The 111633-nt window shown below is 35.0% G+C and overlaps 6 protein-coding genes and 1 long non-coding RNA gene across 7 annotated transcripts; 4 read left to right on the top strand and 3 right to left on the bottom strand.

Moving 5' to 3' along the window:
- Positions 1-9019: 9019 nt before the first annotated feature.
- Positions 9020-10902, top strand: LOC110698729 (auxin-responsive protein IAA1-like). The gene is made up of 4 exons (XM_021876235.1): positions 9020-9399; positions 9744-9925; positions 10030-10141; positions 10247-10902. The coding sequence occupies exons 1-4, from the start codon at positions 9170-9172 to the stop codon at positions 10335-10337; spliced, it is 615 nt and encodes a 204-aa protein (XP_021731927.1). The 5' UTR covers positions 9020-9169; the 3' UTR covers positions 10338-10902.
- Positions 10903-14893: 3991 nt separating this feature from the next.
- On the bottom strand, positions 14894-16345 carry LOC110698727 (protein CDI-like). Its single transcript, XM_021876234.1, has 2 exons — positions 16130-16345; positions 14894-16008 (listed from the first exon to the last, which is right to left on the bottom strand). The coding sequence occupies exon 2, from the start codon at positions 15981-15983 to the stop codon at positions 15180-15182; it is 804 nt and encodes a 267-aa protein (XP_021731926.1). The 5' UTR covers positions 15984-16008; positions 16130-16345; the 3' UTR covers positions 14894-15179.
- An 11465-nt stretch (positions 16346-27810) lies between these two features.
- Positions 27811-28597, top strand: LOC110698726. Its single transcript, XR_002506785.1, has 2 exons — positions 27811-28019; positions 28262-28597. It is a non-coding gene; the product is annotated as an uncharacterized LOC110698726 (long non-coding RNA).
- A 297-nt stretch (positions 28598-28894) lies between these two features.
- Positions 28895-36746, bottom strand: LOC110698725 (D-glycerate 3-kinase, chloroplastic-like). Its single transcript, XM_021876233.1, has 12 exons — positions 36329-36746; positions 33749-34152; positions 32818-32897; positions 32667-32718; positions 32527-32568; positions 32372-32450; positions 32089-32120; positions 31946-32014; positions 29743-29817; positions 29546-29662; positions 29414-29464; positions 28895-29206 (listed from the first exon to the last, which is right to left on the bottom strand). The coding sequence occupies exons 1-12, from the start codon at positions 36471-36473 to the stop codon at positions 29063-29065; spliced, it is 1290 nt and encodes a 429-aa protein (XP_021731925.1). The 5' UTR covers positions 36474-36746; the 3' UTR covers positions 28895-29062.
- Positions 36747-49085: 12339 nt separating this feature from the next.
- LOC110698833 (protein FAR1-RELATED SEQUENCE 5-like) lies at positions 49086-51727 on the bottom strand. The gene is made up of 5 exons (XM_021876351.1): positions 51670-51727; positions 50687-51532; positions 50494-50513; positions 49910-50383; positions 49086-49829 (listed from the first exon to the last, which is right to left on the bottom strand). The coding sequence occupies exons 1-5, from the start codon at positions 51725-51727 to the stop codon at positions 49086-49088; spliced, it is 2142 nt and encodes a 713-aa protein (XP_021732043.1).
- A 731-nt stretch (positions 51728-52458) lies between these two features.
- LOC110698724 (aromatic aminotransferase ISS1-like) lies at positions 52459-60097 on the top strand. The gene is made up of 9 exons (XM_021876232.1): positions 52459-52804; positions 53012-53059; positions 54924-55052; positions 55923-55982; positions 56880-57036; positions 57822-57925; positions 58087-58145; positions 59127-59235; positions 59402-60097. Exons 1-9 carry the CDS (start codon positions 52742-52744, stop codon positions 59855-59857), a joined length of 1185 nt encoding a protein of 394 aa, XP_021731924.1. The 5' UTR covers positions 52459-52741; the 3' UTR covers positions 59858-60097.
- A 9135-nt stretch (positions 60098-69232) lies between these two features.
- On the top strand, positions 69233-77534 carry LOC110698723 (katanin p60 ATPase-containing subunit A1-like). The gene is made up of 7 exons (XM_021876231.1): positions 69233-69638; positions 72059-72530; positions 74388-74585; positions 74808-75052; positions 76016-76168; positions 76269-76356; positions 76886-77534. Exons 1-7 carry the CDS (start codon positions 69517-69519, stop codon positions 77165-77167), a joined length of 1560 nt encoding a protein of 519 aa, XP_021731923.1. The 5' UTR covers positions 69233-69516; the 3' UTR covers positions 77168-77534.
- The last annotated feature ends 34099 nt before the right edge of the window (positions 77535-111633 follow it).

The raw sequence follows: 111633 nt of genomic DNA, 5'->3' as shown, positions 1-111633 counted from the left end.
TCCTCAAATTCTTCCATTCTTGAACAACTTTTTGTTCACATTGTTCTTTTCTTTGAGTAGCCTTGAAAACACGATATTTTTAACAATCCTAAAACAAATGCCCCAATTAATCATCCATTTTATTGTATGAAATATTCAAATCATCAATTAATTAATCCTCTTCAACTTGATTGTAACTAGACATTTAGAAGCATGCTAAAACTAATACAAGTATCAAATAAACATTATATGCCTCAATAATAATGTCTTCCACTAATTGATAAGCCAAATTTTAATGTAGAAGAGTTTTGTTATATTTATTTATTTTATTTATTTTTTCGGGAATAGACTGGAATCAATGGATCTAGATATTATAATACTTACTTAAGAAGCATAAATTAGCAATCTGTAATAATCTTAATCTTGCATGTTTAGAAACAATGATTTTGTGCAACGGATCAGAGTATCATATTCATTACGGCTAATTTGTCAACAATTAGAGACTAATCCGTATTAACCTAATGCTTTAACGATAATCAACAACCTAATCAAAATAATATCCTTAATTATTTATTAATCCACCACACATGTACAGTAAGCTAAGTCACGTGTGCTTGAAGTTAAGAAAAAACAGAAGCAATATAATTAAGCAATTAAGCATGCATGTGCAATATTGTTTCATTGTATGTACCATGCACTGAATGTCATTGGGATATAATTTTCTTCTTTTAATATCAGTTTTCCTATTTGTCATATTGTTTCTCAAACTTAAGTCAAACCATAACAATAAAATTATTTTTGATAGTATTCTTCACCACGGAGTAGCTAGTTTTGTTTAAGCATTATTTCTTATTTTTTATTTTTTTTGAAAATTATTTTAGCACAAAATATACATTTCTATAAGTCAAAACAAATTTTATATTATCATCAGTTCATCACCAAACAATACGAGTGATGGGAAATTGAATAAAAAAAATGCATATAATCATCTTATGTTTTAATATGAATGACAAAAGCACTCTTAAGAGCTAGATATAGAACTATTACACTAATTTATTGGATATTAATTTTAAAATGCTTGACATGACAACTTTCCCAAAATAAATTGCGTGACAGAATCTTACTATGATCAGAGTAATTAATGTTTGATTTAACTTAAAATTCTCAGCTAATATTTCTTATACGTAAGCCACGTGAAGTGTTTGTTGTATACAAAGAGTATCATTTCTCTTAGTAAACCAATATATAAAACGCTGTTTTTAGAAAGGGTTATGTCTCAAGAAACGTTAAAACACCCTTTTTATATCATTCTGATAATCTGGCTCTTTGGCATCAGAAATTTAAGATATATATATGCAATGGTACCAACTACCAAGCATATGGAAAAATTCGATTATAATTAAGTAAACAAGATAAGATGATTATTTGCATCTATAATAAATTCAATTCATGTTTGAGCTTAATGCTAAATACTGAATGTGCTTTAAACTAATTAAACAACTACTAGGTTCCAAGTACCTAATCTAAAATAACCTGACATATTCATCTGACATACTTATATGTAACTCCATGTTCGGTTAAATTAACGAGTTTAACTGTCAAAACATAATATTCCCGCCACATGACATTAAATATCATGACATATTAGAGTACGTGTTCATTAATTAATTAATATTGAATAATGATCTATACTTGTATATTCCAATTTTATACAAGTATGTCTTAAAACATAAGTTGTTTATGGATGGAAGCAATATTGATGATAAACTATTTCATTTAATTTGTTATTATAAACTATTTGTAGAGATTTGCAACATTAATATTATAAGTAGAGTGTTGTTATTTCCCGACCACTTTTAACAAAATTTCATACTTTCTACGTCTAATTAATAGTGTACTCCTTTATATTCTCATTTATCTTTTTGTACAGTTTTATACCATGTACCTCAGTGCATATGTCACTATTTTGGTGGCCTGTGCATACAAAGTTACAAACCATAGACATACATGCATTGCTACATTAATTTTTGTAAAGAGTACTAAGCTAATATATATGAATGTCATTTACTTGTAGTATATTAGCACCATATATAAATAAAAATAAATATTATTATTGAGATAATTGGTTATTGGAATGTATACAATAATTCATATATATACGAAGTACTAGCTATATATTAATAAACCTTTATGTGAGATTATTGTTAGTTTGATACAAATCAAATTGTGTGTATGAATGATTGTTAACAGAATGAAATATTGAGTACTTCATAAATTAAAATTGAATTCCTATTTTTTTTTGGCTCACATTTTACTGTTGTGGGGTTAAGAAAATATAGAAAAAAAATATTTCTAGAATCCTTAATATTATTAAGACATAAAAACAAGTATATATGGTTCATTATACTCATGTCTGCTAGCTAATATTGCATGTGTTGACAGTTCAATTGGACATAATATGACTTATATGCCACAAACACCCACACAAAAGCAATTGCATGAGCTATTGTGCCAAAGTATGTACCAGCTAATATTTTTAGTTTTACATAACCAACAACTTATTGATAAAATTAATTGTCATCAAACAATGAATTGAATTGTGTCTTTTATTTTATAAAATGTTGAAATTATTCAAAATATATACAAATTCTTCCGGCCTATAGATGAAAATTGTAAAATAGATTGCGAGGTGATGTTTTAGGAACTACGAAGTACTTGTATTATTTATAATTTGGGTTTGGATCATATAATAATTGATTCAATATAACATATTGTTTTCAATATATAGCACCGCTCGTTAATTAATAATAAAACTCCATGATGTTTAGCTTGTATAATGTACTCCTTTTATTTCTTTTTATTTGTTCTATTTGTGTTTTTGCACAAATTAATGTAATATTATAAGTAGAATATATCAAACAACACATAAAATTTTAAAAAAATATAAAGAAAGGGCCCTACCAAACCGAAATCTCTCACAGGTCCACCCGGCCCAAGTTAGCAGGCTAAGTACTTTTTGGGAGGGGGGAGGGTAAGGGAATCCAATCCCCACCTCAAAGAACCTTTAGTGGGCTTTGATCCTACAACCTCATAGTTGTAAGATGCAAACTTTCCTATTAGACCAAACCTTGCTAAACTACCTCTTTGATAATATATAGAGATGATCACGAGATTGTTCCCTCTTCTCTAGTAGCCCACATACAAATAGCAACAATTATACAAGGAATAAAATTTATATGGTGGATTCTCATTGGTAAAAATTAGGTTGTATATGTATAAGATACTATTCTTCCCTAAACTCTAAACTTATATAAAATCTCATTTATTTCTCAAATAAAATAAAATATGGAGTGCATAATTTTCGAGTAAATGTATCAAGTAACATGCTTTAAAATTTAACCATAATTTACTTTCGTCCATTAATTACAAAGAAGTGATAATTTTTTTTCATGCATCTCAAAACTGTATACGTGACTAATATATTACTTTCAGAGGTCGACAGTAAAATCGTTCAAATTGAATCGAATTATGCATACACCTTTTGAACGAAACAACAGACAAGACACCAAATAACATTGTCCTTGCATTGTTGAGAAACTTAAACTTTAAGCAATTTAGATATAATCTAATTATAAAGCTTACACAACACTAATTAGCAATACCTCGTGTGTCACATTTTTTTCAAAAAGTAAATTACAAATATACGGATTAGGTGAATTGTTCATTTACACTTGCCCAAAAGGTAAAAAAAATGGTAATCAATTTTAGTAAGACAAGATCCATAATTTGAGCACTTTCATTGATTTGTTTTAATCATTATGCTTCTGACAATTTAACTATATATTATATCTTCTGTCTACAACTAAAGTAGTAATAATGTACCATGTTCCATAATTTCTTTTGCATTATTATTTGTGCTAATCCATAGTAAAATTTAGTCTTCAAAGCGGTTTTTTGGCAATATAATTATATAAATAATGTTTGTGTATCCAAAGTTTTACTTGAAAGAATCAAGCGTATCTAGGGTTCGATTTTTATGTTTTTATCGTGAGTTGTTCATGTTGATATGATGTCTTAGCAGTTAGCATGCCTCTAACTGTCTCTGATTGTTTGATATATATGAAAATCAACAAATTTTTAATGTTTTGACTATCTATATCGACAAATAATCATTATCTATTTTTCACCGAATGATTCTAAAAGGGTTGTAAATTTGAATAAATTGTTTTAGATTTAACACTTCCTTTTGTATGTAAGTTTTATACAATGTCTTTAGGAATTTAGAGATTGAAGTCACGTGCATATTTATTGTTCACATATTCACATAATCATATATGATGATTCTTTCAAGGTCGATAATCAATAGCAAGTAAACAACGAAACTTAAGCATGTAATATAAGGATCATACACCTATTCAAAAATGCATAGAAATACAAATAATTACTAGATGACAAATTAATTCCATACATACACGTAACTCCTCATAAAATTTACAATACTTATAAAGATAATTTGAACTACTTGATTTCATAACACGTACACCTCGTTTTATTTGTAACGAACTAAACTTGCCCAATAAATTGAAACCACCTAGTTTTCAAGATAATTCACATAAATAATCAATTTAGCTTTTCAATCACTTCCGTCTCATCAAGTGCATGCATGAAAAAATTTAAAATTATCAATCAATTGATTCAATTGAGCATGAAAAGGAACATAATTGAAGATTAATCTTTGACATTTAAAAGTTACGATTATAAAGTTAAAATGAACACATCCCCAATAAATCTATAATGAATAATGATTTCCACCATGTCTATAAGTGCACAACTTTTTTCACTAAATAGTACTCCGCTTGATTTGGTATGCCTACTATTTAGGGTAAAACTACCCAGTCCATGTGGACCAATCGTGTGCTGACACGTGTCAGCATCAGAGAGGTTCTGAGAGAACCAATCATCTGGTGACACGTGGCACTCCAACTCATGAAAGGGAAACTGGTCCCCTTACACTATAAATAGTGGAGAGTCCTCATTTATTATACATTCATAAATATACAGAAAAAACCCGAGCAACATTAATTGCAGAATTCTCTCGGAATCCAAGATAAAAAGCTTTACATTCCGTACTTTTATACATCCGGATTCGTTCTAACTTGATCGTCGGAAGCGGAACTCCACCCAACCGGAGTTTTCCGTGGTTTTACAGGTACAGACGGTCGACGCACATCCTTGGAATTGTAACTCTCCCGAAGGACTCCAAAAACCCCGAAACACCTACTAATTCTAAAAAAAATCAACTTTTATTTCATTACCTTATTTTAATTTTATTTCTTTCATCTTGATCTAGTACTAGCAATAATATAACAAATTTAAAGATAACTGTATCAGTAGCTATAGCTGAGTTGTATATAGTTATATACAATGTTGTCAATGTATATCATGCATACAAAATTACATAGTACGTACGGAGTATGTTTTAACTAGAATTGAATTTAATTAGACAAATAACACAAAAGAAAGTGAAATATATATATATATATATATATATATATATATATATATATATATATATATATATATATATATATATATATATAACCATCTAAATCACATTGAGTGTGTACATTCTCATTGTATAGTTGTATGCTTTATAGTAATATTGAGAAAAGATTATCCTAATTTCTTATGTACCTTTTTTTTCAAAAAAAATAAAATGATACGAATTTATGCTCAAGCTGTCTAAGAACATTATGTCGAAGAGATTTGATAAAATAAAAGAGCTTTTTAGAAGTGATGCAAATATAACCATTAAAAGTTTCACAATTATGTCGTACAATTAAGGTTTTTAAATAAAAGACAATGGATGTTATCCCAAAATTGTTAAAGGTCATTATGCGTATTTAATCAAAAAGCACATCACTTTAATTTTTAAAGTTTTTCCAAGGTAACTAAATATTGTATCCTTGTTACTTTTGGCAATCACTTTACTTTTTTTTTTTTTTTTTTTTTCAAACATCACTTTAACTTTAAGGGATGATAAATCATTGTGTATCTCTAGAAGAACACACAATCATACCATTCATCCTATATTTAAGCATAATTTCATAGAATATTAATAATAAACTTTATTTATAATTATTGATAACAAATAAACTTAAATTAATTGAACTAAAACATACATTAATGTGTAATTTGACGAAAACTTGTCTAGATATAGATTAGTTTTTAACTCCTAAGAAATGAGATAATTATATATTATAACAATTTCCATTACTTTGCTATATATATTATTAAAATTCTATTGTGTCCTTTTAGCCTATATAATAGGTGTTTTGGTTGAACATGAGAAATATTAATAATATTACTTAGAAAGATATTTTTCCCATGAAGTTTCAATTCTTAAAATTTGCATGGTTGAGCACTAGCGTTTCACTTAATTGTCATGAGAGGCCCAGTAATTGTTATAATTTACTTTTATTTTCATGAATTTTGAAGTCAAACAAACCTTAGTTGTTCTCAATTTTAGTGGTAACAATAGCATTAAATTATACCTTGTTCGCCTTTTTATTTTAACTAATATATTTTGACAAAATACTCCATAAATGTATATAAGTATTAATAAGTTCAAATAACTATGGTTATTAAAAATCAAATGAATTAAACACTTGCAGATACATACATAATAAAACTTATTTTATGACCTCTTTAAATAGTTGTTAAATCAAAATAATTGAACAACTCTTGTCTAACACGATTTTGCTGTCCATAGTACTAAATAATTATCCTTGTGTCCTGGTCCGAGAGAAAGGAAAAGTATAAAAGCAAATCTTCCATCCACCAAAGTTTTTTTTGACAAAGTTGAAAAGAAAAAAAGAAAAAAAGACAAAAAGAAGAGAAGATGTTTTTGGTTTTATTTTTACTATTAATTTTTGATAAGTTAGTTAATAATACTTTATTTTTCCAACAAAAGAAAATGTTGCTTGCATTTTTCCCAAAAAACATACTCGTAACTATTTATGGATATCCCCTCATAACAATAGTGTTACTTAAATTACAGATTTTTTTTGGACATTTTGTAATAATAGAAAGAGCTGAAATTTCATGGAAACAGATTAGTAGTGAAAATTTACAGATAATAAGAAAAAGAAAAATGTTGACTTCACCCACTCAAGTTATGCTCTTTTCACCTACCTTAAAGAAGATCTAAAGGTACCAAATTAAGTTTGCTCTAATGGAAAAAAAAAAAAAAAAAAAATCATCCAACCATGAGATAAGCGGTTCAAATTTCATTAGGGTAATTTGGGCGAGGAATCCCCTTATTTTACTCCACTGCTATGTCTTCATAAGGCCTTTTCAATTTCAATGCACAACTACAATGAATTCTTTTGAGTAATAAACTCATATAAGCACTTGTAAAATGGTGGGAGTAAGCTACTAGGTCATGATTAATTTATATAATTCCTTAATAACCCATACATAGTTTACATTATTTTTCAATAAGTTTCAAACTCTTATTTAATCACTCGAATAATTGAGGCTATTCATAAGTCATACTTCCTCGATTGCTTAACAAGTGTAACAAATAAGGAGAAAGATAGGGAAAAATTGTTACTAAAAATAGTTAACAGTTTTTCATTTCACAATGAAAATAGTAACTGTAAATATTTTTGATTTCATATTATCAAAAATTATGAACCGAGACAAATCAAATCAAATTTAAGAAAATAAATTTAAAAAATAAATTATTCTAAATAAAATTTATAATCACAAAATTTCAAATAAGAAAATCATTATAAAACGGTAAGATAAATGTCGGCGGATCAATTATCCATAATACTTGGTACATTGATTAAGATTTTAACAAGAATAAAATGAAGGATACTAGTCATACTACATATGAAATGAAATACGACACGTGTCGGTTGAAGATGTAGCTGAGCTGGACGACCCGAACGCTGAAATCAAGAATAGTTTAGGATCCGAAAGAGGGGACAGAAGTCCGACAAAAAGACAGCGTCACATGGTGTAAAAAAGGAAGTGTGGGGCCCATTTAAAAGAAGGGGTTGACTTGATTACCCTTAAAGAACGACAATTTTGGGGCCCATTTCTTGCCTCCTCCGCTGTCCTTCCGCACACGAGCTGCTCCTACGCCATCATTCCTTATTTTCCTTTTTTTCTTTATATTTATTTTACTTTTTCCGTATTTCTTTTGATTAAATAAGAAAGAAAAATTGCTTTTAAAAAAAAAAAAAAAAAAAAACCCTATCAGCTTGAAACCTCTTACAGGTGTTTCCACTCCGGATTAACAGGCTAGACACTTTGAAATTGAAGGTGATGGGAAAGGATAAGGGAATTTCCACCCTAAAGTGCCTCTAATGGAGTTTAATCCCATAACTTCTTGTCGTGAGATGCAAACTTTTCCAATAGACCAAGCCTTACTTGGTATTTAGACTTTATGTAGTATTAACAAACTAAAGTACCTCTACTATAACCCATTAACCGCAATCAATTATATGGAGTATATAGAGTCTTGTAAGATTTTTTTTTTATTAGTTACAACAAATATGTAGTTATTAATTTTGTATCAACTCTACTTCAATAAATCATGAATAAAAGGAGTACATTTGCTCTTTTTTAAAAAAATAAAAGGAGTAAATTTGCTAATATTGCTACCACTCACCAAAATAGTCATAAAACTCATTTGTATTTGAAATAATGGTGAAAATCTTTTGAATAAATTCTCATTTATCTTTTTGAATAGTTCTTAAAAAGTTAAATACATTAAAGTTGTACGAAGTATAAATTTAGAGGTAGCACCGAAAATTGTGGGCAAGAATGAGGTAGGAAGAGGCGGTGGGGTACACGTCCAACCTACAAAAAATAAGAAACACACGCTTTGAGCAATCATACATTGTCTACTACTTGGACAGATCACAACCGCTCATCTTTAGACACGTGGCCGACATATAATGGTCAAATCACTCAATATTCTTGCTAATTAATAAATCCAAATTGTATAAGTATAACACCAATCCTTTAGCTCTTGTATATTTATACAACCTTCACATACAAATGCTTTCATAACTTTCATTATTCACTTTGCCAAACTTTCCCTCCTCAAAAAAACAAATCAATAATATAGAAAGAAACTAAACTTTCAAGCAAGAAATTTTAATTTTTTTTTGAGATGGTACATCAAGATATTTCAACAATGAATTTCAAGGAAACCGAGTTATCTCTTAGATTACCAGGCGAAAAGGTATCAAATATAGAGGAGAAATTAGTGTTGAAAAGGCGATTTTCGGATACTTTAGATTTAAACCTTGGTTGTGATGAATCTAATGGAAATAAAACTGCGAAAAATGGTGATTATGATCAAATGGAGCAATCTAGTGCCCCTAAACCTCCTCCTTCCAAGTAAGAACTTGTTGTTTGATTTTTATATTCTCTTTTTGTATATTGTTTTAGTTATATAATTAGTTTCACTAGGAGAATGGTTTTATTATAGTAAATTTTACAAAGATATCATCACTTTGATATAATATTTCTCTTTTGTTACTAAACCATCTAGTCAACGATATGAGAAAATAAATATAAATACCCTTATTTAGTTTAAGTGCTCGATAACTTGACTAGACGGTCTTACAAGGATTTTATTTGTTCGTCACAGCTCACAAGTTAGGACTAAAAACAATGTTTCCATGTATCTTATATTCTTGTATAATTTTTTGGACTAATTTCGACGATTTATGACATGGCAGGACACAATTGGTTGGGTGGCCACCAGTGAGAGCAAGTAGGAAGAATGTAATGAAAAGTTACAAATATGTTAAAGTAGCCGTTGATGGAGCTCCTTATCTAAGAAAAGTTGATCTTGAATTATACAACTCTTACCAAGAACTTTTAAAAGCTTTGGAAGACATGTTTTCTTCCTTCACCATTCGTAAGTCATCTTTATCATAATTATTTCCTTTAAATTTAAATTAATTATGTTTATAATAAGGTATGGTTGTTAATCAATGTTTGTATAAATATTTATTTTTGCAGGTAATTTCTTTAATGAGGGAAAATTAATGGACCCTGTGAATGGATCTGATTATGTACCAACTTATGAGGACAAGGATGGTGATTGGATGATGGTTGGAGATGTTCCTTGGAAGTAAGTATACATTAAAATTATTCCTTAATTTAAAATATATTCTTATTAGCTTTATTACATAAATAATTGATATTAATTTTTTTTTTGTTGTTGTGGTTTGAACAGTATGTTTGTTGAATCATGCAAAAGAATTCGTCTAATGAATAGTTCGGAAGCTGTTGGATTAGGGCCGAGAACACCCTTCAAGATCGACTAACTCAACAAAAAGCTAATATCGATCAAAAGAGGTCTCATTAGGTAAAATTTTGTCGGGCGGGAACAAAAACACAATCGATCTACACAACAAATGCTCTGCTCGTATCGAACGTGCAGTGTCAATCCCAAGTGTGAAGATCATTTTGGGACGAAAGGGTTATCGTGTTTTTCGATTTTGAAATTTGGTACACATACTTGGAATAAGAGAAAATTGTCCAAGTGCAATGGATTATCTCACTATGCTTCTAATTTTGGGATTGGGCATGTGAAACTTGGTGATTAATTAAAGTTTAGTAGTATAAAATATAGTTAGGAGCTCACTTTCTTACCTTAAAAAAAGGAAGTTGAAGTGAACTATACAAGTAGTCGAGAGTACGATCAGTACACCCACAGCGGGGTTTAATGTTCCTTGTGTTTGTTACTTTTGTTGGTTTATCTTAACTTTAAAAGAATTTTTTTATTGTATTAGATGATTATTATATGACTTATATTATAATTGTTGTCGATATTATGTACAAATTAATTCACATCAAATACTATATATCCTTGATTCCGTTGCACTTGGATCTAATCGCTTTAATTTGTTTCATATAATGAGTTGCTTAATACTTTAATTTTGCTAGTTGGGCTGGTTGATTACAAATGTTTAGTACAACTATGTTCGTATAACTAATTAAAATTCCTTCATTAAAAAACTTTTTTGAATTAAAAAATTAGATGATTCAGATTTAACTATATGAAGAAAAAAAATCAGCACCTTAATTTGAGATGGTACTCAAATTAACGTATAAATTTAAGTTATTTTTTTTCACTTAAAAGTTTAGTTAAAGGGTCTTAAATCTTCAACCTTGGGTGCCTAAAATGTGCTGCCAAACAAAGCCTAAATGTTACTACGCCCCTTGTCCCAAAATTAAATAGTGAGTATTTAATTTTGTATAGCCTTTAAGACGTACCTTTAAGGCTTTGAGCCTTTCACCACCAATATATTTAATTACGCACTAAAAGACATTATAAAAGATGTTTTTTTTTTTTATGACAACATAAATAGCACAGTTAGGTAAAATATGACAATATCTCTCATGACAATGTTTTTTGTTATAGTATTTAAAGTTCTTAAACATAAAATTAAAGATAGGCACTATGTTATGATCAGATGGAGGGGGTATTTGTTATTCCATGCAATATACGAGTATTGTTTTTTGGTAAATTACATTTGTATACATCATATTATTGCTCGTAAATTTTGCTAGTATGCTTATTAAAATATAACACTTTCTTTCTCAAATTCTAAATAGTGAATTCAGAAAGGATATCTTTTTCATTAATGAAGAAAATTTATGCTCAAAAAAAAAAAAAAAGAAAAATCATAGTACTTTTAAAGGCTAAGCTAAGTATCTAGAGTAATTAAGTTGTTCATGAAATTTTAATGGCAAAAAAACAAAAAATACCATTAAAAAAAGAATATGACATGTAAAAAAATTTCAACAACTGCTAAATATCCGTATAGATAATGAGTTACATAGGAGAACGAGCAACATATTTACATTGATTTTAGTTATTTTTGTTAAACTCATTTTGGCTGAAATTATTTTATTTGAATTTGATTTATTTGAAGGGTAATGCTATATATAACCCTTATAACTACATATAAGCATTAAATACACTCTTAAAAATTGTATAAAATTAGGGATTCATGACAAAAACACGCGTAAATCAGTGTAATTAAAGTTTATATTTTTATGGTTTTCTAAATTTATACGATTTTCTAGTGAGTATTTAATGCTTATATGTAAGCTCTAAGGGCTATATAATATCTATAACATTTTCCTTACTTGAATGTGAGATTTTGATTGAAATAATGATATACATTGTATTTCATATGGAGTATTGATTACTATAATTTAATTGACTAAAACAAGTTAGAATCACTATACCGTAGTTAAACTAAGATGAAACAAATGGACTTTTAACAAAATAATTGTGTTTATGAAGAGAGATTATATAGTACATTCAACTTTCTAGTAACTTGTTTCCTTGGTTTTGCATGTCATGAGTTTCATGATGATACAAGTCGTACAACTTTCTAGTAACTTGAGCTCAAAGGCAAAAGACTTGGCCCAAGTACCGAAGTGGATTCGAAGATGATTGTAAACCATATTCATTGGGCTAGTCCAATCAAGATAGATGAACATGTTCATCACACAACACAAAGACTTTGATGTAAACATTGATATTTGATAATTAATTCTCAATCCATCCTTTGATATTTGCCCCGTTTTCCTTCTAATTTATCCCTTTTAATTTTCCGCATTCAATAGATGATTATAGTGGCCACAACTTTACTCTTACACCATCTAACTCCACCACTTTACCTCTTAACAACTCTTTCCAACCAAAAAAAAGATGTGACTTTACCTTTATGGGCAAACAAAAGGGAGCGAAGGGAGTAATTCTCTACCATACTAAATTTATAATATGTAGTATGGAGTACTATTTTGAAATTAAAGGCTAAAGTAAAGGAAGAAACTGCTATAAATGACCGGAAATATTACACTTGTATTCTTGAAAGACTTCTGCAGATCTTCATAGAATCACAGTAGTCAGTCGAAGTTACAGATAACATAAATCTTAAAATTCGATTCAATCTCCAATCTGCTTCCTGAATACTCAGTCCAAATAAAAATTTACAAAATTACTGCATTACAAAATGCCTTAGAAGCAAGACACGACTAATGTAACAGCAAGAACCTCAAGTAGTCGAGTATGACACTGAGGGGATTATGCCAGTTTCTAACACAAAATTTCAACATTGTTACCAATTGAAGAATTGTAACAGAACAAACAATTTTAATAGCGATAACAATCCAGTTTCCACACGTTACCGTTAAATCAAAGCTCATTTTGATTAAGGAGTAACTGAATCTAATCCAAAAATAAGTATCAGTAATGCCAAAGACCAATACGATCAATTTCACCTCTATTAGAGAAGGCCTCCTCACTGCATAGAAGAGGAAAATTCATCAGTTGCTTGAGTTGGAAACAGATGCGCAAGCTCTCAAGAAAATGCTAGAAAATCCACAAGCTTATATGGACCATGACTTGGGTAACATCATTAGAGATGTTGCTCACCTTCTGCAGCGAAATTGGACTGTTATTATTCTTCATGCTACAAGAACTGTCAATTATGTAGGGGCCGAGATCCCGGAGGCCTCTACTTAAAAGCTCTGGCTAATGTCCCTTGCATCCTTTTGCTCACTGATGCAACTCCTGTTTTGTATCGGCTAGCGTATCTCTTTTTATGTTCTATGTATGTTTTGTGTAGTCTGTTGCCTTTTCTGAACTGCTATAACTATCTTTTGCCCAAGGATTTAATTTACTCCTTGTTGTACAGTTGTAATATAAGAATTCCCCTTTTGATTTAAAAAAGAGTGACATCTACAATTACAATTAATCTGGTGGTCACGTAACTTCAAGTTACATTATCAACATGAAAATTAAAATTCGAACAGAGGTAACATATCACATACTAAATACTAATGTCGTTCGCTGTGTGTTAAAGAACAACCTGATCCAGGTCATGTGTGTAAAAATGCAAGTTTTAGAAGACTGCAAAGAAGACAATGCCGCAAACACTGTGAGGAGGACACAAGTTGATTGCTACTTCCATGTAGATAATTTAAAGTCTTGTACTTTGACAGAGCCGCACTCTTTTGCAGAAAATTACACAGAAAATACTTCTCCTTTATACTAACTTTGGTAATAGACCAAATTTGGTAAATATAAGAGACAGAACAGAACACTTCAGAATATGATTTCGAAAATTTACCCAAAAGGTGCATTGATGAGAATAATTACTGGAGAACTCAAAGTCATCATTCATATAACTTTAATCAGTTAGAGCATCATAATCAATTTGCTGCTTCAACTCCAAACATATTGGAACCATCACAATCAAACTTAAAAACAGATTAATTATGCAGCTTTCTCTTCACATAGTTTAGTGGGAGAGGATCCTCTCCTGTCCACAGAGGTACCCTGTCATCCGTGCAGTGTGCACAAGATATGAAAGAGGGAGGAGCGAGAGAAGATAACCTCCTCCCACAGGCCACAACACCTGACCTCAAAACTCCTGCATTCCTCTCCTCACATCTCTGAGCATCGGATCTTACTTTACACAGAAACGGAGCCACACCCATGTGTAATTTAGAGCTATCTAACGTATATACACCAAGAAAAGTCATCACTCTTGCTGCATGGAATAAGAGAGACCAAGAGTCCTAATACATTTTTATTAAAATATACCACTACTTCGATAACTAAAGAGTTATCAACCAAATAGGGCCAATGACTGATTGTGCAAATTGACAAGATGGAAGTATGTTAGATGTAGTCCATAACTTCGGGAACCATCAATAAAGTGTAACTATCGTATCACAAGGGAATCATAACTATCACCGAAAAACAGAACAAAAGCATAGACATACTCGCATCCAAGACATTAACATCAAAGATCCATCAACATAGAATAAAGGGAATTAGAATCATACTACTAATAGCTAATCAAACAATCAAAATTTATAGAAGCTTTATTGCTAAACTCATATCTGAATACATGGTATTACATTGCCATCTTCACAATAAGAATAGTGAAGAACATTGCGTCATTAACAAGCATGCTCTAAATCTCTACATAACTACTGAGAATTAACATCTGTAGCTCTGCATAACCACCAATAGTCGAAAAATTACAATCAACAAATATGAATACTCGACGAAACAGGTAATAGTAAGTACCTTACAAAACAATGCTGAACAAAAGAATCTAAAAATCTCACCCTACTACTCAAGCAGCAACCTTCTCTGCTACCTTTTCCTTCGCATACTCCTCCAATTCCTTCAACCACAAATCACCAAACTCACAATCCTTCCACGCCTCGAACCAAGGCCCACCGAGAGTATAATGTATCGCCTTAGGGTTAGTCTCGGGCTTACCCTCGACAACCTGGTTATGACCAACAAGGAAATTCCACACAAATGGAACATCCCCAATCTCATGATCCTCTAACCATTGAAACCTATGAAGGAACGCCCCGGTTTGAGTATTAACAATTTCCGGGGTTAACACCTTATTTTTCGGGTGTGCACAATTATACAACACCATAGAAGACCAATTCTTTCTAGGATAAACAGTTTGAACAGCACCATCCATTTTAGTAGTTTCTTTAGGTGCATAATCATGTTGAACACACATAATTGCAAATTTATCATCAATCAAATCAACTAATTCCTTAATATCAGCAAGATATAGAAAATCACAATCAACAAACATAGCCCAACCCTCAAAATTAGCCAAATGAGGGGTTAAAAATCTGCTAAATGAAAATTCAGTACTTTCTAATTTCCCCCTTTCTCTCCAATAAATCCCCATTTCCCTTAATTCAGATTGTTTAATTGGATGAACTTCAACAGGAATTGAAGAACGCTTAAGAATTGAATGCTTACAAACTTCATATGCAATATCTTCTTTTGGATCATACCCAACAAAGATCTTGAACGGAATTAGGGTTCCATTATTCGTACCATTGCTCGATTTATCAGAAATTACCTCAATTGGGTTTGAAATTGAATCCATTTCCGCCGAACCCATTTGTAAATTTTTCTGGGATTTTGATCTGAAACAAGAATAAACTCGAAAATCAATGAAAATTGCAGGAAAATTGTAGGGTCAATTAAAATGGTAAAATCAAGAAAAGGGCTAGATTAATGGGGGAAGAGAGAGAAAGAGAGGATTACCAGGAGGATGGAGCACCGACAGATCTTGAAGGGATGAAGAGGTGAAGAGAGGAGAGAGATTTTTGGGGTATAAATAGAGTGAGTGAAGAAGAAGGAAAGCAGGGGAGAGTGTGAGCTGTGAAAGGAGGAAAACAGAGTGGGAAGATTAGTTAAATTTGATTTGGGATTGATTAAGATTCATAATCAGTGGACTACCGACGTTTTATTGGGGATATGATACGCAGTTTGCTTGCGGATGTGTGGTATGATCGGCGCGTGTCGGTCTCGAGCACGGTGCGTTATAAGTCTTATGGCGTATGTAAATTACGTGTTGGCGTGTGAGTGACATGCGTTGAGTCTTATGTTGAATGTGAGAGTACATTATAGAGTGTGTTTTTCATGAGAGTACCCCATTTGATCAGGCTGATCAACAAAATAATGGTAATCAGTTCCTTTCGTGGGTCATGCTTTGCAATAAAATACAATTTTTTATGTTTTTTAAAAAAAAAAATAAAAGCTTAGATCTAGCATCCACACCATTATAGCTAGTGCAAGTTTGGACTAACATCACCTCCGTCATCTCGTCGATCAACCACGAACCACCATCATCTCCGTCTTCCCTTGTTCGTCTAAGCCATCACCACCATCTTCGTCTCAATCGCCATCACAATCACAGCCCCATGTTCCTCTCCGAAACCCATCACAACTACCACCGTTTCTGTTTTCTCGCCGATAAACCACAAAGCTAAGACAGGTTTTCTTTGCGTCCCTCTTCTTCCCTTATATCAACCCCTTAGGGAAAGCATTTCCTTCGCGTCGACATTTTGAACCGCCACAAGCAGTGGTGGCTTGGTTGCAGCTTTGCTTGCGTGGAGGAAGAAGGTGGGTTGGCTGATTATGGTGGAATGAAGAATGGAGGAAGAAAGGGGTGAAAATACAAAGATGCCTCCAATTAAATAAGTGAAATGATACAAATACCACCATGATTTGCATACCATGTTTATCAGACTGATAAACTTGTATTTTCTCGTTTTTCATATGACAATATTTGAATTGAACTAATTACACTTGAATAAAAATAAACATTTCAAAGGTTATTTATGTGAAATATTTGATATTAAAAGTGTGAACTTTATCACTAACTCGCTATAACATTATTTTTTAATAATGAAAAATAATAGGGAAATCCTATATAGTGGCCTTGAACTTTTCCAATTCCAAATTTCACTTGGTGGATTTTTTTTTGCCATATTTGTAATAGCCCCTTGATTTTGCAAATGTGTATAGTGGTTTGCTAATTTTGATTAAATCGGCTAACCCATGGCGCATGGGCACATGGGAATGATGACCAAGTCATTTGCCTCAAATTAAATGAGTAAATGACTAAACTACCCTTTGATTTACAAATGCATGAACGCTGCCCTTGCTTAGCTCCACCAACCCATTTCAACCATCGGCCTTATGCCTCCTTTAACACCAATAGACGACCATCAGGGGATCACTAGAGAAAATGGCCAAAATAAAATTCCTCCAAAAGGAATTTGCAAAAGTTCAGCACTATCATAGAATTTAGGTGTTGTTTGTTTAACCTTAAAAAATTGTGGGAAATGAAATTTCATGGGAATTTGCAAATGGGGTAGTTGTTTGGTTGACAACAAAAAGTAAAAATGAAGGAATTAGAAATTCATGGGAATTATGACTTTCCACAAAACATGGGAAGTTAATTACCTTCCTCCCCCTTGATCACTCAAAATTCCCATGAATTTTCAATTCTTTTATGAGAACCAAACAACTTAAGGCCATTCCTAGGAATTGTATGAAGGAAATAAATTCCCATAAAATACAAATTACCATAGGAATTTAATTCCTATGTTAACCAAACACAAGTCTCATAAATATATCCGTTGTTAATAAATTTACACAAGTACTTTCCAATACTTATATGGCAAATACTTTATAATAAGATGACATTATAGACAACATATCTCACTCTAATTACTTGTGAAAATTTTATTTATTTTTCTTTTTTTGGTTTTTATTTTTCAAAATCATATGAAATATGTCATATAATGAATCAAAAATTAGTCAAACTTATTAAAATCATGTTAATTTTAAAAACTAACAAAAAAAAAAAGTGGAAGCACCTATTTTTTGTTTCCTGTTTTTGATTTGTTGTTTTTTTAATTTTTAAAAAAAATCAGAAAACTGAAAATAAAAAATGATGCCAAACAAGTCCTAAGCCGTTGTTGTTTTCATTCCAAAATTTTCAAGGTTATTTTCCAAAATGTTGCAATTGTATATGTTCTTACTCGTATTAACCTATTATTTTCAATCCCGAAATTTTAAGGGTTTTTTTCCATATATCTTGTAATTGCATGGATGTCATCATGACATCTAATGTTCTTCACTGGCTCCATTTTCATAGATAATAAAACAGAATTTTCTTCTTCTATCTTTATCCCGCCCCGTCCCTTATACCTAGGGGTGTTAATGAGTCTAGTTATACCTAAAAAACATGAAATCATTTGGATATTTGTTGCAATCGTATCAATGAATAACTTATTACTCCGTAATGTATTCAATTGTTATAATTTATACTTATTCTTTATTGATAATTAGAGATAATATTGGTCAAAGTTCTGCATTATACATGTCCAATCAAAATGAGCAGAAGGAGTAGTTCATAAACTATTTAAAACTTCAATAGTAATTAAAGCTCGGCTCAAGAAATTCTTTAACAAGCTTGTTATTTTTTATATTTTTTACCATTGTATTATTCTATATATCATAATATCTAACTTAAAATTAAGAGTATACTTCGTATTAAATAATTAATATTGGTCGGAAAAAGTTGTAACATCGATAAGCTCTAATTTTTTAAATCAAGCTAAGTTTTAAGCTATTTTATATTTTAACACCTCTAAAAGCACTTTTTTTTTATTTAACCCCCCCCCCTCCCTTTTATTAATATCACTTACAAAAACACAAAAAACTAAATTTCATTACCGCTAAAGATCATCAATTTTTGTGCAGGTAACTTATTAAGATTTGGAGTCATTTTGGTGCTTTAGGGGTCTAAATCGATGTCAAAATTGACAAAAAAAAATTATTTCGACTCTTTTGAGTGTTAAAGTTTGCATGAAACACATAAAACGAGGTATTTTTTACAATTTTTTTTTGATAGTTTTGACCTTAAAATAGGCACTAAATTAAAGGGTCAAAATGACCCCAAAAACCTCAATATAAGTTTTGTGATTTTGTTAGTGGCTCCAAAAAAAAAAAAAAAAGGTGGTCAAATAAAAAAGAGGCTATTTAGGGGTGTTAAAATACAAAATTTTCTAAATTTTATGGTAATTTTATTTGAATTTTTAGCTCATTATATATAACTCGTGACTCGGCTTAAATTTAGATAAAAAAAAGTCTAACATGCCTAAGCTAACTTGAACAATTCACTTGCTCAACTATCACCCTTAGTCATACTATCTACCCTAAGAGGGTTTAATCAATTATGATTACAATTGCTAGATTAATCAATAATGGTTACGCTCGATTGCTAGATTAATCATAACTCTTGTATGTTGTAATCCGTACTATATATTCCCATGTACTCTCATATCAAACATAAGATTTCTCGTCCCTGCCCCCTTATATCACATACCTAACACCATGTGTGTCTTTAAGTTATACCCGAGCTTGGTTGTTCAGATAATTCGCGTTTTCAGTAGAGTTATCATCTTTCCAGAGAAGAAAATACGAGTAACATTAATTTCACTCTCTTTTTAATTTTTTTTTATAAAAAGAGTAAAAAGACAAAGAAAAAAAAACTAGAGAGAAGGTGTAAAATAAGATAAATTTGGCTTGCCTTTCATTGGTCCACCAAACAGAATATATATAATACAAGTAGTCTAGTTACCTAAGCCTAACCAAAGTGTACAGCTAGCATAAGAAACTAGAGATTATATGGGAAAATATATCCTAGTGAATAAAAGATTCACCAAATCAATATATTCCTAAATATTTCCTAAAGTATATCTTAATACCCCCCTCAAGTTGGAGCATGGGATTCGAAAATGCCCAACTTAGAAAGAAGATTGTCAAACTGAGCCTTCCCGAGAGCTTTTGTGAATATATCCGCCAATTGAGCCGAAGTGGACACATGTGACGGTGAAATCAAGCCCTCATTTATCACATCGCGAACAAAATGGCAATCAACTTCTATATGCTTAGTTCGCTCATGAAAAACTAGATTCCTTGCAATATGCAATGCCGATTCACTATCACAAAATAATTCAATAGCTTTAGGATGTTGCACACCCAAACTCAACAATAAAGCCTTAAGCCACTTTAACTCACAAGTGACTCCTGCCATGGACCTGCATTCCGCCTCTACAGAAAATTTAGAAATTGTATCTTGCATTTTAGTTTTCCAAGAAATTGGTGATTTTCCTAGAAACACTAGCCATCCTGTCAACGAGCATCGAGTGAGTGGACACGCCGCCCAATCTGAGTCACACCATCCCTCTAATGTGAGCTCAATATCCGAACTCAATAATATGCCTTGACCGGGAGTTCCTTTTAGATAGCGAACAACCCGCAAGGCGGCCTCCCAATGTTCTATACGCGGTGCCTGCATGAACTGTGATAGAATGTGAACTGAGTAAGCTAGATCTGGTCAAGTGACTGCGAGATATATAAGCCGTCCCACAAGACGACGATAAACTTTGGGATCCTTCAGTAATTCGCCACTAGCATGAGCAAGTCTGTGATTTTGTTCGATGGGAAATCCACTAGGCTTTGCTCCCAATAAACCTGTTTCAGAAATAATATCCAGAGTATACTTTCGTTGACAAAAAAATAATCAGGACGAACTACGAGCCACCTCAATACCCAAAAAATATTTAAGTGAACCAACATCTTTCATTTTGAAGCAATCACTAAGATATGCCTTGAAAACCTTAAGTGCAGCGGAATCATTCCCAGAAATAATAAGATCATATCATCCACATAAACTAAGACATTAATCTGAGTTGTGCCGTTAGTATATGTAAATAAGGAGTAATTAGAATATGATTAGAGAAAACCATACCCATTCAAGGCCGACACCAATTTTGCAAACCAACACCTAGGAGCTTGCTTCAAGCCGTACAATGACTTGCGCAACCTGCACACCAAAGAAGGATCCGAACTCTCAAAGCCGAGGGGCAATTTCATGTAGACCTCTTCATCTAGATCACCATGAAAAAAGGCATTATGAACATCCATTTGATGTAATTCCCAATTCTTGCAAGCTGCTATCGCAAAAACAGCTCGAACAGTGGTCATCTTAGCTACCGGAGCAAAAGTTTCATCATAGTCAATTCCAGTTTGTTGATGACAAGTACTTGGTTTTATAGACCCATTGACTGCCAAGACCACGTTTCTCGGGAGGACGATGCTCCAAGGTGTATGTACCATTGTCCTCTAAAGCACGAATTTCTTCTTTCATAGATTGACGCCACCCATCATATTTCATTGCCTCCTTGAAAGATTTTGGGTCCTTATCCTTGATAATAGCTGCAAGAAATTTTCGATAAATGATAGAAAATTTATCGCAATTTATGTAATTTGCTAAAGGATAAGGAGTACCTGAGGAGTGATCAAAAGGAGAGGAGGACGGACTATTGGCAAAAACGTATGTGTCACATAATCACGATGTAGGACATTTGGAAACTTTTGACGAAACCCACGACCCATGTTATCTGTGGGTTGAACTGCAGTTAGTGGGCTCGATGATGAGCTGGTCCGAATCTGGAGAGTCGGTGGGCTAATGATGAAGAGCTGGAGGCTCGGTGTTGGGCTGCTGAACAGGCCCAGCTGGCGCTCGGTTTCCAGCGGACAAACCAGAAGGTGCTGCCTGGTGTCGCTGGTCCAGCCCAGCTGGCGCTGAGTTTCCAGCGGGTAGCCCAGCAATGGGAATTCTAGATTGGGTTTCTTCTTGATACCCATTCGTGCTCAAATCCTCATCATTCAATGTATCAAAACCTGAGTTGGTTGCATCTTCAAATATTGCCAAATCATTTTCGACAAAGTCACTATGTACATCTTAATCATCATTGCTATTGCATATAATATTAACATCCTCTGGACATTTATACGGGAAAACCTCCTCAGCAAATTTCACATCTCGTGACACAAAGAACTCTTTAGGTGTCAAGATCAAACAATTTCTAACCCTTCTTACCAAAAGGATAACCAACAAAGACACACTTACGACTTCTACTTGCAAACTTATCACCCTTAGTCTTTTGATTATGCGCAAAACACAAGCACCCAAAGGTTCGAATAGCATCATAAGAGGGAGGTTTATCAAAAAGTATTTCGAAAGGTGTTTTATTATGTAAAAGGGGAGTAGGGGTACGATTAATCAAGTGTGCGGCAACAAGTACACATTCCCCCCAAAAATAAATAGGCAAATTTGCTTGAAAGCGTAATGCCCGACCAACATTCAAACTGTGTTTATGTTTTCTCTCAACTCTCCCATTTTATTGTGGTGTACCGACGCAAGAAGTTTGAAACAAAATCCCAGTTGCATTAAAATAATCAAGCAAGCAATTAAACTCTGTCCCATTATCACTTTGAACAACTTTAATTGTTTGAGAAAATTGTCTATCAACCATAGCAACAAAGGCCATAAACATTTGAAAAACTTCTAATTTATCAACCAGCAAATAAATCCAAATAGCTCTTGAATAATCATCAACTATTGTTAAAAAATAGCGAGCTCCACACGACGAAATATGTCGATATGGACCCCACAAATCACAATGTATTTTTTTCAAAAATTCTGGAAGCTTTATTATCATTCAAAGGAAATTTGTCTCTTGGATGCTTAGCACGCATACATACTTCACACTCCGGATCTAAATGATCTTTATTATTGCTAACAAAAGGAATTAACTTAACTACTTTTTTCTGAGGGATGTCCGAGTTGACGATGCCACAACTCCAAATTTGATGTAGCTTCAACAGTAGACACACTTTTCGGTTTGCTAAAATAGTATAATCCGTCTCTCCTAGTTCCCGTTCCAATTAACTCCTTCGCTTGGTCTTATATAACACAGACATGAGAATCAAATTGGAACTCAAATTCGAAACATAAAGGACTTCGGTGAGAGTAATTTTGTCAAATTTTTGTGCGTAAAAAAGCCATGAACTTTCTCCCGTAACATGGTGGGTTGCTCCGATGTCAATTATCCACGATGAGACATCAAACTTACCATTTAATATGTTTTTGAGAATTGTAGCATTACCAACAGCTCCCGCTATAGCTTTTCACTGATCTGGAGTGAACAATTGTCCCAAGGCCGAGACGGAGGAAGTAGACGTCGAAGGAGATGCACTACCACTCAAGGTAGCATTGGCGCGAATTTGACCTCGCCCCTGCCCTTGTGCATTGGGTCGACCCACTAACTCATAGCAGCGGTTTTCTGGATGACCTTTCTTTTTACAATGGTTGCATATCGTATCAACCCAGTAACTCGAAGCCTCGTGGCCCGGCTTCTTACACTTTGAACAGGTCCGGCCCCTTCCGGCTCCTATGCGGACCGCAAATCCGAGGGCTTCAGCAAGCTTTTGATCAGCCTCTGTTTTTTACGAGTGAACTCGTTCATCTTGCGAGACTAATTGATATGCTCGTTCGAGACTCGGAAGAGGATCTTGAGATAGAATTTGGGTGCGTATAGGAGCATAAAAATCAGAATAAAGACCCATAAGAAAGTCATGTAGTCTAGCTTGCGCCCTCCTTTCTTCATGTAAGCGACTAGCCGAACACGAAGTACAGCACGAGTATGAAATCAAGAGCTCGTGATGGTCTAATTCCTGCCATAAAGAATGCAATTTGCCGTAATAAACCGAGACAGGCATCAATTTGGTATGTTCGCACTTAGCAATTGAGGATCGTAATTGCTGAATACGAGGTCCATTTGTTTGGGTAAAGCGTTGCTTTAGATGGTCCCAAAAGGGTTTAGCCTCCCTGAATTTCGACAAAGAGGATTTTAATTCAGAATCTATAGTGTTTGATATCCATGATATGAGCATGGCTCTGTCCAATCGGACTTTGTACAACGCGGGGATGGTTCATTAATAGTGCCATCCAAAAACTCGAACTTACGACGGTCTTCTAACGCTTTTTGAATATCGGCCGCCCATTCTTCATAGTTATCAGCCTTTAAGCGAGTAGGTGTGATGAAATCTCTCGGTCGATCTTGCGACCCAAGGTAATAAGGTGAATTTGGTTCGATTTTACTTAGTGGTGGTGGATCGTCACCGCCAGCCATGGCTAATTATGAGAAAAGAAAAAAATTCTGTAGGCCTGATACCATGTAAAATAAGATAAATTTGGCTTGCCTTTCATTGATCCACCGAACAGAATATATATAATACAAGTAGTCTAGTTTCCTAAGCCTAACCAAAGTGTACAGCTAGCATAAATAACTAGAGATAATTATGGGAAATATATCCTAGTGAATAAAATATTCACCAAATCAATATATTCCTAAATAATTCCTAAAGTATATCTTAATAGAAGACAATAATTTTTTTTTGTTGATAAGATAAAAGGCCCTATCAGACCGGAACCTCTCAACCCACTAACCCAAATTAGCAAGCTAGTGCTTTGGGAGTGGGGAGGGGGATCAGAAGGGTAAGGCCAGGAAACCCCAGCCCAAAGTAATTATTTACAAATAATGTAAGCTGATGAATAAATGAAAGAGTGTTAGTATTATACGATTACATAGTTTAGTTATTGCACATTTATAATTAAACTTAATTTTCTAACATACTGCATGCACGCAAAGGAAGATTTTGAGCGTATAGCTGCACTTGAGAAGTAGGATTGTACGAAGGACAAGAACACGACCTTAAGTTCTACACAAGACGTCATCGTCGTCATGAATTGCATTCTACGTGTGATAAACAAAAAAAACGAGTACAGTATTGTTGTTATTAGTAGTTATTCTTCTAGTATAGATTAATCGGAGTTACCTTCTAGTTATTAGTTACTCTTGACCTCTTCTAACTACCTAAGCTATTCACCACTCTTAAAAAAGTTTGATAAGTACTAAAGTGCATTGTTATGATTTTCTACTTGTTCTTCGTCAAATTCTCACATACGAGTAATATTTTACGTTCGTTATTATTAATTACTCCATATTATTACACCGCTAAATCGCTAATTGAGGTTGATACATCCCAATGGCCCCAATCTTAACAATAATACATCAATCAATAGTTACAGTATGAATTATTGATGTCTTCAATCATTTGGCCATTCATGAAGAAATGGCAATATTTCACGTTTGAATTAGTATAGTATATAATTATGGTGGGGTGGAGATGACAAAGGTGAAAGGGAAGGCGTCTGATAGAGCACCTATTGTTCTTTCTTAATTATTGGTCCTGAATTTGACATGAAAAATGTGAATATGTGATCATGTTGGAACAAAGTGTGTTTGGGTGTGAATTTTGTGAAAATCACAAAGTCCCACATTGGTGGGAAATGAAAGTTTTACCTCCTCTATTATGTAGAGTGTGGTAGACTTGGGTGTGGTCCAAGGGCTACCCACATTTTGTGGAGAGGGAAGACTTACCTAGATCGCTAGGCTGGGTTAGTTGATCAAAACAAATTTAAAATTTTTGAACAAGGTTTAGTTATGTAATTTGTTTAAACTGATTACCGAATTAATTCCATGATTTTTGGTAACTATTTTGACTGATTCCCTACCATTATTCATAACCGTTTTTATTCCAATTTTAATTCCACATTACCGTTTTTTAATTGGCCGTTATTCGCTGGTTTAAGAACGGTTTTAATTGCTACCGTTATGCTACTGCTTCTTCTATAAAAAGAACACTTTGCTCACCGTTTTCATATACAGAAAAATTATTCTAATCTTTTTCCTCCTAAAATACAGAATTCAAGCAGTTTCTAATTAGTGTTGGTGTTTAGTTGCCCGGTGGTTTTGTGCAAATCCATCGGTATATTTTTATTTCGAGAGACTGTTTTATCCTGAAGGACATCCGGTTGTGGTTCGATCTGCTTGCACAAATTAGAGGCAGTACCGTGAATGTTCTAAAGAGAGCGACATAATCCGCGACTCAGTCTCATTCTCGGTAACATTGTTCTTATTATTTTTTGTTCCTGCAGTTACGTTTTTAACAATTTTAGAACAATTCTTTTCTGCCTTCGTGAATATTATGTCTACCGAAGAAATGACTATGTCCAACGACCTTAACAAGCCCTTCCGTTTTGAAGGCACTCACTTTAAAAGGTGGAAACAGAAAATGCAAGTTTTCTTGACTGTTAAAAAGGTTCATTCTATATTGACTGTTCCTAGGCCTGTTATTCCTGATAATGCTGATGAAGATGAAAAGATTTATCTGAATAGCGAAATTGAAACCTGGAATGAAAATGACAAAGGTGAAAGGGAAGGTGTCTCATAGAGTACCTATTGTTCTTTCTTGATTATTGGTCCTGAATTTGACATGAAAAATGTGAACATGTGATCATATTCATTAACAACGGACACTTGTCCCTTGTTCACCAAAAATAATAGAGTTAGACTATTAAATTATGTTATATTCACCCAATTTTCATTTATTTATTTGAATATATCTAATTTTTAAAATTATATTCACCTAATTTTTATTTATTAAAAAATATATTAAATTTTTAAAATAGTTTATTGCTTTCCCGAACTTATTATATTTTACTTGTTTTTATGAACTACCAACGGTCACATTACAACTGTAAGTTAAGTTGTGTTTAATTTACTATCTCAAAGACAAGACAAATTTAACATTTCAGACATAGTTTTCGGTGGAAGGTGAGATATGGTGGTTCGTCTATCGTTGTGTTTCTTGAAAAAAAAAAAAGGAAGTAATTAATAAACGATCATATTACACTAAGACCTCTTATATATAAACCAATCAATCTATTCGTCGGGGATTCAACTCGTGACTTAAAGGCCAATATTAAGGTTAAATCTCTACTAAATAAGTCAAGTACTACTTGGATTTTTTCCTAGTGTTTATCATGTCAGAAACAATAATTGCTGCTTTGGTCAAGGATTTAATGTAGTCAACTTCTCTATTATTTTTGTTACTAATGTTTGTTAATGTCAGAAATAATGGAGTTTGATTTCTTTAAATCCTTGACCTTAACAACCATTATTGTTACAGGTTACAAGTGAAGAAATAATGAAAATTTCAACTTCTCAAAAGATGGATAGTTATATCAGTATGGAGTATGAGAAAGCTTGAACCCTATTCCTACGACAATGTATATGTGTGCAATTGAAATTCCCTACGATTATTATATATGTAACGGAACCTCTATCTTGTATCGGGTATACCTAGACCTTGCATGTAACATGTAAGCACGTAACTTGCAAAGCTAAGTAATTGTGCATCAAGTGTGCAATCAGTCAATTACAATGTAGCTAACATATACAAGTACTAAATATTCAAATGTTGTTAGACTTCGTCTGAGGGATCTCCCAGCTAAGAGGAATCTGTGACAGATAAGTAAGAAAAGGATGGCTCTATATTTAATAACCATCTTTGATTGACAGAAGAAATCAACCAAAGTATAAGAATTAACATGGGATATTCCAAAAGACTATATTGATTAAATATTGACATGAAATCAGTATATAAGGACATAGATAACGCATGTTCTCCTTGCCTTCTCGTCGAAATTTGAGGCCAAACAAATATTAATCAGTTTTTCATCAGATTTGCTTAGCCATTTTCGTGGGTGTAGATTTTCTAGGTTGATATCTACCAAAAAAACAGCAATGGACAGCGGACAAGCACAGACTTATTCTGAACACATCAAGCAGCGCCACCATGAAAAAGGATGGATCTACGCTTGGTTTGTCACTTCTTTCCTTCTAATCTCCTTTCATGAAGTATAATGAATGCAGTGACTATGTTTGGTACAACAAGAGTTTTTGTTTGTTTTTTTTTTTTTTTTTGAATCAGATTTTGGTCTAAGATTCAATCACATGAGTAATTTCCTGTACTTAACTGATTAAGTCGTGTTGTTCATAATTTTTCTTACATAGAAGGTTCGTTATTATTTTCTAATGCCTGAAATTTATGTTGGGATTGCAGCTTATTTACTCTGTGCTGCTGCTTCTGCTGTTACGAGGCATGTGAGTGCTGTCTGAAGGTTTTCTGCTGCTGCTGCGACTCTGATGATAAAAATGAGGATAAAAGGGATTGATTACTCCTAATATCTTTTTAATGAAAGTGTTGTGAAAAAATGAATCCTAAAATACTGAGTATATCTCTGCTTATTTGTTTACCCTTTATTACATTCCATGTTCTTAACTTCTTACAGTGTGCAGGGTGTAAAAAAAAATATGTGCTGTATGACAGAGTTACTAGCTCTGATGTCTTCTAGTTCAAGTATACATAATATAAATAATGAACTATGTTTTAATGTGATGATCAAGTTCCTTTATGCTGTATTTTTTTGGGTCGACTATAGTTTATAAAAACGCGAAATTATGTTCCTAATTTAAAGAAGGAATACCGCATTTTCCTTATCACCTATGTGGTTTTCTGTCCTCCTCTTCCATCAAGCTTTCATTTTCCATATCATCTCTAATTTTCAAGGAAACAAATAAAGGAAATATAATCTTCCGTAGAAGATCAATTTCAATGCAAATTATATAGACCCAAACCAAACACGACCTTAAACGTCCATGTCTCGTAACAGAACTTGAAGTTTCATCATACATATTTATAAACTTGACCAATCATTATCTCCCAAGGGGTTTTTCAAGACCAATGAAAGAATTTGCATTTCAATTGATGATGTAATGTACAATAATGTTACAAGATAGTAGAAAGTAATAGAACTACATGAAATATGAACAAAACCAACCTCTAGTAATAAACACTCTAAGATCAGCCGATGAGAATAGGGTTCCTCCCTTCATCTATCTCAACAACAAGGGTATGATTTGGATCTGATCCATTTGGTCCTTCCGCGTAAAGAGTAGGTAGATAAGCTTTGTAGGCAGGCAAGTAACGAGAAACAAAGTCCAAAACCTGCAGAATGCACCAACATGAAGGTTATCAGTTAAAGAACGGACAGCTCGCAGGAGACCCTCACTTCAGAAAGCAGGAAAAAAAAATCAGTGATTATTTGCAGCTGCCACGGCAAATTTAGTCAATAGGACAATATTGCCTCAACTAAAATTGCCTAGGTAGAAATATCATCACCCTAAAAATTTCACTGAGATATAAAATGTTCACCTCCTTGTCTGACATCCCTGATTTTCCATCTGCCCTCATGGCATGCTCTGCCTGTAAAGACACAACCTTATTTTTGAATTGTACTTAGAAAGAAGAATGTGAAAGTGTGTAAAAAAATGAGAAGACAAAAACCTGAAGTCTCCACTGATAGACACAACTTGGGTCTTTGATCTTGATTACTACCCATGCCTTTATATACTTGTCCCATGCATCATAATAAGATCGTAGATTTTTATTTACTATTTCAAGCTGTAACACAAAGTATAAATTAAAATGAGCGCATATGCAGGCCAGGGGTGGTCATTTTGTTAAGTTGCAAGAGTGTGAACCTGTGGATCAATATCTTTCACCACTTCATCAGGAAGGGGTTTGAAACCCAGCATCCAGCCTTCAAAGAGAATAGCCTACAAACGGCACAGTAACACATATAAGTAAAGCAAAAACAAAGACCATCACAAAGAGGATTATATAGAAGTCTCTCATCAGTCCTCAGATTAAAATGTACTTTAAAGCCAAGAAGTCTATATGTTTGAACAAGACAAATATTCTGAAACTGACGATTATGAATAACAGTGTAAGCTATGATCCATTTCAGTACACCAGGTAGATCTCAGAGTCACAGATTGCCAGCATATTTTCTGAAACTGATTGACCAGGTTCCCAATTACTCTGTAGGATATAGCACTCCAACTTAGCAGATACCGGATTAAATTAGCAGGTTTCACAAGCAAATAAGAGACAGCAGATTCTGTAAAAGTGTTCGGTAAATCAGTAGTTCTCAAAAAGTAATTTCGCATTTGAATGTATAACATGACATTTAAGGACTTGAATACATACTCCGTATCATTACACATCGCATAATTACATAAGATAATGTTTAGTAGACTTGATTACCCTTTTCAGTGATTAAAATTTTCAAAAGCAAATTTACTCTTTGCTATACTGCCCCTATTAGCATATTGGACTAGTTGAATCTTACAACTTCTGCCGAAATCTACTTTTAATTAACCCCCCCCCCCCCCTATATCAATGCACATAGCAATTGCCTAGAAGCTTCTGAAGAGCCCAAGGAATAAAGGGAAATAAACCTTATAAGACAGAATTTGGAAGAAGTTCTAAGTATTCACAAAAGAAATTAGAACTTGGCAGGGGCTGTAAAGAATCTCTGCAGTAAGACCCATAATAAGTTAATAACACTGTCAACAATGCAAAGAATTGCTTTTGTAAGTCAGAATTCTGTAGCTTCCCAAAGCTCTCATGGGGAAAATCATGCCAGAAGATACAGGTTTTGGAGGTAAGGGAAGCATATTGAATCTTAGGTTCATGGTGTGATCTGATATCAATCTCAAAATAGGGAAAATTAATACAAATGGCATTTTGCAGAATGTAGACAGGAATTTGGAAAAATAGACTGAATCATTGAACTGCCTATGCAGATAAGATATGATGGTAGTCCTCATTCTTAAGAAGTCTGGCTTTATGGAAGAGAAAGACATGGTCCATGTGAATAAAGGTAATAATAAGTAATGACTATTTTCAACACTAGAAATGGTGTAAATCCAGGAATCTTGATGCTGTTTTAGTGTTCCTTATTAAAACTCCATGTTGTCGGTAGACCACGGCTTCCTTGCTCTCATGAAGCTATATAAAACTAACACTACATATGACACATAAAGTGGTGGAGAGATATTGCTTTGAAACTTAGAAAAATTCAGGTTCATTAAAGATTTAGTCGCTGAGCATTGACCATATGGTATTCTTACAAAGTGACTCAAAAAGAAGTGATAAAGTTTTGGTTTAAAAGCAGTATGCATATAATAGAACAACATTTTTTGCTATTTTGTTCGAAGAATTAGAACAACAACCAGGCCTTGCTTACAGTCTCTAGTATAAATGGATATACAGAGACAAAAGGGCCATAGGTTCCCCCATATATCCTGATGCCTTAGCTCAAAAGATATGATTACGTAAATCTAGGATATTAGAAAGTGGCAGACTCTAGTTGATTAAGCGGCAAAGTGAAACTAAAGAACAGTCTTCTCTCACATGTATATTTATTTGGGGAGGATGGCTTTCATAATAAGTGGCAATGTAGCCTTTAATTTGGTTATGCGTTAGAAATGAATCTCACACTTAGCTGCTTATTAATATAATCCAAGGAAACAGAAAACAATGATTTCCCCACAGTACTTATAGTATAAGGCAACCATTTTGATTGTTACCGAGAAAGATTGCCTTTATCCTGTAAATAAAGGAAATAACAAAATAAATACAAGTCAACACAATTGAAGCACAAAAGATGTGCTTCACTCAATGACCAAAAAATAGGTTTACTAGTGTGCATTAAATTGAGGTGATAAAAAGAAATATCAAATTATGCTAACATGGTCATAGCCTGTATAGAGACAAGGATCAGATAAACTAGATGATACATAATGAATCTAACTGAATAAAAGAACAAGATATTGGCATTTGAAGCAATATGTTTGGGGATCAAAAACTCATCAAAGAACCATATAAAGAACTTCTCACCGTTAGTGGCCCTTCAACCTCTGGCCATGTTTCAGGATCTGCTCTGTCTCCCCTCCCATTATATGCAGACTGCACGCAGATTGAACAAACTTCAGAGTTCAAACATGATCTCAGGTGGACAATTGAAAGCTTTATATGCTTACTTTATTGTATCTTGGAACTTTCATCTTCATACCTGAAATATATAGTTTCTATAAATGGAATGATTCTGAAATATTCAAATTAAAAAGAAGAAAAAGCCGGAAAGAAGAATGTTCAGCAAGTGGATTAACAACTATTATATGAGAAGATAATATAAAGATGAAAAGGCTTTAATTAAGATTATGGACAACTGTGGAAGGTGAAAGGATAGACGTGTGCAATGTACCACCAAGAGGTTGCACATGTTCTAGAAATTGGACAAGGATATTAAACGTAAAGCAATACCTTCTTCAGTTGATTTGCTCAAGGCTGTAAGTGTTTCGACAGAAAGCAATAGATCATGGCTTCCAGCATTTCCCCGGTACTGAAAATAGTCATTTGACATCATCAGTGCACAAACAATTTGATATTTTCTATTGAAATAAGCAGGCTTGTCTAACCTCTAGAAGCCTATTTCCTGAGTTCGCTTCTCTTAGTTTACCCTACAGTTACCATGAAATTCTGTCAGAAAAAGACAATAATGATACAGACCTCAAATTCTGTTATCAGAAGCTCTCTCTGAAACCACTGGAATAAATACCTGCTCTTCAGCTGTCAAATAGAAATCATCAATGGATATTGTAGCAGTTTTCCTAGCAGAATTTCATGTTATCAGTCCAACAAAAATGTCATACTGTTCTCATTAATTTCTCACAAGTACATGTCATGTTCCTTAAGTTTCCAATATGTACCTGCCAGTAATTTGGAAAAGATAGTATAGTGCGAATACGAGTGTTGTCTTTCCACAACCTTGTGGTGCACTAAATCCTATCTGCAAATAAAGAAGGCTTATTTCAGACAATCAAAACAGGAAGTCTTTCAAAGGTATTTAATATACTTCCAAGTTCCAACACATCATAGAATTTATATGTAAAAAGTATCACATAATGAATATTAGAATATATACAGCTCAAAAAAACTGACCAATAAAGCTCAAAAAATGCTACAATATCCATTGATGATTTCAGACAATCGAAATAGGAAGTCTTTCAAAGGTATTTAATCCCCACTTATGGGATTAAGGCTTTGATTGATTGATTGATACAGCAATACCAAACATATATATATATATATATATATATATATAGAGAGAGAGAGAGAGAGAGAGAGAGAAGTCCAACATTATACAATTATAGTAGAGCTCAAAAGAACAATGAATTGCATAAGACGCCAAGAGTGCATGACATTTTACTAAATACAGGTGTTAAATAATAAATTTTCAAATTTGCAGTTAGACAAATCCCCCCCCCCCCCACCCACACACCAAAGTTTAAGTCTAACAGCTAAGAGCCCAAGTGTCTATTAGCTTTTGTGGGTAGAAGGTCTGGTTTAGGAATATTCAGGCATGCAAAATTTTAGTGGCCAATATGACCCTTTACCCCTTATACAGAATAATAACTTTTTTATTCCCATCTTTAGGGTTGTGCACTTGCATACCACTATGCAATGGTGGATCTTCCATGATCTAGAATAAACATCTTTATTAATTGCGTAAATTAACCACTAAAGCATGATGAATGAAATGCTTACATAATCCAATTCAGTAAAATGCAGGAAAATTTTTTTTAAAAAGAAAGGGGGTTTTTTTTTTGGGGGGGGAGAGGGATAGTTATAAATTTGTACCACTAGAGGAGGGACTTCTTCTCCATCTTTGAACTTGGATGCATGTTGGGAGATTTGATCTTCACACCATAAGAAGACTGGTATATAGTAATGGTAAAGCCTGATTTTCTGAGCATCATCTAGTTTAAGTTCATTGAGTTGGAATACTCTACAAAGTTGAGATGCACACAATAACCATTTATCGATTGACTCGGCAATCTTTTGCTCAGTAAGACCTGTTTTATTTATAAGGGGACCGGAACATATAAAGGCAAAAAGGTCTTCTACAGAGGAAACTGACACAGTTGATGTTCTTGGAAGGGCTAATTGAACATGGCTTGGTCTTCTTCCATTGCTATACATGTTTCTATGGCTGGTAAAGTTCTCTTCCATCCATGAAAATCTACACCCTGCCAAAACAACAGCTAAATAAGAAAGTCGAAGTTTAATAATGAATCCAGAGCTTGGAATTTGTTAAAGTTACAGTGATATATTTATCAATGAAGTAAAGGTTACAGGCCAAATAGAATTTTTAAAAAAAAAAAAGAAAAAAAAAAAAAAGAAGCTCCTATTTTATTTGTATAAGCACATAAGCTATTCGAATTGTAACATTGGGATTGTTCTATTTAGCACCACACAACTAAGTTAGTTTCCCCTATCATCATGCATCTGTTTTCAGTTCCAAGGAAGCCATTATGCTACTAGTCCCGCCACCATGAATAGCTGTCCCTACTTAGAAACAAGAATCCTCACCCCCAATCCAGTCTTTTCTTATCATTCCAATAGAAGGAAATGTTTCTCAAATGCTCATAAAGTTGACAATTTGTAAAACTCAATTAGGCTGCCCTTTGTTTTCCCTCACACAGTCACACTTGCAGCAACAATGCCCCCAACCCGTCCTAGCTTTCTCTCAGTGTTAAGTATCCCAGAGGAGAGGGCAGGGGCAAAGAAGCTAAGGAGTGTTTGGTATGAATATTGGAAACGGAATGGAAAGGAAACAAATAAGAGGGGGGAAGGAATCATTTAACTCTAACCTTTTCTTGTGTTTGGTTTAACAGGAATCACTTAAACCTAACTCTAAATATGTATAGATATTTTGGATTTCTATTGCAACATATCTAATTTATACACCTTAGGAGCACCTTATATTCGACTAAATAACAAATTGTAATAAAACCCAAAATTAAAAGTTGCAATATACTTAAAAAAAAAAAAAAAAAGGCTAAAAACCTATTCACTTCATAGATACACCATACACCAACTAGAACCTCGTCAACCCTTGTCCTCATTAGCAGTGTGCTCTCCCCCCATCAACGCCTGTCCCCTCTCAGACTGTTGCAAGTTTCACATAATTATGGAGTGGGCTCAAACCAAGGCCCTGTTGAAACCTTATTTTTAGTGAAGGCGAGAAAGTTGACTTGTACAAGCCTCAATCCCCCTAAATGACTCTTAAACTATTCAGCTTTTTTATAAAGATCTTTCTCATATAGAAAAAGTTTTGGTTTGCTGATCAACAGTCCGGATCCCATTAGCATCCAAAAACTTAAATAAACAGCTCCATCAAATGCCAAGACAAATAGTGGAACTGAAATCAATCTCTGTGAATTTCCGCCACCAGCCTTTACCCTTCAACCTCAACTCCCAACTCCAGAGACTAGAATTAAGCTTGTGGTGAATTTACTTACTTACCCAAGTTAACCTTCAAGCCTCTTTCAAATGGCAAATTAGAATTGTACCCTCAATCATTTTATGCCATTCATAATGAAACTCAGGTCTCCTCAATATAAGATCCTTGAGGCCTTGAATAATACTGTACATGGAAATGGCTGAAGCACGATTATAAAACCGCGACCTCCTACTCTTTGTCGTTGCTGCATCAGCATTCTTCATCATTCCATGATTGCATAAAAATGCTTCCATCATATTACAAGAACATCAAAACTACCACAAACACCTCAATATCAGCCACATTGACATATTCTAACAATCATTTCACCTATTCCAACTATCAAAATAAGACTCGATCTTCCCTTCATTGTTATAACACTTACAACACGAGTATTCCCTATCTCGTCCCCCAAAAGCACGATTACACAATTGGTTTTGCTAGCATAAATTGGTTTTGCAAGCATAAGCAGAAGTCAAATTCACATCAAAAACAACATATGCTTCCAAATTCTAAGGTTTTAGTATAATACGGTTTGATCAAAATGATTTCATTCAACTATATATTTCTAATATTGATTTCTCACAGGTGATTGAAAAACCAAAAAAAAAAAATGTACAAAATTCAATGTAACAGGAAAAGGCAAAACATGTAATAGGCCATGGTATTATTGTATGAACATACTTGATCATATGAAATAAAAGTCAATTTCGCAAAAGGGAACTTTTATGCGATTCGGACCTACACTATCTACGGTTGTATAAAAGACCTACTCAGAAATTTTACAAATAAAAAGTCGAAAGCCAAAATTACACAGAAATCATCTACAATTGATCAATAACAAAACTATAATCCCATCAGATAGCGCAAATTACCGAAATGAAACAAATTATCAAAACATATAATTCATTAATTATTACACAGAAAAATATTACCTGAAGCTGAAGTAGAAATATGAGGAAAAGAATAATTGTGAGAATATTTATTGGAGAGAGAAAATTTGGTATTGGATGAGAACACTGAAGTGGCATTTGACCATGGCGTCACAGCTTGAGATGAAATGTTCAAAATATTCGCCATTTTTAATCAATTTTCTTGGTTTCTCTCTCTACTCTGGTTTTTGTGTGTGTTGAAGTGAGTTTGTTTGTGTGTTTTTGAGGCTGAGCTTGTACAAAATGGTGAGGACTCTGAGGAGGGAAGTTTCCAATGGTACCTAGTTAGTTTAGATATGGATTTGATTAAATTTTTTGGATATATATGGACTATATTTTTTTATTTATTATTTCAACTAATTTTTTTTGCTGTCATGAGTCAAAATTATGTGGATTTTTCCAAAGGATGAAATTAATAACATGATGTGCATTAATACTTGGGCTACATGCAACATGCCTAGAGGCCCTAGAGTACATATTAATATATGTCCTAGATTTATTGGTTGTACAAGTGCTAATTTGTTTTTGAAGCTTCAAGATTGGAATCTTGAAATAAAATTTAGCACTAACAAAGTGACGCATAAAAAAGAAAAAATTGGCTTAATTTAAGCGAAATGTAGTTTTTAGGATGATTAATTTGTCAAGGCATGCTTAGTGACGAGTGGGATCAAATTATGTTTATATCACTATCTTTTACTATGATTTTTTATTTTTTAACCACCTATGAATTTCCCAGGTCACTGTCTATCTTCATCAAAATAGAAGAAAGCATAGGTTTGGGCATAGGTATTGGCATTCTCTACTTCCATATTATGATAAGAGACAGCAAAGTAACACAATGACAAAGCCAACTTGAATTTTTACATAATTAAATCTTAAGGAATATCTTTTAAAAATTGAGATTTAAATTGTCTATATCACTTTTCTTTGTCAGAAGAAAAAAAAATTAGGACATAGAAGGAAATTGGAAATTTGAAAAATTCACAATTATAAATCTAGATTTGGATTATTATTGTCTTAAACATAAGTTAATTGTCTAAAGCATGAGTTAGATTAACTTTCGTTAATTTTTTTTGTGTTATGTAATCAATCTAAGTTTAATTTTTTAGATAAATAAATAAATTAAATAAAAACCATTGTTATGTACATATAGATAGAGCTTTAGAGATGACAAATGGGTCACTCAATCCCTTTTTTTTTTGTTGTTGTTGTTGTTTAGAGAGTCACACAGGCGAGTGATGAGAATTGATTCCAGAATCACGGGAAACCGGGAGGAAAGCTCTAACCACTTGAGCTATCCCTCACTCCCACTCAATCCATATTTGAGTGAATAGACTTTTTAAGTATGACAAATTCAAGTCTATTGGTAATTAGCTTAGTGTGGGAAACAAATCAAGTTCAAATATATTAGACTTTGAATTGGTTTGATCAACTCAAAATTTGTTGCAACCTAAGCTAGTTTCAAACATAGTCAAACTCGGTGATAGTCAGTTTTGGTTTTAAGAATGGGTTTAGGTTCAAGTCCGATATATTCAAGCTATGATCGATATTTTGTTTTTTCAAAAAAGGTGAAAAAGGATATATTTTAATAAAAATATGAATCAATAATGCATGAAAGAAAATTATTACTTCATCTTCTTAACTTATAATTAAGGACTGTGCAATGCTCGGGTTGTATAAAGTAAACTTGGTCAAATTAATTTATATTTTTTTCAATGATTTTACAATTTTTGTATGAGAAAAAAAATGAAGAGTTCAGGAGAGGAAAGTTGAATATGATATGTATTTGTTAACATTATTAAGTTACAGAGAATATAACAAAATCGTCAATAAATACATAGATTGAATTAGCAATAAAATTACTACATATATTTATTTGTTAATAAAATTGATTAAAGAAAGGGTTGACACTTGGTGTTACCGCACTAACTTAGTGGTTTGAGTTTTTATATACTAAGTATAGATATAGCTATTGATAAATGTTAAGAATACCGGGTTTTTTTTTTTTTTTATATATATATGAATTAAAACATATATCTTGTAATTTTTCTTTAAATATTATTGCATGCTTTGACTTGAAAATGTAAAAGATGGTCTTCGTTATCCTGTAGTTGACAATATAAACTTTTCTTCGTGGTAAAACGCATAGATGTGAATATATAACGGTGTATTGATACAATTCGATCATTTCACATTTTAATCTTGTAAAAAAAATCTTTCAGTGTCACTACACATGTTTTTTTTTTTTTCACATGATTTAATACTTTATCAATAAATTTATTTTTTTGAACTAACTATTTTAATCATTGATGCGAAGATGAATTTTCAAGGATAATTGAACAAATCATGATCTTAATTATAATTAAAGGTAGGCAACGTGCCGGGCCGGGCCACCGCAGGCCGAGCCTAGCGGGCTACGGTCTCCGCCGGGCCGTGCCGTGCCACCGTGTCAGAGGAAGCGTGCCGTGCCACCCAAAATGGAAGGCCAGCCCACGGCACGGCCCACGTGCCGAGCAGGCTCGTGTCGGGCTGGCCTACTGGGCTGCTGCCTTTGCTTTGGTTTTTTTGTCTTTTAAAATTTTTTTTTTCAATAGTTTATAACTTATAATCTTATATTATTATTTTTCTAAAATAAATTAAGTTTAATATTTATGTTTTATTATTTTTTATATTTAATATTTATATTTATATATTTAGTTTATACTATTACTTTATAGTTTAATATTTATAATTTATCATATTTATTTTTGTATTATTAATTATTATAATTTTTTTTTTTTGCTATATTAATTTACAAATTATAACTTAACCGGAAAAAAGACAAATTGGACTTTGGATGTGAATAATGCATACTTCATATTATTATTACTTGAAAAAATTGTACAATGATAATAATGATAAAAATCGTACAAGGATATTAAACAAAAATTGGATAATGATAAAAATCGTAAAATGATAATATTGATAATGATAAAAATCGTACAATATACAAAAATGGTCTATTCTTCTTCTTGTTCGTCTTCGTCTTCGCCTTCAAGGTCATCGGCTAGTTGCATAGATTGGGAACTAGCCGAACCCGAACGGTCGGAAGCGGAGGTTCCTTCATCCTTGTCGTTGTCGTCGTAAGAACGATCTTGTGAGCGATTTTCAACATCCAACCAATCTTTGAAACACACGCACATTTCAAGTGTTTTGGGTGTTAGACTTGTTATTCTATCGTCTAAAACCCTCCCGGATGCGCTGAAAGCTCGTTCGCAGGCAACGAAGGAGACTTGGATACCAAGAATGTCTCATGCCATTGCCGCCAAAGTTGGATGCTTCGTGCTTTGTTGTTTCCACCATGCAAGGAGGTCGAGGCTGTTTATCTCATCGTCGTCCATGCCCTTGGTGAAGTCGTAACTCAGGTACATTTGCAACTCCGAGACATCGCTTTGCATTCTCCTTATTGATGAATCATCTGAAATCAAGTTAGTAGCTTGTGAAAATAAATGTTTGGCCTTTTTACTTACGTTTTTGGATGGTTGGGAAGGGCCTGAGCGAGGAATGGTGCCATATTTGGTTTCATAGACTCTAAATAAAGTAAAAAACTGATCCTTCACATTACTCTTATTGGTATCTACATTATCGTCAAGAAGCATGCATTGAAAATAAATGTCAACTAACATAAATGTATTTTCATATTTTTGCCTAGGATCTAATATGGAAGCAAAAATATAAATCAAAGGAATTTCACTATAATATTACGCCACTTTGTTTCCATTGCTGGAAGATACTGATCATAATCACTTTGGTTGCGATGATCAACGAAAAGTTGGGCGAGTAAACATGCATTTGAAAGAAAGTTTTGAGCACAAGGATTATAAACAGAAGAAAAACAATACGTCATGTTATATAATAACTGTAAAAATTGCATATATCGTTCACATTTATCCCAATCATCCTCATATATAGCATTGTTTGGAATTTTTGGTTGTAAAAAATTGTCAACGGATTCTTGTACTCAATTGTCTTAGTTAACATGTCATAGTTGGGCAATCGGTTTTGATTTTTATTGCTCTTATCTTTTGTTGTTTTAGAAAACTCTTCCATTCTTGGTATCTCATGTTTGAGCTATTAATAGACATAATAGCATCTCTAATTTTGTTGTAGTATGGACCAATTGCACTAATTTCATCCTATACACATAAGTTAAAAACATGACAAACACATCTAGTATAAAAGTGTGTCACCATCTAATATTACATCGGTCAAGTTTTGTTTGACATAATTAGCAGTATATGTCATTGAGGTTGCATTGTCAAATGTCATAGACATGATATTTTCTCGAAGGTTGTATTCATTTATTACTTCCACTAAATGGTGAGCAATGTTAATACCGGTGTGGAGGTATTCCAGCATTTTGAAATGGATTATTCGTTTTTGTAACAACCATTGATCATCTACCCAATGGCAAGTCAGACATAAAAGTGATATTTATAACCACTATCCCAATAATTGGCAGTCAAAGACACTCTACAATTAAGTTTACTCAATTCGTCTTGTAACCGCATTTTGTACTCTAGGAAGTTATTCATGGTGGCGGAACGAACGGTTTTCCTAGAGATTATTTTATGTTGGGGTAGTAATGCTTTGTTAATGTAAGTGTTAAATGGGTCACTTTCGGAGAAAAGAATAGGTTGTTCGGTGTGTACTATCACTTTCCCTAGTTCATCCCTATCCCTCTCATAGTTGTAGGTGAAGCCGTGTGGATGGAATTGGGAAATTTTTGACTAGGTTGGATCACTAGCTGGTTTTGCACAACTTCTCATGTGTCTACTTAAGTGTCCCGTCCTGGACTTGGATTGTGCCGAGTATATATTACCACATGTTTTACATTTTGCTCTTGTTTGGGCTTTATTTAGCAGAAAATAATGCCATACATCACTTTTGCGGCTTTTGATATCTACCATGTCACTTTCGGTCAACCATTGCTCTTGTGTGTTTGGGAATTGGGTGTTTGTAGATTCGAGGATTTGTTGGTTAGTAGTAGAACTGGAGACATTTAGGGTATCTTGTTGACTACCTTGGCTAGAATAAAAATTTTGTGGGTCAAAGAAATTAGGTGGGAATTGACCGAATTATGGAATTTGGTTTGGTGGTGGAAATCCGGGCGTATTATTCATGTTATAGGGTTGAAAACCAGAAGTACCATCGTGCCTAAATTGTTCAAAGCCTAGGGGGACGTTACTGGGGTCATTGGCCGGACTTGAAATTGGGGGGGGGGTAATTGGATTAGGTGATTCCCTATAACTATTACCACGGACAAATCGGGCTTTCCTAAAGGATGATGGGTTGTTCATGTTTGGTGATGCCATAATTAACAATAATAACAATTTTAACAATAACAATAATAATAATTAATAACAACAATTATAACAATAACAATAATAATAATTAATAACGACAATTATAACAATAACAATAATACAATAATTATAACAATAATAATAAGTAATAACAATAATATTAACAACAATAATAATGATTAGTTAGATCTTACAACCGTGCTTCAACGCTTTCCACTAATTACGATTACGAATTTTTAATTTTTTTTCGATATTAATAAATAATAATTAGAGAATATAAGAGATTAAGAGAATTAGAGATTAAGAGAAGAGATGAGTTGAATTGTGATTTGGAAGTGAAGTGAAATTTGGTATTTATAGGCAAAGAGGGGAAAAGAGCCGTTAATGGCCGTTAGAAAGAAGGGAAGAGCAATGACAGCAAAGCAACGGCTCTAATTGAAGTCATTATTGGCGTGCCAGGCCGTGTCGGCACGCGGGCCATGGCTGACGGGTTGGCATACGGGCCAAGAGGCGGGCTCGTGCTGGGCCGTGCCGGAAAATGGCAATTCTTGTCCGTGACACGGCCCATGGCACGCCAAGCGACGACCGTGCCCAGCCGCCGGGCCGTGCTGTGTCACGTCGACTTTTGTATCGTGTCGTGCCGTGCCGCCCGCAATTATAATTATGATATATATCACCGTACCCTTAATTTGTCTATGTGTCTGCCAGGTCAATTGCTGACTTAACTTCCATGATAATGCTACACAAAATGCACGCTTATATCTTGCATTAATTAATGTATGGGTCTACTTATACTCAAAATCACATGACGATTGTTAAACTTAAATTCTTGCCATTGAAACAACATATAGACCGAATAAACAGTTGTAGAAGTATTAAAAAAATAAATAAATAAATCATATCCAATTAACTCAAAACTCAAATCTAAAATATTCATCAATTATGTTCAATCATCAATTCATCAGTGACAAATCTATAACTTTTAAGAATAAAAACCAAACACAAACAATGATGTACTACATAAATTCCATTCCTGTACATAAAGAGTCAGAATGTTCATAAATTGTGAGCAATAACTTTTAAATAAGTGGAATATAAACTTATCCTAAATATAAAGTCACATATGTAAAATACATAGTTAAATACTTAGGTCCTGTTTTTTTGAGCTTTTGGACACAGCATGGATCAATAAAGTAGAGCAGATTTTATTATTATTATTATTATTATTATTAAATATTAATTAATATTATTATTATTATCTTTAAATATTAATTATCATTATTAATTATTATTTTAGCAGAGCAAAGCAAGACTTAACAGAGCAAAACACAACAGCTCAAAAGAACCCGACCTTAAAGTTACTTCTATTTTTATTTTTTATTCACAATTTTTTTAAAAAACCGGTGTTCATTAATTTAATGAATGGCGGAATTTTTGGACAAGCATCAACTGCCAATTTAGTGGGTTTGGCACGTGCTTCCTAATGATTGCCAAAATAAAGAAAGAAATAGAACTTTTCTCTCTTCATTCATTCACTATAGCTTTCTCTCTCTTTGTTTTTCTCTCTCTAAAAAGCAAGTAACTGGGGACTTCGAGCGTTTTCTCTGTCCTCCATTGTTGATTTTCGAGCTTTTTCTTTCTTCTTTTTCACTGGTGAAGTTGTTATTTGCTTAATTCAGGTTCGTTTACTTATTTTTTTGAGATTTTTGTTAGTTTAAATTGTTTTGATTCTTCGATTTTTAGGTTTTTTGATTTTGATTTTGTTTTCGATTTTCGTAGTGTTGATTCTGCAATGGTGAAGAAGAAGATTACAAAGAAGGCTGTAGATGCTGAAGAAGGTGTGTTTACTTAAATTTTTCATCATTTTTTCAAATTTTTCAATTGAAATTTCGCTTATATATGTCGAATTACTAGTGCATGTTATTTTTTATAGTTTTCAGTTGATTTTTTATGCATATTATGATAATTGAATTTGAATTATGAAGTTATTATGTTTAATTTTGCTTTATTTTATTGTTCATTGTATATAATTGATTCAAAATTTTGCTTATTATTCTTCAAATTTTGTATGTTAGGTTTTAGTCAGAGAATGCTAATTAAACTAATTATTTGTTTAGGTTTTATGTTTTAGTTAGATTATGTGTATAATAGGCATATTCGCATTGTGTTTGTGCATCTGTGTTTGATTAACATGCATATATGCATTGCTCATTGTGTTTGAGTAATAGACATGTGTGTCATTTATATGTTTTGACAATGTTCACTTTATGATGTTAAAAGGGTGACTTTATGCTGTTAAAAGAGTCACTATATGTTGTTAAATGATTAACTTTTTCAGTTAAAAGGGTCACTTTTTGCATATAAAAGGGTCACTTTATGCATACAAAAGGGTCACTTTATGCATACAAAAGGGTCACTTTATGCTGTTAAAAGGGTCACTTTGTGATGTTAAAAGGGTCACTTTGTGATGTTAAAAGGGTCACTTTATGCTGTGAAAAGAGTCAGTGTATGTTGTTAAATGAATAACTTTTTCAGTTAGAAGGGTCACTTTTTGCATATAAAAGGGTCACTTTATGCTGTTAAAAGGGTCACTTTATGCTGTTAAAAGGGTCACTTTGTGATGTTAAAAGGGTCACTTTGTGCTGTTAAAAGGGTTACTTTGTGCTGTTAAAAGGGTCACTTTGTGCTGTTAAAAGTGTCATTTGTGCACATTATTCTATATTTTTCCATGAGTAATTTCTGAATTTGTATTTATATTACTTTAATAATTAAATACAGATGGTTCAATAGGTGGTTATCGTTATAAAAAGCCTACAAAAGGAAAAGGAAAGCCTAAAGAGCCTGCTAAGCCTAAACCAGTACCAAAAAAGACCCAGATAGCTCCTGAGAAGAGCAAAGCAGTATCTAAAAAGGCCGGGAAAATTCCTGAGAGTGACAAACCAGAGTCTGAGAAGGCCAAAATAGTTCCTAAGAAGGCCAAAATTGTACCTAAGAAAGCTAATACAGTGGAAGATTCTGATTATGAAATGCTTTCTGAATCTGATTCTGAATCTGTTATGTATGTATACATATTTTTTTATTACATTTTTAATTATATTTTGTTTTTATTTTATATTGTTTTAGTTACATTTTCTTTCTTTTTTTTTCTATTTAGGGAGAGCAAAGAAGAATCATTGCAAGATGTAGACCCTATTCATTGGAAATATTGCTGCAGAACTTTAGTCCTGAGCAAAAACAGGCTGTTGAAGAAATTGGTTTTGGAGGTTTATTACATCTTAAATTGAAAACTCTTAATCGTCAAATGCTACCTTGTCTTGTTGAAAACTTCAATGCTGGTAGCTGCATGTTTACCATCGCTACTGGTAAAGAATTTGTTGTTACTAGAAATGATATATGCGATGTGTTTTGCTTGCCTTTGAGTGATATTTGTGTTCCTGAACTTAATAAAAATTCTGAAGATGAAAGTGTAGATAAACGTATCATTCAGGCATGGAGATCTGATTATGGTCTTTCTGGTAAGCAACCTCTTCATTTGTCAAAATTGGAGTCTAGGATGGTTGATTTGGTTGATGGAGGGGAAGAATTTAAGAGGTGTTTTGTTCTTCAAGCTATGTCTAGCTTTTTAGCTCCTACTACTAATAGGACTGTTTCATTGAAGTTGCTGAAAGCTGTTGAAAAAGTTGATGAAATTAAAACTTTTGATTGGTGTTCATATGTTTTAAAAAAGTTAAAGAAGGCTGTTCAGAAGTATAAGGATGATGAAAATGCTCAAAATGTTAGTGGTTGTTTGCTGGCTTTGCAAATTATGTATTTTCATCGTCTAAATTTTCAAGGTGAAAAGGAAAGTAGTACTCTTCCTTTAATTCAACATTGGACGGATGTAAAGATTAAGAAGCGAATTAAATTAGAGATCAAAGCTAGTGGTTATGGGCAGGGACCATTGGATACTATTACATATCCTGTGTCACAGCTTAATTTTAGGGGAACTGTTTTTAAGCCAGCTCCTACTTTGGGTTATGATAAGGGTCCTTATACAAGTGGTACCACTGGTCGCATTGTTGCATTTGAGCTTCCAGAAGGTATTATGACCGATGAATAAATTAAAAAAATTTCAACTGATGTAAGTGTTCTGTTTTCTTATATGTTTAGTTATTATTGCTTTTTGTGTACAAAAGTTACCCTTTTTGTGTACAAAAGTTACCCTTTTTTGTGTACAAAAGTTACCGTTTTGTGTACAATAGTTACCCTTTTGTGTACAAAAGTTACCCTTTTTGTGTACCAAAGTTACCCTTTATTTGCACCGAAGTTACCCTTTAGTTGCATTAAAGTTATCTTCAATATTAAGTTAAAAGGGTTACTTTATTCATACAAAAGGGTAACTTTTTTCATTTAAAAGGGTCAGTTTATGCATTTAAAAGGGTCACTTTTAGCATATATTTAGATTTCCTACTTATTTTATTATTATTTTTATTTGTAACATTTTTTTTCATTGTTCATATGTTTGTAGGTTGTTCATGAAACGTTTCTTTTGTTTAAAAGAAATATGGATGTTTTATTATTTGTTCAGTCAACTGGTTTTCAAACCTTGAATGATCTGATTACTTCTCGCAGAAGTGTTTCATTATCTTCTGATGATTTTGTTTCAGTTTCTCAAACTGAACTGTTACTCTCTGATCCTCATTATTTGAAGATTTTAGATGGTTTAATTGATGAGTGTAATAAAATGAAGTCTGTACATGATATGTTTCGCGGTTTTTATGAACCTACAGAAGGTAACAAAGATTTTGTTCCTGAAAAAGAACCTGCACAAGATTTCAATGAAAATATTCCTAAGGATGATGACAATGGTCATGGAAAAATAGTTAATGAAGGCCTTAATGGTTCTGGACCTTCTGCTATCATTCCTGGTCCTACTCAAAATATTCCTGTCGGGAATATTGATCAAAATGAACCTCCTCGACTCAGAGCAAATAAATCTCTATGCTCTCTGGACTGTGAACATGTAGGTGTGCAGGTGCCTTTTGTAACTCTTTTTGTAAAGAGCAATGCTCGGATTTTCAAGAATTTGCCTCAGTTACATTTGGAAATTCTCGATTATTGTTTGCTGAAGGATGTTTCAATGGATAAGAAGTTAAGTGTCCTTTTTTATTATAATTATTTTTTTATCTGTTTTTTTTTCTTATATTTTTTTTAATGTTGATCTTATTTTTTATTGTTTCAGTGAGAGCCTTGTTACTTTTGGAATGAACTTTTTAATTCCAAGAGAAGACATGGTATCCCTTGTTGCTCCACTCGGGATTCAATGGTGCGTTATTGATTGCTTCTGTCTGTATTTGAATGAGAAAGCATGTTTTCAGGCTACTGGTCCTCGGAAATTCTTCTTCGGTGTTAGGCAGAGTGTAAGTTATTTCATTCCTTTTTTTATATCTTAACACATTTACTTTATATATATATATTATTGAGATCTTATACTTTAATAGTTTTCATTCTTGCATGTTTGTGACAATATTGGCAAAGGTAACATATCTAGTGCTGTTAAGGATTTGCACGACATATGGGAAGGTTGGGTTAGCTATGAGAATCCAGAATGTAATATAATGGATGTTGATCTAGTATTTTTATTCTAAACTTAATGTAATAAATTTAAAAGAGTTCTCTTTATGATATGCTCTGTTTAAATCTCTTTAATTTTGCTGTTTCAGATCTATTTTCCTGTTCTTATTGAGAATCACTACATTTTGTATGTTATTGATCATACAAAAGAGTTGGTATATTATCTTGACAACATTATCTGGACTGATTCTGCTCTTGTTTATACAAAAGAATTGTGTTCAAAGATGGTATGTTTATGTTTTTTTTTTTTGTTATGTTACTGTAGATTCATTGTTTCCATTTTAACTTTTTTGATTTTAATGTATTCTAAACTTTTATATTTTATGTCAGTGTGTTCAAATGGGTGCTTTTCTTGGCAAAAGAAATCATCCAAAGAGTTCTCAGCTACCTTCTTATGGTTTTGAAGTTGTTGAGTTGGAATGGAGAAAAGAAAAAGTTGACAATTTGGACTGTGGGGTCTTTGTCATGTATCACATGCTCCATTTTGTTGGTGAATCGTTCAAACTCAATGATCTCAAAACAATAATTATCTATATAGTTTCTGTAGTTTTTTCCTTTCTATTGCTTTTATTAATTACATATTGATAATTTTTATTTTTTTTGCTGATTTGAGATTAATGGAAGGAATTTTTTACGAGGAGAGATCTGTACCACACTGGTACTGTGTGATTTGAATGAATCTAGGAACGATGTGTTGTTAGAATTACACAAGTTCAATGAGAAGAAGAAAGATCCTGCTTATGTCAATGGAATTGAAGAAAGATTAAAGGCTGCAATTGCTGCAAAGAAGAAGAGAGAAACAGAAGAAAGAAAAATGGCAGCAGAAGCAGAAGCAAAGGCAGAGGGAGAAGAGGAAAAGAACAAAGGAAAAAGGGCAAAAAAGCAGGCAAAAAAGTTTACTCCTTCTAAATAGTGAAATAATTGATAGTTGTTAGCTGATTAGTTCAGGGGGTTTTTTTTAACAATGAAAAAACTTAATGTATGTGCATACATTAAGTTTAATGATGTAATTAAACTTAGTTTAAAGTCTTTAGTTGTTTTTGGAATACTGATGTATGTGAATACATAAAGTAATTAAAAGGTTTATTTTTATGTTTTTTATGGGGTAACTTTTATGCAGAAAAGGGTAACTTTTATTTATAGAAAGGGTAACTTTTATTTATAGAAAGGGTAACTTTTAAGCAAGAAAAAGGTAAATTTTATTGTTAGAAATGGTAATTTTAGCAATGAAAAGGGTCACTTTTATGTAGAAAAAGGGTCACTTCTATTCATGAAAAGGGACACTTTTTTCTGTAAAATAAAAGGGTCAGGGGTTTTATGCATGAAAATGATAACTTTTAGTGATAAAAAGGGTAACTTTTATTAACAGAAAGGGTAACTATTAGAAAAGAAAAGGTTGATTTAGTGGATAGAAAGGATAAAAAGGGTTACTTTTGTGGGTAGAAATAATAAGTTTATACATGATAAGGTATTCTTTTGTGGGTAGATAGTGTAACTTTTATGCATGGAAAGGGTAACTTTTATTGATAAAAGGGTTAACTTTTATTAACAGAAAAGGTAACTATTGCCAAAGAAAAGGTTGATTTAGTGGATAGAAAGGATAACTTTTATGCATGAAAAGGGTTACTTTTATACGTTAAAAGGGTAACATAAGTTGATGTGTTCCAATAATTAAACATGTGCTAATAAAAGTGTCAATCACATTTTCATTAAACTAGTCATAGAGTAAAAAAACAAAAGAAAAATAGTTTAACAATACAAGGTATATTAATTTCGAAAAAAAAAATGTTCTAAAAAAGATCTTAAAAGAGTCGTAAGTTAGGTGTCTTTGATCCAAATTCTGAATTTGGAGGTGGCAGTGCTGGTTTTCTTTTTCTCTTGCTTTTTTCAAGTCCTCCTTTTGCTCTCTTGCTTCTTCCTTTTGTTACAGCCCTTTTAGGATCAAGAATTATTGGTACACATGTGCTTGTACTCGATGTTGAAGAAGCGTCAATATTGCTTTGAGTGTTGTCTGCCACATCAGGAATGTTAGAAGCAGCTTCTGCACTTTCTTTCTGAGCAGCACTAGCAAGTAAGTCTTCCACCATTTTAAGACTGTTTCTGAAGCTTTCTTCCATAAATGCTCTTGTCTCTTCATTTTCTTGACTTTTTAAGATTAGATTGTAGTATTTCCTCATCATTGTTTGCCTCCATGGAATATATTGCTGTTTAGGATCCTGATTCTTCAACCTATCCCATGCCTCTGTTTTTGCAAACTTAGTCCATCTTTTTGAAACATACTTGTCTGGTATTCTTGTTACTGAATGCAAATGTAGAATTCTGATGCAATGATAACATAACCATCCAGATGCTTCAAAGTTTTTGCAAGTACACCATACAGTTTGGCTCTCTTGTATATAGTTTACTTGATGTGCAGACCATGGCTTGTCTTCTAGTGTTACTTGATAAAGTAGGCATTCTTCATTACTGCCTAACATCTGAACAGTTGTTGCCATAGAGTATCCAAACTCCTCTTCAAAATTTCTAAAGAGTGATAAAGTGAAAACCTGTACATCAAAATCATGTAGCTTCATTTAAATTGCCATATATTAGGTGTAATTTATGTACTTGTCAGTTAACTTTTTACCTGTGCAGCATGCTTTAGCATTCCAGATAGAGGCAATGAAGTGAATGCTATTGACTTGCTACAGGTAAACTCATCATATTTCTCTGTGCTTCTCCAACGATTAGTTGTCTTCTTAAATATGGTATAAAATTCTGTCAAAGTAGTTGCTTTACTTACTCTGAATCCTATGGCATGATTAGTGCTTTCACTCCTTTGTGACGATAAGATCCCTGATGAAAAGAAATCTCTACAAAGGGCAGGACACCATTTGTCTTTCAACTCATACACTCTTTTGTACCAAGAGTGTTCTGTCAACTCATATTTTTGCAACATTGCTTGCCACTTTGCTTCGAATTCTTGTTCTGTCACACACATCTTTAAGCACTGGTTGAATGCAAATTTGAATTCTTTGTCTTTTTTAAGAGCTCCAAATCTGGTTATGGCATTTTGCTCCAAATGCCATATACAAAGTCTATGTCTTGTATTAGGAATCACCTGCATTGAAAATAAAGGGGTCACTTTATGCTGTTAAAAGGGTTATTTTATGCACTAAAAAGGGTAACTTTATGCAGCTAAAAGGGTAACTTTATGTGAAAAAGGAAAACTTTATTGTCATAGCTCAAATCTGTAAGATGTCAATATAAATCTTTTACCTCCAGTATAGCATTTTCCATTGCTTGGTCCTGGTCAGTGAATATTGAAGTTGGTTTTCTATCCTCCATAGCTTTGAAGAAGGTTTTAGTAACCACACAAATGAATCTGTCGTTTCATCCCCAATAAAAGCACAAGCAAACATACAATTATGCCAGTGGTTATTTATGCCAACAAATGGAGCACATATAAGATTATATCTGTTGGTTCTGTATGTTGTATCAAAGACAAGAACATCTCCATATATCCTATAGTCTTCTAGCATCATTGAATCTCTCCAAAAGATATTGCAAATTCTTCCTTCTTTGTCAAACTTCACTCTAAAAAAGAAGTTTGGATCCTCTGATTGTTCCTGACTTAAAATGTTCACTAAAGTTTGAGCATCTCCAGCCTCAATTTGTTCCATTCTTAACCTTGAGCAGAAATTCAGGTGATCTACAACACTATGGCCTATATTGTGTTCTCCTCCAGCCTCTGTAGCCATGTAATTGTAAGTGTCCATTGTAGTTAGACCTGAAGATTTCATTGTTTTGATTGTTATAACTTTTTCCTCTGTCATTTTTCTTTCAGAACGATGCAAATAATGCCACTGTGGCTTTGTTAGCTCGTGGTTATGCTGAATAACATGAGCCACCACCTCAAACTGTCCTTCTTTATTCACTTTTGCTCTTATGCATGCCTTGCAATTTGATCTTGTAATGGATACTTGTCTTGGCTTTCTTGTTTTTACATTTACATCCTCTTCATCAACCATTTCAACTAACTTTGTTTTCTTCTGACCTGAATGTCTCTTTCCCTCAGCAGAACACACATAGTTTTTCTCAGTTACTATTTTTGTGTGTTGTTTGAATCTAGTTGTATGTTTTCTTATTGAAAACCCCAGTATAGCAGCATGTTTTTCATACAATTCCAAAATTTCTTCAAAAGTTTCTCTTACCACACCAACAAATGATCCTCTAAGATCTAAACCATAAGCATCAATTGGATTTGTATCTGTTATTTAATACAAACAAATCAGATAATAACCACAGACAGCGTAAAAAAAAGGGTAACATTCGTTTGAAAATAGGGTAACTTTTATGCATGAAAAAGGTAACATTTTGGCATTGAAAGGGTTACTTTTTGCATACAATCTGAATTTTCAGCATACAATCTGAGTGTAACATTTAAGCATGAAAAGGGTAACATTTAGGCATTCTCACGGCTCTGAGTTACTTGTAAGATCATCAAGGATATGATTAAATCTTAATTGTCTTTCTCTGCTCACACTTTCCCCTATAAACACGAATCTAAGCCCTTCATTTGGTTTTCCACTTTCCTTTTTTTTTTTTTCCTGTCTATCCTTTTTAATAATCCACATTTAAAAGTATTTTGTATTTAATAAATAATTGTATTAGACCCTGTTTTAGTTCACCTTAAATAAAAATATTCAGTAAAAATAATTTCAATTTAACAAAAATAAGTTTGATTTAGTAAAATTAATTTCAGTTCAGTAAATATAATTTCTGTTCAACAAAGATCAGCAACTCTAAAGAATAAATATAATAGAGAATTAGTAAAAATAACTTCAATTTAGTAAAATTAATTTCAGTTCAGTAAAAACAATTTAAATTCTATAAAATTAATTTCAATTCAGCAAAAGTAAGGTAAAGAAAACGGGCCTTACAGTAATTTAAGTAGTACTTAATTGTTTTTTTTTTTCAGACTATTTTATTTTATGAAAGGTGACATTTTATTTCTTTCTAAAAAGCTGATTTAGAGATTTCTGATTTGTATCTTGTTCAAAAAAAAAAAAAAAAAAAAAAAAAAAAACCTAATCTTTTTCTAGAAAAAGTGAAGAAGCTTTTTGTATTTATCTTTAAATACTAGAATTATTAAGTAATTTCCTTAAAAATTACGATATAATGAGTTGTTGATGACTCTGTAGCTTATTCACATTCCTTTTGTTAGTAGAAAAATACAAAAAAGCAAAATAAAAAATAAATATAAACAGAATTGAGGTAAGAAGTCAGATTGGTTTACTAGATATTTGGCATTATTGGTCTAAATTGGCTGTTTGATTCATTGGAAAATGGAAACTTTATTTTGGTTTTGGTAAGTTTTTCCAAAGTTTAGGGATTTATAAACTTGATATTGGGGAGACTCGTTGACATAGAGTTGTACAGTTTTAGAGAGAAAGATAAAGTTTTAGTGAGAGAAAAAATGGGTTCTTATGGAAAACTGGCAAGGAGGGCTTTGGAGACTGAATCACCAGTTATGGTTCAGGTAACAGTTGTAAATTTTCGATTTTTTTTTTTGTAAATTTTGATTTTTTCTTTTAGTTTTGTTTTTAGCATTCCAAGTAAATGCGAAATTCGAAATGGGGTTGTCTTGTTAATCTCAAAAGTATAATTTTTTTTATTTTTCAGTAATTTGAGGTTTTTTCTTTTTAAAATTTTGATTTAGTTTTTCTGGGTCTGAATGTTTGTGCAGATACAAGAATTATACAGGGCTACCAAAGATGCAGTGTCCTTGGCTCAGGTTTGTGAGTTTTTCTTTCATTTCCTGAAATTTTTTTGGGAGTGTTATTGATTCAAACTGATTAACTTTATGCAGTATGATCATTCATGTTGATTGCTAATTTTCGATGATTTTGGGTGTTCGGAGCTATAGAATTATCGCGAATTCTTGTATTAGACGGTCTGATGGCTGATTAGGCCAAGGTTGTTGTCATGGGGATCGAAAATTTCTCAGTTTTCCACATTTAATTTTATAGAATAAGCTATTTCTTATGTGAATTTTGCCCAAATGTATACGTTGACTTTGACTTGGACTTGGTGATGCTTGCTTCAAGTCTTTAGAAATTGTATTGTGTAAGGCTGTGGACTATCTTTAAGTCTTGAATAGCTATGATGGTGATGTGTTTTTTTGCCACTAAGTGAAGTAAAGGGCTGATTTTGATGTATGGTAGCTGGAATAAAACTTGGAAGGACTTTCCTGTTTTCCAGGATTGTTCGCGGAAAATTTTATTAAAACATGTTGCTGGCCGCCTGACCCCTTTAAGGCTTTACATAGCTTTATTGGCCCTCAATGGAACTTATTATTTTCTGTTGTTTATAAGCTCGTATATGGGAACTTTATTTTCTAATCTAGAAGACTTGAACTTAAATGAACTTGTAATCTCTAAAACTTGTTTTTGTAAGGTGAAAACAAAGCCTGAGTGGTTAAGAATTCATCGGTTATGTTGTCTTGGGAATATGGATTAGTCATGGTATGTCCTTTGTACTTTGTTTGGATTGAAGGAAATGGAGGGAAAGGAAGGGAAGGAAAAAGGAGGGATGAAGTATCAGAATTGGTGGGAAGAGAAATGGAGAGATTAAATTGTAAGAAATTGATCTCTCCAACAATGGAGGGATTTGGAAGGGAAATTCATCATTCTTCCCTCCCCTTCCTTTCCCTTCCCTCCCCCTCACCTCACTCCCCTTATTCACTCTTGTATATGATAGAGTACCATAGAAACTTTGCAAGCTGCAAATTCCAAAGCGGCTTCATATTTAGTATATTGAAAATTAAGCATTGTGTGGAATAGCTGTTAAGTAAAGTTCCAAACTAGTGGAGCTTTTAGGTCTGTGAGTAAGAGGACGGACCTTTAATTAAGGCTAAACAACTCCAATAGTTGGAACAAAGTAATCTATAGATTTTTTTTAAAGTTGATGGGCACACTGTCAAAATTATAAGCTGACTAAAAGAATGTGGATGGGAAAGATAACTAGTAAAAGAAAAAACCTCCATTAGCCCTTTAGTAGCGTATGTTTATCTAAAAATCAACTAGAGTTTGAAAAATAGTATTGAGCATCTAGTCATGAGCAAGTGCCTGGACTTTCTGCTATCAAGAAATTGTTGCTGAATGAGCTTAGATTATATGCTCTTGAATCATGTACTTCGTTCATTATGTGTCATAAAAAAAAAAAAAAATAAATAAAAAAAAAACAAAAAATCTAAATTTAAGTGCTCGACATTTTTATTTATTGTATGAGTATGATTTCTGATCTTTGTCAGCTGCAAATAAAGGTTTACTCTTGAATATAATTTAAAATTTGCGTGTCTGTTTTGCTCAACAAGTATGCAGTCAGCTACAAAGTATTTGAGAGAATCAGTTTGTCAAGATCTCTTTCTTCCCCCCCCCCCCTCTTTATTAGGTGGGAGTTGGTAGTGGGTAGTGGTCTAGTGGAGGGAGACTCCATATCTATCAGACTATCGGCCACCTTTCTGGATTAAGTTCACTGTGGCTTGCTTGTTTAAAGTTGATATTTTGTTTAGCAGATTGGAATCCTTTACGTATCTTTTGAGAGTTACAGTTGGTCCTTTATTTTGACAGTCCTCACTTTCTAAACTTTTTGTGTAGGGCGTCGTATATTGGCAGCCACCGAAACAAGCATTGAACAAGGTAAAGGAGCTTGTATGTGAGCCTAGCATTAGTCGGTATGGTGCTGATGAAGGCATCCCTGAGCTTAGAGACGCCCTGATGAAAAAGGTGAAAATTTAAAATCTTAAGAACATGATTAATTTCAACCCCTGCATTAACGCACCGGTGTTTTGAATAGTACGGTGCTTGCCTTAGTGTTTGCTGATTTATTCATCTTACATTCAAAGAATCGATGCTTGCTGACTAGTTTTTCTCTTACACTCTACTTAACTGCATGTGTTGTTTCACTGTTCTCATGCTTTGTGATATAAAATTCGCTTAAGCCGATGAAGATTTTGAATAAGTGTTTTGTTGCTGAAAAGTATGAATTTAGAATTGTGATTGTTAAATGATACTAGCCAACTTGGTTACGTTGCTGATATGTATGCTTTCAACCATCACAACCTTAAACTTTGATGGCAATATGCGTGATTGCGTGATATCTCTTAGTTGTTGAGGGGTTTTGGGAATGCTGGTCTCTATCTCCCTCTCCCTTGGCTTTGTAGTTTGCTCGTCTATTTTTGTCTACATGTGCCCTCCTTACCCCCAAAGGATAAAAAAGAAATAGTTAGGCATAGAATAAAATATATAAGGCCTACGCTGCTAGTAGTTGTTCTATCTTCAATTCGTCATGCTTAAATATCTAAGCATTTTGGCTGTAGCTCAGTATCATTGTATTTGAGTTAGTTGTGGACAGAGGTTTCTTTTATCTTCTTTTCTGCCCATTATTAATTGTGTATCAGTATATGTCATCCTTTATTTTCCTGGGGCTCATCCTGTATTGAGATCACCATAACATTATCTAAATTAAAATCCTCCAGTACATGTCGCTGTCACTTAAAAGGTGCTTAGATGATTAGGTCTTGGCCTAGGAGCACCTGTTAAATGCACATTTCTTCTTTAGAATTTAACATTGTTCTGTGATTCTCACTTTTGCAGTTGCAGACGGAGAATCAGCTGAACAAATCAAAGATTATGGTTACAGCTGGTGCAAACCAGGTTAGTAGAACTGGTTCTTTTTCTCTTGTGGTGACATCGTGATTTGTAAAGCAGGCTGGTATTTTGAAATTTTATGATTGTCATGCGCCACCTGATTATCATCTATTATCTTCAATTCTCCATATTCACATTCTCTTGAATTTTTTTTTGCATATTTTTTTGTTTTTATGGTCTATTTTCTTTGGGTTATGAATCTTATGATAGTTTAATTTGACTTTTGAGCTCTGCTTGGCCCGAAGTCTATTTGAGCTGTTAATGATTCAATTTGAGCTCTTCTAAGCAATTCCAAAAAGCTCAATTTATGCACAAATTCCAGGAAGTAGAGCTATCTACAAAATATTTAGCACTTCAAGTATAGTAATGCCCCAAAAGTATGTTTAATAATCATTGTAATAATGTTCAAGAACTCTTTGTTAATTTAATCAACAGATTATTTTTGGTTGATTCTGAAGTTTATTGTCTTTTGGATATTTGGTTGCAAATACAAAGACGAATTAAGTTATAAATACCGGGATCTACTTGAGAGCAACTTGATTGAAATTAAACTAGAGCTCAACTTGATCTATCTTGGTAACTATCTGAGTTGAGCAGATCTAGATAATAGCTCAATCAGCTAGTTATCTTCTGTAAATTTAAGTATGGTAGTATTGGTTTCAGCTTCACTTCCAGCTTTTAAATTTACAAGTAGCTAAGTACTGTCATTGATTGGTTTCAGCTTCACTTCCAACTTTTATATGTATGAGTACTTAAGTACTGTCATTGATATTTTTTCATTGAGAAATTGTGAAAGTTAGGAAAGTAAGATCACCGAATTGAGATCCTTTCCTGGTGAAAGTAAGTGAAAGGTCTAAACATAACTTGCATCTTAATAAATTCCTTCAATCCCTTTTATTTCAGGCATTCGTGAATCTTGTCCTTGCACTATGTGATGCTGGGGATTCTGTGGTCATGTTTGCACCATATTACTTCAATGCATACATGTCCTTTCAAATGACTGGCGTTAGCAACATACTAGTTGGTCCTGGTGATCCAAAAACCCTATATCCAGATGCAGGTGAGAAGCTTTATTTTGTGAAGCTTATCCTATATCGTACGTACATGCAGTATCCGTTTTTTGTAAAATGAGCTTTTTGAAGTTGCACTGATCTGCTAAGCTCTGTGTTGAAAAGTGGAGTTGTTCTGGTCTGGTATCATCATAACATGTCCATATTTCTGGTTATCAGTTTGCAAGTTAAAGATCATATCATGTAATTTCTACCTAGGTTGTACAATTAGATGCAGGGGTCTTTCTTTGTGGTATAGTTTTGTTAAAGAATTTTGACAATATGTCAATATACATGTACAATTTACAAGATTTTCCTGAAAAACCTCGTTTCAATGCTATGCATTTATAAAGCAATTTCTTGGATAGCTCTTCACATGAGGATGTCAGGGAGAATTGAAAGTGAAAGAAGTTACTTTTTAGGCCGTTATAACAACAATGAGAATAAATTGGTACTTTTATAATAGATACTTTGTATTTTGTGAAACCTTGGGGGGTGGCGATAATTGATCAGATCCCATATAGGTCAAGGAGTCAAATGGTCATTTTTATTTTGAATTTCTCACAGAAAACACTATCTTAATAGTTTATTGATTGGCTAGCCACCTGTTGAAGTCTGTTTTCTTCACATTTATTGTCATCTTTCATTTTAAGATGATTGGTTCACATGATAATAACAATGTCATAACTGAAGCAAATTAAGATCCTATAATAACCTGGTTTTTGTCCTTGACAGTTGCATTATTTCTACAATGTTTTGTTGGAGACCCTTTACGAATGTACATGTTTCTTGTCAGACTGGTTAGAGCAGACTCTCAAGACAAACCCTCCACCAAAGGTTGTTACAGTTGTGAATCCAGGAAACCCGTCAGGGACTTATGTACCGGAACCTCTCCTCAAGGTCCTCTTCTTTTTCTCTATATCTCTCAAACCCTCTATCTTTTTATCTGCTTCCCCATCAGCAATACTATACTTCAAAGATTCGAGCAGAATATTTTGATTTGTTTGTGCAATTATTTGAAATCTTCTGATTATTGTTTCCACTCCTTTTTCCTTGAGTAGAGAATTTCCGATCTTTGTAGAGAAGCTGGCTCTTGGCTCATTGTAGATAATACCTATGAGTAAGTTGTCTCTGATTTCATTTTTAATCATAGTATACTTTCTTCTTCTTTCTTTTTCTTTTTCTTTTTTTTCTTTTTTTTATTTTTTTATTTTTTTATTTTTTTTTGGAGGAAAATCATAGTATACTTTCTTTGTGCTAAACAATTGTGTAAATGTTCAATGGTTGATCAATAATAGCCATCATAAAAAAGCATCTACCCGTCTTTTGAATCTATTTGCTTGTTGCTTATTTATTCATGTTCGAGATTCACTCTGATAAGTTCTTTCTATTTCCATATCTAAAAAAATTTACATGGGAGATATCCTGTTTCAAAAAAAAAAAAAGGCAAGTCTTTCCTTGCGTAATACAATGCTGAATCCCCTTGTGAGCATTGAATAGGATCTTTGACATGATAAGTGTGAGTATGTCAGCATTTTTGTGTCATCAAAACTAGCATAACTTTTTTATTAGGGGATTCTCACCATAATTTAATATTCGAGTATTAAGTTGATGGTAACAAGTCGGTGTTCTCCGATTAAAAAAATGAAAACTTACTTTAACTATCAACAGAATGGCAGAAAGCAGATGGGTATAGATTGATGTTTCTTTCTTTTACACTTTGTTTGGTGGGGGTGAGAGAACAGATTCTTTTACATGTTTTGTTTTTTTTCATTTTAGACTGCTATCCGAGATTTTAGGAGGGAGAGTTTTTGTCCCGTTAGCTTCTCCCCTTCACTTATTCCACTTCCTCTCAACCTCTCCTCACCTGCCAGTTCCAAATTCCAAATTTGCTTTTGTTCTTGAACTTATTCATATACTTGTAGTTGTTTTGGAGAATGCTATTTCTGACTACTGTATACTGGGATGACGCCTTATTAATACAGCTGCCTCCAATGTCCAATTATTACCGTTTTTGATATCTGTAATTTGTTTGCAAAATACATGTTTCAGCTTCCACAGCTATACAGTATCTTAATCTTAGAATGAACTCTACTTGCAGGTATTTTATGTATGATGGTCGAAAGCACTCATGTGTAGAAGGAGATCATATAGTCAACCTTTTTTCTTTCTCAAAAGCCTTTGGAATGATGGGATGGCGTGTTGGATATGTAAGCAACAGTTTGCCTTTCAAAGCTTGTGATATTGTCAAATTTCTGTGAATTTTCTCCTGGATGTCCATATTTAGTACTATGTTTTAAGTTAAAAAAAGAGTTTTTATCTGTTTAATTCTCAAACAAACAAACAATAGATAAAAGGAGATATCTTTTCGTGCAGATAGCATACCCAGCTGGAGTAGACGGGTTCCTAGATCAGTTGCTGAAAGTGCAAGATAACATCCCAATCTGTGCATCCATAATTTCTCAACACCTGGCACTTTACTCGATGGATGTAGGAACAGATTGGGTAAAGGACCAAGTCAAGGACCTAGTCAAGAATAGAGACCTTATAAAGGAGGCACTTTCTCTATTGGGTGAGGGTGCTGTTAAAGGTGGAGAAGGCGCTATCTATCTATGGGTGAAGCTTCCTGACCAGTTCAAAGATGACTTTGCAATTGTTCGTTGGCTTGCTCGCAGGCATAAGGTGGTGTTGATCCCAGGAAGCGCGTGTGGATGTCCCGGACACTTTAGGATATCCTTTGGTGGTATGCCTGAAGCTGAAACTGCTGTTGCTGCAGAGAGGCTCAGAAAAGGCTTGGAGGAGCTGTTGAAAGATGGAATGATGGAGGAATGATTGAAGCTTCTTTTTATTTGTCATTTAAAACATTGATTGAAAAAAAAAAGCAAGTTGTTGCTATAAATGTAATGACTTGTATAGAATAACCAAAAGTTCCCTCCAAAGAGAACAAAGAAATTGGGAAAATTATTTGCAAACTACCATAAGATTAGAAAACTTGAAAAACATTACGATATCAGGTGATCTACCATTTCCTAACAACAATATTTTTAATGACAAATGAGTAAAAGAATCTTAGTTGGGAGTTGTAGATGATACTTTGGATTGAATTTCTTGCATGTCTTATGTTTCACTAGAAAATTATACACAGTATATATAAATTCGAAGATTTCAAAAGATTTTTCCTTATTAATTGACCAAATGTGCTAATGCAAGCTTTTATCATAAAGTATTTTGTATATAAAAAAAATTATTAATATAAGAACATTGTGTATGTACATGTTCTCTTATTAAATTGAATATATTTTAAGTCTACCACAAACCATAAAATAATAAATGTTGTCCAAAATATAGTTTATACGAAATTAGCATAAGAAAATTTTTAAACCTTTGAATTTAATAAGATAAGTGAAGTACTAAAGTAGATAATTACACTGCTATAGTAAGGCAGAGCTAATACATTCCCAATGTACCTAAAAAACGTTTAGAAGCAACATTTAACACTACAAATGGATCTTTTTATAGTGATCAAGTAAAAAATAATCACCATAACAAATTTGTGGGTCTGATGAGGTGGCACTCTCATGACCACAATAAATCACTCTATTTTTATTACCAATAAATGACAGAGGGGAGTCGTTTCAGGATGGGGGAAAGGGAGGGGGGCTGTTTCGGGGTGGGGGAAGGGTGGGGGGCCAGAAACGGTCGAGGAAAAGGGGGAGGGAGGAAATCGGGGTAAAGGGGAAGGGGGGTGGGTCGCCAACACGTGCGAGGAGAAGGTGGGTCGTTGGCAGTGCAAGGAAGGGGGTGGATAGAAGGCTAGGTCGCTGGCGGGGGTGGGGGGTAGGTCGCTGTTTGTTTGGCGTCAGTGGGGTTGTTATGGGTGGCTGGTTTTTATTATTATTATTATTATTATTATTTATTATTTATTATTATTATTATTATTTCTAAAATAATTTTTATTATTTTTTATTTTCATAAATATTCAATATTAATTTTGAAAACATTTTTAACAATTTAGAAAATCATTTAATTGATTTTTGAAAAATAAACTAAAGAGGGGCCACTTTTTTTTTGCTATGAGCTTATCACGTAGAATATCTTAGGGTGATCATTTTTTACTTGATCACCTTAGAATTTTCATACTACAAACTGAAAAAACAACTGACCAGACCAATATACACATAAAGATAATCGGAATCACTAGCTCCATCAAAGTTGACCCCAACTTACAAGAGATACACTTGTTACTTATTAGGTGGAACAAGCTTCTCCACTTTGCCTCCAAACTCTTGAACTGCTCTCGAAGCACTATCATTTCAAGCTCAAGTGCCTGGTACTTCTTTAACATATCTTGACTATTTGGTGCTAAAGAAACCTTCTTCGAGGCCAATCTTTTAGAATTTTCATAGGAACTCGCGTTCGGGGTGTCAGAAACTTGCTTCGAGACCAATCCTCCAGATTTTTCATTAGAACTCGTACAAATCCTTCCAGATTACTTCATAGTCAGTCGTACTCTTTGAACTCCTTTTCCACCTGAAAGTCCACTATATAGAAAAATCCATATATATTGTACATATATAAATATTGTTAGATGACATACAAGTATCATACTAATGCCTAATCAATCATTTCTAGTATCAGATAAATATAAATATGTTTGTTAGCAAAGATGCAAAACACGATACACAATTACAAGCGGAAGCACAACGTGGTCATTTTTCCGATATGTTGTAAAATAGACAACTTAACACCAATTTAAAATACGTTAATATGGACTGTTTTAAAGCTACATAAAAGGAGCCACCAAATTAAAAAAAAAAAAAAAAAAAGCACACAGATATTTACGTGGAAAATCCCAATCTGGGAAAACCAGAGGATCGTCGACCGTCGACTGTCCTACACCCTTCTACTAATCACCAATAATCTAATATCATATCATATCACTAATATATAAAGCCGGTCTCGCAGCCAGGTCACAAGACAACAACACTTGACATTTCAGTTTTTCACCAAGTGTCGCGACATGTAGGCGACAAATAGGTATTATATGATGTTAAGTAAGCGAATTTTGGATAGATTTTTTTAGATAAATATGTTGTATAGAATTTTATTATAGATATACTTATAATAATTCATATATACACAATTATTCATAACTTTTAATAAATATCCTATAATTCAGTTCTATTTCCATTATAAAATTCTTTTTAAAAAGTTCTTTAAAGTAAGATCCATTTATAATATATTTAATTTGTTTAAAAAAATAATAGAATATCAGTAAAAATAAGTTTTAATGAAAAAAAATAATTTTAGTTTGGTAAAATACTTTTAGTTCAGTAAAAAAAATTTAAGTTTAATAAAAAAAAATTCAAGTTAATAATAACATAGATATCTATTTACAAACAAAACTACAAAAGTACACTATTATATATATGATATCGTGTTTAACATTCAAGCCAATAAGTTTATCTTAAATTTTATCAACAATCTGGTCGTCGCCCGGATACAAAACTATACATAAACATGCCACATAAGATGTCATGTAAGGATTATTAGATAGATTTGTTTAGTATAAAAAAGTTATTTTTTATTTTTAATTTCAATAAACTTTTAATCTTTTTTTAGTTTTAAATTCCCTTTTTAAATGATAGAATATATTTAGATAAAATATTGACATCTATCTTGAATATCTAATCAACAATAAATTTTATTTCTATCAATACACCACATAATTATAATTAATATGAGTATCCAATTAACAATATAATTTAATAAGGTCAAGTATCATTAATTTTTGGAAAATTTAACAAGAATAATTCAACCTTTGCCTCATTCTCCTAAAATAATTCAATCTTTCGATTAACCTGAATAATTCTAAGTTTACAACGTGACACTTTTTACTTGGTCAATTTTATTTTATTTTTAATTTTAAAAAAAATATTTTTACTTGAAATAAAAAAAATAATAATAATTCTTTCTCCTTTCCCCTTCCTGCCTGTTTCTCTCTCCTCTCCCTTCCTCCATTATCACCACCAAAATCACTCAACACAAACATCCATCCACTACCAACCCACAACACAACCGCAAACAACACCCACAACATCAACAATGTACGACCACAACCAATTCAGCCCCTAATTCAATTGAGAAAGAGAGAGAAGAGAAGGACAATGGTGGGGGTTGGGGTTTCGGGTTCTGGGTGGGGCAGGGGTTAATGGTTTTGGCTAGGTGAGGTTGGTGGTTCGAGTCTGGGTTTGGTTGGGGTGGGGTAAGTGGTGGCGGAGGTTGTGGTGGCTGAGTTGCAGGCTAATTGCAAGGGGGTAGCACGTGGTGGGCTGGTTGATACAGAGAGGAGGGGGTAGTGGGGCGGCCTAGTTGACGCCTTGACGGGATAGGTTGACAGTCATGTGAGGTGGTGGCGAGAAGGTGAGGGAGCCATTCTTTAAGGCTGAAAGCTTGAAATGGAGGTGAAGAAAATATGTAGTAAATTTAGGGGGTGTTTGGTAAATGGGAATTGAGGGCGAGAATGGGACTTTTAATCCCAAATAAAAAAAATAAAAAAAAAATCTCTTGTTTGTTAAGTGGGATTGGGAATAAATGAGGTGAATTTCCACCAATTTATTACCTAGGGTGGGTAGGTAATAAATGAGTGGGAATGAGAATAAATAAAAAAATGACATTTTCGTCATGAATAAAAAGAATGGAAGAGAACGATTAGTAAGGGTAATTTTGTATTTTTGTTATTTATTCCCCATTTACTCCCATCCACTACCCAAACAAAGTATCGTCATATTTTCATATATTCCCAACAATCAATTCCCAATCCCATTCCCACATTTTAATCCCCAAACTCCCATTCCCACATTCCAAACGTCGCCTTAGGATTATTTCGGGTTTATTGAAAGGTTGGATTATTTTGGAAGAACGGGGCAAATGTTGGATTATACTTGTGAAATTTTCCTTAATTTTTTTGTCTACCATCAAAGCTTTTTTTTTTCTTTTTTCTTTTTAGACATAGAAAAGCTTTATCAATGAAGTATTCTTTATATTCAGCTTTAATAATTTTTGTGCACGTTTATGATTTTGTTTTCGATTTCATTAATTTTGTTTATGCCTTGACTCCTTAATGTATTTAACCACGGCTTATTCGTATATTGTACTTATAGATTAAATAGTGTACGTTATGTAAATAAATAGTGTATTTTTGTGTACATGTCCTCTCCTTTTACAGGTGTCTAAGTACTTCTCAATTCACATCCAATTTCTCAAGATAATTCGATACTAATAGCATAGATATGATACCAAAAACAATGGAATGCATTGACACTAAAAAATAATATTAAGTACTTTATCATAAAATCGAAATCTAAACCAAAATCATAATTATCCTGTTAATCCTAAAATTATATACCCTGCCTTAGCTCCTCAATTTTTTCGGTTTCAATATAATCAAGAGAAGATAATTATTTTCATTTTATTATAAATCAAAGAGCATTAGGTGGGAGGATGATTGTCGTCATTACTTTTGTAGTTGTTGTACGGTTTTTACCACTCACTATGGGTGGGAGTTACGTACAATGAAAAAGAATGTACTGCTTTCTTGGTTTTTTTTAGTTGTTTTCAATGATGCATACTTGTGCCTATCTTTTGTATTTTGACTTCGAACCGTGTGCGGATTTGATTTGACTCTCTTGAGCTTCTTTTGATCTTAGTTACAATTCTAAAATTCGGTCGGTTTGTGCTATACATTGCTAACTGCTTGACATTGTGTGAATCAATTGAATGGTTTGTGGAAGATTGGTAGTTCTATATCAAGTATAGCTAGTCAAATCTCGTGTTAGGTCACCTTACTTTGTGTTTGTGTGATTGATGCAATTTGTTATTTCAATGACTTTGGCTTGAGATTTATTAGTAATTTGATTATGATTCACACTTGCCGCACATGATAAAGGCCATGTTCTTTAGGTAGCCTTCAAATGATATTTAGATACATTTATTCCCTTTGTGTTCACCCATGTTGTTGCCTTGCCATTCATTGATATTTAGCTACATTACAAGCCACTTTAGCCCCATTGGTTACTATTCCCAAGTCTAGCTAGCTTGGGAAGCTTATTGATGTGGTGTCGTTGTTTGTGTGTCAAGCTTCAATTTATGCAAAATATGGTGGAATATATATTGAAAAAAAAAGTTATATCTATAGTTGAGAAGTGTTACTTGAAAAAAAAAAAAAAAGTTTGTTTATATGTACTTCTTTGAAAAAGCCGAAAAATTGAAAGAAAATGGCAAAGAAAGAAAAAAAAATTATTCATGACGATGTATAGTTGATTTCAATCTTGGTTCTGTATAATATTTTGGAGAAAGTTGGTGGTGTCAATTGGAGAATGAAGTTTAGATCATTATCTGGTCCCATTTATATTTTTGCTCCTCAAGTTGGCTTTTTACTCACATTTTCCTAAATATTATCCAACCCCTTTACCTTAGCCCAATTACATGCTTATAAAGTCCTTTTGATCGGCATGTGTGTTTTGTGATTGAGTGAACGTTATCTCTCGCTATCGTCAAGTTACCCTTTGTTGCATCAAATATTTATATTCTACAAGGTGTGCGGCGAAGACTAGCTTGATTGGGAAATCGTTTGTGGCTAAGTTTGGTTTCAATTGTACGTGGATCATGATGTTGAGTGGTTCCATTTGTATCCGAGCTAGATTTTGGTCTTATTCTAGTTCCCTAGAAGTCCTATTTGTCAATTTTCTCCGTTTTGTGTCTAGTGTTGCTTGGGGACAAGCAACGGTTTAGTTTGGGAGAATTTGATGAGTCATATTTATATAGGATTAATAGGCACGTTTATGCTACTTTTATAGTTGCTTTTTAAGTCTTTTTGTTGCTTTTTAGGTCGCAAATGTATAAGTTGTTTGTTTTGTACTCTATTACGCTCCGTTTGTGTTTTTCTTAATGTTTTAGGTGATTTTATAGTCATTTGGATGCTTTCGAAGTGTTTGGAGTTGATTCGGATGATATTTGAATGGAAGCCGATGAATTGAGTTTATTAACCAAAGATCCCATGTTCGTGGATGTTGATTTTGATTATAGTGTGCATGGAAAATGGACATAGCATTTACAAGGATCACTATGTGTCTTTTTGAATTGAATTTGAGTTGAAAACGAAGTTAAATGATGATGAATGATATGTCAAAATTGACCTTTGTTCACTCTTTTGACCAAAACTTGAGTTCTACAGATTGGATTGAAGTGATTCAAGTTGCATTGGAAACTAGACTTGAAGGGCTTTCCAACGATAGGTCACACGCCTATATAAAATCTTTGCATCAGAAGTTACAAGCCTGTGAAGTCGACGGTATGCCCAACAGCGAGTGAGCGAGAGCTTGCGGGCTAGCTTGCATATGCCGAGAGCAACAACAGCCCTAAGCGAGAGCTCACTCGCCAAGGAGCTATAGCTTGCCCTTTCACTCCTTCACGCAAGCACCGAGCGATAGCTCGCTGGTGCAGCGATGCCTTATTGAAGTCCAACAACGTGCCAACATATATGGACCATCATGGCTGCTCGTTAAGGCTTGGTTCTTGAGTCGGTGGCCATCTTCATTGAGCATCTTCGCGCCATGTCATCTTCTATCGTCCAATTATTTGACAGCTTGTGTAATTTATATTTTTTTATTTATTTTTAGATTAGAAATTAAGGAATTATAAATACTCAAGGAAATTTATTAAATACTCAAGGAGATTTATTTTCTCCTTATGCTTTTTATTATTGTTTTACATTCGTTTTCTTTTCTCTCTAGCCATAATTTCTCTTGGGCAATTCCATGGATTTTTCATGGGTTTCTCTTGAGTTTGTTACATTAATTCTTAGAGGTATTTTATTTCTCTCTTTTAATTATGATTTCTTTATTAGATTTAGATTTAATTATTTATTTCATGCTTGAGTAGTTTATTTCTAGGGTTTGGAAACCCATGTTTATACTATGAATCTTGATTGATGTTATTGATATTTTGATTATTCATATCTGTAATTGATAGTGTTAGAATGTTAATCTTGCAACCTGATCAATTGTTTGATTAATTATTGTTAATAAGAGTTTGAATCGAAAGATCTTACTTTTAGAGGCTTACCTACAATTAGTAATTTTGATTATGTTAGCGACCGAACTATATATGTTAAATTGAGAGCGTTAAGACCCGATCATAGGCTTAGCAATTGCTCTATATACTTGATTAATTGAATTGTTGATGGTATTTTGATAGATTTAGAACTATAAACACGGTGAACCATAACCCTAGGTCTTTTTATTATTTTTATTCCTATTTTAATTTATACTACTTTTCTATCTCAATATCGTGACATTGTTTAGTTTCTCCAAATTCTTGGAGGTTAGATTAAATAGCCATCTCTCTGTGGATTCGACCCTACTTACCCTACTACATTGTTAGTTGGTTTTGTTAGGAAATTATTTTTGACAGGTGTACGACAACCTATCATTAGCCAATGAAAATAAAATCAGCGCATTTTCTATGTGGCTGGCCATATAGTGTGGCCTACTGAGACACATTAAAATATTGACTGGTACCCCTTAACCGTCCGAGTAACCTTTGATCGACCAAGTAATCTTTGACCAATCGAGTAACCCCCTGATCAAGTAATCCCAACCACACGCTGTAGCCAACCACATAGGAAACTTTTTGAAATAAAATATTATCTTTTTATATTAGGAATTTTATCTAAATATGAGAAACAAAATTAATAATTCATTTTATAATAAAAAAAATTCAAGTAGTAAGCAAGCGAAAATCACAAAGTTTATCGGATAAATATATTTTTGGTAAAATATTTTATTTGAAAAAATACAAACAAACCGTGCATCGCACGGGTTTCATCTAGTATTAATAATAAGTGGATGCAACACACAATTGTCTTCTCTAATTGACACCAAGGGCTAGACCTGACAAATGGGTTGTTTGGGTTGGGTACGGGTTGAGTCATTTCGGGTTTGTTAACATTCGGGTCGGGTCGGGTACGGGTCGGGTCGGGTCATTTCGGGTCGATGTTTTTAGGTCAATTTCGAGTCATCGGGTGTGGGTCAGAATTGCCAGGTCTACCAGAGGCACATACCATCATCAAACAATAAGTTTGGCACAACAAAAATTTAAACATCACTAATAAGCGCCTAAGTTATAATTTACAAATAAATGGAGTTTAAGGCTGAAAACATAATATTGATTTAGAAAACAACAATCCAACCGACAAAAATGTTGTGTCAAAATTTAGAGTTGATCCGACAACATTTGACCTTGGATGGAGCAGATAAAACTAGAAACTCAAAAGAAAACGAATAACCTTTACTCTCTAGTCTCTACCTTTTCCTTATTTGCAAGTGTGTTTTGTTGACCTAAAGAAGCTTCCAACAACAACTACTCCGTACATAATATGAGTTCGCCCCTTATAACTACAAGTCTACAAGCAACATAAGCCTTCACATGAGCCAAAAGCAAACAAGATCCACATAAAAATCCAACTTAAAATACCTAATATATCCTTTAAATATCGTGTGTTAAACACATATCGATACACATAGATTACATGATAAATTTACCGAGTGATTTCCCTGAATAATGTTAAAATACAAATTAATTCTTTATATAAGTCAGTTTAAAAACTATTTCCCACAATATTGTTCACAAAGGATCGGTTCCTAGGTTTGGAATTTCGCAGTATAAAACCGCTAACAATACCATTAGAGGTTCCTAGGTTTGGAATTTCGCAGTATAAAACCGCTAACAATATTAGCGGTTCTATATATAAAACCCCTAATACAATTAGAGGTTCTGTATAGAACTGTTAATACCATTAGAGGTTCTATGCATAAAACCTCTAATACCATTAGCGGTCCTAAGTTGAACCTACCTCGTTTACCTTAACTTTCACAACCAAATTATATAGAACCGCTAATACCATTAGAGGTTCTATTCATAGAACCTCTAATACCAATAGAGGTGCAGTTTAAACCACCAACAATATTGGCGGTTTTATACTTGCAAATATCGAACCTTAAAACCAAATCTAAGTGGTGATATCATGAAAAATAGTTTTTAAACCAATGTATATAAGAATTAGTTTTTGTTATTACATTATTTTGGAAAATAACTCTAAATTTACCCCTATTTTCTAATTTCGAGAAAGAAATCTACTTTCCCACCCAAAAGAGTCAAAACTCAAAACACACTAGTACAAAATTTACAACCGTTTGATATCCACTCACAAAGTCAAAAAAGGTCAAACCACACTCAAAGGGCATTCTAGTAATTTCACTTCCCTCCGATTGCCGTTGCCAAACCGTTTAAACGTCGCCGTCGTTCTTCTCTCTCTTCCCCCTTTATTTTATTTTACCCCTAAATTTTTTCAAATCGAAACCCTAATTCTTCGGCAAATCGAAGTTTCAGACATCCAAAAATTAATCAAATTTCTTCAGAGGAGAGAGAAAATGGTGGAAACTACATTGTCGGGATTACAAGATCATCTGAAATTGGCCAGAGAATATGCAGTTGAAGGTCTTTATGATACTGCTGTTATCTTCTTCGATGGCGCCATTGCTCAAATCAACAAGTAATTTCCCCTTTTCTGTGTCCTAATTTTTGTTGGATTATAACTTGAGCTTCAATTCTTTAATTTTTATTTCATTTTGATTCTTCAATTTGATTGTTGGTGAAGATAATGTTGAAACTAGATAGATAATTTTATCTACGTTTTATTATAATTTAGAATTGCATTGTTTTTGTACATTTGTTGATATTTATTATTTTTAGCTATTTTCTATTTTTTGGAACTATTTTTAGGGAAATGACGAAATGAAGGTGTGTAATTATAAATGTTTAAGTGCTAGAAATGTGGAATTTGAGTTAGGTAAGTTTCCGCAGCTGAGTTTAGAGATCAAGTGCCCTTTTTTCTGAATTTCGAGGATCTTTTGAGGAATTTGTTGCGGCGAAAAGCTATTCAGTCATTGTATGCTGGAAAAAAAATTGGGTTTTCTTTATGTGATGAGTGATTTTGGGTCTTGATCTTGTTATCGACTGAAGCATTGTGTGTAGGATTTATTTGGGGACGGGGGACGGTGGGGTTGGGGGGGGGGGCGGTGAGAGAGAGTTGTTTCGATGTATTTTTTGGTGGACTTCACAGCTCGAGTTTTTTAACACTAGCTTGCTTCTTGTATCGGAAGATTTTGGAGCTGAGAGATAGTGGGAATTGTAGATATAGGTTTCTACTGTTAGCAATGGGTTTTATGGTTGATCTCTTTGTTGGGTATTCTTTTTCCTAAAGAGTGTATGGCATTTTTTTTTTGTTTCAAGTGAAAGTGTTGTAGAATATGATAAGATCATAGTTCATACAAATAGCTATTAAGTATCGTGAAATGGGAGAAGTATAATTTCTAGGCCTTGCTATGAGAAGAGATTTATCATGAGGATGATTAAATTAAATGTGACAGATTGACAGGACCCTTTGTGATTTTCCTAAAACTAGTTGATGATGATTCGGTGCCAACTTTACTTTTAGGAGAGTTTCATTGTGCACAAAATTAATCTTGCATGATGTTTTCATTAAAGGATTAATCATCAAGAATCTTTTGAAAAGTGCAAGGCTTCATCAAGGAGTCTTTTGTGAGGCACCTAGTAGTGGTGTAATATTATGTATGTTTAGTGACATAGGTTTAAAATATCAGGGGCACTTATGTCAAATGAAGAGGGATCTATTCAAGTATCTTGGGTTCAATCATCCAATGTAAGGGTGATTTGATGAAATGTTGGTTATTATATGATGCTAGTACTTGTGTTGACACAGCGCTGACTTGGATGTGAATTAAAAAAAGCGATAAGGTTTGGAGGTTGAAACAAATATGTTTTGCTTTATACACAATTGTGCAACCTACAATCAAGATGTGTGAGGCAAGTCTAAGATGCTTTGATCATATCAAAGGAGGCAACTAGCCAACTAGATACACAAACAGGAGATTTGAGGTCACATATACTGTATGAGAAAGAGAGATAGTCCTAAAAATAACTAGATCTTGGTCATCATATAGGGTTTTGGACTTTTGGTCATGAGAGTTTACATGGTTCGTTTAGATCTTATTAAGGGATCTTGATAGGATTTTAAGATGTCGGTGTTGCTGCTACTAGTGTTAATAATTATTTCCTAAAACCACCTTATCTAAAACAAACTAGATCATAGTTTCTTTTTCTTCACCTTCTTTTCTAGGAAATGTTTTGTGGGTTCTCCTAAAAGTTGAAACTTGTCTTCTTAGATAGACTATGCAGACATACAGAAGTATGCCTATGTATAACTTTTGTTCTTCACTATGAGCCCCTATTTAGATTGATGTATGACTTAAGGAAAGACCACTTTGAAGTATTGAGAGCGAGTATCGTTTTAAGATGAAAGATGATTGCCTTTATAAAAATAAATGTGGAGGCCATGATGAAGCCAAGTCATTTTCAAATTCAATCTTTACAAAAGATGAATTCTTTTTTGAGAAGTGTAGTGCCTGGTATCATGTTAAAAGGAAGTGTGAAGACTTTATCTTGCTGCAACTCAAAAGACTTCTTTTAAAGATGTGAAGAGATTAAAGTGCATTTTGTGTGTGTCTCTGTGTGTGTGTGTGTGGGATTGGCATCATCAGTGAATCTTATGTTTAGTTATAAATCTTACGAATCTTATGAGACTGCCATAAGTAATTATTGTGTCTTTAAATGCTGACCTTTGAATAGAACTATACTTATGAATCTTATGTATAGTTATGAATCTTGTACTACCTCCGTTTCATATTATTTGCAACGATTTGACATAAAGTGTGAGTAGAAAGTGTCTAATCGTTGCAAATAATATGAAACGGTGGTAGTATATAAGTTGAGACTGGCATTTGATCCAAGGGTTTATACCATTAATTTGTATTATAATGGATTTTCCTCTGGAGTCTGGACCATTTTTTCCAATGAGGATTCATAATTTTGACAATTCTTAAATGGCTATAGGCACTTAAACACTCTTGACGATCCTATGACTCGTTCTAAGTGGATGAATGTAAAGAAAGCTGTCATAGAGGAAACTGAAGTTGTAAAACAGTTGGATGCTGAGAGAAGGTCTTTCAAGGATACTCCTGTGGGTCGACGACCTCCTTCACCACCAATTTCTACCAAGTCATCTTTTGTCTTTCAACCATTGGATGAATACCCTACTTCTTCTTCTGGTCCAATGGATGATCCTGATGTTTGGAGGCCACCAAGTCGTGATACAAATCGAAGGCCTACAAGATCAGGTCCAGCAGGCACGAGAAAGTCGGCTCAAGATGGTGCTTGGGCTCGTGGTCCAACAAAACCTGGTACAACTGGCCGGGGAGCAAAAGCAACTGGTTCTGCGAAGTCTGGGGCCTCTGGTCCTGGAGCTCGTTCATCTGCTAATGGAAAAAAAGCTGGATCTGGGAAATCCAGCAAGGGGGATGCAGCAGTAAGTTTTGTTGATATCATTCAATATCAAATTTTCTATTATTGGCAGCTTTTAGAGTTTTTCATCTTGCTTGAATTTGAGAATCTCTGATTATCAGTGTATTGCTTGACCTTGGGCATTGGCATGCTCATTTTAGTAACAGTTACAGCTTTAAATTGGTATGCGAGAAGGTAAGTTTTTTTTTTAATTTTTTTAATTTTTTAATTTTTTAATTTTTATTTTTAACCTGTAAAGGTTCTCAAGTCTTCAATACTTTTTTCGATTACATCACATTGGAAACCATGCTGTAGCTGGTTTGTTCTCTGATCTTTTTGAAACATGCTGTGTGGATTGCTTTCTTCGCTTTTATATTCATTTCATTCGTATTGTTAATCCTTCGATTTTTGTGATCGTCAATTATACATTTTCCAAAGCCATGTCTTAATCGCTTCTACTTCCCTCGTTCTAGAGATTCAAGTGATCTGCAAGAGCTACTATGCCTGTAAGTCAAATTGATATCTGGGCCTTCTGTTTTGGGGTTTTCGCAATATCCAAAGGGGTTGGATGCCTTAGATGAACTTTTAAAATATCCTTTTCCTGAAAGCACATGCTTAACAGGCATAAATTTTCTTCTTTCTGATTGATGGGGGGATTTGCAAGTCTTGGTTGGAGGAGTGGTCTGATATGCCCATTTTGCTTTCAATGGCCTATTTTGGTGTTTGTGTTGCTCATGTGAGATCAAACAAGAGAGGGAGAGGGATTAAGGAGGAACGATTTAAAATCATTATATGAGCAACAAAATCAAACCTACTTTCCTTGTTTGATAAGGGAAGTGGGTTATACAATAAAATTTTTTGGATTTTTTGTTAGGGACTACTAGAGACAGCCCCCTAGCTTTTATGCCACCTGCATTTCATCTGACCCAACATACTCTAATGATTTCCCTTAAATCCTCAATCGCTATTCTTCTTTCAATGCCATTTCTCACTGACCACCACTTTTCCTTAATCACCTTAGCCCACAATTATGTTTAAATCTTTTCTATTATCACTCTTATCTTGATCTCCCTCCAATGTTTCTAATTGATCCATGATCTGGTATGGATTATGCAATGCCTATTGCACCCTCCAATCTCTTCTTTCCCCCTGCCCCTCGACTCTTCTTGGTGGGAGCAGTCTGAGGCCTTTGCTCAAAGCAATGGTGAAGAATATTGTGATGGACAAATGATAGAAAAAGTGGCAATGGGTAGCTAATAGAAGGGTGGTCGTCATTGAATGTAGTGCTTGTTTGGTTGAGCAAGGAAAGTAGTATTATGAAGGAAGATATCCTTCAATGTTTCATTTCCTTGGTATTGTTGAATGTTGTTTGGTTGAGTGTAGGAAATTTTCTGATTAGCCACAAAGGGAGTTTCTATCTTTCTGGTGTGGGGAGACATACAACAACCATGGAATCATGGACCTAGAATAATCTGATAGTACTGGACTGCTCATAGAGTTTTACTGGTGAAAGAAATTGAGAGTTCTTTGAAACAAACCTTGACAAAGGAATTTTATTTCCCTTGAGTGGCTTAGAAGCCCCTAAACTAAAGGCACAGGAGGCCACAGAGCTCCTTTGTCCTGAAAGATGGAAACCAATTTATTGTTGTGTTTGCTTAATTATGGTAGTTGCAGTTGGACTATATTGTCCATGTTGGTTAAACAGCTTTTACTGCATATATTTCTCAATAGACCAAAATTCAAATATATTCGCACATGAAGTCATTCTGTTTGTACTAGATTTTGACAGTTCTGGCTCCCCATTTGATTCAACCTAAACTTGTGTTTATTGGATTTAGGTTTTGTTTTACCTTTTATTCCTTACTGATTTGAAGAACTGCAGGGTGCTGATTCTGAAGACGGAAAATCAAAAAGGGGGCTATATGAGGGCCCTGATGAAGATTTGGCTGCTATGCTTGAAAGGGATGTCTTGGACTCTACCCCTGGAGTAAGATGGGAAGATGTAGCAGGATTAACTGAGGCAAAGAGACTACTTGAGGAAGCTGTTGTTCTTCCTCTATGGATGCCCGAGTATTTCCAGGTATATTATCTTATTTTTCACTTTATCTATCACTTGAGAAGTTGAGTGTCTTAAGTACATTTTCTTGTAGCCCTTTTGAGTAACTTCAACAAATATCACCCCACCTAATTTTTTAATTTCTTACTGCATAGATTAAGGCTAATGTTTAAATAGAATAGTACAATTTGTGAACTCTATAAGAAAAATCTTTGCTAAAACGTGAACTTCTCTTTTATTCTACAGGGAATCAGAAGACCCTGGAAAGGGGTACTGATGTTTGGACCTCCTGGTACGGGAAAGACACTGTTGGCTAAAGCTGTTGCCACTGAGTGTGGGACAACGTTTTTCAATGTCTCTTCTGCAACCTTGGCTTCAAAATGGCGTGGAGAAAGTGAGCGTATGGTTCGCTGCTTGTTTGATCTTGCTAGAGCTTATGCTCCAAGCACAATCTTTATTGACGAGATTGATTCCCTCTGCAATGCTCGAGGGTTAGTTTATGTCTTCTTGTATATGCTCTACGTGTATGCTGAACTGTCTGAGGTTTCCAAAAAAAAAAAAAAAAAAAAAAAGAAAGAAAAAAGAAAGAAAAGAGAAGATAATGGAAGAAGCTTTATGAAGTTACTCAACATTTTAAAGCATCATGCTAGTTTAATTTTCTTCAATAGATCCCTCTATAAATGTTAGGCTCCACAGGAATGTACCCATACTCTAGAATCTCTGCTGACCTGCTTCTCTCCCACATCCCTCAGGTCCTCCCGATGTTCCTCTGTACTTGTGCTCTATATATGTGCAGTTTTTAAACTGTTTTCTTCTCATCCCCTTGATGTTTTATTTGTGCTTGAGTATGCAATTCACCCATCTTTTTATCTTAATTCTTAACTAGATTATCCCCATGCGATGCACGGTTTTAATAAAAAAAATTATAGCATAGAACTCGTATATACAATGAATCTTTTTAATTTTGTCATAAATTCATTGGAAGGAGATTTCTTAAAAGAAATACAGTTTGAATATTTCAGGAAATTTCTGGATGTTTGAATATTAGTGTTAAGGAATTGAGGAGAGGGAATGATAGATCTTTAAATCAAAAGAAAGGAATACAGTTGCTATTCAATTTACTATACTTCGGTTTTCTGGATTAAGTTGTTGAAAGAACTTAATTAACTTGTTTACGAAGTATCACATAAAAGAAAAAAAAAAATCCTTTCAAGGGGGAAAAAAAAAACTATCACAAGAAAAATGACATCATCAATGGTTTAGGCGGGAAAAAATTTCATAAGAAAGCGACACGTATACAGTTTTGAGGAGAGATGATGTCAACAATGTTTCGTTTTAGTAATAGTTAATAGATTTCGGAAGTTTGGTTGTGGTACATGATGTATAGAAAAGGTTTATGTCTAGTTGTCTACACTGATATGGCTATGTATTTAATGTTTTTCTTCCTTTGTCAGGGCTTCAGGAGAGCATGAATCATCTAGAAGAGTTAAGTCTGAGTTGCTTGTTCAAGTTGATGGTGTAAATGTTAGCTCTTCTGGTGAAGACCGAAAGATAGTCATGGTTCTGGCAGCCACAAATTTTCCATGGGATATCGATGAGGCACTAAGGTCTTACTAAACTTCATCCCTTGTATATTGCTTGAGTCCAGGTTTGTAAACTTTTAGTTTTACAACTTTTACCTGACTATTGGCGGTTGTTGCAACACAGGAGGAGATTGGAAAAGCGTATATACATTCCTCTTCCAAATTTTGAAAGCCGAAAAGAGCTTATAAAGATTAATCTGAGAACTGTTGAGGTAAGAAACAGGTCCTTTCTCAAATGATTGCTTTCTTTCTCTTAGGCTCTACTACTCTGGGCCTCTGGTGTACACCCTAAATCGCCTGGCTGTCTTAACTTTTAACATGGCTCATGCACAACAGGAGTTGATTTCTTGCTTGCATGTTGAGTATGATTAGTAATATGGAAAATAATAATATGGCACCTGTAATCATGGAAACTGTAAGAAATGGAATATAATGCAGTTTCAATTTGTTATGTGAAATTTCGGAAATATCTAGCTATAAATACTAGGGTTTATACAAAGTAAGGAATCTGAAAAGTTTAAATTAGTTACTGGTTACTCCATATTAATCTAGTCTAAGACTAATTGCTGGAGAAAAGGAAGGGAGATTGCATGACAAGTGAAACCATCTGATCATGGGATAAATTTGTTTGTCACTTAGCTTTCAACATGGAGGTGCTTAGTGATTTTACACTTAAAAATACGTCTTTCTATGTGCTGGTTTGGTTAACTTTACTGACAAGGCTTGACGATGTTTTTATAGATGGCTGCTGATGTGGATGTTGATGAAGTGGCTCGGCGAACAGAGGGATACAGTGGAGACGATTTGACAAATGTTTGTCGGGATGCATCCTTGAATGGCATGAGGCGTAAAATAGCAGGCAAGACTAGAGATGAGATAAAAAATATGGCTAAAGATGACATCTCAAATGACCCTGTTGCAATGTGTGATTTTGAAGAAGCATTGAGGAAAGTTCAACCTAGTGTCTCTGCTACTGATATTGAGCGCCATGAAAAATGGTTACATGAATTTGGATCAGCTTAGAAGAATTGCTCGCAAAGTTAAAGCAATTACAGGTCTTTTATTCACAATTCTTTCGTGTATCTGTTGTGTGGGTTCGTCGTTGCACTCCTCTGCTGCTAGTGTGAAAAGTGGTCTGTTCCTTTTATCTGTATCTTATGTACCATAAGTCATGTATTTTCTGCTGACCAAAATGTCTGTAAATCCAAAATTGTGATTAATTGATGAGGGGATGCCAGCCATTGTGTTACCAGAACTGCAAGCAATTTTGCCTGCTTGCTTCGTCTGTTAATCTATTGTTGATTTGTTTCTATGACCCGTTGTGGGTGACAAAGATTAGTAAGAGTTCAAATTTTATCAATCAAATTAACCCTTTGTGGGTATCTCGTGCTTTGTTGTAATTTTCCTGCCGCTCGGGCGATCTTGGATCCTGGTATACTGTAAATCCAAAGCTAAGATATCATGTAAATTGCTATGATTTGTAGGGGTAAGTGAACAGTGATATCGATCTTCAAAAAAATATATTTCAGAGTTTCAGTATTCGTTAAGTTAATCCCATTTTTTGATTATTTATGAATAATTTTAAGATATTTTTCTTTTTCAATAGTCTGAAATGCATCGTTACTACATTCAACAGAGTAACAAAGACTAAATTAACACTTTGAATTATTTGAAGAAGCTACCAAAACTTTAGGTGAAGTTGATTTACTGGTATTACTCATCAAAATTCTTGTTAGGTCTCCATTTCTAACTAGTGTTTTGACCCGATCAAAATGTTACTCGCTATCGCGACTTTAAAACCGAACACGGAACTTCATAGTTAACACTTGTGTTTATACTATAACTATGTCATCCGAGGAACTAAACACGTCAATTGTTTCATCTTTTCATAATTCATAGAGTATACCAAGTACAAATGTGTAGATCTACAAAAATTAGTTTGGTGTCATTCATGCTATAAGCGAGGTGGCTTAAAAATACAAGAAGGCGATGACATCTCAGGATACTTGCGAGTATTTGTTGAGTTTTATCGTCAAGTACTCTTGGTTGGTGTTTTTGTAGTAAAAACATTTGTCATCGAATAGGCTCCTCTATCGACCTGCTTAATACATACGATAATGCCAACTCTCCTAGCAATGTTTTCATAACATCCGTGGCTTGGTGGTTAGCTGGATCAGATTTATTTACCCGCAAGAGTATCAAACTTTTAGTTCAGTATAGTCTTTCTCCTTTAAAAAATCGCCTAGCTGGTCTCTAGTATTGTCAGATGTAACTTTATTTAAATCCGACATGATACCAATGCCATCATTTGAACTTGTATTAACAATCTTATCAAGCTTGCTTGGTGTAACTGGTTGAGTATTCATCTTGATCTCGTATATAACTTTGACGTCTTTAAGGTCAAAAGATCAAATCTTCCCAACTGCGGTATTTGGGTCGAGGATCCAGCTTATATTATACTTTTCTAAGGCTACTATTAAATTTTCAAATAGTGAGGCTAAATAAGTTAACTGTTAGTCACTTACTCGTAACAGTTAGCTTGTCTCTCTTATGTGAGGTTGTAAATGACACTCTACTTTAGCTTATAAGTTTAATTGAATACTTTTGTCCACCACTGATTTCATATGTTGGGCTTAATTACTCGCTAGAATCTGTTACTCCCTTGCTCCTTAATATTTGTCCTATGTAACTTTCTTTTATAGTTTTGAATGTAAAATTATGAGTAACGATATGATAATGTTATTACCTTAAAACCATAAATTGAGACGTATAACACTTAAATATGTTTTTTTCCTCTACATTTTGACGAATAATCATTGGCATATAGGAACATAGGGAGTATAATTCTAGCAAAACCCGCCTATGCGCATTTTCTTAGAACTTGAAAATGAAAGAATCCAATCTAAAAAGAAAAGTTTTACTTCGTATTTAATTTTGTCTGCCTGATTTCTGTATTCTTAGTGATGAACAAGAGTAAGATAAATGATTTAAATGGTGCTTACATTTCCCATAAAAAAATGTTGTCATGCTATGATACATAGAAACAAAAATGATAAGCCGTCCCATATCAATTTTGTCTTGATGTTTGTCTACTAATGTAATGAATCTACAGGTGTCATTCTGAACCGTTAAATCCGATTGTTTCAAACCGATTTAAAAAGGAACTGAACCGTTAAAAACCCATTTTTTGAAAATCAAAAATCGATCCGACCCAGTTTTTTCAAACCCGAAACTGAACTGAACTAAACTGAATTCGTGCGAACCGTTATTAACCCAACCCATTATCAAGCCAAACTGTTATAACTCGAAACTGACAACAACCCAAACCGATTACGTCTGAACCCGATAGTAACCTAACCCATTTTAAACCGAAAAACTTTTAAACCTGACAAAAATCCGATAAACCTGAATCGGTCCAACCCGTAACCCGTTGTGACCGAACCATTTATAACCCGTAACCCATTGTGACCGAACCGTTTCCAACCCGTAACCCATTGTGACCGAACCGTTTCCAACCCGTAATCCATTGAGACCGAACTGCTTACGACCCGTAACCCGTTGAGACCGAACCGTTTACGACCGATAATGACTGAGTCGTTTACAACCCATAACCCAATATGTTTATGATCTGATCATTTTCAACCCACTACTCGATAAACATAACTTATTTATGACTTAACTTGATTATAACATGAGTTGTTCCTACCCATTATCTGGCTAACTCGATTTGATAACTATTCGACTCGATTTTAACCCAATATGATTTGGACTGAAACCCATTTTAAATTGGGTAAACCTGTTTTCAAACCGACCAATTTCACTCCAAACCGATTATGACTTGAACCGATAATGAGCAGATCCGATTTCACCCGATTTGTTTTGAATCGAAACCCATTTTCAAACCGACCCAGTTTAACCCAAACTGATTATGGCCCGAACCGATTACAACCCGATCTGATTCGGACCCAAATAGTTTTGAACTGTAACCCACTTTAAACTGGCTAAACCCGTTTTCAAACCGATCTGATTCAACGTAAACTGATTATGACCCGAACCAACTACAACCCGACCCGATTAGGACCCAATCCAAATAGAAACCACAATTAAAAAAACAAACTGAACTAACCCGATGAGTTTCAAAACCGATCTAAACTGACCCGCTAATCTTTTCAACCTATTATAAACTGATCCGTTATAACCCGAAATTGATAAACCCAACCCAAACTCGAACTGTTTACTCGAATTTACACCCCTAAATGAATCTGATCTAAAAATGTATTTGTTTGTTCTCATCATGTGATTGCGCAAAATAAATGATTTGGAATTGTTTTCAATAGCAGCAAATGATCATCTACTTGTTGTCATATATATATGTTGTTTCAACGAATAGGAAATACGGAGTATATACTACTAAGCTAGCTAGAGATATTCCGTATTAGAATATACGAATTATAAGAGAGATAGAAAATTATACTTGTATCACACAATCACACTACTAGTTAAACTTTATAGAAAAAAAATTATTACAATAAATATATACAGAGCACAATAAATATCTATTTTTATACTCTAATCTAATTATTTTTCCTTCCTTTTTTCAACCTCATCTTGAACGGTATGTTTTTTACTTCTTGATTGATAATAATAATAATAATAATAATAATAATAATAATAATAATAATAATAATAATAAGCTTATTATTATTGGAAATTAAAGTTGATATTTTAAAAGTAATTGAGATGAATCAAATTAAATATCAGATTATATTTATTTTTATCTACACATAAATTTCAAAAGAAGATCAAATAGAAGTGTACATCTTGATAACAATAGCATAAAAGTCCAAATAATGTAATTAAAAAGAAAGAAGAAAGTACATTTTAACTAATTTCAGCAAAACTTAGACATGCAAGAAGACAAAATAGTTTCATTGATTAATAACTTTATTGCTTTTAATAGGATATATAGAGTTAAGGACCCACGAGGTTTCTTAAGTCAAAGTTGCAACAACTGAATTTTTTTAAAGTTGTTCAATGTATAAACACAGATGGATTGAATTTGTTTTTTCAAGAGTAATGAACATGACGTAAGGAGATTAGCGGCTCGGTTCGACGAAGAAGTTCAGCGTTGGAAGGCCTGATTTCAGTTTTTAGTGGTTATGATTTTTACTAATCAGGTTCTCGGAGTTAAATTGCTTAATAAAATAGTATATTTTTGAAAATGGAAACGGGCCAACGAGTCCAAGTCACAGTGACGCAGTCGGAAAGATAGGAGGAAAAGCAAGCGCAATTCCCTACACGATCAAACAGATTTACAAGCGATAAATCTGTAAAAAAAAAAACTCCGGAATCCACCAAAAAGAGTAAAACTCTTGAGAATATTATTAAAATGTCAAAAACTAAAAATTAAAGACGGCTAAAACGTTTAAATAGTCTAAACAAAGCCCTAATACGAAAATAAAGCAAAATTAAAATTCGAAAAATGTTTAAACGCTAGTTTCGGGCCTTAAACGAATTCGGATGGCTTAAATAGCCTGTCGATCATAGCGCTGTGAGTTAGACTCGTTGGCCCGTTTCCATTTCCGAAAATATATTTTATTAAGCAATCTGACTCCAGGAGCCTGACTAGTAGAAATCATTATCCTTAAAAACTGAAAATCAAACTCTTCGACATTGAACTTTTTCGTCGAACCGTGTAGCTAATCTCCCTACGTCACATAGGCTTTTTAAGTCACCCGAATTCGTTTAAGGCCCGAAAATAGCGTTTAAACATTTTTCGGATCTTAATTTTTGCTTATTTTCGTATTAGGGCTTTGTTTAGGCTATTTAAACGTTTTAGTCGTCTTTAATTTTTAGTTTTGGACCTTTAATAATAATCCTGAGAGTTTTACTCTTTTTTGGTGGATTGCGGAGTTTTACAAATTTATTGCTTGTAAATCTGTTTGTTCGTATTAGAAATTGCGCTTACTTTTCCTCCATTAATTCCGATTGCGTCAGTACATAATTGAATCCGGTGAGATCTTAATACTCAAAAGTTGATATATAGTATGAATCTGTGGTGATGATAGATCAAATGGTGCGTAAACACTTTGAAAAGTTATATATAGAAAGTGTGATACATTTTTGCGATAATTTTGTTCAAGTGTGTGTAAACACTTAAAAAGTTGAACATGCAAATAGCTCCATAAGATTTAGATAGTTAATGTAACTAGCTTAGTATAAATTTTGGAGAATTGAATGGAGATAATAGTTAATGTAACTAGCTTGATGCTAAATTCAACAGTATTATCGTGATAATAGGCAAACTACGAGCAAATTTTTTCAATGATAATTCTTACTCTTTTTTTCTTTTCTCTTCTATTATATTTTATTTCTCAACTAACACTTAAATAAATCACTTAATTCAACATTTAGAAGTATAATCTTTCATGAAAAAACAAAAAAAATAAGTTTCAAATTAAAAATGAAAGGATGAGAGGGATCAAGTAATCTTGATGTTCCCTAAAAATAAACATTGATCTTGATGTTGTCTTATTGAGAGGACATATATGAAAGCATCTTCTAGGGTTAGGTTATATTTTTTGTGGAGTATGATTGGCATTTAGTGCCTAAGTGGAAAGTAATATCGAAAAGGATACCATCCAAATATGGCTAAGCTACCTATATACTAGTACATTTATACTCTCTTTAGACTATAGACCCTAAAATTCCAAAATTCTTTTTGCAAGTTTATAAAAGTACCATCTATATTGCTGTCGTTTTGGCATTCACATATATTCTTCATTTTTTTTATTTGTTAAATTATTGTTATAGGTAGACTTATAGCTAGGTTTACGTCTTCATGAATCATATGATATAGAAAGTGGTGTTCTTGCTTGGATTCAACTTCCCTATAGTCGTGTGCATGTGAAACATTACGGATCGTTGGTGCAAAGTTTGCGGTAATGAAATGATTTATCTTCAAGTCGAATTGGGATAAAAAGGATATGGCAAAAAACTTGTATATAACGAGTATTTTTTAATCAGTGCATTTTGTATACAGGTGGCCATATTATGTGACCGCTTGTGAAAGAACAAAGTAACCTCTATAACACTGACCAAATAATCCTTAGGCCTTGTTTTTTTGAGCTTCTGGGCAAGTAGAGCAGAGTAAAGCGGATTTCAACAGAGCGAATTGAGTCACAGCAGAGCCGGGATCAACAGAGCAAAGCATATTTCAGCAGAGCAACTCAAAAGATCAGGGTCTAATGAACTGACCGAGTAACCTCTACAACTTAACACTGACAAATTAAAGTAATTTCTTTAACACTGAACAAGTAACCCCAATGACACTAATGAAGTACCCCTAAGATGGCTGACTATAAGGTGTGGCCAACCACATATAAAAGTTGGTGTTTTTCAATATGAGGTTGGAATCAATTAATTTAAAATCCATATTAAAATTTAAATATTGTATGACATACAGTACCTATTGAGACATAAGTGTATGTTTACAAGGACTGCATATAGAAATAGTTTGTAAATAAAACATGTCATTTAAATTATATGTGGGGTCGACTTGTAGCCCAAATTAAAGTTAATAGGGCTTGGCTCAGCAGCATGCACTAATGTCTCAATAAACTTAGTTTATGTTTGACAATAATCGTTGAAAATGAGCTCAAAGTGATGACAACATGAATTGATGAAGTAGTAGCTGAAACGGATAAGATACTGAACTTAAAAGGGTACAGTAATTGATTAAATCATATGTTTGGTAGAATTAATTTATTTAAATAGTTGTGTCCTGTATTAATTGTTTTTAATGAAATTGATATACATGGTTTTTTAAGGTGTTTGCCAAAAATTCCATATTATTCATTCATATATGAAATAATTTATGTTTTCTACTTCTTTTCACTTGAATTAGTTGTGAATTATATTTTGAGAAAAACCTTCTTTTTTTTTTTTTTTTTTTTTTTTTTGAGGAAAGTCGAAAAGACAACTAATTATTTTTTTAGGAGACTTATTATTTGCACTTAAATAGTTAATTTATATTTTATTGAGCTTATCTAAATTTATCGCTACTAAAATAAGTTGTTTTGAGCTAATAAATATAGATCGAGCTTTAATCTATAAAGGTGGTACAATGGAACCAAGTGCATATAAATTTTGATTACAATTGTCTTAAGATTGAAACAAAGAGGTATGTAGTATACTTAAATTTTAGTAGGTCTTAGAAATTTGTAACTCTTGTAGCCTTTGTGTAAAAATTCAAATTATACATATATAATTAACTTACTACTACACAGAATTTAAAACTGCTATTTTTAAGACCATGTGTAAAATTGTCTCTACATATATAGTAAATGGAAGATGATGTAAACATTCCTTAATCCTTATCTAAATATCAATCAATGACATTAAAACCTCCTTTTCATTCTACTCTATTAAGTTTTAAGCCTACTCTATGAAATACACCAAATATAGGATTACATAATTTTGTCTAAATGATACAAAACATTGTTTTCATATTGTAAAGTATGATTGACAACATGCTACAAGTGGGTAAACTCATGTAGCTCTCAAATATAAGTTGTCTATTTTTGAAGAGAAAGAAGAATACAAGACCACTACAATATGTTCTCATTTTATAGTAGTATAAACCAAATGAAGATTAAAAGTTGTATTATCATTATCGTCAATGTGGGTATGAAAATAGTTACATTAATTGGTTGTCTACAATATGACAAACTAGTAAGGGACCCAAATTTAAGCAAACCTAGCCTTCAATTGCAAAATCCATGCAACTAGTTTAACCATGGAAATCAATAAGGGGCCCAAATTTAAGCATACCCAGCTTTCAATTGCAAAATTCATACATATAATAATACAAATAGGTTAACCATAGGATTGCCTTAAATTTAGATGCATGCAAACGTGTTTTAAATTTCAAAACATCTAAGAAAGTCATTTTAAAATAATATGAAAATTAAGGGCAATTTAGATATTTTAGATAGACATCAAATCATAACTTGGCTTAATAGAATAATCTGTTAATTTTAACTTGTATGCTATGAGGCAATGCGACAAAAAATGCATCATTTAATTAAATACCTACCAATTAGACCATTACGAAGAGTAATGACTTATGCTAAAAAGGGGAGAAGATATCAAGAATTATTTTGATTTTTCAGTACAATTACCTACCAATTAGTGATAGTGGAGATGGTTCAAGTGATTAAGGCTTCTCTCCCGATTTTAAGAAATCTTGAGATTAATTGAGACGTCAAGATTATTATTACGAAAACACAAGAAAAGAAAAGATATTTAAATAATTTCAAAGTGAAAGACAAAAACACTTAAAACAACCTTCAAGTCTTTACCTATCTTGTATCACAAAAAAAAATATAAAAATAAAGCCGGTGAAAGACAAAAACACTTAAAACAGCCTTCAAGTCTTTTACCTATCTTGTATCACAAAAAAAAAAAAAAAAAAAAATACCTTTTTTTTTTTTTTTTGAGGAAGTCTTTACCCACCTTCTAGAAGTCGTAAAAGTAAATTTTGATTTGCATTAATCAACAAAACAGCTCCATGTTTAATTAATTTCTGTAATTATTTCACTTGGCTACACAATATCCATCCATATACGAACTATGTGATGCTTAATGGTAAGAAAATTAATGGCAAATAATGTTACAAGGTGACAAAGAAAATTTCACGTACAAATATTGTACACTTTGAGTGTACACCATTTTACATACTTTTGTTATTTCAATTGTATTTAATTTTCAGGTGTGACTAAGGTTCGATCCTCATCCCCACCCCTCCTGTGATAGGAGGGGCACCCCCGTATCTTACTGTATAAAAAATAAAAAAAATTGTATTTGATTTTCAAGTTAGAACTAGAAAAATTCACATATATCAAAGCGTTTATAATTGCATTTAATTTTCTTAAAAGGTGGCATACAATAATTAGGAAAAATTGTCCGCAATAATCCGACCTTTGTTTCATCCGCTCAAAATAATCTCACCTTTTGATTATTTTTTAACAATCCGACCTTTTATATCAATTCGCTTTAAATGGTCCCAGGTGACCAGTAATCTATTAAATAGGTTAATTTTATTTTTTTGTTTTAAAATACGTCACTACGTGATTCATCTAAAACTTAAAATTAAAAAATAATTGAATTTAAAAAAAAAAAAAAAAAACCGGCAGGCCGCAGTCCCAGCTACCCCTAACACAGCCTCAACCCCACCACTTGAAGCTACAGTTAACGGGGCGACCGAATATGAAGAATGAGACAAGCTGCCGCTAACCGAGCGGCAGAAATTGTTGACGGGGGCGATGAGTGGGGCTGAAATCGAGACAAGGGAAAGGGAGGGAGGTCGAAATTGGGGCAGGGGAAAGAGAGGGAGGCCAGAATCGCGACGGGGGAAGGGGAGAGTGCCAAATTCGGGACCGGGAAAGGGGAAGGGGGTTGGAATCGAGACGGGGAAGGGGAGGGGGATTTCGGGGGTGGTTGGTGATTTCAGGGTGAGGGGGAGGGGGAGGGTGGTTGGCGCGACGCTCCGGCTGGGGGCCAAGCATGGGGGTTGGGCTGGTGGAGCTGCGTAGCCGTGGAAGGTGGTTGGGCTGGTGGGGGTAGTTTTTTAATTAATCACTTTTTATTATTTTTTTTCTTTAAAAAAATAATTTTTTTTTTCGACCAATGAGATTCCGACACGTGTCATGTAACTTGATATAACTAAGTTAAACGACTGGTTGGGACCATTTAAAATGGATTGAAATTAAAGGTCTGATTATTAAAATATAATCGAAAGGTGGAATTATTTCGGACAATTTTTCCCAATAATTATAGAAGTTACAAGTATTTATTTATGCTATTAGAACCTTCTAAGTTCTAACTAATGTCAAAACGAAACAATAATATGAGTGATTAGCCCATGGGGGGGGGGCATGCAACAAGTAGCAGTTACATAAATGATAATAACAGATACCAAGTTAAATTAACAACTAAAACAATTTTAGTAAGTTATGATAAATTCAGATAAGGGTGAAGGCTTGAGGCTATGATGCTAAGCCATCATGACAATTAGAATAGATATATGCATGATTAATAAGTTACTTTAAAATATTAACTAAATCAAACATATCACAAAATGTAGTCACTAACGATGAGTTAGTTACGTCACAGAAAGAGAGAGAAGTGAGTTTGATTAATCTTAAGGATAATAGATTAATAAAATACTAACTAAGCTAAAACCTAAGTTAGGGAGTTTATATTATAAAGCGCTCCCAAAACAAAAAATAGTATAGGTCGAAAATTAGGCTCAACTCATAGCCTCATACTAGAAAAATGTTGCCCGTGTAATAGATATATACTCCGTAATAAGTTTCAAGGACGTTGCCCTCAAACCCCCTAAATAGGATGCATCGGCCTTCGAACTCGACTTGTTGATCTAGCAGCGAGATCCTCATGAATTTCGTTCAAAGGAGCTAACTAATTGGAATATTCAAAGAACATGTATGTGTTCATGAAAAACTAGCAAGGAAAACATAGTAAATCAATTCAAAATGACAAGTAACATGACATTTCAATTCAAATGACAAACTATAGTTTCTTGGAATGTCAAATCAAATTAATTCAACTTGTGCCTTGTCCTTTCCTCTTTGCACTAGGTGAAATTAGTTGCCGTGATTTCTTGCTCATCTTATAAGATTTAACACTTAATTGGACCATCTATAAAATAATAAATCATTGCTCGACTCATTATCATTCTTTATATGGCTTGAGGTTCGTTCTCATGGGGACTTGATTATTCATTTATAAGCCAATACAAATTTTAGCACGTACATTTTATATTTGCTAGTCTTGATTCATGATGAATTATTTTATTGCAACGAAAAACACTTCTTTCGTTTTTAGATAATAGTCTTGTTTCAATTTTTGCACAAGTTTGAACGCAACAATTACGTATAAATGTTCTTAAATATGTATTTAAAAAATTGTATAACATTGATACCGTGAAATTATACATTCAAACGATTGAATCAAATAATCAAATAAAATCTCACTTGAGTATGTTTGTTTTTTCCTTGCATATCTATCTTAAGAGATTATTAGATCCTATTTTCATTGGATTCTAAATTAAGCATCAAATATGTTTCCTAATTCCATAATTAATTTTGGAATGAAAAAAAAAAATTAAAAATGCAATATCGATCAATTTATGAATTTTCTTTTTTTTTTTATTTTTTATTATGCTTAATATTATAACTTTGTAACTCATTATCTACAACCCTAAGAACTACATAAGTTTCTGGAAAAAAAAAAAAAACTGCATAAGTCATTTCTAAGATAGAATTAGTGAATTAAAGCACAAACAAATTGGATTTAAAGTCATAATTATTCAAATTGTTGTCTAATAGGTTAGATAGAAAAATTGAAACTAAATCAAAGGATTCCAGTCCGATCCCTTGACCCATGTCCTTGAAAATTACTCCGTAGTGACTTGACTAAGGATTTATTATTTATGATATCAATTTCACAATTCAAGGGGCAATTGCAAGGCTCTTTTTTTTTTTTATTTATTGGGTATTTATAATTAAAGGTCTAATCAGGTAGATACCTTTAGAGCACTCTAAACCCTACAATAATCTAAAGAGTTGCTTGTTTGTAACTTTTTATCAACATGGTCAAGGAAATAGGATGGTAAAAGTGTAAATTTTAGAATAAGTTATAAGTGGATGGATAGAATAAAAGAACATTTGACGCAGAAAGTAAACAAGTGTTTGAACAAAAACGGAGGGATAAATATAATACAACTGAATGAATAGTTTATTTGAACTCAAATTCACAAAATTATCAGGAAAATACTTCTAAATATAGAAAGTGGAAACCATCATCCAGAAATAGCACGTCCATTATTCATAGGATTATACATTTATACTTGGTATGTACGTTGTACCAAGTAGTATAAACAAATCAATTGACCCTCAACTATGTCAGGGGGTAAAAGGGCAATTTGGTAATTGTAGCTGATTTGAACCTGGCCTATTTTCTTCTTTTTTGAATCGAGTATATTTTTGTAGTTTTGTTTTTGTGTTTCGTCTTAGAGCAAACTCCAAGGGCAATTAGGACCAATTGTAGGTGATATATTGATGGTATATCTACTTGCGGACAAGACGAGGCACATGAAGAGATGAACTATAGATCGATGAGAGCCGAGGAAGGCAAGGGAGGGACAATATATATTAATAATTTAAGAGATTTGTGTTGACGTGTACAATGTCTAGTTTTTTTGGTAATTTTAAATCAGATTTGGGGTAAGGTGTAACATGGATGTTTTTTAAGGGGATAACCTTTAATTACGAGTATAAAGGATATTATGATTACCTTTATATGATTTTTACAAGAAAGTTTCTTGTAAAGATAGCAATATTAACAGTAAAAAATAGGCAACTATATATTGTTTGAATGGAGTTAGTTTTTAATCATTTTAGGGATGATTTTACACATGATGTACAATAGATATTATATATGAAGTATCTGTTTTAAATTCTTAATTAAAGTTTGTCATTTATGAATGTATAATGTATTCATGTTGGAGGTAGAAAATTAAATGATTGGATTGATCTTTATTACATTAATTCTACTCGTTAAGCTATTTAAATTGGTTCTGGGTTTAGTGGGGTAGGTTCAAGTCTGGTTAGGTCAAATTTAAGTAAGGTAAAGTCATTTTAATTCAAGCCTCGTTTAACTGATTACTTGAGTTTGGGTTACGCTACTTATGTCAATCAAATTTTATTTAATCACGTAGAACAATTAATCATTGATGTTCTATTAGCTTAGTTTAAACGGATTTTTCATGAAATACCACTGAGTTTTTCCAAAATTCACCATATACCACACAAAAATTTTTAATTCACCATATAACACTGAATTTATGTACATTAACGCAGAATGCCATTTTTTCTAACTGTCGTTAGTCTGCCGTTAACGCCGTTAGTAATTAAAGTTAATTGTGCCACGTGGCTTTCACTTATTGGCTTTCAATAAATTCGTTTAATAATCTAATTAACTCTTAATTAATAAAAAAAAATTAATCAATAATTTTTTTTTATTTTTTATTTTTTCCCCTTCACCTTCATCAATGGCTGCCTCTTCCCCTCCACCTCCATCCTCCCCTTCCCTCTCTTTTTACGGCATCTCCCTCCTCCTCCTTCCCTCCCTTTTTTCGGCAGCCCCCCCTCCTCCCCCTCCTTCCCATTCCTGGCAGCTCGCCCTCCTCCCTCTTCCACTCCCCCGTCCCCAACCTTTTTCGACCTCCCATCCCATTCCCGTCCCTTAAATCGATTTCCCGACCACCCTTCCCCCTTCTTATCCCTAACCAGAAAACCCCAATTAACTGGTAAACTTCAACCCGAAAACCCCAATTAACCAAAAAACTGATTCTCTTCGACACTCAAATTCGACAAAACCCCAAGTGCAGGAAGAGGGACCATTTCACTTACAGACAGGCTCGGCTTTTTACTGTCTTCATTGTAGTCGGTAAATAGAGAAGAAAGAAGCACACGAGACAAAACCGCAGACGAAGATAGGGGGTTTACAGGGGAGCAAACAGAACAGAGGTTGGAGGTTTAAGAAAGGTTAATGGTGGAACTGAGGATTACGATGAGAGAGAAAGCGAATAAAGAGAAGATTGATATGAAGAGAAGAGAGAAAGAGGTTGAAGGTAGGAGGATTTTCTTGGATTTCTGGGATTTTTTGGGAGATGAAAGAAGAGATGAAAATGGTGTGAGAGAAAGTAGGTGTAAAAATGGAGATGGGTTGGATTCGAATTCAAGATTCTTGCTCTCGCCATTGATATTGAGTTGAAGCTTTTCTGGATTTTCTGGGTTTTTTTGGGGTTGAAATGGGAGCACTAAGAAAGTGGTTCAATTTTTTATTTTTATTTTTATTTTTTGATAATTAATTAAATAATTATTTAATAGTTAAATAATTTAAAAGGCAACCAATTACAAGCTGCCACGTGGCACAATTAACGTTAATGACTAACTGAGTTAACGGAAATGGCATGTTGTGACATTTATGTTAAACTCGGTGGTATATGGTGAATTAGAAATTTTTGTGTGGTATATGGTGAATTTTGGAAAAACTCAGTAGTATTTCATGAAAAATCCGTAGTTTAAAGTATCTCGCAAACGTTTGATAGCCTACTTTTAACTAGACCTAACAAATTAAAACTAACTCAATTTGACCCACATAAAAATTGATCCAGCTAACCTCAAGCCTTAACAACTTGAATAATTAATACAAATAATGATGTCATATTAGCCAAACAAGTTGATTAATTTTGTAAAAACTGTTAACAAAATTAATGGGTGAATCAAAATTTATGAATTTAACAAAAAGAAAAATAAAAAGATTGGTTAGGATGTAGTTGTACATACATAGTATTAGACCTGGCAATTCTGACTTAGACCCGATGACCCGACCCGAATGACCTGAAATTGACCCGAACTCACCCATACCCAACCCGATTATACCCGACCCAAAGTTGACCCGATACCCAAAATGACTCGACCTGAAATTGACCCGATACCCGAAATGACCCGACCCGAAGTGACTCAACCCGAATTTGACCCGATATCCGAAATGACCCAACCCGTATAGAACCGATACCTGAATTGACCTGACCCAATTTTAACCCGAATTAATTGACCCGAACATACCCGAAACCCAAAATGACCCGAACTAGAACTACCTTATACGCAAAATGGCCTAAATTGATTTAAGCCCGCATTACGTGCGTGACCCGAACATGCCCAAATCGAAATAGCTTGAACCAAACCGACTTGGTTATTAAAACTTTGTTAGTAATGTGTAACATTGTAAGTGAATTAATTTACGTATTTTTTGTATTCCTTTTCTTGGCTCTTTTCACCATTGTGTTTAAACTTATAACAAATTGGAAAAACGATTGAAACTTAATGGTCATACTATAAAATCCATACACCAAACTTGTGGAGTTTCACTACAAGATTAGTAAAAAGATACTAAAATTTCAGTGAATAATGGTATGCAAAAATAAACTTGAAAATCAAGCTCCAAAACATTACTTCAATAACAAATTAATGCTAATTAGTCACAACTTTAACAAGTGTTGAAATAAAAGTGGTACAATAATTTCTGCGTCAACATTTACATAACAAAATGTTCAATATTACAAGTTCTAATTGACAAAGATAGCAACCAAACTTATATTCTAACTACCGTACTCCAATATTCCACCCTAAAATTGTTGACATCAAGCACGTGTTTCGGTTGGAGCCCAATCCACGTAAGAACCAACAAATCCATCATCTTCATTTGCTACATAAACATAAAAACAAAAATTACTATAAATTTACAAATAAAACGTAAAATATATAATTTTAAACCAATAATATAATCAAATACACTATAAGTGCAACAATAAAGGTATACATATGTTTTTTTTAAAAAAAAAAAAACAAAGCAAACAATACTTACTTTCATAAGAGAACATCCAACTACGAGTTATTATTAAAGCCTCCACATTTTCAGGAATGTAAGAACTTTTCCATTTATTCAATATTCGACTTTCTATGCTAAAAGTTGATTCTGAAGCAACGGTTGTCAAGGGCACAACCAAAATATCTCTAGCAAGACGGGAAAGCTCTTTATATCGATGTTCATGTTCTTTCCAAAAAGCTAATATGTCAAGCTCCGCCGTTTGATCAAGTTTAGGGTCCTCGAGATAAATATCCAAATATTGACCTCTCACCTAAAGTAGAAGAGGCCTCTTTATCGTCATATGACTGAAATTAACATTAGAAAAAGCAAAAATTAGAAATTAGTTAAAGAAAAAACCAGAAATTGGAGACAAAAAAGATAAACTAAACACAACAAGAACATAATGGCAACAGGAAGAACACCAGATAAACTAGAAAATTAAAACAAATAAAAACAAGAAAAAAGAAGGTAGTTGCATAAAAATAATCAGAAAACAGAAGGTACATAGTTGCGTAAAAAAAAATCAAAAAACAGAAGATAGTTCAAAATAAAAAAATCTGAAAACATAATGTAGTTGCATAAAAAACCAGAAGACAAAGGGTAGTTCCAACAAAAAAAAAAAAAAAAAAAAAAAAAAAAAAAAAAAAAAAAAAAAAAAAAAAACAGAAGGTAGTTGCAATTAAAAAAAAAAACAAAATGTATTGCAATTAAAAAAAACAAAAGAATAATTACCGCAAAATAGTCAAGTTTCCGCTTGCAGTTTCCATATGAAGTACTTGTGGAGATTTTGGAGCTTGAGGCATTTCCCATGTTAGTGTTGATGTTTGGTGTCGTTGATGTTCCATTTTGGGTATATAGCTTGTAAAACTTCTCCAACTTAAATTGAAGATCACTAACTTTCAAGGTAGCCTCTACATCTCCTAATATCTTTTCATAACAAAACTTTAACACAGATAATTTGCAACGAGGATAAAAAATCACAGCAAATGCAAATAACATGCTATAGTTATCCTCTTCTGAGTTGAACCAATACTTGTCAAACTTGCTCTTCTTTTCTATTGCCATTGTCCTCAAAACAATATCATCATCACACTCCAACTCCATCAAAAGCATAAGAATTTTCCAAACATTCTCGAAATACAGATTTGAGGTAGGATAATCACTTCCCGAAAACAACTTAGTTATCTCATGAAACGGTTCTAAAACATCCTGAATTTTCTCAAGTAAATCTCACTCTTCAGAATTAGGACAACAATGTTGAACTTCAGGCATTTCCCTAAAAGCCTCACGATATAAAATAGCCCTATCAAGCATCATGTATGTAGAGTTCCACCTTGTTGGAACATCAAGCCACAACGATTTTGTTTCTTTTATCTTAGCTAAATTCACACAAGATCGGAAAGTATTTTTTCTTGTTTCAGTATATTTAACATGCTTCATACAAAGTCCTACTTTCTCAACAATATGTTCAATGACCTTAAGTCTATCTTTAACAATGAGATTTAATACATGTGCAGCACATCGTACATGAAAAAAATCACCACTGTACAACTAAGCATCTCTTGCAAGTAGAGTTTCTTTCAAATAATCTTGCATTCTATCATTACTAGAGGCATTGTCTAATGTGAAGCAAACTTATCATCAATACCCCCTTCTTGAAGCATGGACAACACAACATTATACATGGTTTTTCCGGTGTGTGGTGAGTCAATATGACTGAAATTCAACATTGTACTAATTAATTTCCATTTATCATCCACATAATGAGTAGTCAAACATAGATATCCCTCAGTTTGACAAGAAGTCCACATATCACATGTCAAAGAGATACGACTAGAGACTTTACGAAGAGTTTCCTTTAGCCGAGTCTTCAAAGTTTTATGCATTTTTAAACAATCAGATTTAGCAGTATTTCTAGAAATGAAATTTACTTCATCATTTAAATATGCATGAATTTCTCTATTACCATCATGTTCAACCCAAAAGCATATCCATGTTTTATTATGGCTTTAGCTACCAAGTCTTTATACACCTTCTGGTCAAAGATCACTTTACCTTTGTTTCCTCCTTGGTTTTTCAAATGTTTCGCATATGCGCTGCAGTTTCTAAGATGTCTTTGCATATTTTGGGTTCCATAATGGGCATCGGAAATAAAGGAAGATTTCTGGCAATGTTTGCAAATTGACCTTTGTTTCCCATCACTAGATTCTGCCTTGTCAAGTGTGAGAAATTCCAGTCAAACTGAGCTCCGTTTCTTATCTAAAGCAGCAAGTACAGGTTACATAGTGTTAGCATCCACATTATTGCTTTCAATTGTAACTACAGGTGAAATAGCAACATCGGCTTCTTCCTCTAGAGTACACTCATAGCCTATTTCGTTTGGTGAATAAACAAATTCATCATAAATAATATGATCCACGCTACAAAAAAAGTAAAATAATAATAAGATCATTAGTCCACTGTTAATTGAATTGACGAATATTTCATGATACAGAGACAGAGTACATATTATGAGTATATTTAGAGTACATCAAATTGCCACAAAATCAAGTTAAAAGAGTATATCAACATGATTTGATAAGATAACTAAATAAGCATAACTCAGTTTAATTGAGAAATATAAGAAAGGCAAAGGAAGCTAGCTAATGATTAAGAGTATTGCAGACAACCTTAAAATCAGCCTGTAATTACAATTAACTAGCGTTTAAGTACCATCCACATAAAACAAAATGCAAAGAATTTTTCAATAAACCAAGAGCAGGGGTGTAAAGAATACTCAGACCTTATACTAAGACAGATTATAGGAGCAAAAATTCAAAACTACTATTAGTTATTTAGTTGTAAAGACTCTAATTTATGAACTTAGACTAAAGACTCTCATTTCTTAACCCCAAAAAAGGAAACTACTATTAGTTGTAATTACAGTAAACATATTAGATTATCAAATTGTGTTTGGATTTTAACAATTAGAAAAATAGAAAATGCCAATTGCTTTATTATGTCGTGATTTATAAATCTTCTAAAGATAGTGTATTTCCTATTAATCTTCTAAAGTGGATTTCCCACTAATTCGTATAGCGAAGGGGGGGGGGGGAGGGGGGAATGGAGTACTGCAATTGGTAGGATAGTAAGAGAGGATGTTTCAAGCAACCCAAAAAATGATAGAATCCCTTCTTAAAGCTTCCAATTTCAATAATTTCATAGTAATGAAAAGAGGCGGAACAGAAAACAGAGAGTGAAGAACGGCGAGAAGCTAAGGAAAAGGCAGCTTCAATGAAAGTCATTTCTAAGATAAATATCACTAATAAGCACCAAACCGATAAATACAACCCTAACCAAATTGATAACAACTTAGCCAAAATTAATTTAAAAACCTAATTATAGATAATAATCAAATTCAGATATAGAAGAGAGAAGAAAATTACCTTAGATTTCCCCACAATAAATGACGAAAACACTTGATCTTGAGGTGAAGCAGAATTGGTGAGGATTTAGCTTGGTAAGTGAGATGGAGTGAGTAAAGAGAGAATGGAGTGAAAAACAAGAACGACTGAACAAATTAGGGGTTTTGGTGTTTTGGGTAGAATGTTTTTTTTTTTTCCAGGAAATTTTGGGTGGTAGAATGCTTTCTGCCTCTCTCTTAGTTAGTGGAGTACTAGAGTATGATATTTTTTCTTTTTTTTTGTTTAACTTTTTGTTATTTTTATTTATTTTGGTAAATTTGGAGTAATAGATAAGGAGGGAGTTTTCCCGCTAGTATTTCACTATTTTGGTTCTTTTAAATGAATTTTGCTTTTGGAGGGATGAATTTCCCCAAAAAAAAATTAACCAAGATAAATGCTTTATTCATTATGGTGGTAAGTTTCCCTCCTAAATTTTCACTTTTAACTTTTGTTTTTAATGATAAACATATCTAATTGTAACTTTATATTCGAATGTCTTGCTAATTAAATTTAAAAATGTAATATAGTTTGCAACAATTACCCGATATGTGGTCGTCAGTCACTAGACATATTTAAATTTAATTTTTTCTCTTACAAACATACATATAATACGCAACAATGATCGTATATCATTAAAATACTATGTAAATAAATTTATTCATTACATTAGATGTAGTGTTGTAAACTATATAAATTATATAATTGAGTAATAGACAAGCAGATAGTAATACGAGCATAGGACAACCTATGAAGTAACCTATACTGAAGACATGCCTTAAACTAAACAACCTTGTTATGATTTTGGCTTGATATAAATAACTGGAATTAGATTGACTGAATAGGTTTTAACAATAAGCTAATAATACCTTAATGGTGTTAATTTGCTTTATTATTACTCAAATCATACAAAAAGTGTTTCTATTGTAACATCGTCTTACATATTAAAATGTAATTTTGTAATTCATAAAGAGTTCCATTTATTTAGGAACTGAAGTTTAGTCGCTTATTGTTATTGTTACTCACTTTTATTTTTTTAAGTGCTTAACTGAGACTCTTGTTTTTTTAAACATCTAAATTGGGATTTCATACTCTATTATAATTTGAGTTTATAATCAATGTTAGTGATTTACTCATAAGAAAAAATGTAGTATACTAAACTCTACTTTGTAAATAGTTATTGAGATAATGAGATTGTCATATTGATTAGTTTGTTAAGATTCAACTGTTTTATTTGTATACTTATTGATAGTTACAAAATATTATTTGTCAAAGTTTTGCACGCATCTGCATTATTGCATAAGTGTCCAATGAAAATGGAGCACGTAAATAAAAAACAAAAGGAGTATAATAATAATAATAATAATAATAATAATAATAATAATAATAATAATAATAATAATAATAATAATAATAATAATAGTTGTGGCCTTGGTCGAGCCTTTGAGGATGCGTTGAGCTTGTTCAATAGAACGGTGGAGTCTAACATTTTGAGTAATCCTAGTGAGGTCGCTGCCCCTAAATTCATGAAGAAATTTTTCACAAAGGTTACCAATTCTGCAGAATCCACCTTTTCTTTATCTCCTCGTCAATCAGCATTGTGGAAAATCGCAGCAGGGAGATCACACCTCTGCTTGGCTTCGGGCGGTTCCTATTTCGGGGTTAGGTCAGACGATGAACGCAAAGACTTACCGATGTGTGTTGTGCTACCGCTTGGGTGTTCCATTGTTCTCTGTCTCGACGCCGTGCTCTGCTTGTTCAAGGGTTTTTACTAGGGATTTTTTCGGTGATCACGCGGTGTCGTGTGCTGGTATAATGGGTATTAAATATCGGCATAATGTTGTGCGGGATACCCTTGTTGATGTTTGTTATCGATCTGGGATTTCAGTTAAAAAGGAGGTTGACATTGGGTTGTCTGGAGGGAACGACGGGGCCCTCAGAATTGCAGATGTATTACTTTATTCTTGGGATCGTGTTCGCGATGTCTGTGTTGACTTGACAGGGTCTTCTCCTTTGACACAGTTTGGGTTATTTGACTGTGTTCCTGGACGGGTTGTGGCTGATGCAGCTCGTCGGAAGCGGGTCAAGTACGAATCCAGTTGTCGGGCAATTGGATATGGCTTCCTTCCTTTTTCTTTCTCTACACTTAGGGAATAGAAAAGGAGGCGGTTGCAAAGCTGAAGCGGATCCAGAAGTTCTTGAATACTCAAGACATTGGGGCACGTGCTGCTGCTCATATCTTCACTAGAATAGGATTTGCTATAGCTAGAGGAGTGGGGGCCCAGATTGTTTAGGGTAAAAATACCTTAAGACATGTGGCCCTATAAAGGCTTGCCACGTATCAAGCTTGCAACGGTCAGCAAAGGCCCAATCCCTTTGCGATACGTGTTATTGTACCCTAAATTGAGGTACAACTCTCCCCTACTATAAATAGTAAGGGCAGATCTCATTAATGGGGATCGAATCATTTTCCACCAACCAACAAAACACAAATCCCCTTGCAAACGCTCTCAAATCGAGAAGAATTTATTGTCTTATTTCCTCATTAAGAAAGAGACTAACTTAATCTTCGGAGGCGGAACACCCCAGCCCCAGCCGGAGTATTCCGTTATTTGTGCAGGTACAGGCAAAGGAAGGAGCATACTAGGAAATTGTAACTCTCCCGTAGGACACATAAAAAACCCCTAAACATTTGGCGCCGTCTGTGGGGAGAGTACTTTCTAGATGACTTCAGAACCAATACTACCGGGTAAACGCAGTCAACCTGCTGGTGAGGCTGAGGTCCATTCGGACCAGGATACAGTCGACAACTATGAGGTTGAAGCTTACACAGCTGCCGATGGTTCTTTTAGAACCAAGCATACTCGTTCCAAAGACAAAAGGGAACGGGAAAAGCAGCAGGCAGGCCCAAATCATCCCATCAGGGGACCGCTTGGGTTAACTCCTGCATCAGATGGGGCCACCCCAGTCTCCAGGGATGAACTCATGAACATGATGATGAGTTTCAAAGGGGAAATCAAAGGCCTTCTGGATAACACAGCCGGCCCCCGTAAGGGTCAGGCGGAAGAAAAACGTCTTGGAAAGAAGACGGCCAAAACAGTAAAGGGTAGAGCATCTACCCCGCATCCGAAGTCAAATGTGCCGGCTAAGCCCATTGACTTCTCAAAGATACACACTCCCATGGATGGAGCCAGAAAACCCGTCCGGCACCTACAGTCGGATGGAACAAAAAAAGTCTATTCTGATGCTCGGAAGCTCATTTAGGATAAAAAGAATCAGCGTTTCGAGTCGGCCTCAACGTCGACCTTTCGAGACAGCTTTAATGTCACGTCAGGGAGGCACTCGAGAACAAACAATGACAGCCGGACGAGCGAGGTTTCCGCTCGATCCGGCCCTCATATCATCCAACTGGCATTACATGGGACACCATACGCGCCTTTTGGATCTCCATATTCACAACCGGGTCTTTTCGGGAAGCAGCAGCAACCGCCTGCCCAGCCTACGGACTGGCAGCTCCGGCTGCTCAATCTTGGGGAACAACCAACGGCGTTTTCCAGGGAAATCACCGAGATGGCCCAGCCGTCAAAAATTAAAAATGTGTTGGTTGGTGCCTATGACGGTACCACCAACCCGGAAGATCACCTCATGGCATACACCAACCTGATGTATTTGCAGGGTTTGGATGATGCCTCATGGTGTAGGTGCTTCCCGGCAACGTTGAAAGGGATTGCTCAACGTTGGTTTGGCAACCTCCCAGCCGGATGCAGCAATAATTTCAGGACGTTGGCCTATTGGTTTACGTCCAATTTTTCTATGAATATTCCTGCCAAGAAAACAAGCCTTGATCTTGGGGCAATTCAGCAGGGAGATAAGGAAGGGCTCCGGTCATATGTCAGGCGGTTTAACCTGATGAGGATCCAAATCCATGGATTGTCTGATGACGTTGCCTACACTGATTTCTTTAAAGGCCTAAAAGACGGGTTAACTTTTATGTTTGACTTGGTTAGGAAGAGGGTCTCTACTCTTCACGAGGCGCTTATGAAGGCGGAGGCCTACATTCAAGCAATGGAACTCTGTGTTGTGAAACTTCCAACGGATTGCAATAGATCCGGCAAAAAAGAGAGTCGGCCTACCCAGCCGGCCAAAAGGGAAGAAAATAAGAGAAAGGGGGTATGGGCAGCAGACTCATCCGGACAACCTTTCCAGAAAAGAAAGAGGTCGGATCCATATGTGCCAAAGTATGAATTCAACAAGGATTGTGCTTCCATTCTCAAAGAAGTAAAGGACCGGTTGAATCTTGAAAAGCCGGCTCCCATGAAGAGTCCCGTAAGCGCCCGGGATAAAAGCAAATATTACCTTTTTCATGAAGAGATTGGCCATGACTTTGAAGGTTGCTTTAGCCTCAGGCGGCTCTTTGACCGGCTAGCTGACGAAGGGGATCTTAAGTCCTATCTATCCAAGTCAAAGGGTGCTCCCAAACAAGTAAAAGGACCACCCCTAAAGACACCGGCTAATCAATCGGATACGGATGAGGAAACCATCCTAACCATAGCCGGCGGATTTGCGGGAGGTGGGCCTACCATCCGGGGCACAAAGGATAACATTTGGAAATTGGTCAACTCAGTGGATGAGGGCCAGTCGTCTGAATATTCATTTCCGGAAGTTAACATCTCTGAGAAAGATAGAGGGGAGGTCAGGCGGCCTCATGATGACCCCATAGTCATCGAATGCAAAATCGGCAATCAACGAGTTGGCCGGATCTTAATCGATATCGGGAGCTCGTCTGACCTCATAAGCTACCAGTGCTTGGAAAAACTCAATTACAAGCCCAGTAGCATGCATCCGGCCTCATACCCTCTTGTTGGTTTTAGGGGAGGAGTAGTACATCCGGTGGGCATGATTGATCTACCCATCCGGTTCGGAGAAAAGGGAAAGGGCCGGCACATGGTTGTCAAGTTTCTTGTTGTAGGAGAGCTGACTGCCTACAACTTGATTATTGGCCGCCCAACCCTTAACATCTCAAAAGCAGTCATCATCCCATCCCTAATATTGATCAAGTTTAAAAGGGATGATGGCACAGTCGGTTCCTTGAGTGGGGACCAAAAGATGGAGAGAGAGTGTTACCTCTCGGATATCAAACCAACGCTTGACACAGACGGTCAAGAAAAAGAAATAGTGGAACTTGACGACTGTGATCAAAGCTCACCGGCTACTAAGCCAGCCGGTAAAAAGAGAAAGGTGGACCAAATGGCGCCTGTAAAGGAGAAACAATAGCAACCACTGTCAGGGGAGAAGCCAGACGGTCTTCGCCCCCAGCCGGCTGGAGAAATGATTGACATTGTCCTTGAAGACAGCCGGCCAGACCGAATCGTCAAGGTTGGGACGGTTGCTTTTGATAGCTTGGGACCTGACTTGCTCCTTTTGCTGAAGGAGTTCAAAGACGTGTTTGCCTTTTAAGTAGAAGAGATGCCGGGTGTAAGTCCGGATCTTGCTGTTCATAGACTCGCTGTGGATCCTAAGAAGAAGTCGGTCAGGCAAAAGAAAAGGAACCATGGCGAGGAAAGGTCCCAGGCGGCAGCATCTGAGGTCAAGAAACTCTTAGATGCTGGGTTCATCCGGCAATGCTACTACCCAGATTGGGTAGCCAATGTTGTCCTCGTGAAAAAGCCGAATGGAACCTGGCGGATGTGCGTAGATTACACGGACTTAAACAGAGCTTGTCCAAAAGATAGCTACCCGCTTCCAAAGATAGATCATTTGGTAGACTCTACAGCCGGCCATGCCCTGATGAGTTTTATGGATGCCTACTCCGGCTTCCATCAGATACCCTTGTGGAAGAAAGACCAAGAAAAGACGGCTTTTGTCACAGATCAAGGGCTATACTGCTACACGGTGATGCCGTTTGGGTTGAAAAATGCACCTGCCACTTTTCAACGGATGATGAACTCAGTCTTTTATGATCAGATTGGAAGGAATGTGGAGGCGTACATCGATGACATGATAGTCAAGTCAAAACTACAGGCGGATCATCTAGCTGACCTCCGAGAAACCTTCACCACCCTCAGGCGGCATAAAGTCATGTTAAACCCGAAAAAATGCGTCTTTGGAGTTGAGTCTGGGAAGTTTCTCGGATTTTTGATTGATCAGAGAGGCATAGAGGCCAATCCGGACAAAGTACAGGCGATGATTGACATGCAGTCGCCTCGTACCGTCAGGGAGGCTCAAAAGCTTACCGGTTGCCTGGCGGCATTGGGGAGATTCCTCAGCCGGTCAGGTGACAAGTGCTTGTATTTCTTTCAAGCAATAAAAAAGAGGTCAAGGTTTGAATAGGGTGAAGAGGCTGAGGTGGCACTTCAAAGGCTGAAGCAACACTTGCATTCTTTGCCAAGACCAGTGAGTCCCCTACCCCAGAAGGCTCTCTACATGTACTTAGCCGTCTCAGATCATTCCTTGAGTGACGTTCTCCTAGCTGAGAGAGACGGTAACCAGCGCCCGGTCTACTTTATAAGCCATGTCCTCCGGAATGCTGAACTTCGCTATCCCATGATCGAAAATTTTGGTCTGGCTTTGTTCAAAGCAGTCAAGCGGTTGAAACCCTATTTCCTGGCCCATCCGGTTACCGTCTATAATGATCAACCGCTCAAAAGGCCTATGACCACTTTAGAGTCATCCGGAAGAATGATTAAATGGGCTGTGGAAATTCAGAGTCTAGAAATCACTTTCGAACCTAGGCGGGCAGTGAAGAGTCAGGCGTTTGCCGATTTCATTGTTGAAATGACAAGACCAATACAGCCGGATAATACTGATCAAGTTTGGAAAGTATATGTAGACGGGAGCTCTACTGTGAATGGTTGTGGGGCAGTCAACTGCCGCGCCTCAACGCATTTCCCGCTACGACGGCCCGACAAGTCATCCACTTAAAATATCAATTGTACCTCGATATTACTGATCGGAAGCGGCCTCCACCTAGGCATTCCGATCACTTGATCTTACGGAAGAATTAGCTCTATAATAATTATGAACCCTCTATCGAAAGAATACACTTGTTGGAAGGACACCATTCCTTTCAATCTCCCACTTGTCCTTCCGGACAAGTGTGCATACAGTGTATAGCCCATTTCTTAAGTCTTTTAATGTTTCTTCGTGAACTATAAGGTAAGATTCATCGTCATCCTTATTACGTTCAGAAGTGTTTCTCGATCTCCGAGTTCGACTGTCATTAAGTAATGATTTCCAAAATCCATCTGAGCACGGCCATGCATTTTCACAGTCTCGCTCTTCGAGTTGCCTTGTAAACAACAAAAAATTTTCCCTATTGTTAATAGGGGGACAATTCCAGTCTTGCATTGTAAGTTCATCTTACTAAGAGGACTTAGTCTCCCGAGTGTTCCCGTTATGATCCCCAGTTACGGAAGACGTTAGGAAACATCAAAGAGTCTAGTACTCAAACAAGAAAACTTCACAATACTCATGGTCGGAGGAAATAGGTTTCGAGAGTCATAATGAGAAATGTACTTATGACAATTTTAAAATTTCTTAAAGTACTCTCATAGGTCTTATCCAGTACAGTTCCAAACTGTACCTGTGCAAATGATTTATGACTGTCACGTTCTGGCAGCACAATAAACGGTGCTTTAAATCATACTACACACTAATCTTTGGCGGTCATCAATCGTCCATCTGTTAGATGACCTCGATTAGGGACAATTTTCGATTTAAACATTCAATGTTCACTTAACAGGTGTTTCTTTATCCAAGACATGGTCTTGATACCCTGTTTTGAATATTTCCGTAAATCGAATGGACTCATTATTTAATTCTAAACCACAATTAAATAGTAATGGAGTGAATGATAATTTTGCACAAAAATTAATTACTCCATAAATGAATGGTTTCAATACAATGTTTTACATTAAAACTACCAGTTTAATTAAAACACATGTACAGGGAATTTCAAAGCCAGTCTCCAACATGCTTGATTCCCATCGCCTCAATGTCCTTGTGCACAACCAGCCGCAATGCATGCGCAGACAGCCATCACAAGGCCAGCCAGCACGCATGCCTCGCTGCTGCTTGATGCGTGCTGCTGGGCGCTGCTGCTATGCAAGGCCTAGCACCCATAGCGTGTTGCTTCCTGCTAGCCCACACGCACAGCTCAGCATGCCTAGCACGCTGCTGGTTGGTGCGTGGTGCTACGCGATGTGCGAGGCTGCTGCAAGCAATGCGCCAGGCCATAGCATGCTAGCAAGCACACACAGCCCAGCACGGTGCTAGCATGTTGCGATGCTTGCGGCTGTGCTAGCCCATGCCTAGCACGATGAGATGGCCAGCGCTGCTATTCTAGCACGCCTAGCCACGCATGCACAGCTGCACCACACGTATGCACGCATCTTGCGATGTTTGTGCTATAGAGTCTGACACCTGCCCGGTGCTGGAACCGCTGAGATTTTATGCTTATTTAGGAATTTCTCAACAGTCCTTCTCGAGGTTCCACTCTCCCCCCTGAAAAAGGCGTAATTTGTCATTCTCCAGAGGGGGACAAATACGAATATGCTGTACGATTCAAATTTCAAGCTTCAAATAATGAAGCTGAATACGAGGCCCTCGCTAGTCGGTATCCGCATGTGTAAGGCAGCCGGGGCAAGAAAGGTTGACGCCTGTTCTGATTCTCAACTTATCGTTAGCCAATACAACGGTGATTATGAGGCCACCCATCCGGTGATGATTAAGTATCTTCAGGCGGTCAAGGAGGAGGCTGGGGCATTTGATGAATTCAGTCTAAGTCAAGTACCCAGGTCCGAGAATAATCAGGCGGATGCACTATCAAAATTGGCATCCTCCGCCACATGTGACACGCCTAGGTCAGTCTTCTGGGAAGTCATGGAAAAGAAAAGCATTGAACATGATCCCATTGGAGTTCTAGATCAAAGCTCCACTTGGATGGACCCTATCCGGGATTACTTGTTAGACGACACTCTAGCGGGTGTCTCATCGGAAACGACTGCTCTTAAAAGACAAGCTCTAAGCTTCGTAGTACACAAAGGTGATCTCTTCCGGAAGGGTTACTTATAGCCGCTATTCAAATGTGTTACCCAAGAAAAGGGAAGGGAAATCTTGGAAGATCTGCATGCCGGCTTCTGTGGATCACACATTGGCGGGAAGAACCTTGCCAAAAGAGCCAGGCGGCAGGGATACTTTTGGCCCACTCTCGAGGCAGACGCATTAGATCTGGTAAAAAGATGTGACAAGTGCCAGAAGTTTGGCCGGCTGATCAGACAGCCGGCCACTGATTTAACGGCTATTCACATCCCTATTCCCTTTGCCAAATGGGGCATGGACATTTTGGGGCCATACACTCCTGCCCCGGGCGGCAAAAGATACATTTTAGTGGCTGTTGATTACTTCACAAAGTGGGTTGAGGCCGAGGCGGTAAAGGGCATCAAAACTAAGGATGTCATCTCCTTCATTTGGAGAAATGTCATCACCCGGTTCGGTGTACCCATGTCAATGGTCTTTGACAATGGCCCCCAGTTCGAAACGCCTGTCCTAAAGACTTGGTTGCAAGACCAAGGGATTTCCCATTACTTTGCATCCGTTGGCCGTCCTCAAGCAAACGGTCAGGTTGAAGCTTTTAACAAGCTCATCTCAGGCGGCATAAAAAAGAAGATTGAAAAAGCAGGCGGTCTTTGGGCAGAGGAAGTGACTCATGTTCTTTGGTCTATCAGAACCACTGAGAAGGGGTCAACCGGGGAAACTCCATTTCTTATGGCATATGGCACAGAGGCGGTGCTTCCCATTGAATTATATGAGCCAACACTTCGAATCATGTTATATGATGAAGAGGCAAATTGGGAAGCCATGCGCCTGACTTTAGATACTCTTCCTGAAAGAAGGGGCAATGTCGCCTTACGTCATGAAATCTACCGTCTGCGAATGACGAGGGCCTACAACAAAAGGGTGCGCAAACGCCCCCTTAAAGTTGGAGATTTTGTTTTACGAAAACTTGAGGAACAGGGGAAACTGACCCCAAACTGGGAAGGACCCTACCGAATTTTTGAAGAAGTTAGAAACGGCACAACTGCCTGGAAACCCCAGACGGAATGCGGCTGCCTCGTACCTGGAATGTAGATAACTTGAAAAAGTACTACTTCTAAGGAATTTGTAATTTTTTGTAAATGGTATTGAAATGTGAAAGCCTATATTTTCCATTCATACAAATTGTATTAGCACCTGTCTAGTGTAAAAACACAGACGGAAGAACACTTGTTAAAAACCACTGCTCCAAAAAGAGCACTCATCCGGCGACACCCATCCAGGTGAAATCGTTGAAGAGAACAGCTCCCTTCCGGGTGGTACATTGTTCTAGCGATCAAATGACTCATACGGAATTTTCATCAAAGAAACTTGCAGCCGTTAGAAATGATCCTTCGCATCTAGGATTCATCCTGCAAGGACCCAAAAGTGGTCCATCCGGCAAAATGAAAATCCTAGTGGATTAATGCAACCAGGTTTTATCTTAAAACCACCCAAACGGTATTACAACCCAGCCGGGGAAGGAGTAGATCAACCATTGATCACCCATCCGACTACCAATGAAACGGCTGCCTGTTTACCGTTGGAGTAAACAGTGGGCCATTTCAGGGGCATTTTATTGTACCAGCCGGGGCAGGAGTAGATCAACCATTGATCACCCATCCGGCTGCCAATGAAACGGCTGCCTGTTTACCGTTGGAGTAAACAGTGGGCCATTTCAGGGGCATTTTATTGTACCAGCCGGGGCAGGAGTAGATCAACTATTGATCACCCATCCGGCTGCCTGTTTACCGTTGGGAGTAAACAGTGGGCCGTTTCAGGGGCATATCATGGTATTATCACTCCATCCGGCGTAAAGTAGAACGGCTGCCTGTTTACCGTTGGAATAAATAAACAGCCATTCTACTTTGGAAGAATATTAACCGGATGAGTAGTAAAAACTTTGTAATACTTGTAGAAAATGCAAAAAAAAATAAATATATGCAATAAGAGAGAATATAAAATAGCAAAACCGACTGCGTCGGCCAATAGATTAAGATTTTGAATGTTAACCGGACCCTTGTCCGGGAAAAGTACATTGAAACACACGGCACGCGGGCCGGTAAAAGAAGTTAAAAAAAAGAGAGGACGAATTCAATGCTGCTCCTGTTGCTGTTGTTGCTCTGGCTGCTGCTCCGGCTGTTGCTGCTCTTGCACCTGCTCCTGAGCCGGCTCTTGAGTCTGCGCCTGCTGCTCACCCTCTTATTGCTCTTCTTCGACCAAACCTGCCCATTCCTCAAAGGGAGCAGGCGGGTCCAGTCCAAGGACCTTGGCATCATATACCTCTGAGGCATACTTGTACCTAAGGTCGAAGAACTCATAGTCATAATCCGGGTGTATGAGCCCCTAGGCGAGTTTCATGCGCTCCTCATTGTCGGTCTCGTTCTCAGCAATCAGGCGGCGTTGTTCTTTTTGAAGCTCTTCTTTATGAGCCGCCTGACTAGAAGCAAGTTCATTTTTGAGCCGGTTGACGTCGGCGCGGAGGTCGGCGTTTTCCTTGTCAGCTCCTTCTAAAGCCTTGAGGTCGGCTTGAAGATTGTTGACCTTTAGAGCTAGCCCATCCGCTCTCGCCTTCTCCGCCTCAGCAGCCTCAATAGTTTGCTTCAGCAATTCCTCATGTTCCAACTCTCGCCTATTAGTTTCCAGGTCATATCTAATGGCATTGTATTGGGAAACATCAATGAGCTCAGATGCCCGTCTCTGGGCATCCCTTACCTCCTCTTGCTTCTTGCGCAAGGGGACCTGAAGCCCGTCAACTCTCAGCATCACCTGTGAGATCATCCGGTAGAGGAATGTTAGAATTATTTTAAACAACTAAAGCGGCAAACAAATAAGTTACAACAAGGTGATGCATCCGGTAAAATTACTTCTGCCAGGAGAGAAGTGATCCGGTCAATGTTGACTGTATGCACAGCCGGCACAGCCTCTTTCTCGGTCTGGGTTAGGGTCCGGATCATCCTCTTGGCATACTGTTGATAGTTGGGCCGGCTGGAGGTAGCATCTGCAATTAGAGATTTATCTCTCAGGTGTTCGGCATACGCCGTGCCAATATTCTGACGGCTGCCAGAAGAATCCCCGGATTGGCAAGCTTGGGTCTTTACTCGCATAGGCCCAAGCGGCCAGGGGGGATCAAAGGCAAAAGTCATACCTTTGTCGGACTGTGGGGTAGAATCACCCCCAGCCGCGTTTAAGCCAGTGCCCGTTTGAGTCTGACCAGCCGGAGTCACCGGCTCCTTTACACCCTCATCCACCACTTCAATGGTGGGAACAATTCCACTAAGGCTTTTGCCTCCAGTGGTGGGCCTGCCTCCTGCAGGCGGTTTTGGAATTGACTTAGCCGGCGGGGGAACCGACATCTTTAGTACCTTAGCAGCAGGCAGTGGAATGTCCCCCGCCGGTCTTTTGACCATCTTAGACAGAGAGCGAGGAACAACTTTGTTCCCAGCCTGCAAAAATACAAAACCAACCGGTTAATACCAACACATCATACAGATACGGCAACCGGTAAAGTAGAGGAAATAAATGTTACCCCGCCATCTTTAGCCGCCAGCTGCGACTTCTTCTTCTCAATTTGCTCCTTCCGGAGCAGAGCGGCTGAGGTAGTCGGTGTCTTTTCTTTTGGTATCTTCTCCATCGCAACTTCTGCAAAAACAAAAGAAGAATGGTTAATATGCAGTATTAAGTACCAATATCAGGCGGCTAGGGCCGGTGATTAATAAAAACCTACTCTTAGGAAACATGGTGCTAAGGTTGCAGGCGGAGAGAAACGCCTCATCCTTGAACCAGTCCGGGTGGGGCACCCAGAACTGAGGAACTATTATCTCGCTCCAATCATCTAGGCGGGAGGTTGTCTTTTTGAAAAGGCCCTTCTGCATGATTTGATCCCATGCCTCGCTTGGCACTCTAGGTAGAGCACACTTCCTACCAAGCAAAGCTGGGTGTTTATTGTATCTACGCAGCCGGCGATTAAGTTGAGGAGATGGAGAAGAGACGACATAAAATTTGCTCTTCCAGCTACTCCATTTGGACGGTTTGTCCAACGTCATCATATATTCCGGGTGCGTGGTTAGAGTATACCATGCATTCCACCCACCCGGCGCCCTGCTGAGATAATGCATGTGTGCAAAGGCTTCCTAGCTTGGTTTAACCTCCTGTAACTCGTAGGCGGCGATGTATTCAAGTATGTTGACCCATGAGTTGGGGGTCAACTGCCATACGCCCAAGTCATACCCCCTTAGTATGGCTTTAATGCAGTGGTGGAGGGGGAACCGGAGGCCGGCTGTGAATGCCGCCTCATAACAGCCGAAGTAGTTGTCGGCATTATCCACATCGTCGGTCCAGACGACGCTTTCCTCTACAGGCGGGACAACTATTTCCCATCCCTCCCCAACCGATTTCTTTTGTAAAAAAGCAGGGAGAGTGGCATTTAGAGTGACCACATCCTTGGCGGACATGGTCATGTCGGTAGGGTCGCCAGCAGCCGGCCACTTATAGGCTTCTTCGTCAATAGGGGCATCCGTTCCAGGAGACTCCTCATCAGAACCGGACTCCTCATTACCGGCTGATCCCTCTCCGGATTCCTCAGCGTTGGAACCAGAGCTATCCAAGATACCGTCACCCGGTGTGCTAGGTGTATTCGGGGAATTTTGCGAAACCTCTTCATTAGGACCCATCTCAGCTGGTTCCTCGGCTTGTTCTTGATTTATAGGGTTAGCCGGATTAACGGCTGCATCGTCGGACTGGTAGTTAGGGTCGACTGCCGTCACTCTGATCCGAGCCATTCTGTCCTGCACATGAACAGAGACGGTCGGATTCGATGTAGGTGAAGGTTGTCCCAAGCACCCCCAGACGACAATCCCAGTCCTAGACTCAACCGTTCCTGGTGACCGGCTGACCACAGTCGTAGGCTGTGCCGTGTGTGCATTGGTGGAATCCATATCCTAATACTATGCTACCGGAAATAAAAGAAAGTGACAAGTATGGGATGCAGGCGATACCTTTGAAATGAGAAAGTTGAGAGTTGGCTTGAAGTCACCTCAAACGGGGAAATCCGCAAAAGTGTTTAAAGCTGAAAAAGACAAAGTAAATACTTAGCCGGTTATTCACTAACTTGCCCAAAAACACCCCAGACGGTATTCAGTGAGCTAGGTCCGAAGTACCCTAGACGGTATAAGACCGGATGGGGGGTTATGACTTGCATTTTTGAAAAATTTAGCTAGATAAATTGTAAAACACTGACTAATACCCCAGACGGTTCAGTGAGCTAAGTTAGAAGTACCCCCAAACGGTATAAAACCGGATGGAGGGGTTGTGATAAGCTTTGGTTAATATAGTAAAATGTAAGTCTCACTCCATGATACCCCAGACGGTATCAAAGAAGTTGGGTCAAAGGTATCCCCTCCGGTAAAAATACCTGATGTAGGTGATGCAAGCAAACTTTAGCCAACCATACCCCAAACGGTAAACTACCGGATGAGGGTATAGTAAGAAGGCATGTTCAAACGATATCCAGACGGTGAGTCACCGGATGGGGGTGCATTGAATGCACCTTAAAATTTGGAAAGGTCATGAAAGGACAAGGATGATGACCCAGCCGGCTTTAAAACCGGTTGGGGTTTTTGAAATCATCACTTGACAAAACAAATACCCAGGCGGTGTAATACCGGATGGGGATGCTTTAAAAGCCTTGTTTAAAGAAAAAAGAAAAGAAGCAAGCCTGCTCAAGCAATACCCAGACGGTGAGTCACCGAATGGGGGTGCATTGAATGCACCTTAAAATTTGGAAAGGTCATGAAAAAGACAGGGATGATGACCCAACCGGCTTTAAAACCGATTAGGGTTTTTGAAATCATTTCGTGGTAAAAGCTCAAAAGTATCCCAGGCGGAGTTTCACCGGATGGGTACTTTGAATGCCTGGTTATTTAAAGGTAAGTATTTGGGAATGGATCAGAGACCCCCCAGACGGTGTTAAACCGGATGGGGGTGTTTAGAATGCATTAATCTTAAAGGTTGAAGACCCCTCAGACGGAGCTATGCCGGCCGAGGGAGATAATTCAGCACTGAGAGATGGGTTAAAGACCCCCCAGGCGGCATGCAACTCGGATGGGGTAAAATGTTCAGTCTTCAAAAAGCGGAAGTTAAAAGCAGAAATAAAAGAGCAGCCGATACCTTAGAGATTGGAGAAAGAATACCCAACCGGACGCCGGATGTGCTTGATTTGAAAATGCCGGATGCAAGGAAACTTAGGAAATTATGCACCCGGCATCAGAGCTCTCTCTCAGAAAATTTTTGAAAAATTATGCAAAGTGTGGAGGAGAAAAGAGTGTCTCTCATTTATAGAGAAGGAGCAGAAGGCGAAACGATGCCTTCTGCCCTAAAAACTTGAAATTTGAAAAAAGGAGGGAAGAAGACGAACCGTCTCCTCCCATGCGTCTGACACTTGTCACAGGTGACACGTGG

Source organism: Chenopodium quinoa, unplaced genomic scaffold, assembly GCF_001683475.1.
Source record: "Chenopodium quinoa cultivar QQ74 unplaced genomic scaffold, ASM168347v1, whole genome shotgun sequence".
Classification (NCBI taxonomy): Eukaryota; Viridiplantae; Streptophyta; class Magnoliopsida; order Caryophyllales; family Amaranthaceae; genus Chenopodium; species Chenopodium quinoa.
The sequence above is the reverse complement of the archived record's forward strand: the minus strand, read 5'-3'. Positions and strand labels throughout refer to the sequence as shown.

What these genes read in the sequence shown, in the direction of transcription:
- LOC110698729 (XM_021876235.1), top strand. Translation starts at nt 9,170, where the DNA reads ATGGTACATCAAGATATTTCAACAATGAATTTCAAGGAAACCGAGTTA. An exon ending in GTTTTCTTCCTTCACCATTC is followed by an intron (nt 9,926 to 10,029) that starts GTAAGTCATCTT and finishes TTATTTTTGCAG; the next exon opens with GTAATTTCTTTAATGAGGGA. An exon ending in GTTGGAGATGTTCCTTGGAA is followed by an intron (nt 10,142 to 10,246) that starts GTAAGTATACAT and finishes TGGTTTGAACAG; the next exon opens with TATGTTTGTTGAATCATGCA.
- LOC110698727 (XM_021876234.1), bottom strand. Translation starts at nt 15,983, where the DNA reads ATGGGTTCGGCGGAAATGGATTCAATTTCAAACCCAATTGAGGTAATT.
- LOC110698725 (XM_021876233.1), bottom strand. Translation starts at nt 36,473, where the DNA reads ATGGCGAATATTTTGAACATTTCATCTCAAGCTGTGACGCCATGGTCA. An exon ending in TATTTCTACTTCAGCTTCAG is followed by an intron (nt 34,153 to 36,328) that starts GTAATATTTTTC and finishes TTTCTTATTTAG; the next exon opens with CTGTTGTTTTGGCAGGGTGT. An exon ending in AGGTTGAAGGGCCACTAACG is followed by an intron (nt 29,818 to 31,945) that starts GTGAGAAGTTCT and finishes TGCCGTTTGTAG; the next exon opens with GCTATTCTCTTTGAAGGCTG.
- LOC110698833 (XM_021876351.1), bottom strand. Translation starts at nt 51,727, where the DNA reads ATGTTACCCTTTTCATGCTTAAATGTTACACTCAGATTGTATGCTGAA. An exon ending in GTATGCTGAAAATTCAGATT is followed by an intron (nt 51,533 to 51,669) that starts GTATGCAAAAAG and finishes ATTAAATAACAG; the next exon opens with ATACAAATCCAATTGATGCT. An exon ending in ATTTGAGCTATGACAATAAA is followed by an intron (nt 50,384 to 50,493) that starts GTTTTCCTTTTT and finishes TTTTCAATGCAG; the next exon opens with GTGATTCCTAATACAAGACA.
- LOC110698724 (XM_021876232.1), top strand. Translation starts at nt 52,742, where the DNA reads ATGGGTTCTTATGGAAAACTGGCAAGGAGGGCTTTGGAGACTGAATCA. An exon ending in AATCACCAGTTATGGTTCAG is followed by an intron (nt 52,805 to 53,011) that starts GTAACAGTTGTA and finishes ATGTTTGTGCAG; the next exon opens with ATACAAGAATTATACAGGGC. An exon ending in TGGGATGGCGTGTTGGATAT is followed by an intron (nt 59,236 to 59,401) that starts GTAAGCAACAGT and finishes CTTTTCGTGCAG; the next exon opens with ATAGCATACCCAGCTGGAGT.
- LOC110698723 (XM_021876231.1), top strand. Translation starts at nt 69,517, where the DNA reads ATGGTGGAAACTACATTGTCGGGATTACAAGATCATCTGAAATTGGCC. An exon ending in GGATGCCCGAGTATTTCCAG is followed by an intron (nt 74,586 to 74,807) that starts GTATATTATCTT and finishes TTTATTCTACAG; the next exon opens with GGAATCAGAAGACCCTGGAA. An exon ending in GATATCGATGAGGCACTAAG is followed by an intron (nt 76,169 to 76,268) that starts GTCTTACTAAAC and finishes GTTGCAACACAG; the next exon opens with GAGGAGATTGGAAAAGCGTA.